We start from the raw sequence: 115,197 nt of genomic DNA, 5'->3' as shown, positions 1-115,197 counted from the left end.
CCTGCTGTTTTGCAGTGAGAATCTGCTGTAGCATTCTTTCAATCTAAAGATGCCTCTGACTGAAGACTGTTGCTGTATGACAGTCTCATGACCGTCATGACATGCTAACTGCTCAAATTCCAGGCAACAGAGACAATATTCCTCTGCAACAGTGGTTCTACTCAACCACCTCCTTTGCTTTTGCCGATTTGTCTGGCAGAGATTCGTTGAAGTTGGAAGAGAAAGTTTCTCTTTTTCTCTCTGCACTTAAAATAATAAAGTTGAAAAAAAAAAGTTTTTACGTAAAGCACAAATGATCAAAAAGCTTAGGCTACACTCACTTTGTTTAACATTTAATATATCAATGAATATGTCCAAACTGATTCAATGAAAATATGTTTCCTCAATGTGGTATCTTTATGTCAAATCAAAGATTGGATTATTTTCTTAAAGAAATTTTACAATGTTGAATTATCCTGCAATAAAAGCAGCGTTCAGTTTAATGTTTTTTGCTCATCTTTGCCAACAATATAAGGACACGGTAATTAGAGCACAAATCCATGGATCTATTGATTGTATTTTTTTTATTATTTGATCTGACTACCTCATATGTCTTTTGAATGTTGAGCTTGTATGCCTGTATGTCTGGAAGTGCTATAGGTTAAGCAGCAGTTTAAGATTTAAAGCTCTATCATGATTCTTTTTTTTAAAATCACACTTTGTCATTTTAAATGAATCTGACAGAAAACATTAACATTATAACCCTTTTTTGTGAGCCTTTGTACATTTAAGTTGTTTGTTTGACTTTCTTTGTGTTCATAAAACCTTTTATATGCTGTAAATATGCATGACCCCTGTACGCCCATTATGATCAATAAATATTTTACAATAATTACAGTGAGACTCCTGTCTGATGATTTCCTTTGTTGATCATGGACACACACTCCCCTACTGTATATGGAGCTGGTTTAGAACTCTGATCAGTGGTGATGAAGTGTTGGGTTTGGCTCTGTGGCCGTGAAGTCATGACTCGTCTCTGGTGAGCTCATAACATGATACAGACCATGAGGGTCGGAGGGTGTAGATGTAAGGGTTAGATGTAAGTAAGGGGTTCCACACTGAGGGAAATTTCACACACGCACGCAGACTGGCATTTTTCTCTATGATTATCCCTCCTCTGGGTCTGTATCAGCAGCGTGCCTTGGCGTGAAGCGGCCCTGGGCGAATGTCCCGCCGCCTCCGGACACATCCCCAGCGATTGTGATATCACACATGTCCCTTTCTTCTGTTTTCCATAAGGAGCTCGTCCAACTTATGAGTAATATTTAGAATTTTTTTTTTCCAACGAATGATCACAGACCTCATCATTCCCTTAAATGTGATGTCATTATTTTCATTTCCAGCTTCTCCCCCCTCTGCCTCCCTTGGCTACCTTTGTCAGAAATTTGTTGTTCTACTGCTAATTCATTAAGTCACTGATTGTATGCACCCTAGACGATAGAGATAAACATAGGATCAAATTTAAAAGATTAAGTAGGTTTCCAACACTGACATTAAGAATGGCGCCTGGTTTAAGTTTGCCCTCAGGTCACAAACCTGATTACAAGAATTAAGTAAAGTAAAATACTTTTTTGCGAGTTGTGCAAAAGTAGAGACAGATGAGCATGGACTAGCTTTCTGATCACACCTTTATACCTGCAATGCAGCTAACGTCCAGCAGGAGCTCTGCTCCTGTCTTCGTGTTGGAATCTATGGCAGATGTTTATTTTTCAAGGTTTTCAGGGTTTTACAGAAAGGGAATTTCTTCTTGTAACAGTCTTTTGCAAAAGTACTCATACCTTGTCACATTACAACTTGAAACTTTAGTACATTTTTTATTATTTTTTTTACATTTATTCCTTGAACATTTTCTTAAAGTCTTGCTTGATTACGAATCAGCTTTAGGCCTGGATTTGCATGGGCTTTTCTTATACATTAATCTAAAAAAGGGGAGTCCAAAGTCATTCCTGAATGACCCAATACCCTTTAGTTCACTCCCTGGTTCGTCACATCTGAATTAAATGATGGTTCATTAGCAGAACACTGGGATATTGAGGTGGTAGTTGGACCATCTGAATCAGACAATAACAAAAACTGGCAGGACTTTGCTGCTTCAGGACTGTTTCACTAATGAGACCAGACTTGGATTGCTGGCCAAAGAGTTCAGGTTTGGTTTTGTCTGAGTAGAGTCGTGTATTTTGATTGTTGGAAAACCGCAAAGTGAGCTTACAGTTTTTCTTTTTGTTTTTTTTTTGTGTCACTGTTAGGTTAAGATCGATAGCAGAACTAATACTTGACTTGCTAACAGATTGGAAGCTATGTCACAAGGTGGATGTGACAAAGTAGTTACGTTTGTATGTATTTACTACATATTTCTGATTTATTTAGTTTTCAGTAGTTGGTCATAATGTTTTAGTTTAAACATTGCTGTTGTAACTTTGCTTCACTTACTATCCCAGGTTTGTTTGTGGTAGATATGCTTGTTTATATCCATGCATCTCTTCTTTTAAAGGGGGCAGTATTATATAAAATGATCTGTACATCACGTTATACTGATATAACAGTTACTCAAGATAACCTAGAGGGTTATCTTGCTTCTTTTATGCATGTTTGAGAAATCTTTTAATCTCCATGGGAACCATTCAGCTGTGCAAAACGGCTGGGGGGACTTAGCCCCGCCTTTGAGGCACAGCTTGTCCTCAGAGATCCAGGTATGAAGCAACATGTATTGTCTTATATTTTCCTCAAGTTCTGAGCTTTGGTCAGTGTAAACATCTGCTGGCTTTAGCGTTCCCTGTTTGGTTCTCATATTTCAACCGTGGATCTGTGGGTGGGAAGAAAAAGCCAAACTGAGCGACTTAGTAGGGCTTTAAGTTCTCTAGAACTAATGATGGTGGGCACTGAGTCAGATCTCAATAATAACTGGTTCATCATTGTGAGCAGCATGTTATACAGTAGAACTGTTGCTAATGCAAAACACATTGATGAGGCATTGCCTTGGCTAAGCTTGGAAAATGACCTCAACATGGTCCCCCAAAGGTCCGGGGGGCTGTGGTTATGTCCAGTAAGGAGTCCACCCATAAGCCTGGTATCATGACTCATTTATATGTAATAAAATGAAAGTTCTATGGTACATTTTGATATTCCACTCTCTTATCCACAATGGGGCAACTAACTGAATTCATTTAACTGCAAAAGAGCAAAAGTTGACATAAAAATGTTCAACTCAATATTTTTTTTATATGAGCATTTTTCCACAGCTGCATTTAGTGGATAAAATGTATAAACTTAAAGTTTTTCTGAGACAACTGCTTGTTATGAGGGAATGTTGCTGTTTATTTTCATGTTTGGGACATTTGCAGTAGAAAGAGTTTTTTCTGAATTTGACTCATCTGATTAAAACATAACAGAAGGTAGAAAAAGAAACATGACCCAACTGTAGCAGCAGTGCAGTTAAATCACAGTGGAGTTTTTCTCTCAGGTGTCTCCCTTTCCTTTTAATGTTAAAGACTAATTTACCTGGAGTTAATGCTGTCAACTCTAGGTAATTAACAGCATTACCTGTTAATTACTTGTTACTGTTAATGGATGTTAATGTTACCTGAAATCACTTCTATTAATTTCAGGTAACATTTTATCACATGATTTTTAAGAGATTAGAAGTTAAAAGGATAAATTTTTTTATAGAGCTCTATTGAAGAGCTATGAGTAGTCAGTATCATACCAGCCATAGATAACCCCTCAAGTTTCATCCCGTTGAAACCAATTAGCTTTACAGCTAGGAGTCATACTATCATATGAAATTCAAAACTGCTCCAGCAATTGCTGCCAACTCTGTTTTATAAATCTTAACTATATATGTAAACAGTGTCTTATGAATTAAACATCGTTTACATAAAACTCTGTAGTTATTTTCACAGAAATGTGTGTTTGTAACAGAGACCATGTAAGACATACTGCAAAAGTGTTTTGGAGTTGTTTTTTAAGATCGACACAAACTTTGCAGCTCTGAGATAAATGTTGCAGTGATTAATATATTGCAAACCCATAATAGCTTTAAGCTCAAGCCACACAACATCCGAATGAACTCTGATGACTCAGAGCAGATCCAAGGTTTTGTCATGAGGCCTGACTTTTTTTCTGGTTCATTCAGGTAATTGTTTTTCACTTGGATACTGTGTACGTTAAGTTATAAGTTAAGTATGGATTTAGAAATCGAACCGAGTCTACCGGACTGTCAGGAGTGAAAACATACTTAGTCAGGCTTTTATGTTGTGTAGAACCAGTGACAGTGGGCGCTGAGTCAGCTTTCCTTCCTAAACCGGTCATCATTGTGAGTGGCATGTTATCCAGTAGAACTGTTGCTAATGCACAACACATTGATGAGGCATTGCCTTGGCTAAGCTTGGAAAATGACCTCAACAAGAGTCCCATGATGCTACGTTCAGTACGTTCAGTAAGGAGTCCACCCACAAGCCTGCTATCATGACTCATTTATACCTCATAAAATGTAACCTCAATGTTACATTATTAGATCTTAAGGGTTTTAGTTTAGCTCAAACTACACAAACACTGTAGTTGTTTGTGTAGTTGCTGATGACTACTTTCTCACCTCAGCATGACAAAAGCTTGGAGCAGGTCCATCTCAGGACAGACCGACTTTCTTTTTACTTCAGCCATTTTTTTCACTACATGGGTGCACTTATCAACTTTGTATAGATTCAAGTGAGGGAAATTGAAATAAAAAGTCTATATGGGAAACTTAGGTGCACCAAAAGTGAACTTAAAAAACAATCTGGAAGTAGATGTTCTACAAAATGTGCTCCATTCCTTGTTGTAGACGCGTTTTTAAGATATGGGAACACATGTCCATCAGTGCGACCAAAGATGATGTTAGTGGTCATTTCTCACTTCTATCAGCCACAGGCGGAGCTTCCCTATCAATGCGGTAGGATCTGAACAATTTGAGCATTCCCCAAAAACAACGATTCATCTGACTATATCTAGAAGGACTTCCCACAGAGCTGTCGTTAAATGGAGACTGCCAGACGTCTACATTGCTGCTATCGCAAAACACATTGGAGTTTTTCAGTGAGTTTCAGGTTGGACTTATTGAGCATTAAAAGTGCGTATCAGGTGCGGGGAGCATAGTTCTCCTGGTGGGGGGTGGATTCATTTAGCAGCTGCGCTGAAACTAAAACCCCCTGGGTGAGGTGTGCAAACTTGAACCTCACATCGCAGCTCGTTGTTATGCTGCACAAAAGTAGAACTAGTTTCATATTGCTGCCAGAATCCATAAAGCAGGTCTGATTTTGCCAAGCTGCAAATTCTGTTTTGATTGTGGCACATGGGTGCTGCATGTGCGTAATAATATATATATATATATATATATATATATATATATATATATATATATATATATATATATATATATATATATATATATATATATATATTTCTTTATAGATTTGAGGCCCTCATGCTTTCTGCTGGAATACTCTGGAAGAACTCCAGCTGGAAGAAAGGAAACAAAAAAAAGAAAAAGAAAAACCCTCTCCATATGGCCCTGCTTATAATGAAACAGCTCAGTCATAATTAACTTCATACTCCAAACGTCTCCCAGTCAGTTCACGTCAGCATCTTTTTATTCTTGCCTGTCATTTCAAAATCCAAAATGGAGCGGTGTATGGACTCATGCATATGATGGCTTATTTCTACAGAAAAAAAAAAAATTCCTGCTCTCACAGATTTCTCGTTTTATTCATTTTTAGAGACATTCAAATCCTTATACAAAATATAATGTCAGACAAAAAAAAAAATAAATACAAAATGCAAATGTCATGCATTCTCTTCTCTGTGAATTTAATATAATTAAATTTAATATGCAAATTTCATGCATTTTCTTCTCTGTGAATTTAATATGAAAAACCGAGGAGCTGTTAGCACGGCAGCGGCCACATATTTTTTCACATAGATGAAAACTGCTTTAGATGACTTTTTTTTTCCATTTAAGTGTTTGTCTTGCTTCTTGTGCAAATATCTTAGACTTGAAATAGACCTCTTTATGTTCCTCCACTCCTCGAGTCCAGGCAGTGAAATCAAGCCTCACATAATCGGAGTGCTGTGGTGGTGTAGGGGGAAAGCACAACTCACTGAGGCCTCAACATGGCCGCCACAGGTTCGAGTCCCGGACTGATGACCTTTGCTGCATATCTTCCCCTTCTTTCATTACCCACTTTCCTGTCTGTCCACTCTCAAATAAAGGCCAAAAAAACCTTTAAGGAACGTCACATATTCTCTTCAAAGACTCACTGTAAGATTCATTAAGGCAGAGCTGTTTCATCCAGGACCCGAGCGCCGTTTATATTTACATGTTTTATTAAATTTAGCCTGAGGTCAGATTCTATCAAGCTGGCTCGTTTTCTGTGAGAATAACTCACTTTGCATTGGAAGCAGTTGAGAGTTTATGTTTCCGCTGGTGTGATTGAAGTCGTAGCTCTTTAGGAGGCGCGTGGCCTGGACAGACACATGGTTCTTTTACGCTTGACCAACTTGTGGCCTCGACCACTAAGTGACTCTGAGCGCTCTGGAAGGCGCTCTTAAACACACAGAATGCATGAATGGATCAGAATCTGGTCGTATTCTGACTTTTTTTTTTCTCGACAGAAATAAGCGGTGGACACATGTTGGCGCTAACAGACTCCTTCTGGTTTGTTTCGTTTGCGGGGAAATAGGCATTCAGTGACAATTAAAACCTAGTGAGAGATTCAACATTTGAGCAATAAAACCTATTGCGAGCAGGATGGTTGCTATTTATTTTCACCACTGGGACCTTTTGGTGCACTCATTTGAGTTTGTGCCAACACAATCATATAATCTGTGTTGCAGATGATCCTCATGCAGCAGATGGTGGCCGCTGCCGTGCTAGCAGCTCCTCGGTTTTTCATATTAAATTCACAGAGAAGAAGTTGCCAAACCAAAGAAAAACTGTTTTTGTCTCTTTCTGGAAAAATCTAGTTTCCTAATCTAAGCACAAATATATTTTTTCTAAAAAGTAATCTTTAAATGGTATATATGATATATATCCCATTTAATATGGGATATTTATCCCATATTAAATGGTTACCTTCAACTTGCCTTCAGTTAGTTGAAGGTAACTGTTACCTTCAATTGTTACCCATCCATTTTCTTCCGCTTCATCCGGGGTCTCTTTGGATGGATGGATGGATGGATGGATGGATGGATAGATGGATGGATGGATGGATGGATGGATGGATGGATGGATGGATGGATGGATGGATGGATGGATGGATGGATGGATGGATGGATGGATGGATGGATGGATGGATGGATGGATGGATGGATGGATGGATGGATGGATGGATGGATGGATGGATGGATGGATGGACGTAAATTTTTTTTACTTCATAATTTAATACCTTGAAATTGGGCCACTGTTAGAATCCTGTGACAGACTGGCGACCTTTCCAGGTGACCGCGCCTCTCGCGCGGAACGTTAGCTGGAGATCGGCACCAGCAACCCTCCCAACCCCACTAAGGGACAAGGGTGTAAAGAAAATGGATGGATGGATGTTAGTTAGAATGGCTGAAATTCAGCCAGGCTAATTGAAATCACAATCAATGGTAGAAATCCCAGACAGAGCAGACAAGGGAGATGAGAATCAAGCTGAATTACATGAAGGTAATGGCCAGGCTGTGACTGAGAGCAAAACTGGCTGATAGGGTTTTAAAGGTTGCTAACATCTGTCCCTTTATCGCAGTCGCTCTGTTTCCCTCCATGACGGCAGTGGGACTCGACCTCTACCGTCAGAATGCCACTTAGTAGAGGTGGGATGGAACATGGTGACCGATCGGGCTCAGTGGTGCAGGCACAGTCCCAAAATCCTTTAAAAAGAAAAAAAAAGTCTTCAATAGTTGAATTTAACAAGTCCAGATTTCATGTGTCTCATAGAGATGCATAATACTGGAGCCTTTGTTTGTGTTGTTTTTACAGGTTTTATGTGGGAGAAAGGAAAGACATGAAGCAAAGCTCATCAGACTGGGACTGGAACCCAGGATGGTTCATGGGTCAACTGCTTGTACTCGCTGCTTCTTACCAGTTTCAGTTGGAATAATATTCTAAGACTCAACATGTAAAAATGGTCATTAAGGTCAGTCACTTCAGTTTGATCTGACCATGGGACTTGTCTCTGTATACCACAGTGTGCCAGTCATGGCCTCTTCCTGTCAGAGTGGGCTTCCAGCCTATGTCTGTACAGGACTTGTTTGACTAATTAGTTAAATTATTGATGTGTGTAAATTTCTGATTATGAAGAAAGTTAAAAAAATTCTCTCATTATTCTGGCATTTAGTAAAAATGAATAATGTTGGTCGTCCAACTGACCTTAAACAGGGAAACTTTAGTCTGATTTAATGCCGAAAAGGAAAAAAAAAGTTGTGTCTCTTTTCATATAATGTATTTTAATAATTAGTCTAAACTGTATTCTCCTGGATTCTTCTTGTAAATGTGCATGCTTCCAAGTCAAATCGTTTAGTCCTGGTCTGCATGTGGAACAACTTGCATCCAACTTAGACATCTCCATTACAGTGGATAGTCTGCTGAGGATGTAACTTTACTCAAATTATATGTGCCATCATAAATCGAGTGCTGTTCCTTGTAAACACTTTCGAAAAGAAATCTTCTGGTATAACAAAGAATTAAAAATGTTGTTGTTTGGAAGGCAGCAGGGCAGCTGTGAAAAATGATATAGTATCTCACGTTGCCATGAGAGCGCCAAGTCTAACATCTGTGATTTTTTTCCACCCACTTTAGTTATTAAATAAAATAAAACACTCTTTCTGAAACACAACACGGTGGGCAGTAATAAAGTGAAGTTATGGAAGCAGGTTTTTAATAGAACCACAGAAAAAAAAACATCTGATCTCTGCAGAGTTTCGTCAATTTTACTTGCAAAAAAAAAAAGAAAAATCTCCCCTCTCTGCCAGCACTGAGGAGCGACAAACAGCACGAGAGCAGACTTCATTAAGATGTGTTTTTCCATCCAGAAGCCTCCTCGACAGGCCCCCAGAGTTCAAATCGACGCTGCAACCAAATCAAATAACCTGGGTCCAAGTACCCACTGCTAACCACTAGCAGATGTCTGCCCTCTGCTAGGGCCCAGAGAAAACACACACCTTCGCTGCGATTGGCTGAGTCTGTGCAGCCCCAGCTGATCGGCGGAGCTGTCATCCAAAAACCAGATGTGCAGCGTGTGGAGGATCCGATCGCCGCCCGGGGCCACGGCTCCGAGGTGAACGGAGCAGAGGTTTAGCTGAAGGAAAATAACAGCAGAACTCCAGAAACCAGGAGAAAAATGGATCTCCCTTTTTTTTTTTAAATGCACTGTAGGACGTGTTCATGTAAATGTGACTCTGCTTGGACTTTAGTCAGGCTGTTGCATAACACAACAGTATGGATATGAAGAATTCAAGGCTGAAAAATGAGACGTCTAGCGTTTCAATGAGAAGTAATGATGAAATATGTCACCCAAACCCTCGGATTCATCATGTTCATTAGTGATACGGAGGTTAGGTGTGATTTAAGTGAAGGAACAGATGCAGTGGATCAGCTGGCAGTGGAACCGAGTTGATCAGAGAGCCTGAGGCAGCGCCGAGGCTCAGGGATGTGCTCTCTGACAGACGCCATCATCACCGCTTTTCCTCCACCTTCTTTATCCTGCCGTAGGTCTTCCACCCTTTGTTCCTTCCGTTTTCTAATGATTTGGATTCTAAAGGCTGATTTTGGATTTAGAGATTAAACACAGATGGTTCCAAACAAGTTAACTAATCAGGACTGCTGCAGATTCCATGTGACAAATGGGGGGGAATATGAGGCTGATAGCATGATGTTGACACCAGGTAACTCACTGGTGTTTTCTAACCACAGGTGGCTGAGCTTTGGGGTGAACTGAATGGATTGCATCAATGTAATGTGTCCAAAAAGTGTTCTTTAACAAAAGGTGTTGGGTGGAAGGTCAGTCAAGATTAGTGCAGCACATTTCAGCAACAAGGTAGTTAAACAGCTTCACACCAGAGAAACATGATAAACTAACCAATTATGAAACATTACATTTTGTCAAATGCCATCATCAAAATTATCAAGCAAATAGTCACCAAATATGTTTATCAATGTTCCAATTATTATGCATCAAAGGCAACTGTAAGCAAGTATCTTTAATCTTCATTTAAAGGAATTCAGTGTTTCACCTGTTTTGCAGTTTTCTGGAAGTTTGTTCCAGATTTGTGGTGCATAGAAGCTGAATGCTGCTTCTCCATGTTGGGTTCTGGTTCTGGGGATGCAGAGCAGAACCAGAACCAGAAGACCTGAGAGGACTGGAAGGTTGAAAATATTTAATCTGCTCATCTAGACTAAGATTCATTAAGCTCTGCATCATCATTTTTGATGGAGAGAGATTTTTCATCAGTTAGAACGTTTGTCAAAAGTGGAGATTTTAAAAAAAAAATTCAAACGAAAATACTTCTTTTTAATCACATCCATTGGAATGCCAGGCCTCAGCTTCCCTCCTCTTTGTTTTTGCACCTCAATACTTCCATATGCACATATAGAACATATCCAACCATTTGCATTGTGTCACTGACACTGACATTCACAATCCATTGTAGCTATTGTTAATAAAAGTTCCTTTTTCTGTACCTTAACCACAGCATAGTCTTTGTTGCGACCTGGAGCCAGTCAAAACAAACAAAAATAACAAATTGGGGGCTCATCCGGGATTGAACCCGGGACTTTGTTTAAAAAAGTTTAAAAACAAGGTATTTTCTTTTTTAAAATCACTTCCATGAGAACACTGTACATCCCAAAGCTCACATTAAGTCTTGCTGGGAACATGTGTTCCTAGAGAGCTTGGTGGATTCCATCTGATTGTTTTGAAATGTTCATTTTATTATTTTTGTCTCATGTTTGGACTTCCAGTCTGATTCAAAGTGATCCAGCGGCCATTGAGGGAGAGGTGAGGTACAAATCTGGTGAATACTTTTACAAGACATTGTTGCTTATTTTAAAAACACTCCATCATCTCAACCAAAGTCCACTTCACATGATCTGAGCAGCTTCCCGTCTATTTAGTCCAGTGAAGAAAAGAAAACAATTCAAATGAGTAAAATGGCAACGACTTGGTTTGACATTAAAACACAACATTCTGTTTTTGTAATCTTATGTCTCATTGATTTTGACGTGCAACATGTTTCTGTTGAATAAGGGTGTGCTAGTCAAGAATCTTTTGTGCTGAATCAATTAAACTTGTTGGCCCTGATTAGAGATATTTACCATGGCCTGGAGCAATTTGGGAAATTATTGCTCTTAATTTGAGACTCTTTTTCTGTTTGGCTGCTCTTGATGAAAACAAGTTCCTGCCTCTTAAAGAAATAGGTGGAGTTTTTGAAATAACTCTCTGCCAAAAGCTTATACACAGTTAGTAACCTTACATGTAGTTGATAACATCACTTGGTACAAAACCAGATTAACTTGTCTTGAGCTAGAAGGTAATTTGAAAGAAAAGCAGCAACAAAATAGATTTTTATAGTCTTGAAACAACTCCAGTCTTAAAAACATTATAGCTGTTTATGCTATTAGTGCCATTTTAGGAACCTTTAACCTTTAACAGTCACTATCCAAAGTATGTTTGGATAGTGACTGTGTGTTTTATTATTAATTTCCTTATAAATTCCTGCATGTTCTCCTCATGCATGCATGAATTCTCATATGGTACTCTGGTTTCCTCTCCTGGTCCAAAATCATGACTTTTGGGTTATTTGTATACTTTAACATTGAACTTGTGTGAATAGTTGTTTGTTTGGATAGGCAAGTATTAATGAATAACTGACCAGAGATGTTTTAAGATGGTTGGAAGTCTTCTTAAGGGTGTTTTCACTGATGATCCAGTTGATTCGGCTTGACTGGGGACCAGAATTGCAACATTTGCTACATTTTCAGTTCACTTTCCTACTACACTGTCAAATGAACCACTCTGTTTGTCCGTGGAGGCGCTGCGCCAGGAACCACTGAAAGGAACCTCTGAAGAAGACTCTGAGTGGAACTTCCTACGTCACAAAATAAAAGTAAAGACGGAGCCGTCAGATGTTAGCAGTTGGAGGATTTCTCTTCTGCCTTTTGGCAAACATGCCAAACCATCACTCTTCAATAACGGGCTCGATGAGGCAGGCGACCATGGAGAATGTTTTTTTTTTATGTTTTTAATTTTTTTTTAAATTCACACAAGCCCTCGGCATTTGAACTGCACCAGAATTCTCCTCAGGACGATAACCCAGATTTTGGTTTATCGTCGGAGCAGAGTTCGCTTTTTTGGCTCCTATCAGAGTTTGATTATGTATTCATACCTTCCCATACAAACCAGACTTTCTAGGCAAACAAACTAGAGTTGGATTACAGCGGTCGAAACAGGGCTGGTGGGAATGAACCCTTAGTATTGGTTTCTCTCGGTTCGGCCATTAGCTTCAACCTAAAGGCCAATCTGCAAGAGCACGTTCCAATTGCTCTTGTTTCAGTGAATCAACCATACACTCACCTCAAAGGACCAACAAATCTGGATTTAAACCAAATGAAGACCTTTGTAGACTGCAGGTAAGGATTAGCTGCTTATACATATTTACCAGAATCTCACTTGAAAAGTTCTGTCCCTTTAAGGACTTGGAAGCCTGTAATCAGCTGGACTTGTTGTAATAACGGAGAAGAAGTTATAGGAATATCTGAAGTGAAACATACATGTGAGTGGATTTGAAGGTCAAACAGTCTCAGGATAAACCTGAAACGAGAAGAGCAAGCCTGACACGAGTTTTTAAAGAAGCTTAATATGCAATCAACATTTTCAAAGTATGCAATCCTGATCACGCTGACAAAGAGGAATAACAGAGTGCAAATGTGAAGGTAACCTTTAAAACGGGCTTTCATTCTGGCCCGGCTGAGTTACGTTCCACAGACACACGGCCATAAAGTCTCCCTCAGGAGCTCTCATCTCTTCTCACAAGCTTAATAACAGACTCTTTCGTGAAGCACAGTTAGGTCAGACCTGGCTGTGGTTTTCGTCTCTTCACATCTCCAACCTCTCTTCATTCTCCCACCCCCACCTGCTTCTCTTTCCTAGCATTTTAAATCCCTGATGCTAATTTGCAAAGCAAATCTTGGTAGAACTTGGTAGAGTCGACACGAAGCTCGCTGAGCGATGATCACTAATCCAGCTCTCATCGCCAGGCCCCAACAAGCAGCTTTAAATCTTTATGCAGACAGAACACCTTTCATGTCACCCTGGTTTTTTTGTTAGGCTGTCAAAGGCAGAGAGACAGCAGGAGAGCCTCTTTCTCCAGAGAAGCCTTCTGATCCTTCTGGAAGTCGAGTTCATCTGATTTCTCTGGTGTAAACAGATCCGCAGATCCAGCCGCGCTCCACTGGCCTGCCGAGACTCTGCACCCTATATGGTCAGCGTAGTAAAAACACTCAGGGTTAGGACCCCAAACAAATTATTCACAAGCACCTCTGTTTATGAAAGTGTCGACATCACTACGTCTCGCTTTTTTTTCTTTCTTTTTTGTGAAAGTTCCTGTCCTACGCTGGAACCCAGCTGCACAAAACCCGCCTACCCCTCAGCAGCCTAAACACTAAACGTTCGCCACCCAGATTTATGCTCACATCTCAATGTTATAAACCCCCGATGATCAATATATCACAGAGAAGATTAGCGCTGACGTTCATTAAAAATGTCACACATTCCTCCCCCCTGTGAGACCTCTGCAGACCAGCAGATGTTGCTCACCGTCAGTTTACGTCAGCTGTTCGCTGCGTGGCGTGTGTATATACCTTACTGTTTTGTTTTTTTTTAAACGTCGTTTTCCAATAATGAGGGAGATTTACTGGCATGCTAACACCTCGGCGCTGCGGTAAATCACGCAGCTGAGCAGAATACTGCAGCCCCGCTCAGTAGGGCCTACAGGCCTACCAGACTCACAGACGGTGTTTGGGTTGGTTTGCTAATGCAGAACCCAGCTGCACCCTCTGCTATTAGAGACCAAACGCTGATCTGCTTGGAAATTCCTTCAGCTTTTAGGCATCTTCAGCTGTGTTATTATATTCTTGTGGCAGAGGTTTACATTAAAGCGGCTACGAAATCAAACTCTTCTGAAAGATTATTAAAGGGAATCAAAGTGTTTACTGAAGATCAGATGAAGGATGTAAGTGGAATCATTACTTTTATTTTTCTGAGAGCTTGTTAAACTTTGTGCAGTGCATTTGGCTTATAACATGGTAGACACAATGCATTATCATCACCTTTCTAATATAACAGCTTAAGTAAATTATTTTCCAGATGACTTTTTTAGTTACCTAAATCATCTTTTATCAAAAAAGTAGTGATTTGTTTTTACTTTTTTTCCTAGAATGCTTTAGAAAAAAAAACAATGATTTAACCCATTATTTGAGGAAGATGACGATATTTGAATTCATTCCATTTGACAACTGCACAGAAGTGCAATTCTCTACAAGACCATTGGGTGGCACCAACCAAATGTAGGGGTAAAAATGTGCAAAATCAAGCATATTTTTGCGGACACTCAGCCCAAGACAGTGCAGAAACTCTTTATCATGACTTCAAACCAACGCTTATGAACTGAAACTTTATTTAGATTCATGTAATTCATTGTCAATACAAAGCAAGGCCAGTACAGTGTATGGACATGTTCACCTATTTTACTATTATTCTCCCTACTTTTTGCATGCAAATGAGAAATATAGTGTACTTTCCACACATTGACATTATAGTTGTAACAGTGTGTTGCCTGTCTTTGAGTTTTGGTCAAAACTCTTTGACAATTTTGCATTATTTGCACACTTTTGTTGTGGACCTGAGTAGCTAAGTCAAAGTTTCGATACTTTTGAGTCCAGGAAAGAAATTCATGTTTAAACCACAGCTGTGCATGCTACATATAACTTTAGCATTGAAATCTGGTCTATTTCTTACTGCGCTACTTCTCATATCTCTCCATCTGCACCATCACTTGACTTGATGCTTCAGCTTTACATGCTGCCAGGTTGGTCATGATGCCTTGTATGGAACAAAGCAGCCATCTTTATCCTGTTCCTACGGTTGAGGAAAGGCTTGTACAGCCACCTGACCGATACTGACAGATCCCCTGATGAAAAGGAACAATCTTCCTTAATGACAAAATCAAAAAATCAAAATACAATGAAAATTACACCTTAAAGCCGTTTATTCATATTCATAGCTGTATAAAAGTAAATGTTCTCCAAGGATAATACATTTATAAGCTCACAATTTGTGTCTCAAAGTAGAGTTTCTGATGCATGTATGCATCCTACAGAAACGTGTGGTGGATCTGGTCATTAGCCTTGCAGACACATGTTCAGAATGCGTCTGGATCTTCAGTAAAGGTCGTTGACCCCTGTAGTGTCACAGAGGCATCCTTCATAAGGCATCCTTCATAAGGATGCCTCTGTGAAGGATCCTAAAATGCTTTAGGAACAATGCCTTTAACTGTGTGACCTTCACAGAGCCACTGCATGAAGGCTGCTTCTATTTCTGCTGTTGTAATGCTAACCAACCAATATGCAGAAGTCAAAGTCTGTCCTCATTTGCAGAAATGCATACAGAAAATGTAAAAAGAACACATAGGAATAAAGAGACTTGTGAGAAAAAAGACAAAAAAAATTAAGATACGTAAATACATCTGAGTGTGAAAGGAAAAACTTAAAAAAAAAAACAGGAAAATTTGTACTATGTGTATATTTGCTGAGAAAATAAATATCAAGATCAAATAGATATTTCAACAAGAGATAAAGTTTTATTTTTTACAATTTCTGGTGCTTTTATGTGTATTGATTTATTTAGTTGACACTTCCATAGCTCTGCTTCCATTTTTAATTATTTGTCAGTTGCGGTCCTCCATACCACATGAATCCTTTCAAACAATTCTACACATAGATGGTGACTGTCCAGCTCCCACCACGTTCAGTTGACCATCTCCATATTTCAGAGATGGACAGACTGAGGCTGCTAACAAAACAATTTCATTTTCCAGCCGGAAATGAACCTATGGGCTACAATACAAAACTAAAAATGAAACTAGATTTCATGACTGAGTCTGAAACTGATGTATAGATCTTACTATGTTAGTATTGATCTGACACTGATACCGACTTGGTGTCGATATTATCAGTATTTTGTATCAATCTGCCTACCTCGAACCAAAGCACCTTTTCCACATGTTTGCTGTTTTCCCACAATAGTTTGCAGAAACCTTTGAATGGAACTAGGTTGATTTTATTTACAGTAGCAGATGTTTTCCTGCCTGTTCCTTCAGGATGCTGAGAGGAGGGAAATGGGATACAAGTTATTTAATCGATCAAAAGTACCTTAGGCAAAACTCCCGCCCTTTGCTTCTTTCAGTTTTTTAAGTCCTAACTTAAAAAGTCTCATTTACTCAACTCTTGGAGATAATACAAAATTACTGATAAAATAGTTACTACTGTAAGTTTATCTGTCACAAACTCCAACATTTAAGTTTAAAGTCTAAACCCTGCCAGATTTATTTGACTTGAAGAATAACAGTTAGTAGACACAACTAAACACGGCTCAAGATTTTACAGTGTTTATCTGTGACAGACCGTTGGGTTGGACGATATGGACTTAAAGGTTTATCACGATATTTTGTGGTGCTATTGTGAAACTGATAAAAGTGGCAATAAGAAATATTTATTCCTTTTTTTAAATACCCTCACCAGAACAAATAATGCTCTTGATAGGCATGCATCCATTTGGGACATGCTTCCTTAGGACATCAGTCACATGAAGAAGTGTGATTTTGCATCACTGTAATGCCCTCAATATATTTTTTAATTTATTGATATTAATTGATTTATTTTACTGATTGGCACAGGAGAAAATTGTAAAACATAATACCAACACCAACAGTACAATCAGTTTTATACGTTTTTAAACTTCATTAATTGGGATTTATCAAATCCATCACTCCTGTCCTTCTTCTGTCTCCCTGCTGCTCATCCACACACACTAGGAACCTCTTTCATGGACGGCATCAAACATTCATCTCTCGTTCTCTCGGATTAGCGTGAGAACTTTTTTTTCTGACACTTTGATGTTTAATGTTTTAAAATGAAACACTTGTCTTTTACAGCAAGGGATATTTACAACGGAACGCTGCGTAGAACAGTTCTGTCTGCTGCATAACTTCACCCCGGCCGCCTTTATTTAAACCCGGACTGAGAAGAATTGTTATTTTTCTTTTTCTTTTTGGATAACAATCTTGTTGTTTGTATGTTATTTGCATGCCTACGGTGCAGTGAGCGGAGAACGGGACTCGGTGGAAAGATCCTATCAGTACAGGGCGGCAACATTAAGAAATAACAGCATTCATATGGGACTGATCCTGATAAGACATATTCACCATAATGACCAGGCAGGATTCGGAATGCCCTCACGTTATGCCACGCTGCGTCGCTCAGGTCTGGATCCCAGACTGGAGCCAGCGATACGCCGTGGTGCCAAGGAAATGCAGTGTGTTGTGTAAAATGCAGACCACATGCTTATGGCGGCCTCGAGGCGGATCGGGACCGTCTCTGCAATAAACCTCCCTTGCGCGGCTCGTGCGGTAGAACCGCATGAACACCAAATCTCCGTTCCCAGGGGGAAAGCTAATCACATGGGCAGTCGTTAGGATCCTAGCCGTGTTGTGATCAAAATTGTGGCCTGCGCAAAAAAAGCTCCCCCTGCTCTAATAAAGCATACTTAGACCATTAGATTAGCCACAACTGACAATTAGTGCTGCTGGCTGGCTCCCTCACACGTTTTCTTTAAACCTTGTTCAATTGTTAAATCCAATCTTTGCACAGAGCGAGGAAGGAACTGCTCCACCAAACCGTGTTAAAAATGTTGACTGGCGCAGATCTGTGTCACACAGTAAAACGGAGCGGGTTGTTGTTGAGTATTTATTCTTTTTATGTGTAACTCATCTTCTGCTAGCCAGATGTTTCCAAACCTAAACCATCCGTGTGGCTTAAAGTGAAGGGAAGTTTCATCAGCCACATTTCCAGACACTGTTACATGCACACACTCACAGTCTTGTATGAAGAAATCCTTGGTATAGCCCCTTATTCAGCACTTAGTGTATGAACTTTAATACAAGTTTGACTCCCTACATTTATAGTTTTGATGTTTCTCTCAGTTGAAGATGGTCCTAAAGCCAAAAAACATTTACAAGTTTTCAAGATCACACAGACCTAGCCTGGTTAAAACCAGCCACTTGTTCTAATCTTTGCTACATACAGCCGATCTGGACGCTCAGCTTACGACCAATGATTGTTTGTAGGAGGCTTGGACTCAGTTGAAGTTTTGAACATTCAGATCTGATTTCGCCCAATCGCTAACATTTAGCTGTGGTGTCAATCGTGACAAAAGCTATACTATGAAACTTACCCAAAATTGCCTCCAATGCAGACAACCATCCCCCACTGCAAACAGAGAAGTGCCGAGCCGAACAACATCCTTACCAGAAATAAAATGTCTTAGACATTCCTCTTGCTCTAACTTTAGCTGCTAAATATTTGGAAGCGTGGCCAACACAGACCGAAAGGCTTTGTTCCTTTCCTCCAATGCCATTGCTTGTAGTCTGCCACAGGCAGACTACAATTCTAAAATGGCGCAGAAAATCGACATCATAGTTCACAACTCCTCCCTCTGTTTGCTGATTGAAATCCATCCTGAGAAATCCACCTCAATGGAACAAATTCCAGATGGAGCACTGAAAGGAGATGAGAATCGAGCAGAATTGCGTTGGAGTGGAATGTGTACAGATTTTTCACAAGAATCTCAGTGTATAGTAACCCTATTCAGATCTGGACAATCTAAGCATTCTAGATTTCAAACAAGATGATCAAGTACACTCCAGATTCTCAAAAAAAAAAAGTGAAGCAGGAATTTAACGCAACTCCAGTATCATGATTTGACTTTTCACCTTCATGTTTAGTCAAGTAAACAGGAAACACTCATTCCAACGAGATGCATTTGTTTCAGAAAAAATAACCGAAAGGAATATAAAAAGCAAACCACAGCTAGAAATACAATATCTGTAAAACTGTAAGGCTTTCCTGTAAACTCCAGGTCTACCTGCTGCCGGGAAGCCACCTGCTCAACCCAACAAGAGCACCCAAAACATCTGGGGCCTGCAGAGACATGGCTGCCACTGCTGCCTTTCGCTCATTCAGCAGACACCAAATCATGTCATAAGCATGTGGCAAAAACATGAAGAAATAAAGCAGGACTCGCAGATGTCCTAAACTAATGCTGATTATCCTACTGCAATGATGGGAAGAAGGGGGAGGGAAAAAAAGCTCCTTCATCCAGATGTGAGGAAGACGTGACTCCCCGGGGGAAACTTCTGGCAGAGGAGCAGAGTCTCCTCCAGACGGGACAGACAGGCATAATTCATCCCTGGTCCTGCAGACTCCTGTTTGCATCATATTTGGGACACAGGGTCACTGTGTATGGGTGATTATCGGCCACAGATAAATCTAATTTTGCCGCTCAGCTTTTCACGCTCTCTGTAATGTTTCGTTTTCCCAACTGGAAACTGCTTCTACTAAAAGTGAAAATTTTCTTAGCCTTATCTTAGCAGCTTAAGCTTCGGACATGTTTCCTGCAGCCGGAGCCAGTGTTACCTGTGAGCTAGCCAAATCCAGTCCGTGCTGAATGCAGATTGTATTATTCACATAACTGAACTCGCTGGCTGAAGTGACGGCGTGAGTGTACAGTAGCACAGTTTAATCTGGCTCACAACAACAGCCCTTATTCAACTTTCACAAAAAATAAAATAAAATAAAATAACTGGAATAAAATGTTGACAAAAGTAAAACTCGTTTCCATGTGAATTTTGTGTCTACAAAAAAACTGACAGACGAAGGATGTTGTTTTCATTTCTCTGGACCACAGATGGTCCATCCATTCCCCTGCTCTCCTTTCGGGGGTCAAGTTTATATTATTTATTAAATTGCTCCAGATTACTGCAAACGTTTTTTAAGGCTACCCTTCATTCAGAACCTCACCCTGATAGCTTCATCTACACACTGACACATCATTTCTCTCTCTAAATTAAATTCTCCGCTCTCTCTAACACAGACAGTACAGTTCTTAGCCTGTACTTACTAAACATGGGCCAGTAACATGTCTTTATGTACATCATGATATCTAAAAGTGATGGATCAAAACCACACATGTTTTCAGTTATACTTATCCTGCAGGTCTTTATATTAAAACACAGAAGAAGATTCTAATGTGAGTAGTGCAGTGCTGATTTATTATATTTTCCTCTTTTTACAAGGAAGAATGTTGGCAGTTTGGAAAGTTTTGGAACCTAAGCTAAAAAAGTATATGTGGTATTAAGGCTAATGCTTTTTTGAAAGTACAGTTTGTATGCTAGCAGGTTACAAATACATTCAAATACATTGAGGATTCCTTTTATATATATACTAATGGAAACGTTTGCATTGAAATGCCTCTAAAGTCCGTTGCATAATTATGTTGATTACAAAAATCTATAATCCGGTAGAAAGGAAAAGCATTTAATTACATAAAAATGCAGTGCAAAATGTTTTATTTCTTTTGCAAATATTTGCTAACTTGACTAACTGGACGTAATGAAGAAGTCTCCATACAAGATCTTCACAGTGGTAAAAATATTTAATTAGCTAACTGTGTCTTAATCCAACTTGGTGCTTAGTCAGGTCAAAAAGTTTGCTAAGCTGGGCATGACATCACTCCTTGATCCAAGATTTGGATCTTAGATACTAATAGACGTCAGCACAAGACCTCAAGAAGCAAAATAGCTGAGCGGAATAAAAAAGAAAGGTTCTTGGAACGGTTGACCCACAGAACAATCAAATGAGAAAGTGGATAGGAATTATATGTTACGCATTATCAATCAACATTTGTTTGTACTGATATTTGGAAATGTATCAACAATCACTCTATACCTCAGAAATGTAATCAGTCTGGTGATTTGATTGGCCAGATTGTGCAATGCTGCTTATATGGTTGTAAATGTTCAAGGTAAGCTCCACTAGCAATAGAGAGGAAACAACATGTCCAGTTCAGGTTAATACAAAATGTCTGCAAAAATCCTTAGACCAGGAGGGTCTTGTGGTTCACTAACGGTTCCCTCTCTAAGTCAGCTTTGAACATACATGCACAAAATTATCCATGAACATTAGCTGTCCAGGTAAAGCTGATCAGACATCTGACATGTATATTAATGCATCATCAGCATATAATGAATATGGTCTTTTGAACACCCTATCTTAGCACTTGTTAAATTTTTAGTAGATGTGGTTTGCTTTCACTCTGCACTGTATCAAACAATTCAAAACCGTTGAAAACTTGCTTACGCCTGTGGTGGCGCAACACTATGAACTACTGAAGGAAACGACACGAAAACCTCTGAAGAAGACACTGAACGCAACTTCCTTCTTCACGAAATGTAAACCAAAATTGAGTGGAATCAGATTTTAATTGTAGGATTTCTCTTTTGTCTCAATTTCTCCCGCTAGCGCGTGTTTGCTTTGGTTGTATTTACCCAGAATGCCCTGCAGCATAGTTCACTTCCTGCATTGGTCTCTGCTTGGTGTTCACATATGCATACGAGTTCACTTCAACTGAACCAATACCCAGGTTTGTAAGCAGACCAGAGTTTGCTTCTTTGGTCTGCATCAGAGTTCGGTTCAGGGCCTCTCAAATGAACTGGACTTTCTAGGCGAATGAACTGGAGCTTGATTAAAGTGAACTAAACACCCTAAAACAAAATATATCATAGACTATCTACCGCCATTACGTTAGGCTCAGAGGAAACCTTCTTTGTTCTATATCAACAAATATATCTCTTGTTCACAGATCAGTTGATGGTTCTCATTTTAAGGAGACTGTGAAGGCATCGCTGCTCAGACACAGCTCCCTGTGATCGCTGATGGCATAGAGCGAGGTTTCTGCTGCTTCTTCAGTTGTGTTCATTGGCACCGAGAGAGTTCACAGTAACGCACCGTAGGGGCAGAAAATATTTGTCTTGGATAGGGACCAGAAGGGAGGGTTGCACAACATCAGGCAGAGCGCACTGTGTAATGTTGGGGAGGGGGAGGCTGGGAGGGAGAAGACAAACTGTTGGAATGAAAAGCTGATGCATCCCACTGGATGCTGGGTAGAATCTTGCCTCCTGGAACCGGAGGTAATGAGAGGACGGGAACTGGACGTAGGCAGGAGAAGCTGGAGTTGGGTTCCAATGTTGCTTCAAGAGGAGATAAGAGTTCATTTGTAGTTAAAAGGCCATTAGACAGACTAATGTAGTAATACAATAAACTTTAGTTCTTTAATTTTTTTTAAGAGCAAAATCTTAAAATTGGCTCAGTAAACCTAACAGTGATATATACTCAAGGAAGATATAATCTCAGAGTGACACTCCAGGCACTTACACGTTGGACCATTGTTTTTTAGAAACTCAAAAAACTTCTGTCAAAAATCTTTAACTATAAACTGATCCAAATTGTTTCAACATGATTTATGATGAGTTGCAAGAAAGATTATGTTTAAAAAAATATTTTGTTGTTTTTTCTACTGGCACACTCAATATTATCCCAGTGTGCCTCTCTCTGCTGTCTGATCTCCAGAGAAATGGCATTAAGCAAAACAAAACAACACAAAAATCCTGGACCACCCACCTCGCCTGTTTCTTTCTTAGCCTGCCCAAACTGTGTCAACCCATTCTGTGACTGGATCTGCTGGAGGTTTCTTACTTAGTAAAAAAAGATTGTTTTTTCCCCTCTCTGCAGTCACCCTGTTCTTGCTCAGGGTGGGAAAACCAATGAAAGTGAAGATTTACTAAGTACCATTCTATCATGAACTGAACCTAACGGTCGTTTTTAGCTGGATTCGATCTGGACAGAATGGACTAAACTGAACATATTTAATGATAAACGTGTCATCTATATTCTGATACGACTCTGACCTTTTTCGTGCTTCCTGTTTGTCGTACTCATGGCTTCAGATGACATTTGTTGTGAAAGGAGGCCAAAGAAATGAGCTGAATTTGTTTCTTTCTCTGTCCTTCCAGCTGGAAGTCTCTCGCTCTTTCTTTTTCTCACATATTTGCTCTAGTTAATTTTCACTCTTGAGATCAAAAGAAGTTTATTTTGGCATTTTCAGCAAAACTGCACGTTGATGACTGGGTTACCAGTTAAACAGTCAGACCTGGGCTATAAGTCTTGGCTGGTTGGTTCATAAGTGCTTGAAAAGCAGAACTCCCACAAGGTGGTTTTGGGTCAGATCCCACCTATGGGTGTGGAATTCGGTCTGGTTGAGTATGATGTTTGGATTGGAATAAATAAGACAAGTATTTTCTGCTTTAATTATTTTTTATTTATTTTTATTTGACGTTTTCTAGCCAACCAAGGACCCCTTCATCCGCAGACTCTGTAACGACAAGCATGAGCTCACCTACAGCGCCCTCTTGTGGACATCAACAGATATTGAGGACGATGACCAGGATGAAAATGCTTCCACTTGGTGTAAAATGATGTCTAGATTTTATTGGGAACTAAGAATATTCTTTTAATAATAAATTGAAAACGCTTAATTAATTTATTTTTTATGTAGCAGTTTAAAAGGTTTTTTATAATTATTATTTCTCTTTTCTGTGGAAGTGACAGTCAGTAACGCTGGATGTATTTTTAATTCCAGAAATATCTCATCACCTTCCTATAATAAAAACACTTCTTTTTTAAGCCAAAAAAATGATTTATGCAAAAAAATCACTTGGCAAAAAATGACTTAAGCCATTATTTAGGAAGGTGACGATATGAAAGAAAGGTAAGTTTAGTGTTCATCTATTTAGGCCGTGTAGATATTATATTTTTCTTGCCTGTATTAATGTCCACATTCATCATTTTAACATATAGACATTTACTGACAACTAAACAGAATCAATTAATACATTCAACTCTGTGGTTTCACATAGTGAGGTAGTACATACACAGCTGCCCCAAAGATAAAGAAACAAGAAGAAATTTATCAAGTCTAAAATGATATTCAAACTGTTATAATGTGGTAATTTAAGTCATCAAACCTTCTCCTTTTTTCTTTTCTATTTTGCCTGCAGTAAAATCGGTTTCATCCCATTATGCACTTCCTGGATTCGTTGTCAACTGCACCAGCGTTTAAATATAGCTTTCTCTTAACAGCAAAGCAAAAAAAAAAAAAAAAAAAAAGCCATGCATCTGGACTTGAACTTGACTGAACCCCTTCAGCGCAGACAGACAGTTTTTTTTTTGAAGTAGGAAGGATGAGTTTGTGGAGGAGTGCAGACTGCATCCTGGAGCCAAAGTCTGCATTCCACTGGCGAACGGAGCGCCAATCGTTTCACAGGACACTTTTGGACGTTTATTTCAGCAGTTCAGTTGTTGGATATTTCAACAAATGCCCAAACTTAAGTTTGAGTATGTTCATGCAGTGGAGGTAAAAAAATTCCATGTTAAGAAATAAGGCTTTTATAAAGTTGTTAGTTGCCTAGGTGAGAGGATGCTCGGATCTCCCACCCAGGCCGACAACCCAACCTTTGGCTGGTAGAGTTGGTAGAGTCTGAAGGTTGTTATGGAGACTTGATTACTCCAAAATTGCCTAAAAATCAAAGTATGAGCCTTTTGGGGATTTTTTTTCACCTTCTTCACCATCCTCCTTACTGTGACAAAGTAAATGTGGGTTATCATTTATCCCAGTGGCTAAGAGAAATGACTGTCATATCATATTCACAGTGCCTGTAAAAGGCATGCACTCCTTTAGACATTTTTTTCACCCTCTTCTTGTTTTTAAAAATCAAATATGACCAACATAACTTGGCTTTTTTTGTGATAAAACAAAGAAAACCCTTTACTGTCAAAGTGAAAACTGAGTTCTACAAAATAATGACAACTATATGCAAATATTTAACATAACATAAGTGACTGCATAGACATTCAACCGCTTTGAATTGACTGACCTACTTCAGTAGAGGTCCAGTCTACTGGTGCTGGTAGTCTCACATTTTTTTTGTCAAAAAACCCCCAAACCAAAACAAAAAAAAAAAATGTTGGTTTGTGAAATCAATAAAAGGGAAACCATCCAGTACTTTTTATAAGCACAGTATACCTCAGAGAAACAGGATAAATTGACTCAAATATCAGGCTGAAGTTTTCTCATTACATCATGGTGAGATTGTGCGACTTCACCAGTGGTGCCAATAATAAATGTGGCCCACACTCTGAAGCTGCAGCTGAAAGATCTCTAGAACTTGTGCTACCATCTAAAAAAACAAAAGATTTGTTTGTGTCATATTGATACTGACACACAGCAGCTGAATGTTAACATGCATGCCCGACGGGGATGGTATTTTAAACAACCAATGATCACTGCAAACAAGAAACTCCCTGATACCGTCCTGCTGTAGCGTGAGATCCGACTGCGGGTCATTAAAACCGTCCCGCTGCTTGGCGCCCCCCATGGCTACGCCGTCCTTATACCCATTTGTTTCTCAATTAAACTAAAAAGAGTTTCTATCATCAGGACACAACTGTAAATAATCCAGCTGCATGGGAGCTCAAAGGCCGTCAATCAATTATCCCATTAGTGGAAAACTTTGCAGAAGAGCCTGGTTTGTCTTGTGTGATTTACTAACTCAAACGTGTAGTAGGAGGGGGCCCGACTGGAGGCGGTGGTTCTGATAACAGGCAGGACTGGAGAGGTCCCTCCCCCCCGCCGTAACCTCACTTTTACTCAAACGAGCATGTATTTTTTTTTTGTGCAAAACCCCCCTCAAAAAACGAGGTCATCCTCTATTCTCTTTCTGCAGCAATCACAAAAGGCAAAATGGGCTTTATTGAAATAATGAGCGCAGGCGTGCAACATCTAACCCACCACGTCTGTTTGTGCTTTGAAGAGAACAACAAATATATTGGTGAAACTTTAAGCTTTCCTTTTTAATTCTCTTCCTCAGATATGCTTGGAAAAAAAAATACTATCACTGCAAACTCCAAAGAGCTTTTCATCTCCAGAATGCAAGAAACTGATCAGTGTGTGTCTCCGGCGCAGGGCCCTCTCCAGTGTTTATTAGCTGCATTCTGACCCCAAAGCAAGGCGACATGAAGTAGGAAGTGGAGCGTCGAGAGGATGCGGCTCATCTTAATCCTGCCTGCTTTAACGTGTTTACAGGGACACCAGAGGTCAGTGTTGTCAAAATCAAATAATTCCTCCACACTGACTCCAACGCTCTCCCTGTTCTTTTCTTCCTTGACAGTAACGCACAATTAGGATCAAAGCCAGAGCTGCTTGTTTATATCCCAGTAACGACAAAAGAAACTCCGACCCTCAGTTGGGAACAGAAGTTTGCAAAGCTTGATTTACATCAAAATGCAACAATGTTTGGAACCCCTTGAACTTTTCCACATTTTATCATATTACAACCACAAGCGACAATTCGTTTTATTGGGATTTTTATGTGACAGGTCAGCACAATGTGGAGCCGAGTTTTGAACTGGGGAAAAAATAGTACGTGATTTTCAGTTTGCACTAGAAGCATTCCACGGACGCGTTCTAAAACCAGAGTTTATTGCAGTTACAGAATTACAGCATTGGGGTATCAGGTATCGTTGTAGTACCACCGTTGACGGTCTTGTTTTGGAATCAACCGCATTTGCGGTTTGTCTTGAGTCAGACGTTGAGGACTCAGGATTTCAAGACCAGTTAAGACAACAACTGTGGAGATATAAAAGCTTTTTTTTTTTAGCTTTTTGGCAACCGATTCACTGTGGAAAAATGATTGTACTGATGCAAATTACAGTACATTCATAGATTATGTTATACATCATCAGGTGATGCATGGTAGATTATGTCCCCTAGCCAATAACTCCATGTTGTTCAAAGAAATCAACTATAACTTTATATTTTTCAAATACTTGAATAGTCATAAAAATCCCAAAATATTAATGTAGTTCCCCTAGTTTAGTTAAAATACAGTATTTGCAAAGCTTATAAAAAAAAAGACAAGAAAAATTCTGGTCCCCCACAAAAACATTGGTGCCCCGAGTTACTACCCATGTAATCCCCTTCTAAAGTCTGGCCCAGTTCACCGTGATCACCCACCTTCACCCCCTTTCACTCACACTCTAAGAAAGTGAGCTGTGGTTGTCTGGGAGAGGTAGAAAATGGCAGCACAATCTTCAGTAATACAATTCGGCTATATAAATCAAAAAACATATTTGTGAAGCAATATTCAGAAGAAAGCGCTTCGTTATCAGAGTCGGTACGGACTACGCCAAACTTTTACCGTCAACTAGACAGGAAGCACAAAGAAAGAGAAGCTATGTGTAAAAGATGTTAGCCAAGCTAGCTAGCTAACGGTAGCTATCTGCTTCTATACCAAATCTGTTTGAATTGAACTTGTATCTTTATTGTAAGTAGTTAATAACCAAATTTGGCCCACCATAGTTTTTTATGTGGTCCTCTAGACTCCAAACTACATCAATAAATCCCTTCAGTTTTGCACAAATCTGCAAAATTCACACAAAATCAACAGATCTCCACATTTTTCTGTTTGTTAGAATTATTATTTAATCTTTCTTATATGAAGCTTATAGTGTTATGCCACTTTAGAAGTTTGTTCTGTCTGTTGTTCGTTCACTTCTTGTGTTGCAGAAGATAGCGGCAGAACAAGAACACACCCCAACGACCTCGAGGAGAATGTGCTGTTCAAGTTATCTTATATGGATAAGAGTTTGCTGTGTCAAACAGAGTATACTTCCCCCCCCATTAGCTCCATGTAATTAGGGCATTCCTGATCTAATAAAAGAGCGAGGCGAGCAGAGAAACTTCAGAGTGTTGGTCGGAGATTGTAACTGAAGCTTTCTCTGAGGCACTCTCCTCGCGAGTAAAAACTATTTACTGACTCTTTGTCTCTGTTTTTGCAGTGTGTAAGAAATGTCTTGTGTTTGAACCTGACATTTAATTGGTCCTTCGAGCCGGATTCCGATACACCAGACGATTCCAGCGAGTGAGTAAAAAACCAGGAAGTCTGTGCACAGCATTTAAGACCCTTTCCGGGACTGGTCCTTTTTTCTCACGAGCTGGAGTCCGACGGTTGACGGTTTTCCTCAGAGACTGGAGACACAGTGAGTAGTTTCAGTTTAAAACCAGTATGTATGGGGAACGGTAAAAATTGGAATAAAACCAGTTAAAATCCGCGGGAGGACAGACTCCTCTAACTATAAGTTAAAATCTGTGTGGGACGGCGGCGTCCTCTGGTAAGAAATTAAAACCCTGAGAATCCTAGGCACTATCAGGTAAAATAAAAGCAGTTAAAGTCCGCGGGAGGGCAGACTCCCCTAACTCTATCAATCAATAAATCAATAAAATTTTATTTGTATGGCACATTTCGGCAGCAAGGCATTTCAAAGTGCTTTACATAATTAAAATAAAAACAGAAAAATCAGTGAGAAAGAGAGAAATAAAAAATATAATAATAATAATAAACATTACATCATTAAAACGTCGAAAAAGTTAGTTAAATTCTCTGAGTTAGTTAAATGCTGTATGGGACGGCGGCGTCCCCTGCTAAAGGACGGCGGGAGTCCTCTACTAGGTAGTTAAATTCCGCGAAGGACAGGGGCGTCCTACTTAAAAGTGTGAAAGTGGTGTGAGTGAATGAAAACTGAATATCACTAGATAAACAGTTTTATACCAAAACAACGGGGAACAAATGGTGAGATTTTGTGGATGTTTGTAGACAAGAAAACTCCGCTCTCTGAGTTGAAGTGAGTTTTACCACAATCTATTTATCACCATCCTGTTGAAATTTTCCAGTGTTTAGAACACAGCAGGTGTTGAGACCACACTGGACTAAATTTAGTTCAAAATGGGTAAAGGGGGAAGCAAACATAAACAGAAGGTCTTAGAAGACCTGTCTAGTAAGGATTGGAAAAGAGTTGAAAAAATAAATGAGGATGCAGTAAAACCGCTTTGTTACTGGGTGAAGCAGTACGATTTTAATGGCAGGTTAAGTACCACAGGCATAAAAGAACTACAGCAAAAAAATTAGAACAAAATGTAATGGAAAAGAAAAACAAATGGCAAAAGAGGGTTATGAACAGACAAAAGTCTGGCTCCAAATAGCTGAGAGAAGAGAAGAGGGAGAAAGAAAGGCTAAAGAAAAAAGAACAGGAAACGGAGGAGCAGAAAAATAAGGCGGAGGGGAACCAGTCATTCTGTTCACAGCCGATGTTTTATCAGTTTGTATTGGAATAGTTTGTTCTTGATATGCGGAGGGCTCCATCCTAATCAGACATCCATGAGCCTGTTCTTCTGAAGCGATGGTCACATTGTTATTCTTGTTGATAAATGAAAATGTTTGCAGTGAGCAGCCTTATTCCGTGTTTGTAAGATTGCGTCCTCCTCTTCCAAAGAAGTGAAAGCTCTGCCAGTAGATCCAGAGGTTATCGATGAAGGTCACTGAGCTGGCAGAGCAGGTTTTAAACAGCCATTTGTTTATCATAAGCAGCCTGGAATGTTTTCGCCTCCCGTTGAGGCGATGGAATTAGCCCACTGAGAAATAACTTCATTTTAATTTTCCCATAGTGTCCAGAAGAATATTAAAGTCCTTTTTCAGAATCTCGGATTTTTGCTTTTCCAGATCATTGGCTCCAACATGCACAACTAAAGTCTCCCATGTTTGGCTGATCAGTGGTTATAGAGAGCACTTTGCGGAGCTTTGTGCGGTGGATACGTTGGTTTAGCCTCGTTGCTGGTGTTTGAGGGTGGATTTTCACTCGGGGGCTCGTGCTGAGGTGCAGAGAATCTGTTTTTCAGTGGGATTCCACGGAGTCGGAATGTTTTGAGGCTCGGGCTGGTCGCTTTGTCCTTGGGAGTGGGCTCGGTGTAGTCGTTTTGGTTCCAGCTACTTGTTTGTTATTCTTTGGCGAAGCAGGTGTTGAGGTTGAAGGTGGTTTTCTGCTCAGAGCTGGCCACGCTGATTCATCCAAGTGAGGGGTTCTCCCCGTTAGTCGTCTCATGGGATCTGCAGTGTGAAATTTTTGTTTTGGCTTGGCTCCCTGAGCGATCCAGGGTGAGCTGTTTGGTGCGGGGTGTGCGAACTCTCCGCTGATTTGAGGAAGAGTTGTTTCATATCCACGGTGGCGTTGATCTCGAGGTTCACCTCCAGCCGTTGAATCTTTGTTTCTAAAAAACTGAAGTCGTTGTAGAATACTGCTATGTCCTTGGGGTCGAACGGGGGCATTTTGCCCTAGTTCAACTTGGAGGTGAAGAAAAGTGAGGTAAAATAAAAGTGAGAAAATCTCCTGGTCTGAAGTAATCCAGTTATGATGTCATAATGTGAATAAAACCATAAAAATTGTGACTTTAAAAATAATCAACAAGCAAGTTATCAGTAAGGACGGGAGAGAGCAGGATAAGCTGTTCCTCCTTCAGCTGCCAGAAGTAGTATTTCAGACTTTAGGGAAGATTGAAATTATAATCTACCTGACCTAAGACATTCTGTTTCACTGGGAAATGCATTTGCAGATAAAACAGCTAAGCAAGCAGCAATGGGAGAAAAAGAAGTACTGTGGAAGAACAAATCGATAATGAAATATTGAAAGACATGCAAAAACAGGCAAGCACACTAGAAAAAAAAAAAAAAAAAAAAAAAAAACTTGGATAAAAATGGAGCAACTGTAAAAAATGACTTATACATCTGACCAGAAGGAAACCAATCCTACCAAAAATCTATATAAATGGGCAGCAATATTGAGCCATGGGAAACACATGTCTCAACAGGAGGGATGGTAGGATTAGTAAAACAGCATTATACAACCTATGGTTTTAATTTAATCTATATTCAAAAAAAAAATTTTGTAGAGCTTGCCTCATATTGCTAAGCACAATGCTCAAGGTAATCTACGTCCAAGCGAGGAGGTTTCCAACACCTAACTATCCTTTCCAGAGTATACACATGGACTTTATAGAACTAAATCAAAGTGAAGGAAAAAGTACTGTCTAGTGATCATAGATTCATTTTCAAAATGGATAGAACTGTTCCCAACTAAAACACCAGATGCCCTAACAGTGGCAAAAGCCCTATGTAAAGACATAATACCCAGATATGGAATACCAGAAAAAATCTATATGATAATGGTACACACTTTGTGAACCAAGTGGTAAAAACATAGAACTGCCTTCCACATAAACTTAAAAAAAAACCACTGCAGCTACCACCACAAAGTGCAGGACTGGTAGAAAAATGAATGGTACTATAAAAAATAGATTAAAGAAGTGTATGGAAGAAACAGGAAGGCCCTGGACACGGTGTTTGGACCTAGTTAAAATGTATATAAACATCACTAGTACATCAGGGCTAACACCTTATGAAACACTATTTGGGAGACCGTCAGACTTCCATTATTCAAGAATGAATGGAAGCAGAGGATGAACCTAACTTAGCAGACTATATGAAAAAAAACTATATGAGAAAATCACCAAAGTGGGAAGGTCCCTATCAGGTCTGTTGACCACAGGAACTGCAGTTAAGATAGCAGAAGAAACACATGGATCCACTTAGCACATTGTAAACTGATAATACAAAATGATGACTAAAATAACTCTCTTAGGAACAAAGTTTTGCCTACCTTCAGTTAGACCCCCAGAGGAAGCCCGTGTACAAAGGGAACTGTATTTCTAGTATACAGTTGTCTCAAACCGGTGAAGATAGTCCACAACTCTGCCGAGGGGTTTTTAGGAAGGGAATCAAAACATAAAACATGATGACCACTAATAAAAAATAAAATAAAAAAAGGGTGATCCTTGGTGTAGGAGCTGCAGTTATAAACATTGCAGTTCTCCTGTATTTCGGTATGAAACAAAAGTAAGAGAAAACACATAACACCGAGAAGTATGGATGCCACCTGGGAAGAGTTGCACGTGGTGTCCAAGGTTAGGGACATGGAAAATCCCTGTAAAGGGTCAGGTGAAGAGGTTGTAGATGAAATCTACCTGTGTGTTAATGCATCTGGAATGGCAACTGTGGTTTCCCTAAGACCTAAATAAGATCAATATTGGGGGCTACCCAGGCATGCCTGGGCAGGTTATGATTGGTACATGGCGTCACGGGACGCTGTTCGCAGTGTACAATGGGAAATGTTTTCGCCTACACAGGGGATAGCTGGAGGCCAAATCCAAAGATAAATACCAAGCACAGTACTGGGCTAAGGTTATACATCTGGGAAAAAATCAATAAAGAGCTAAAAATAATCATAAACACCACAAACAATCCGATTCCTTTCAAAAGTGATGTTCCTTGTTTCTATTTCTCTTTGTGGATTGAGAAAAGTGGAAAGACCTATAAATGATTTTCCCTGTGCCAGAACATCACAGAGTCAAATAACTCCTCCCAGGCGTAGTGGTGGCGGGCCCACACTCAACTAAACTCGCAAGTTCTGTAATGACTATATTCAATGCAGATGATGATGTTGATGTAGATGAGCTAATTAGAATAACCACAGGAGTTACCAGCCGAAGCAATAACTGGCTTCTAATGATAGAACAAGCTGCAAAAGTTCCACAAGGGACTGTGTGATATGTATGGGTCCACGACCACTTTTGAGAGTGGTCCCAGCAACGCTCCTAAATGAATGAGAATTCAGGAAATTGTTCGACTATAGTAAACGTTACTCGTATTTCAAACCATTATCCCGTAGTGACATCTGGTGGTGGTGTACTATAAATAAAAATGTTGATAGAATAAACTACATCCATTACAATGTCCAGGTAGGTAACAAAACAGAGCAGGTTTCTCAGCCGTCCACGAGCAACTGTCAGCTACCTCCCTGATGGCTTTCCAAAACCGCATTGCTGTGACATGTTTGTTGGCTGAGAGGGTGGGGTCTGCGCCCTTTTTGGGGAGCAGTGCTCCGCCTTGTCCCCAACAACCCCGCTGCAGATGGCAGCCTCACAAAGGCCTCGGATGGTTGAGGCCCTAAACAGCAAAAATGAAAGACCACTCTGGAGCTGATACAGAAATGTGGGATGGTTTTGGGTATATATACGGCCAATTCAACGACTAATAGTCTCTGTCTTAATTCCCATAGCTGTGTTTGCAGCAATACTGACCTTGTGTGGATGTTGTTGTATTCTCTCCTTCTCCTGACGACAATAAAAATGTAACAGATGCAGAGTCCAGTGATGAGAGATGAAATGTCTCTCAACTTTCCAGACTTGTATCTTGACTCAAATGTTCCTATGTTGAACTGTAAATACAATGTTATTGATGTAAGGTGTGAAATGTGTCCTTTTTCCTCTGAGTGTACCTGTTTTGAACCACTTAATGAATACCAATAGAAAATCGAAAGAAGTTATTGAGTAAGGACTAGATCTGGCTAAAAATGGCATAAACAGGAGGGAAATGTTAGATTATTATTTAATCTTTCTTATATGAAGCTTATAGTGTTATGCCACTTTTAGAAGTTTGTTCTGTCTGTTGTTCGTTCACTTCTTGTGTTGCAGAAGATAGCGGCAGAACAAGAACACACCCCAACGACCTCGAGGAGAATGTGCTGTTCAGTTATCTTATATGGATAGAGTTTGCTGTGTCAAACAGAGTATACTTCCCCCCCCCCATTAGCTCCATGTAATTAGGGCATTCCTGATCTAATAAAAGAGCGAGGCGAGCAGAGAAACTTCAGAGTGTTGGTCGGAGATTGTAACTGAGCTTTTACTGAATTTGTTTCTCAAAATTGGTCCAAACATTGGGTTGAAGTGACCACTGCCTCAGCCTTACTTGATGTCAAGTTATGTTTGTGACCAATACAGCGATTAATAGAGGTCATATTTAACTTAGCACAATATTGTAAAAGTTACTTACAATATTTCTAATTGCTCACAAATCTGCGATTTTGATTTGCAAAAAACAAACAAAACAACACTCACAAATCCTGGATGGACTGATCAGTATGAAAAAATGTTCAATATTATTTTATTTTAAGAACGCGTACTGAATGCGGAAACAGCTTTGATATATAACAGTTAATGGGTTTGATCAGTACATTCCGGCACAACTGACCCTTCAAGAACATTCAGGTTTTTGAGATGGGCCAAAATGAAAGTGAGTTCAACACCCCTGGTCTGTCACCTAAAATCCCAAACAAAACGCAGAGGTTCTGCTTGTAATGTGACAAAATGTGAATACTTTTGCAGGCATTGTGGTTTTCTCAGCCAACCTGCATTATTAGGGTAGCTGTGCAAACAGAAACACAGAACAGTTCTCTCCTCTCATGTGTGAGGCCAGCAGCTCTTCACTCCGACTGAGAGCTGCTTAAGATCCCACACCAGCACTAGAACGGGAATCTGTGAGCTCCACTCTAGGCTCATCAATGAATTATGGCCCGCTGCTTTCCAAAGACGCCACCATGTGGGATCTGCTTAGCCGATGAAAAATTACATCCACATCAAAGAAGATCTTCTTAAAGAGAAGTTAGAGAATTAATATTTGATAACGCTCAACCCTGCATAACCACACAGCCAACGAGTGCCTGATAATCCCTAAGATATTAAAGCCCTAATTGCCATATTTACTCATTTTAGGGATTAAAACAGCATATAATATGCATTTAATAATCGTTTGCATATCAAATACAATTGTGAGCAGTGATTATGGGAGTTAATAAGACCCTTTTAACAAGAAGTACATGAGGGGATGAAGACAGCAGGTCTTCTCTGCCACCTTGTGGTCATTTTTTCAAACTGCGGGGACAAGGGAAGACTGCATTTTAGATTTGTCAAGAACTCGTTGCTCAGCTGCTGGAGGTCAGAGGGCAAGTTGGAATTTCCCCGTCATTACAACATGAGCACGCAGCCCTGGAGGATTTCTTCTCAGCTTCTGTAATCTTTACATTTTGCCAACAGAGCCTAGAGATAAAAGACTGCAGACAGCAAGGGAACGACTGTATAGCATATGTCAGGGTGGTAGAGACATGTTAAGAGCACAGTTTGGATGTGAGCGTGTTTTTCCCCTGACCTTTACAGAGTCGTGGTACAGTGTTGTGCTTGGAAAAATAAAGGACAGCAGAGCAGGCCCTGGGAAGCAGATAATCAGAGACGCAGCCAAGAGGCCTACGGCACCCAGAGGCCTACGGCAACACAGGAGGAGCTGCAGCGAGACTCCGCTTACGGAGGCAGATCTGTCGACAGAAATGTTATCCGTAGTCGCGAAACTAGCAGGAGCGCAAAGAGGTCAGATAACACCCAATTCAACACTGCACATATCCTGAAACAGCCCTTTGTGAAGCACGGTGGTGGTAGGATCATGATGGATAGAGAGAAAATATTTATTGCAGATTAAACGTCATTTTATTTTTTTTACCATTAATGCAGAAATGGAAACAACAAAACCGAAAAATCACTGATAGCACAAATATAAACAGCAATAAATGTTGGTGTGTAAATGTGTGAGTGTGAATAGGTGAATGTGACTAAAGTGTTAAAATGATTGGAGAAGTGTATAAATTCAGTCCATTTACCATTTTGCCTTGAAATTGGGCGTTGGTCTCCTTAATTTCTGCTTTGTCTGAAATTCCACCTTATAACTTGTGCTTATAAGGTTGTGTTTGACCAAATGTAGAAAAAATTGACAACTTTAGCAATAAATGGAATGCACGACAAACTAAGCTAAGACTATTGCGACCAAATATCACGCTTAAAAAAAAAAAAAAAAAAAAACTCAACCAATATGGGCAAGTAAAGTCGGGCCTTTCATTTTCCTTTTAACAGGTCAGGTTTTTCCCCCCCAGTCAGGTTAGTGGAATTGTAACAGAAAATATCCCATTTAAAATATCACGGAACGGTCGGCGGTGACCTTGAAGTGAGTATCAGGCCTGGAAGGGCTTCATTAGCGAGACGGTTCACCTGACACCGCCGAGACGATCCACGAGCCGCTACATCCCTTTTTCATTACCCGTAATTCGCGCGCCGCCTGGCGCCCCTGCGATTCCAAGCCGCCCTCGCCTCGTCTGGTTAACCAGCTCCGCATAATGATTAGTTTTCTGGATGTTCCAACACCATGGCTGCGGGCAGGAGTTTAGTCAGCAGCATGCAGGACAAGAGAGAGAGAGAGAGAGAAAAAAAAAGAGACACTGAAAATGGGGGGGCGGAGGGGGTATGGCTTGCAGTACCCCAAGGTAGGAAATAAATTGCAGGCGATAACTAGTGAGGCGAGGTACAAACAGCATAATAAATTGTTCAAGATCTTCTTTTTTTTGCTCTCATTTTGCAGAGCAAAATCAAACTTTGGAGTGCGCGGCTGGCAGGCCATTAAAAGAATTACTTCATGCTCGAAAAACAGAGGGAACGTGTCAGTCCCTATATCTGCTGCGGAAGAGGCTCCTCGGAATTGCTTTGTGCTTTGAGTACAATGATGAGCTCAGATCACAGGCAGCCCAACACAAATACAGTAAGTGACTCGGAAACGGCTTTGAAGGGAACCTTCTGCGCAACAAACAGACCTGAACCGGGACTTAATCCGCACTGGCGTGGTGGAGATGAATATGTATGCACAATATTTATGTCTTACACTTTTCCAATATATCGGGATTAATAATTAATCGTCTGCATTCCCCACTTTTAATAATTAAGTAAAAATAAATAAGTCAAATTATGCAGACTATAAATATTCAACAGATTTTGTAGAATTTTTTATTTGTCTGTAGACTTTTTTCTTTTTTCCCCCTTCTTGTTGATAACAGCAATCAGTGGGACAGGACGCACTACAAGAGTTGTTTGTTGTTTGCATAATATGATGAATATTTAATCTTTGAGAAAATTACAATTACCACTCCAATCAGCTCCAGTGGCGCTGCAGCAGCCACACGCAGGCTGTGCTCAATACACCAAGTTGGATTGTTTAATGGAAAGAAGTAATTAAATATCTGCATCAAAATGTATTGATTATGTGGTTTTATATGAAGGTTAATTAATAATGTATCTCTTCATACATTCTTTTTCACAGTTTAAACGCTTCACTTGTACAAAGTGGATCAGATTTTCTCAAATTCATTTTCAAGAATTTCAGCACCTGATTTGTTTCTGTTCTGTTTTTAGCTCCCAAACACGCCGAGGCCACTACTGAATTTGTTTCTCAAAATTGGTCCAAAAACATTGGGTTGAAGTGACCACTGCCTCAGCCTTACTTGATGTCAAGTTATAGTTTGTGACCAATACAGCGATTAATAAGAGGTCATATTTAACATCATACATTAGCACAAATATTGTAAAAGTTACTTACAAATATTTCTAAATTAGCATCACAAAATCTGCGATTTTGATTTGCAAAAAACAAAACAAAACAACAACTCACAAAATCCTGGATGGACTGATCAGTATGAAAAAATGTTCAATATTATTTTATTTTAAGAAACGCGTACTGAATGCGGAAACAGCTTTGATATAATAACAGTTTAATGGGTTTGATCAGTACATTCCGGCACAACTGACCCTTCAAGAACATTCAGGTTTTTGAGATGGGCCAAAATGAAAGTGAGTTCAACACCCCTGGTCCGTCACCTACAATCCCAAACAAAAACGCAGAGGTTCCTGCTTGTAATGTGACAAAATGTGAATACTTTTGCAGGCCATTGTGGTTTTCTCAGCCAACCTGCATTATTAGGGTAGCTGTGCAAACAGAAACACAGAACAGTTCTCTCCTCTCATGTGTGAGGCCAGCAGCTCTTCACTCCGACTGAGAGCTGCTTAAGATCCCACACCAGCACTAGAACGGGAATCTGTGAGCTCCACTCTAGGCTCATCAATGAATTATGGCCCGCTGCTTTCCAAAAGACGCCACCATGTGGGATCTGCTTAGCCGATGAAAAATTACATCCACATCAAAGAAGATCTTCTTAAAAGAGAAAGTTTAGAAGAATTAATATTTGATAACGCTCAAACCCTGCATAACCACACAGCCAACGAGTGCCTGATAATCTCCTAAGAATATTAAAAGCCCTAATGTGCCATATTTACTCATTTTAGGGATTAAAACAGCATATAATATGCATTTAATAATCGTTTTGCATATCAAAATACAATTTGTGAGCAGTGATTTAATGGGAGTTAATAAGACCCTTTTAACAAGAAGTACATGAGGGGATGAAGACAGCAGGTCTCTCTCTGCCACCTTGTGGTCATTTTTTCAAACTGCGGGGACAAGAGGGAAGACTGCATTTTAGATTTGTCAAGAACTCGTTGCTCAGCTGCTGGAGGTCAGAGGGCAAGTTGGAAATTTCCCCGTCATTACAACATGAGCACGCAGCCCTGGAGGATTTCTTCTCAGCTTCTGTAATCTTTACATTTTTGCCAACAGAGCCTAGAGATAAAAGACTGCAGACAGCAAGGGAACGACTGTATTAGCATATGTCAGGGTGGTAGAGACATGTTAAAGAGCACAGTTTGGATGTGAGCGTGTTTTTCTCCCTGACCTTTACAGAGCCGTGGTACAGTGTTGTGCTTGGAAAAATAAAGGACAGCAGAGCAGGCCCTGGGAAGCAGATAATCAGAGACGCAGCCAAGAGGCCTACGGCAACCCAGAGGCCTACGGCAACACAGGAGGAGCTGCAGCGAGACTCCGCTTACGGAGGCAGATCTGTCGACAAGAAATGTTATTCACGTAGTCTGCGAAACTAGCAGGAGCGGCAAAGAGGTCAGATAACACTCCAAATTTCAACACTGCACATTATCCTGAACACACCAGCCCCTTTGTGAAGCACGGTGGTGGTAGGATCATGATGGATAGAGAGAAAAATATTTATTGCAGATTAAACGTCATTTTATTTTTTTTACCATTAATGCAGAAATGGAAACAACAAAACCGAAAAATCACTGATAGCACAAGTATAAACAGCAATAAATGTTGGTGTGTAAATGTGTGAGTGTGAATAGGTGAATGTGACTAAAGTGTTAAAATGATTGGAGAAGCTTTGTATAAATTCAGTCCATTTACCATTTTGCCTTGAAATTGGGCGTTGGTCTCCTTAATTTCTGCTTTGTCTGAAATTCCACCTTATAACTTGTGCTTATAAGGTTGTGTTTGACCAAATGTAGAAAAAAATTGACAACTTTAGCAATAAATGGAATTGCAACGACAAACTTAGCTAAGACTATTGCGACCAAATATTCACTGCTTAAAAAAAAATTTAAAAAAAAAACTTCAACCAAATATGGGCAAAAGTAAAAGTCTGGGCCTTTTCATTTTTTCCTTTTTAACAGGTCAGGTTTTTTCCCCCCCAGGTCAGGTTTAGTGGAATTGATAACAGAAAATATCCCATTTAAAATATCACGGAACGGTCAGGCGGTGACCTTGAAGTGAGTATCAGGCCTGGAAGTGGCTTCATTAGCGAGACGGTTCACCTGACACCGCCGAGACGATCCACGAGCCGCTACATCCCTTTTTTTCATTACCGTAATTCGCGCGCCGCCTGGCGCCCCTGCGATTCCAGCCGCCCCTCTGCCTCGTCTTTGTTAACCAGCTCCGGCATAATGATGTAGTTTTCTGTGATGTTCCAACACCATGGCTGCGGGCAGGAGTTTAGTCAGCAGCATGCAGGATCAAGAGAGAGAGAGAGAGAGAGAAAAAAAAAAGAGACACTGAAAAATTGGGGGGGCGGAGGGGGTATGGCTTGCAGTACCCCAAGGTAGGAAATAAATTGCAGGCGATAACTAGTGAGGCGAGGTACAAACAGCATAATAAATTGTTCAAGATCTTCTTTTTTTTGCTCTCATTTTGCAGAGCAAAATCAAACTTTGGAGTGCGCGGCTGGCAGGCCATTAAAAGAATTACTTCATGCTCGAAAAACAGAGGGAACGTGTCAGTCCCTATATCTGCTGCGGAAGAGGCTCCTCGGAATTGCTTTGTGCTTTGAGTACAATGATGAGCTCAGATCACAGGCAGCCCAACACAAATACAGTAAGTGACTCGGAAACGGCTTTGAAGGGAACCTTCTGCGCAACAAACAGACCTGAACCGGGACTTAATCCGCACTGGCGTGGTGGAGATGAATATGTATGCACAAATATTTATGTCTTACACTTTTCCAATATATCGGGATTAATAATTAATCGTCTGCATTCCCCACTTTTAATAATTAAGTAAAAATAAATAAGTCAAATTATGCAGACTATAAATATTCAACAGATTTTGTAGAATTTTTTATTTGTCTGTAGACTTTTTTCTTTTTTTTTCCCCCCTTCTTGTTGATAACAGCAATCAGTGGGACAGGACGCACTACAAGAGTTGTTTGTTGTTTGCATAATATGATGAATATTTAATCTTTGAGAAAATTACAATTACCACTCCAATCAGCTCCAGTGGCGCTGCAGCAGCCACACGCAGGCTGTGCTCAATACACCAAGTTGGATTGTTTAATGGAAAGAAGTAATTAAATATCTGCATCAAAATGTATTGATTATGTGGTTTTATATGAAGGTTAATTAATAATGTATCTCTTCATACATTCTTTTTCACAGTTTAAACGCTTCACTTGTACAAAGTGGATCAGATTTTCTCAAATTCATTTTCAAGAATTTCAGCACCTGATTTGTTTCTGTTCTGTTCACCCAGCAGGTAAATGCGACAAAATCAGATTTCATTTGCTCACATGCGATCAATATCTGACGGTCTGAACCGTGTATTTTGGGATCCATCCAGGGGACAAATTGGGGGGTTCACCAGGGGCCGCATGTTTCCTGTTGGTGCCCATGCTCATGTGGCGTTGGTCAACAGCCATAGCAATCTGAATTACTGTAAATTTTGGACTATAAGCTGCTACTTTTAGTGCAAGAATGAAAATGTGAAAAGCGACAGAACCAGCACCTGATTTGCTGTGAGATAACCCAGACAGTTGGTTTTATAGAGACAGGCTCAATGATTCGAAGGGAGGTACTTTGAACTTAACCTTCATAATTTCCTTTGAGAAAACTTTAGCTGTGAAAGAAAATCGATGACTGGGAGTTTAAATTGGCAGTTTCTGCTTGTTCAGTGTCACAGAGCTCTGGTTTAGGCCTCTCACAACCAAATACCTACAATAAATCCAAGCAATGTCAGATGTCTTCTTAGAAAACTATGCAGATGTCTAAACGCCTCCACTAGCTGTCTCTTTTTTCTTTTCTTTCTCTCTCTCATATCCCTCATATCAGCACTGATAACTGTAAGTTTTGTAAAAAAAAAAAAAAAAGTTTTTTATTTATTTGTTAGAACTGTCTCAATATCGTGACAGTATGGGGTGGGCATGAGAACCGATGACAGCAGATAAATGTTTTTTTGGAACGGTGAATTGTTTTTCCACCATTTGCACATTTAGCAGCACATACCCTGAGCTTGATTGACAGCGATAAGCCCCTCCTGCTGGCTCTGATTGGTCGTTTTTGACCAGGAGCAGTGCATTTCTTCAGACATGGTGACAGTTTTAATAAATATGTATAACAGCTTTTTTTTTTTCAGCTGTCATCATTAAGCAAAACTTCATGGTAGCAACATGTCGAATAATGTTCATACCAGCCAACATAGAGTTGAATGCCACTGATAAAAGAGCAGAAAGGAAATTGATTCTATAGAGAATCACATTTCCTATTCCTGGGAATTCTGAACCGATTCAGGACGCTCCAAAATCAATTTGAGTCTGCATAGGTTTTTTGTTCAAATATATTTTAAATAATTCTTTGATATTTTTATTTAAGAAAAAGTCAGGCAAACTTTTATGCACAAACCTATTTTTGTTTGAATATAAACTGATGTAATTTGACACAGTATGGAAGCTTATAGAATTGTTCTAAGTAAATGTTCTGCTTGTTCTCACTGTTTTTTCCTCTCGGCCACTAATTTAATCCAAATCTCTACACCGTTTGAATAGAAACATTGGTTTCTGAATCAAAAATGTTTCTGAATAGAATTGTGACCCTAAAACCTGAATTAAATTGAATCACTAGACACTAAAAGGTTTGGCTCTTTAGCCACTGACCTTAGCGGTTAGCTCCTATAGTTCCACCAGTGGAACCATTACTGGTAATAACATTCAGTAACACTGTGGCTCTGCATTGCATCAGATTCCTGTTATCCATGCTCCAGGTGGAGGTTTTGTTAAATTAAAGGGTGGACCTACATAAATGGGCCCATCTCACCCTGCAGGTGTCCTGAGGATGAGCTCAGACGACTCCTGAAAGCAGGCCAGGACATGCTACGCGCCCACTATTAGTCTGATTTCATTAGTACGCCACAGAGAGGACGGAAGCCAACCACTCGGCCGAATGAATCAAGCGTTTCAGGCACGTTGTCCACAAATTGATTATCTGTCTCTTGACAAGGTCAAATATTTTAACCAAGATGCCTGAAGTCTCTGAAAGCTCTGCACAGCAAACAGCAGCGTGCTCTCTGTTGGCCCGGCTGGCTGCTTACACAGCTAGAAATGAACACACCTGGGACTACTTAAGTGGGAATACACTGGCCTGAATTAGCAGCTCTGCTCAGGAACAGCTGCAGCCATGAGATATTTCAGAAATCAGATGCATCAACCAGGAACACTGCAGTCTGGAGAAATATTCTGGATGTGAGGCAAAAAGGAGCAGTTGCACTATTAAACTACATGTTTAAATCGTTCACATGTATTATTCTTGGTGGCAGATGGTTCGGGGCAAACGTGAAGGATTCCACCAAGAGCAGTGCTTTGAACTTTTTTCTTTTTTAAATTTATTTAAAAAAAAGTTTGATTAAACCATGAGACATCTGTGAGAAAGGTTGTTTTCACCACCCAGCAGTAGGATTTTAGGCTAAAAACATGACTTTACAGTAGCTTTGCAACACTTTCTGTTTCGCTGTACGTAGTTTTTGATTCCTGGTGAGTTTTTTCTCACATCAGTCAAGAAAATCCTGGATTTTGCTGAGAGATGCAAACTTTATGTGAGTTTTGTACAAAATGATTGAAACTACTAGCAGATATTCAGTTAAATTACATCCAAAAATACTTTATCCTAAAAAGAAACATTAAAGCTTCTTCAGAGTTGTTGTAGAGGCTGATGCCTGTGGGAAGGAAGGATCTCCTGTAGCAGTCTGTATTGCAGTTAATTTGAAGAAACCTCTGACAGAAGACACTCTGTCTTTCTGTGACAGATATAATTCTAAAGTAATCTTTGAATATTTCTAATTTGCGAGCAGAAGATGAGGGTATTTCAGCTGACCAAAGATGAATCTTCATAAAACTATGCAACATGCAAAAGACAAGAAGGGTTTGATTTCAATGCCAATAAAGAATTGAATAAATCAATGGAGTCATTGATTTATTATTTGGATGAGCCTCCTTACTGGTTTCCTGTCAAAAACTCATTTCCAGTTACTTCCAGTTACTAAAGTTTCTTCCAGGATGCAAGTAACTGTATATCTTTAATCTGCCATGGAATTAATAATTAATAATTAATTTCACTGTAGCTATCCCCTGCTGAATAACTCTGAACAACTTCCCTACTCTAGCTGAACAAAACATCCACTCAGCATGATGCTGCCACCACCATGTTTAAGAAAAGGTGATGTGTTTCAAATAATGTTTAGCACAATTACCTTTAACTGTGTAAAATAAAATGACTGTGATTGACTGTATTTCTGCTACATAAATTACACCAGTTTGATTTGTTTAGAGGGGGAATATAAAAATGTTTTTGCTGATCTACCATCAAGTTATTGTAAACTATAAAGTAATTATTTACTTTTAATTTGAATAACTATTCTCTCATGCTAGTACTGTAATGTTTTCTTCATGTTGTGTAGAAAATAGGTTTGGTATCCCATAATTGGTTCAATCTTTTGATTTTCCTGCTGTGATCATCCTGTTCATCTATTTTCTTGTGTTCGGGGTTTTCATGTTTCTCAACTAACTGCAGTGGATGCTGTTAATTAAACTCACCTGGTTTCCATGTCACTAATCACCTTTCACTTAAAGCTCCAGGTGATGCTAGGGAGCTGTAAGTTTAGCAGATCACTAGTTCCCAAATCAGGGGTCAGGACCCCATTATCAGGTCATGAATTCGTACTCTTGAGGTCCTCTTCAGTATGCATAAAGGTTATTAAATTTCTGAAGTTGAACACAGTTCCCCCCCTGGGGATCTGGATCTGTTATCCAGATCCACTTTAGTTTGTAGTCTAGTGGTGGCAATAATGCACCTAAATTAGTCTACCAGCTGCCAGTAAAATCAAAAGGAGAAGGTCCCTTCAGAAATTAATCTAAATGCTCTAAATATTAAAAACAATGATGATAAACCATATGGATTTTGGAAATCATATTATTCCATGGAACACAAATGGCTCCCCAGCCACACTTTGGACACTCTTGCTTTAAGGTATAGTTTGGATTTTTAAGGTGAGGGTCTGATAAGGGATTAGTGACAGTTTCCTGTCCTGTTAAAGAATTATGTGGTTATGTACAGAGTTTGTAAGTAAACAAATCCTGAATGATAAAGGGCTAACAGCGAGTCGGATGGACTGTCACCTCGCTTTGAATGGTTTTAGAAATGTAAAACACCTTAAATTGAAAATGTTTGTTTGTATCTCGTTTCCATAGGATACATTGCTGCATTAGTGTTAAATGTTAAGTATTGCCTAAAAAACTTTGACGAGAGTGGATCAGGTGAACTGTTATAATTGTTACACTAAAGTTAGCTTGGTAGTGTCCATCAAGCTAAAATTAGTTTGGTGGACAAGATAGCTGTAGCTTGGTAGTGTACACCAAGTTAAAGCTAACTTAGAGGAAAAGCTAACTTTAGATAACTTTAATTTGGTAGACAAGTTAACTTTAGTGTAATATCATACACTGCAAGAAACCTGAATGGTATTTTATAGAACTGTAGATATTAATATGTGCTAGTATAGCATTCCATCCTGCAGATGTGAACATTTTATGCTTCAGTAGCGAAAATGAGCTGTTAGTCTTTGTTAGGGATAAAAAAATTAGTGTTTTAAGAAGGTTTCTGTGGATTCTTGTAGTAGGTGCCAATAGTACTTGAACTGAGGCACAGAAGGTCAAAGCAGAGTAACAGAATCAGTGTGAGACAGCATTTTATACACGGTGCAGGTTACACTCAGTTCAAGATTCTTGCTGCATCACTATACAAGTGCACACTCCATATGTCAGGAATTATTTTAACTGATAACATGCATCAATAACTATCCGACAGGTTAGCTCACCAATTGTTCCAACCAATCAATGTGATTTTGTTTTCACATAGCTGCATGGTATAAAACATGTTTTCATTTTAACAACAGGGCTCTCTCTTTGCTTGGGATGCTGTGAATTAGGTGGAATGGGGAGAAAGTTCTTGTGTGACCAAAAAAACAGTCCTGGATCAGAAAAACAGTGTTTAAATATATTAATTAGAAACTATTTTGTGGTCCTCTTTCTTGCAATAACGCTTTCTTTTTTCTTTTTTTTTTTGCACCTTCTGCTCTGATGATTTCTTGACTTCTCTGTTTTCTTTTTGTAAGTCATCCATCCATTGTCTAAACTAGCTTATTTTTGCAGAGTCCCTGGGAGGCTGGTGCCTATCTTCATCGGTCATTACATCAGAGACAGGATACACTCTGGACGGGCTCTCGGTAAGGCAACCACTATTGATGACATCAGAAACTCTCACGTCTGCGCTGCTGCATGTTTAACAATGAGAGACCATGTTAGCCTCGGACAGCTACGCTGATAGGCTAACTCCCTTTAGCACAACTTGAACACAACAATAGTCTTGTCCCTCGTCCAATCGGATCAAAGCAAAAATTAAACCCTGGCAGGCCAAGAGAATCAGATTTGTCATCCATCGCTGTTTGTGGATATCGATTGTGTGTCATGTTTACGGGCACACTAGAAACATGAACATTAAGGTTCCTGTCAGAAACATTGTATGTTCAAAAAAATTAATAAATAAAGCAATTAAGTGCATTAAAGCTTTTAACACATTGACGTGAATGCAAGTTAATAATCAAAATTAACGCGTTAAAGTCCCAGCCCTATTTTGAATACAATACAAAAAAAGTAAAATCCCATTTGCTGTGCTTTTCTTTTTAAATGATGTACTTTTCTTTTCTGTGTAGCAGAAAAAATACAATATCTCTGTGATTTGTGTCCCTCACACATTTTCACACCATCAGTCCCACACCTGGAAATATTTCGTGCCATCATTAGACTGTAGCGTTATATTAAGAGATATTATTTACTCGTGGTTTACCAGCATCCCCAGCTGACAGGCAGTCGAGCGTGCATGTTTGTGTTTGGTTTCAAGCAGCCACTGAGCCGAGCTGGAGCTGCTCGAGCCGATAACGATGATCTCAGCTCCGGTTGCATTTCAACTGAAAAGTGTGGAGTCTAACTTTCTTCCTCTGCTGTCGCTGCTAAAACCATAATGGCAGAACATAAAGCTAAAATGTGACTGTGTGTGAAGAGGTGTTATCATTCAGTGTCACGGCTGCGTGCCTCCTTACCAGCTTAACACCTGAAACTGTGGCTCAGATGTGTGAAACGCTCTGAAACTAAAGGTGGGTGTGATTACCAGTCAAATTAAACCTGAGATGTCAGTTACATGTGTCACTGCTTCCACCCCTACACTTGGCAGGTTTGTAGGGGAGTGACAAGCAGGCTGTTGATTATATTGCAGTGTGAAGGTGAATCACTGACACACAGCTACTGTTTATGATGCCATATTCTTTGTTTGATTTTTTTCTTTTTTATTGAAAAACAAACTTTTTTTTGTTCTCTGATGTTAAAACTGCCACCGCTCTGGATCGTGTCATCATTAAATAGTCTAGAACGTCGTTATTCCGCGATCTGATCAGCTTCTCTCTGTTTTGTTTTCAACAACGTGCCTTCTGATGCAAGCAGCTATTTTTGCCTAAATGGAAATGCATTTCTGTTTGAGTCGCTTGATCACTGTAAAAACACAGCACACATTTTGACTTAGCAATCAGGAAATGTCAAATTACGTATTAGGCTACCTTGCAAAAGTATTCACACCCCCTTGAACTGGGTCAAATCTTCCAAGTTGCAACCACAAACTTTTGTGTAAGCTCATTGGCATTTTATGTAGCAGACATTAGTAGTGCTTCACTGTGAAGTAGAAATGAAATGGTTAAAAATCTGAAAAGTGTGGTGTGAATTTCTATTTAGCTCCCTTTATTCTGATAGGCCTTAAAGACGAGAGTTAAGGGGTATTATGTAAAATGCACTTTTTTTTTGCTTTATAAGAAGTTACAATGTTATTCCCTCATTAACATATCTGGAGTGTTGTCTTGATTAATTCATGCATGTTTGAGGATTCCTTGAATCTCTTGTGGCAACCATTCAGAGGTTCCATAATGACTGCTCCTCCAGACTAGCGGCAGCAGCAATTAGCAGACACCTGGTGGAGCTCTGTGTCTGCTGAGCTCCTACGGTTGTTAACGGAATCAATGGATACGGGAAGGGTAGGAGCTTCTTAAAGGCATCAGATATGGTCATGATGCAAAGTCAAATTCCTTCTCTTTTTCAAACAGCATTTTCATGACATGTGAAGGTAGCATAGTTACTTCGTTGTGTGATATAATGGCAGAATGTTCACAGTTTAGACCTGAGTTACTTTGAGTCACCACTCGACTGCAAAACTAGTTGAGTAGAACCTCAAATGATTAACAGCTGTAATTGCAGCAAAAAATCTGTAAGCACAGATGCATACCACACTTCTCATATTTTTGTTTTAGAAAAAACCCCCCAAAAAAACAATTTTAGTACCTTTCCCCCTTTTCCTTCCGGGTCGGATTTGAACAAATCAAATTGTATCAGCAAATCACATACAATGATGCTGGTGGTTGGAACAAGGCTCTAAATCTGACAAAATCATTTGTGAGTGAAATATCTCTCATCTTACTGGCATTTCCTTTGTGTTTCTGCTGCTTACACTCCAGGAAATATTCATGGCTTCAGCCGTAGCAAACAGCATAAAGACGCGTTTCCATTCCCCTAATTTGTAATGGCGGCTCTGTTGTGATGGATTCCCAGAAACATAATTGAATACATCGCCGAGGTTACGGCTGATTGACACATGATGACGCCTTGATTATATGGGAAGCTTCAGACGAGCTGCTTCTCAAACTGAATTCAGATTGTCAACATGCAAACACTGGTGTTTTGTTTTGTTTTTTTTCTTTGTTTGTTTTCCAACTTTGGGATGTTTTTCATGTTCTCAATTTGAAATTTACATATATATTGAATGGCATTCCCCCTTCAAGGTGCACAGAAGTGAATTGTTTCCAGGGAGGAATTTCCCTTTTAGACTTTTAGGTGCTTGAATCTTGTTTGGTGGAGGGAGGGGGGTGTGAGCTTGACGCGGCCCATCAAAAGGCCGAGTGAAGCGCCAAGTCATGAGCTGTCTGTTGTGCTGTCCACCGGCCGTCTGCTGGCTCCCTTTCTTTCACTCGGGATGTGGCTCATTTTCTCCACTAAGGGGCAGAATATGATCACTGATTCTCCCACGCTGAAAGGCAACATCTGGTAGCATGGCCCGAGTGAACGCTGAATGATTTATGTGTAAACTCGGGAAATTCAAACAAGATCTCCTAATGAAAAAGAAAAAAAACATTGATGTCACTGTGTGCAAAAATGTGGATGGAACCTAAATGAGCTTCCAGTTATATCTAATGAATCTGTGTTTTTAGCTTTTTGTCTAAAAAGGATGTGGTTTCAACCAAAGCACACAGACGTAAAAGACTATTAGTGGTTTTTGTGCACAACAGTCTGGATTTTCTGTTCTAGTACTTCTGGGTGGTGGTGGTGGTGGTGGTGGGGGCTCCTATTGTTACTGAAGTGCGCAGCACCTAACCCGTTCTGTGATACCTTTCTCAGGTTGAGCTCAGCACTTTCCTCATTAATTTGCCTCTTTTATTCTGCGAGCCGGATGTGATATTTGAGAGACTTGAGCGCGCGGGGCACAGGTTAGGCCCAATTATGCTGACGCCGAGCTTTTACCGGCGCGCTCGACGACGTCTGGAGTATGGGATTAAACGTGGAGAAACTTACATAGATATTAACCTTCATTTCGGTCTCTCGCTCGAGCTGCTGAAGGTAAATCCTCCTCCAGTCGGTGCTGTTTTTCCGTCCGATCGATGACCTTCGATGGGAAAACGAGGCGCCGTTTCTGCTGCTTGTGCTTTTAAAGCATTTCTTTGCCCTTTTAGGAGCTCTAACACTTTGTTAAACTACATCCCAGCACAGATTTGTTTTAAATCCCTTGTTTTTTTTTTACCAGTAATAACGTAGTTATGCATGAATACAGAATTTTGTCACGCTTTATGGATAGCCAGGGCCGGTTTTACAAGGACGCAGACCCCTGGGCTGGAGCTAGATTTGGTGCCCTATCTACTACAAAAAAAAATGTTTACTTATGCAAATTACAATATATTAATAGGCAGCCTTATATATGAATCGATGCATGGTAAGTTTAATATGGCCCCTGAGTTGTAGCTTAATGTTCTAAAAAAAAAAAAAAAATCACTATAAAGTCATAATTTGCAAGTACTCGAGTATAATTTATTATATATAAATCCCAAAATATTAGTACAATTTATAACATTAGATGTATTATATGTAAAGTACAATGCAAAACACATTAAAAAAATGAAAATATACATTGTCTTTGGGGCCCAGGGGCCTAGGATCTATAGAATAACTATCTGTTAGGTAGTTGATGGCATCAGTTGATAGCATCAACTAATTTAAGAACAACTGATGAAGTAGCTGAGAGAAATCAAAGAAAAATGTGTTATTTATTTTAGGGATGCACTTTTTTCACTTTTGATACTTATACAGACATCTGAGGTTTAGGATCGGATGACACCGCTCCAATATAGGTATCGGATCGATATCAGTGCTGAATTTACTTAAAAGGTTTTTTTTTAATTCTGAATTACAAATGTATCTAACTCTGCTCCATCGGTCACATTGTTGCGATACCCGATCTAGGTTTTTTTTCAATATCAGGACTGATACCGATATTAATATCAGAACAGTGCATCTCTAATTTATTTCCTGCTAAAATTTAGGAAGCATAATTCTTACCTTCCGACATCTTTTTTTCATGTTTTTGCTGCAGGTTGGCAAGATTACCCGATAGTTAAAAAAAAGGAAAAAAAAAAACGTTACTCTGCTAATGATATAGAAAAAAGGAAAGCTAAAATATCACAGCTGTTAAGCACCACTTAAATGATTAAATCTATCACTGTCATCATTTTCTAATTATTACTATGCACGGTTATTTAACACAATTAGTGTTTAAGTGATACTATACGACTTTCATCCTCTCAGCTTGACTGATGTGGCCACTTCTGGCTCATTTTGCCTCCGTTTCCGCGGCGACGCTGCAGGAAGAGCAAGCCTTTCAGAACAATGGCGTTTCCCTCCCTCGTCCCTCGGAGAAAGGGACGCATTTTGAGCCCCTTTGATTCACCCTGATTTGTTTTGATGTGGGGAGTGAGTGCTTTTTAAAATCTCCTTAACTCCCCAGGCTCGGCCTGACCAAGCCCAGCCTCCCACGGGGCTAATGACCGCAGCCCAGCCTGCGCTGAATAATACAGACGCTGGTGAGGGTGCGAGTCGGGGGGTTAGACGCGGTCCCTCCTCCTACAGTACACCTCCATTGATAAGATTGCATTAATTGGTATGAATAGAGAGGGCTTTCTCGCTCTCCTTGTATACATTTACCATTATACTCATTAGCTTCCTGTTGCCTCCCAGCGAGTTTCTTCTTCACATCCCCCGGGGTCTCCTGGGAGGCAATTTGCATCTCTCTATGGTGTCTCTCTGGGGTTATTGAGGAAATATTAGCGCCTTTTCTTCCCCGGCCGACCCTTTGATTCGTGCAGAGCAGGGGCTGATAGAGTGCCACTCACATGTTAATGGCAGGCGCCGATACAGGCCCCCTGGTGCAAGACCACTCATTGATCCAGGTTAGAAAAGGTGCAATTGACAAGCAGCACCGGCTAATCATCTCACATGCGTGTGCGAGCGTACACGTGCTTGCACGAGTGCAGGCCTTGCGAAGTGACAGGGGATTCCCTCTGCTGTCAAGGCTGCCGTGCTCCAGCTGTCCACTTCTCCTGATAGAGTTGGATAAACAGCCTTTTGTTGCCCTTTGGAATTCCTCTGCGCTTTTTGACAGCTGCAGTTTTTTATTTTTTTGTCGTCTCGTCTTCAGAGGCTTTCTTCTCCTTTGTTTGCCACTCGTGTCGTCTTTGACCTCTCTGTGATCACAGGCGTGCTGTTTTTCTTTTCTTTTTTTTTTTAGCCACTCCCAGGACTCTGCAGCCAACATCTGATTCCAGTTTTTATTCAGATTTCTGACACCTTGTCTGGTTGTGCACTGATAAAACAAACTGCTAAAATGTAGCCCAAAAATGTAAACTTTTCTATGCTAAATGTCTTTAGCATAGACATTTCATAAGAGTAACAGTTAAGACAAATTAGTTGCATTTGTATACTATATGTTTGGACTACATTTGTATAATAGAAGTATACCTCTATACTATAAACTTAAGCAAAAATAGTTCCATTTAGCTATTTTTGATGCCATTAAGCACATAAAAAATGACTGACATTAAAAAATTTTGCAGCTCTATTCTAACATAGTGGCAAAGATAATAAGCTGCTGCTGCAGGCTCCTCTTCCAGCAGGGGGCCCAAAAGAGTATTGACTTCTTACACCGAACTTAATGTAGCGAGAGCCCAGAATAAGAATGAGCCTATGTTTGTCAACATCATATATTATTTAGAATACTATTTTCTTTCAAATCTATAACTATTTTGGATTTAAAAGAACTGACAAATTTAATAGCCATAACCATAAAAAGAAAAATGTTTGTTAAAAGGGAGGGATTGAAAGACATAAAACGTAAGAGCAGGAGACGCGAACATAGAGTAACGTAATAAGACTGGGAGACTAACATAAGAGCAGGGGGAGAGAATTTTATACCATATTTATGGGAAAATAATGATACGGGGGTACAGCGGGAACGGGGGATAAAAACGGTAGTTTTCCGGCCAAAACCTCTTTCTGGACTCTCCTGAATCTGAATTGAAAAGCCGTACATCGGACATGAATGCCAAACCAAATGAATAAGTCTTACTTTAATCAGTACTTTGATCTGGTTAATGTGAGAGTCAAATTAAAAGTGTTGTTTATGGCTATATCTGTTGGTGGTTAACTCAAAATCCATCAAGCTGAACTAATGCTACTGGTGGTGCTGTGGAGGCTCATTGGTTAAATTCTGCTTTAGGGGCCCCATACGGTGTTTGCCAGCTCTGCATGTAAACCTGCCGCTAATCTGCTATAAATGCCTTTAACAATAGAAGAAGTGAATGGTGATATGGTGGCAACATTAAGTGGTTGAAATAAGCAAACCGTTTCAAGAAAAGACAGGGAATAATCCAAACATTACACTTTTTTTTTATTTTTATGAGACATGGAAAATAACTGACCACGACATGTCGAGATCTAATCAGCACAGTTTCAAATGTCAGCAATAGATTCTGATCCTTTTGTCTCTTCCCACTTCCATATAAGGTTTCATGCACTGAAACTACTTATTGATGTATTTTACTGTATTTTACTATTGATGTATTTGGTCTCTGAGACCAAGATCATAAAATTCAGAGACACTGGTGGGAAAAAGATGATAGTAAAAAAATAAGTTTCAAGAAAAGTGTGGCTTTATCAGAATCACATTATTCACCATTTCATGTTTTCCTAAAAGCATGTGACCTAAAGTACTTTTCTATTTACAGAGATATGAATGAAATTGAGTTTATTTCTCTTTGTTGAAAGTGACTTGTAAAGATTTTGCACGTCTTGTACAAACCTTTTTAAAAAAAGCAGAATTATGTAAAATTGACTCTTTTGAGCTTTGCGTCATATTATGTTATTCCACCATCAAAAAAACTCCTGGAATGTTGCTGTGATTCTTTTATACATAATTGACAAATCCTTTAATCTCCCATGTCGACTATTCAGCTGTGCAAAACCTCTGGGTGGATCTAGCAGTTTCCAAACTTTCAAGCTTCTGCATTGCACAGCAGCCCCATTCAACTCCTTCAGACTAGCCAGGAGCAATTAGCAAAACATTTGGTGGAGCTGCACATGTGCTGGACTTATTATACAATCTACTCAGAGCAACGCTGGTAAAAATGTAAAAGAGAAACCATGTTGTGATGACTTCCTAAAAAGAAAGGAACTCAGCCTTCAGATTCCAATTTCAAGGCATTAAATATCGATTTCAATTTTTTTTAAGGTCATATTTGATACATAGCATCTTTATAACAATTGAAGGTAACATAGTTACATGACTGAGCTATAAAATGGTACTATGTGCCTGGAAAATACACAGTACTACCCCTTTAACAAGTCTCTAAAGCCGGTTGATGGAAATTTTAAGTGGTTAATGTAGACTGAAACCAAAATATTTATCAAAACCAAGCAGCTACTATCATTCGCATCCAACCATATTTGAATGGTGCATTTGAGAAGTAATTTGCCAAATGAAAATCAAAATCATTTACATCAGTATTATTTGGTCCCATCAGAAAGTCTTTTTTTTTTTCTTTCCAGTGTTGAACTCAATCACTTGGTTATCATTCCAGAGAACAGAGGCCCACCCCCTCCTCTCCTCCTCTCTCCTGCCACGGTGCGCTCACATTAGGTTTTAAAGATAGGTAATGAGAGATTTCATCCCAACAGCTGCTATGCTTGACATGCCTCGAAATTTCAGCTCACTGATGTCTGCTCGGTAATGTGGAGCCTGTCCTCAATTTGGAGAGCAGTTTGACATCGACTCCCTTTCATCTGGATGGTCACATGTCTGCGGCAAAGCAGCAAAGTTTGATATATATTTAATTTTTCCTCCGCGCATCACTTGCAGCGGGAAAGCATCAGAGCAGCCACTCCTGTCTCGCTTTAGTGTTTATCTACTTCCAGTTAGACGGTAATAATAACATTTATTAAAAGTCGACATTCTAACCGCCACTAAAACAAGAATAGCAGCTACTGCGTCTCCGCGTCCTCTTTGCATACTTATAACATATTACAGGTTTGCATATATCAATTGTCCGCCTCATGCATATGGTTATGAGGCGGGGAAAACGCGGGAAATGGAAATGTGCCATTTGGACGATCCGGCGCGACGTGCCAAAAAGCAGGCAAGTGGGCAGCGCTCGCGGTGACGTTCCGGGTTTGTTTTCCTCTCGGCGTCGGGAGATGAGAAGTCGTGTATCTAAACAGAGCAGAGACGATGTTTACGAGCGCCATCTGCTCTGCAGCTCTCCTGTGCCCACTGCCCTCCTCAAACGTGAGAGCAGCCTCATTAAAACGGTCACATGCCTGAGAAATTTCTAACTGCTGTGTTTTCTCTTTCTTTCTTCTTTCCTTCTCCCTCCCCGGTTGCCTTCTTCCTCCTTTTTCTTCTTAAACAAAAAAAAAAAAAAAAAAAGGAGTGGAGTTTAAAACTAACAAAGCCCTGGGAAATCCCCATCAGACGTCCCTCCCTTAATCCGTTTAATTTTGAAAGGTATTGTTTAAAGCTTTAAAGTTTATATCGTTTAATCCCCCTCCAACACTACGGGCAGCAAATGAGGCCATGTCAGCAGCTTGAACAGATATAATCTACTCCACACAACAGAAAATCCTCCTTCAAGACGAGGTTGCATGGTTTTCCTGTGAACTCTCTGTTTGATGTTTCTACCTGCTATTGAACATGACTTCTGTCTTAACCCAACTGTCACTCGCTCCCTGTCCCCTTTTATCACTCCCAATGTTCTCGCCTCACCTTTTTTCATCAGTAAATCTACCATCACAGCCGCTTCACTTCTTCCCTTTTTTTTTTTTTCGGGAGCGGGGGCAGAGGGGAAACCGGTTACGGACAGTTTTTCAGGAGGGTTTCTTCTTCTTCTCCTTCTCCTCCTTCTCCTCCTTCTCCTCCTTCTCCTTCTTCTCCTCCTTCTCCTCCTTCTCCTTCTTCTCCTCCTTCTTCTTCTCCTCCTCCTTTTTCTCCTTCTTCTCCTTCTCCTTCTTCACTTGTGTTGAACTTTGGGCAAAGAAGAGATTGTGTTTGGTTTAATGAAGTTGTGATGTTTACAGTACTACAGTAGTTGGACACAGATTTGATTGTGCAGATCTAATTACAGCCCATTCTGTGGTCCAGATTCAGTCTAAGTTTACCTCCACTCTTATGAATTAATAGACGTCGAGGAACCTTTTGTCATCATCCTCAGCTTCATCACACTTTGACAGCTTACTGACTGTATTACCCTGCCCACAGGCTCTGCTACTTGGTTGGTTAATTACTATCCTATAGCACTGAGAAACAAGCTGATGATGAGCCACCATCATTAGCCTGTGCTCTGCTAGCTCAGAACAGGACGCACTCATTGTATTTACATTTGGTCCTCCTGCCCCAGACACATCTGGCTAATGACATAAAGGTTCTCATGTGGTTTATAGTGAACAGAAGTTTGGTTTGTTTAGAGTTTTTTTTTTTTTTTTATGGTGTGAAAAGAAGCTGAACCACTTCGAATTTATTCGAACTGAATTAAACAAGCATGAGATTTGAAAACAGTGTTAGTGTAATAAAGAAACAGACAGAAAAAAATAGCATAGGTTTTCACAGCACTGTGTATTTACTGGAAATGCATTGAAAAGAGAAGAGGAGTATGAATTTGTTGGAAAGCTTTGAAAGAAACTTCTTCTAAAAAAAATAAAATAGCAGCTTGACTTGGTCTTGCAAAGTTGAATCTGATTCAAGATTTTTAGAATTCTTTTACAAGATGAGGCCAGGCCTGTCACCATAACAAACTTTGCAGAGCGATTATTTGACTCAAAAATGATTTTGATAAACGATATTGTTTGAAGACCATTTTAAGCTAATGTAATGGTAATGACATAATAATGCAAGCACACCTGCCAAAAATAAATACACTTTGTTTTCAAAAGAACATTTAACACTCGAACTCGTAAACAAAATAAAACAACCAAAAATAAAATGGACTCAGTTTCTGTTAACATCAGTCATGATAATGTTGCTCTCTATTTGTTGTCTGAACTCTGAAATTCCAAGTTCGCAGTCAGAAAACTCAACTGGAACATCCCGCAAAGTCAGATTCTCTATTCGGAAAGCGAGAGAAACTCCAACTACTGCAAGTTACAATTTGTATGGCCGACTTCTCATTACAATATGGCAGCTGCTTGCATTAATAAGCTGCGGTGAAAACCTTATATTTTAAGAATTTCAGTTTTCAGTTTTTAAGCTTGTCTCGTGTTTTTTTCCCCCCCATCAAATGGCATAATCCCAGTCCCATGGCTATCTCATTCATTTCTTTGCTAAAATTGTGGCAGGCCCAGGAAAAGCAGATAAAAACCAGAAACACAATGCAAATGTAGCAGTAAGATGTGCAGTCTACCTGTGAAGCCAGAGCCACATGGAACACAAGCGTCTTCCACAATCATCCTGCACATTCAAGTACAGAGGGAAATTTACGCTTTGAACATTCACATACCATTTGTAATTAGAGAAATCATATCCAGATGTGCTTGAATTCATAGATTACACTGTCTTTACTGCCTTTTATGTAGAAGTGTATTACAACCTTCTACATTATCTTGAATAGAATATCATCAAAGTTTCATCATCTCCAATCAAATGAGAGCATTTTCCCCAAATTGCAAGAATTTTCTGAAAGATGCATGAGAAGTAACTTGGACGAGACTCTTTTTCTTTCAGATGCTCACGGGATTATTCTTGTTGTTGCATCACCATTTTTTCCCCTCTTCCTTCTAAGAACATAATATTCTCGGGATCATGCCACCTCTGCTGCTAGTATTTTCCATTCTCATTTTTGTAACCCGGCATCTATGGCTCCAATATGTGCCTCCACTCAAGCAGTAAATTATATTGTTTAGCTATCAAAGACCTTATGTAATTACATTTGTGCAATTCAAGACGACATGGCTGACTCTGTCGGCGCAAGGCACTGGCATACATAATCACAGGCGAAATCCCATTAGGGAAAGCAGAAACCATTATTATGGAAATGACCTTTGGGTGACGAGGATTCAGAGGGATAAAAGAACGTAATCCTGACAAAGACGTTTGGTGACGCCACGCTCCCTCCATCTCCTCTTGAGCAAATTTAAGACTATTTGGGTGTTTTATGAATGTGTGATTGTGTTTTGCGGCTTTGCGTTCTCAGTCGGTCACTTTGAAGAATGGGACGGTGAACATTGCTAATTTAAACCCAATTGTCTGTTGTTTGATGCCGTGGATGACTGCAGAGCTGCTGTAGCACAATGAAAAAAAAAACTTTTTCTTTTTTTCTTTTTTAACTTTTTTTCCACAGTGGCTCTTCATTGAAAGAACAGCCTCACCTTGGGATTACTGTGGTGTTTGTTTAAGGTGCGCTTTGATACTCTTACACTAAAGGGGCCAGCTTCATAAATTCACATTGTGTCAAATAAATCAATAGATCCTATTAACTGAGGAAGCTGTGCACTGCAGTACTTAAGGGTTGCTGGCCCCCAACAACCCACCATCTCCCTTCTGCTTGTTTAGGTTTTTTTCCTGTGAAGTTGATGGCAGAGGAACTTCAGGTTTCGCTCTTGATCCACACAGACAACTTCAGTGGTTTAAATGGTTTTACTGATTTGTCCCAGTTGCTTTTAAGACTGGTCTACAAACGTGCTGCCACACAGGGTTTCAACGGGGAACAGGTAGAATGGAAGTAAAGTCAACCATCCAGATTCTTAAGGTCTTCATATAGTTCTCAGTGTTGGTGAAGACCAGGTTGCTCCAGGTGGACACGGGTTGGAATGCCAAACATTTACCATGTTCATTTTGGTTTGGTTCACTTTTGGTACATTTTTGTCTGTGTATTTGTACTTTTACTTAAGTACATATTTTGAGTACTTTCTCCACCACTGAAAATGGCTAATTAATTATGTAAAACTTAGTTTGATTTTCTGTATTGTTTTAGATTTTGTCTCTCTCTGGAGTTGTACCTAAAATGAAAACTACACACCTCTCCATTCTTTGTCAGTAAGGAAATATGAAAAATCAATGGCGTATCAAATTCTTATTTTCCCCGACTGTAGCTCCAATGATTTGCAAGTGTTGGTGTTTTTCCAGCAGATTTACTCTTTCCTGCACAAAGTGCTGAAAGTAATGCTCACCTACACATTAAACACCCACTGTCATCTTTTTTTTTTTTTTTCCCGAGAAATAACTTACATAATATATTTCGGAACTAAATGTACTACTTTTAGAAAAGTCGTAGGAGCTTAAATTTTTGTTTCTATCTCTCTATCCAATAGAAATCATTCATCCACTTTTCACTATAGTCACATTGTGTGACTTGCATTGATGGTTTAGAAAAGACAGGGCCGGTAGGATGTCATCTTCGATCCCCCACAGGTTGCAGCCTTTCAGGAAATGCAGAGAAAATGATGGCAGATTGTTCTGATGGGTTCTGATAGAGCGTTTGATCTTTGGACTCATTGTGTCGTAATAGGAGCAGGTTGTTGACTGTCGAACTATTTTCACCTGCTTTCAAATGAAATTCTCAATTTCACTCTGCTGTGAAACAATTATGAAATAAAAAGACATGCTTATCTTTATTGTTCACAGTAGAGGTCGACAGAAACCTGAAGGATTTTAGGTTGTGTTTTTAACTGTGGTTGTAAGTTGGACTGATCACATCTGTTTTGCATGTATTTTTCTGCATGTACTGCTGGCGAGTCGCCTCCCCACTGGAACAACCAATCACTGCGCTCCTGTTTGTGTCCACTTTAATTTAGTGTTCTCTTGTAAATTGTCTTTATAAGAGAACATGTACAATATGAAATTTGGATTCTTTCGATTTGGAAATTAGAATATAAAAACTACTATCTAACATTAGAAGAACAAGAGATGTTTGTTTACATTGTCTAAGTGAATGCATAAGCTTCCCATAAATTCCGTTTTTCAAACTAACAAAAAAAAAGTGTGTTGGGAAGGATACTGGGCAGGGTTAGTGAAAGCTTGTAGCAGATTGATCTGTGCATACGGCTTAGCTGTATTTAAGCCCATAATCCCTGTAAATATCTTCAGGCAAGGCAAAGTCAGCCTTTTAACTTTGACTAAATGAGGTAAATAGAAGCAAATACATTTCTAAAAATCGCTTCTCTGCTCAAGCCCTCTTCGTTATATATAGACACAGGTTGTGCGAGTTGGCTGCTAATGAGCCTTACAAGTTTTTTTCCACCGACATATTTTGATGGTTTTTGCCACCCTGCTGTTTGGGAGTAACGGTGAAGTTTGCTTTTAAATGTGGAGCGTCTGTTCTCCCTTCAAACCTCCCAACACCACAACAGATGGGGAGAATATGGAGCTCAGGAGGCTTTACCTCTGAGGTGGTAACAGTGAAGCCACTCATTAACACTGAATTTACCACTTCGTTAGCGATGCAGGTTCCCGTAGAGAGCAACCAGCCCAGGATATTAAGTCCTCTGAGCATACGTTTTAAACTAAATCAGCTTTGGACAGCATAGTGTAGCTGGGTGTCAGAGATTATGTACACCTTTCAGTTATTTTCCTACTTAATCACTCAAAAGTATCAGTTTGGTAGGTTTGAACATTGATTGAAGGTTCAATCCCTTGTCCTAAATGAATCTGCATGTTGTCTAAATGTGCGCGCAGGAGAGCACGCTTTCTTTGTGGGGGTTTGTGTTTGTGTTTTTAGACAGATTGTGTTCCTGCCAATTTGTCAGGATGGAAGCAACAACAGTCTCACGCTGGGATCTGGGTTGGCACCATCACGGAGTGATAAGACGCAATATGATCTCATTGGAGGTGTACTTTGTTCCCATGGAAATTGGTCAATTTTAGCAGGCGACTGAGAACTTTTGGTGCAGAATCAGGGAGGTTGTGTCCCAGAGGTGTGCTCACATAATTAAGCATCCTCGCCAGGGTATTCAGGGCTAACAGCAGGGTTTGTTGTGAATAGAGGTGGCGTAAGAGGGTGTTGGAAAATCATAATGCAGCACAAAATAATACCTTTCTCATTTCAATGGGAATGCCCTGAAGAACACATTTTTTTTAAAACAATACCCTATTGCCACACTATAAAAGTGAATTTGCAAGGGTATTAAATATTAGCTATTAAAATTATTTAGATGTAGAACAATTCACAAATGTACTGTTCAAAAAGGGCCAGTGGTTATTGTTCGATGTGTGCAGCATCCAGCAGAGAATGATATATCTGTTTATTAGGGGAGAACCGATTTCTCAGGCAGCCGATTTATCAGTGCCATCCATCCATTTTCTGTACACCCTTGTCCCTTGGTGGGTTCGGGAGGGTTGCTGGTGCCCATCTCCAGCTAACGTTCCGGGCGAGAGCAGGGTACACCCTGGACAGGTCGCCAGTCTGTCGCAGGGCAACACAGAGACAGATCGATTTATCAGTGCCGATTTCCTTAATTTTGGGAGATCGGTGATCAGCCGATCTGCTTGTGAAACCGATCTTATTTAAATCTACAAAGGTCTAAAAATCAGCCACTGTCCTCTTCTGCTTTGCCCTGACAGAGGTTTGACTAATAGACTGGCAGTTAACAAATGTCACCCATCTGTTGCCAACTCTGCGATTTTCTTGCTATGTTTAGCATCATTTCAGACAAAAACAAGGTACAGGCCAATATTTGGAATCTGCAGGTCAGGCTTTTTAAACATCGGTAATATCCATTCGACCAGCAAAACTGCAGTCGGTGTACCCCTACTGTTTATGCATGTTGTGTTATGAACTCATACATCAACTTAGTGAGAGCGTAATATTGTACTAAGATTTATGGTTTGAAAAGTTGATGTTCTAAACTGAAAATGTGGATTATGCTACTCCTTCTTTATCGCAATTAGTTACAATAAACAATAATGTTGTTTTGAGACCCTTTTCAAGTAATATAACGGTGATTGCAAAATAATGCAAGATCAGTACACTTTAAATTCTGATGAACATATAACACTGGAACGGGAAGACATTTAAATTTCCAAAATAAATAAATGAAACAGAAACAATAAATAAATGAATTATAAAGTCTCTAGAAACACAATTGTCCTTAGAAAAAAAAAGAAAAAGGGTTAGTTGAGATCCAGTTTTTGGTAGAGAGGAAAAAGGAAAATGATAAATTATGCAAATGGAAATTATTGAGCTTGTTTTGATTCATCATGCGATTAATTGATCTATTGCTTACTGCCACAGATCTATGAATAAATGTTAAGTCATAAATAAAATGCATAATTATCATTTAAAATATGGAAAAAAAATAAATTGCGATTAATGTTGCATGGCTAGATATGCAAATGTTTTTATTTTACAAACGATAAACAAGCATTTTCTTTTAAAACACAAGACTTTACAGCTTGAATTAAGTGTGTTTGGTAAATTGGGAGCTTTCTCTGCATGTCTGACCCAATGCCAAACGCACAAAAGGACAAAGATGTGAAATCAGCGTCTGACGACCTGATTCCTACTCGGGAGCCATTACAGAGTCACACTTCCTCCCCGAAGAACAATGCAGCAGGTCTGTCCTCAGATGAACACGAAAACCCTTTAAATGGAACCCAGCCGAATCCATTTGTATACAGCAGTGTCCCCGCTGTTCACCACGCAGGCAATTCATTGCCTTCAGGAGCACTTGTTAATGGACCTGGTTCACACCCCACCTCAGAGGTACGCCGTGTCCTGAACAAAGGCTCTGTTTTACCCAGCCGTGTCCTGGATGCCACGTGGCAAGCGAAGAAGGACATGAGCCCCCGAGGTGTTGCCGCCACCCAGCGAGCTTTAATCAGACGCTTGGAAGAACACAGCGGGGCCCGCCGTGGAAAACACTGGTCCGCGCAGCCAGGTGTCAACGTGCCACCGTCTCACCCGGAACGGAATGAGTCTGAAGCGGCCTGTTGGGCGCTGTCAGGTGACAGTGCGGAGCACGGGCACATTAGTCAACCGTTGACAAAAACAGACAATGAAAAAGCCGAGATCTCGGCGGGACGTAGAACGGTCTGGAAGCTCCGCGGATGTTTATGATAATGCTCGAGTAATCAGATGGGATTCGGCGAGAACGACGGTTGTTTCCCAGTGACATAAGGCTGGAGACCGAAGTGATGCACCAAACAGACAGGAGGTGCAGTAAACACACACAAAAAGCATTCCATGCATTCAGGGGAAAAAAAAAGGTTAACAACAACCGCAGATATTTCTGCTCTGGTAATGATGTTGAAAGTGTTGACACAGGCAACAGAGATGCATCTTTTGGGTTCGCGGTCTCGTATTAAATATGTAGAAATGCCATTCAAAGACCTTTCCAGGAACAAAGCTTTAGTCTCCCAGTAGCGTATTTATAGCTCAGTGCAGGAAGGCTGTAATGAGGGAAATGACCCTGAAGATGAAAACAATGCCAGTCCAAAAGTGGAGCAGTTGGAGCGAGAGCAACTTGTGTGAGATCTTCTTTTTCTTTTCATGCGGAACATGCAATGTTAATTTCAAGGAAAAAGGAAATTTCCATAGTCATATGATGTATCATTTAGGGCCAGCATAATCAGCCCAACAGTGGAAATCTTTCACGGCCCTTTGTATGCAGGCAGTGTAGGCGTTTGTTCTGTGATAGCAATTCCCCTGATGAGGAAAATCATTATTCACCGAGACAGGCAGGAAGAAGTTCTATTAAAGGTCTGAATTTGAAGCAGAGCGGTGCCCTCACTTTGCATTTAACTGCCTCAAACATCTTGACCAGCTCGCCAAAGCGCACAAAAATCTGGCAACTACACTGAGGCTGCAGAGATTTTAAGCACATGAAATGTGGTGCACACCTGAACGCACCGGCCTTGATTCAGCAGAGTGACTCACAAACGGGGCGGATCTTGTTCAGCTCTTATTTGAGATGGATTTTTCCAGCAGCAGACACAAAGGAGAAATGCTTAGACAATGTAGGATCAGGAAATGCAGTACAGTGCCTTGCAAAAGTATTAATGTACTTTCCTTTTTTATTATTCTTTGCAATTAAAATCTGAAGAGAGTTGTGTGTATTCAGTCCTCTTTTACTGCAACACACGCTAATAAAATTCAGTGTAACCGATCGTCTTCAGACGTCACCTGGTTAGTGAATAGAATCAATCTAAGTTCTCAGCTGTTCTGCGAAGACCTCAGAGGTTTAGTAAATAAAAAGCATCATGAAGACCAAGGAACACACAGACAGGCCCATTGTAACTCTGGAGGAGCTGCAGAGATCCACAGGTTGAAATTGAAAGTCGCTATTAACAGAAAACCAAAAGAAGTCCAGTTTAAATTTGCCTCAAGTTGGTCGTTGATGATGGGAAGAGCTAAATACCAGATAATCCATAAGAAAACCTGTTGCAGGCTGTAAAAGATTGTGGAGGGGCAAAAATCCCCTTCCACCAGGAGCCATTGAAGGAAAAGACACAAAAACCACAGAAGAAGACACTGAGCGCAACTTCCTCCTTCATGAAATGAAAACAGATGGGTTGGTGTAAACAAAAGTTTAGCAGCTGTAGCCACTTCTCCCATTAGCATAGATTTGCACATTTGTTTTGTCTTTATTTACCCAGAATGCCCTGCACTGTAGTCTACTTCCTGCTTTTGGAGCGTTCTCCGGTCTGCTCGCATTCACACATTTCACTTCAACCAAACTGAGACCTAGGTTAGTAGATGGACCAGAGTTTGCTTGCTTGGTCTGCAGCAGAGTTGGGTTGTGCATTTGAACCAGACTTTCTAGGCAAGCGGGCTAGAGTTGGATTAAAGCGGACTAAACTGGGCTGGTGTGAATGCACCCTCAAAATGGCTGCTTATAAATTCACACCACAGTTTTCTACATGTTTTATTTGTGAAAACTTTTTAAAAATGTATTATATTCCTTCTACTTCACAGTTATGCATTATATTGTGTTGGTTCATTACAAAATGTCTTATCTTTGGCATGATGTGAACTAAGACGTGTACATATGAATGGTTTTGAAAGGAACTGTATTAGATGAACATATTTGCTGACTAGAAATGTCTGCCTGATTTTTTTTGTTTCATTAAAATACAGACCAAGTTGATTACAAGGTACCAAGAAAAAAAAAAATCTGTGGCTTAGAAACAACCTTTACCTTTGTCTTTGTGTAGAATTGACAAACACTGAAAATTATGACTAACAGTAGAAAAAAAAAGGGATATGTCAAGTGATCTCACCTGTATGGAAGAAAAGGATGCTGGAAATGACTGCAGGGCTTTTGGCAGCTCAAAGCAGAATGTTTTGTAGGTGCAGATTTTTTTCTACCTTTAACTAGAAAGCTTTAAGAAAAGCAGGTTTTTTTTTTTTTTAGGTAAACAAGACCGACCCACCAAGTTGAAGTTCACAAGTGCAAGCGGTCTAAAATTCTGCACTGCTAAGAAAAAAGTCGGCCCAATTGCGTAAAACTGTTGGAGCTAGAAGTAGTGGTAAAGTGGCCTTTCCCATGGGGAAGCAGTGAGGAAATGCTGAGAAAACTGCGTGGTTGTCGAGTAGAAAAAGGTTTAGGAGGGTGGCGCTAAGTTCAGGGACAACACCGGCAACGCCACAGGCAACTGGGAAACTAGGAGGAACCATTCTGGTTGTTCAGAAACAAGCAGAGGTTTTCAGCCAAACTCTGAGGCTCTCACAGCCAAGGGAGAGGAAGAGGCAGCAGTTTGAAGCAACATTTAGAGACGTTTATTAAACGATGGTGTTTATGTCAAAAATGCTGTTTCACTGAATGTATTTTAATGTTGCAACTTAAAACTTCCCCACATGCCAAAGTACTGTTGATGTTGGGGAGTAAACCTAACATTTAGTGTAAAAACTATTCACTCCCTTGACTGTTTCAGTCTTTTTACTGCTGCTATAATCATGATGTTTTTTTGAGAGCATGACCAATAATTGTCCTGTCAACAGATTGTTCCATCAGAGCTGTGGCTCCCTGCAGCTCTGCGATATTTCTAAAATCAACATATAGAAAAATAAAAAGCAGGTTGGACATAAACATTTATTTTTAAAGAACTTAAATAGCTCGATTTTTGTTACTCGCTGTATCTACCACGGACCATAACTTGACATGAAGTAAGGCTCTGGCGGTGGTGTCATAGAAGTAAGAAATACTGCCTCCTGCAGGTGCATGAATTTCTTCAATTGCGAAATTACAAAAAATTGTTGACATTACAATTCAGATATTTATTTGTATTTCCTTTTTTTTATTGCAAAGTTGTGCACCATTTTGTTAATGTGTTACTTATGCCTAATGACGAATATGAGAGAGGTGGCTGTGCTGTTGCAGCTTTTTTATCTGAAGAAGGGTGGCAATTTGGAGGGACAAAAGTGAATCCGTTTGTATCAATTCTGATTCAAATTAGTGTCATTTTTGCATTGATAATATTGATTATTTTGACTCTAATCCATCGCCTGAGGTCATCCAGTCAGAAGCTTGTATTTGCTCCCACTTCAGGACTCGAGCAGACCTATCTTTCCAAACTGTGGGACGCAAACGGTGGAGTTCTTCTGATACAGAGATAGACTTTGTGGATATTTTAAAACAGCAGCTGGCTTCCTAGCATTTTATGCTAGCAAGCTGTTACTCATATACGGGGTATATTATTTACTGTTTTCGGTTTGATTTCCCTTTTTTATTACACAATTTTTAACATTTATCTGTGAAAAAGTGATGCACATGAACTTACTCACCTTTGTCCAGCAGTGGTAATGTACGCAGCATATATATGTAGATGTGAACTGCTCTCTTGAAACGGCATCATCTAAATGTAAACGTACGTGCTAACTAAGCTGCCTGCAGCATTTAAAAGCCTCTAGCTAACAATTCAGACCAGGCCAGTTCCATGATAAACACCACCGCCATCTTTATGGCAGCAGATGTGTTAGCATACTGCACATATGTTTTTAAACACACCATGATAGAGACAGCACCACATTATAAAAGTTCCCTCTCTAAACGAGTTACCCTTTATGGAAGTGGAATGCATTTTTGCTCTGTTTGCATTCACACAATCGCCCCTTTTCATTACCGGGAGACCAATGATCAATAATTCAGCACGTATTTTTACACTTCAGCCCAACACTGATCCTATGTACACTGCATGATTAATGAAAAAAGAAGCACACAAATATTCTATTGTGGATAGAACGTTGCCAAAGTGCTTTTGAAGTTCACGTTAAAAAAAATCATGAGGTCCTCTTGATGTCGAGTTTGAAGCCAATCATCAGCATTTGCACAATTTTGTTTAATGTCTGTCCAAATCAAACTTTCAGTCAGGTACTTTGAAATATGCTGGAAAGGATTTCGAATCAAATAGTTTTTTTTTTTTTAGTTTTTTGTTTTATGAATTTTGTTTTAAAAGGACTGGAAATTTGCCAGCTGCTTCCTTCCAAAAAGAGACTTAACTTTTCACTTTTCAAGCCACCATGAGGGCGACACTTTGTCAACATACATTGGAATCACCTCTAGTCTAAAGCTCAGCTCTTATTTGGCATAATAGAAATGTAAAATGTGTGTTCCTTAGACATTATTTAGCATATTGCATTGCTGTTAGTTTTTTGTGTTTAATTAAAAATTAGGAAAAAAAGACAAGTTTGAGGCATCCTTTGGGAGAACTACTTAACCAACCTGAATCTCTGTGTTTTTTTTAAAAGGCAGCACTTAACAGCGGCATCATTGCCACTTTTCTGTCATAGAGGAAAAAGATCTGTGATTTTTCTTTCCCCATCATGTGGATGTGAGTGTGGTTTATGATTCCTCTGTGGTTTTCCAAGGTGGTGTATTGTATGTGAAAATAGCCCCCCGTAAGACACGAGATTGTGTTAAACTTTGCCGGTAACACTTTCCAAACAGGAGAGTGCAAATCAGATGCCTCGACTGAAGCGAGGTGGAAGAAGACTTCGAAGCACACTGGGACTAACAGCTTTGATTGCTAATAAAATTAATGCATGAATTTCAAAGACAGTCCTACAAAGCTGCTTTGAAGGAAAAAAAAATAAAACACTTTTTTTTGCTATTGTGTGAAACTGCAATATTATTAAAATGGCTTAATTAAATATTTTCCTAAAGAATTATGCAAGGTAAACATAACTTGCATCCATGTTAGAATAATTTGGCTTTTAATAATTTATTTCAAACACCCCTTTTTTACAAGCAGAAGTTACTATATGAATTACTACTGGGAAACATTCTAAAAAGTCAGAATTTGTTGATTTTCTCTTACCGACAAAATTATACAGGCTCAAATGTATCCATGCATACTGTCGCATTAAGTAGCCATGTTGTGCACAGCAAAAAGATCCTGAGTTGAAATCCTGGCCTGGATCTTTTCTGCATGGAGTTTGCATGTTTTCTATCTGCGTGTGTGGGATCTGTCCTCTCCAGTTTCCTCCTGTAATACAGAAACATAACTTTCATGGCAAAGTAGGTATAGACAGTAGATCGAAATGTATACACAATCCAGTGGTGGGCAACGCTAACCAAAACGTTAGTTGCACTAAATCTAAAGCACTATTTCTAAACATTAGTTTTGCTAACACTAAAACATGGCATGTATTTAGCTGAAGCTAATGCTAACATGCTAAACCACTAACTTTAATTTAAATTTACCATTTTTTGATAAACTAAAGTATGGAAATAGATGTACAATGTCTGCAATACAATTTTGGCCTAAATTACACATTTACTAAATATTCTTATTACTCATTTCTTCTTGCCTAAAATGCTTCAAGCACAGAATTAGAAATAACTTTTTTAATATGAGTGATATAATGTTTTCAATTCTGATTTTGGCAATATTCCGGAGATGAAAGAAGGAAATTCAAGAAACTTGTTTGATGTAGGCACTTTGCTTTACTAGAGGTCAATTTACTGTCATCCACATTAAGTGATTGACTAAACAGTTTGTTTTTCAAAGACTGTTGTCCAAAGATGACAACTTCTGTCTTGTCAGAATTTAAAAGCAGCACATCAAGAGTTGTCTTGGTTTTTATGTCTTCAAGACTTGCCTGTAATCTCCCTAGTTGATAGGATTCATCAGGATTTATGGGTAAATATAACTTGGCATCATCAGCATAACAGTGGAAATGCATCCCATGCTGTTGGGTAACGCTACATTATTATTAGCATGTAAAAATCGAAACACAAAATGTTTAACAATGGCGCTGGTCACAGATTTTCTTATTTGTTAGCTCTTCTGTGATGAGTCTTGCATCAAATCCTGTATATCTGAATAAAATCATTCACACCTTGATGTCGACTAATTAAAATGTTTGTGCTTTCAGTCACTGGTGGAATCTAGCTCAGCTGAACCCACTTTGTCGTTTCTTCAACTGTAAATTCAGGTCTTAACGAGGAACACGGTGATAAATTATTCCTTTGGATGTTGGTGACTGCCAGGTGTCTGATGGGGGATAATAGACGGATCGTTGTGATTTCACAAAGTTCCAAAGAAAAAAACAAAAACAGCAATATCTGTGAAAGATGGCCATAGTAGCACGTCGAAGCTGATCCAGACGGACTCATAAAAATCTGGCGGTTCTGTTCGTAGCAGACACGGAGGAGTTTTAGAAAAAAAAAACCCAACAAAGCTCCAAACGGGTAAGCGTACCAGCTGGATTCCTGATGGATTCGGGTGGAATGCAGTTTAACACTGGCTGCTGTTTATCATGTATCACATCTGCTAATCTGCACTACGAGTGGGGGCGCCAACAACCTCATGCATCACACTCATTTTCTTAGCTAAAAACCAATTTCATAATTAATGTAAGGGAAAGTGTCTGTGATTACGGTGCACAGATGCAACTCTTAGCAGCAGCTGGAGTTGCTGCGCTCAGTTGTCTGAAGGTGTCTCATGCGATAATGAATTATTCTCTTTCCCCCGCAACTCGCAAACCCAATTTCACTTTGTTATGTGCAGCAATATTTTTTTGCTGCAATTCTTCTGGGTGAGACGTGTATACTTCAGCGTCCCTTCGGACCCGTTATTCCTTCCTAAATGGAATTTATAAAGGTTGTGTACGATTAAGGACTTTGATTGCTTTTTCCTCCACACCCCCTCCCAAAAAAGCCAAAGTATTTGATGTATCTAATGCGTGGTAGCCACTTCTGGGTTTTCCTACTTACCAGTGGCAAAGGGGGCTAACCCTGCAGTTTATCTTGGGCAGTATTTAAAGCAGCGATCAAAGCTGTACAAACCAATTGTCGTCATGTTTCTCCGGAGGGAATTTCCAAGTACATTAATGCTCCTTCTTTGGGAAATAATTGTGCCTCTCTGTGACTTCATTAGGTCTCCTGGCTGTTTCAAAAGATGTTCTCTCTGGAGGTTGAAAGCCACATCGCTGGCAGACAGCATCCCATGGGGCTGAATGAATAAAAAAAGAGGTGAGATTATAATGAGATTGAGTTAGCCATGACCAGAATCGGGCTTTTCATTATCCCACTGGCTAAAGAGGGAGAGATGGGGAGGGAGGAACAAGGCTGACAGAAAGATATGTGTTTCTGAAGGACCCTCACTCACCATCTGCCAAGGCTCGTCCAATAGTAGGCAGCCAATGCATGCTTATCATCGCCATGGGTATCAAAGAGGCCTCCTCTCTGGAGAGTTCTCCATTAAAGCGGGGAGCGCTAACCCCTGTGCACACACGGGCACAGAGGAAAACCTGCATTTAATTCAGGGCTAACCTCTCCTGCCAATTAGACTCATCAGAACGAAGGGGAAAAAGTGTTCACGCCCCATGGACTTTTTCACATTATGTTGCATTACAAGCACAGGAGTCAATGTGTTGACCAACACTCTGTAGTGCATAAATATAAAGTGGATGGAAATGTTTATTTTTGTTTATTTTTTTAACTTGGTGTGCATTTACAATCATGAACACATTTTATCGATCCAACTTTTACAACAGTTTTCAGGTTTTCCAGACTTTGGGACTGACATTTTTAGTCAAATTGAATTAGTTAGGAGTGGAGAGGTTTTGTGAACATTAATTTTCAAATCATGCATGGTTTAAAATTTTGATTTAGGTCTGGACTTTGACTAGGCCACTCTACCGCATAAACATGCATTGTTTTAAAACCAGTGGTGGTAGTCCAGTTAATTGCAACGTTTGTAATTATTTAATCACAATTAAAAACATTTAATCAAAAACTGTATTGACAAAAATATTTTTCAATTTAATATTTTCAAAGATCTGTGTTGTTTTTATTCTGTTTAGATTTATTCAACCATCAGATTGGAGGCTGCTGGTCAGGTTTACAGAGGCACCAGAAACACGCCAAAAAAAATTGGTTCAAAAATCAAAATTAACATGTTGGCATCCAGGGCCTAATTAAAACATTTCATTTAGTCTGCGACTGAATATTTAGGCTAGTTCCTAGCAGGTTTTCTTTCATTATTGTTGTTTTTTGAACTTCATCCATCTTCCTATTAACTCTGACAAGCCTTTCTGCTCCTGCTGAAGAAAACTTTCCCACAACATGATACTGCCACCACCCGGTTTCATATTGATGGATGGTGTGCTCAGGATGTTAGTTTTTCCTCCACACAAAGGACACTAAATGTAGGCTAAAAAGTTCTGTTTTAGTCTAATATGACCTTCCTCCATATTTCCTGTGTTGGTCTGTGCCTCGTGGCAAATAGAACGTCTTTAGTTTTTCATATTTGCTGTTTTTCCATAATGTCTCGTTCTTCATCAAACCTCTTCACAGAACAGCTGCATTCATTTAGAGGTTAAATTACTCAGAGGGGGATTCTGTTGACCAAACTGGTGAGTTGTATTGCACTTTGCATTTTATCTAGGGGTGTCGGCGTAAAGGGGATGAAAAGAAATGCATTTTACATTTTTTTAGACTAAAAGTAAAGGCCGAATTTTCTTTTTTCTCTTGACTGTTCTTATAATTACAAGTCTCTGATATTTTTGTATCGGTTCAATACCAAGTACGTACATCATCAGAGTCACTGTTACGATACTTTTTATGCAAGTTTGATATATTATTAAACTTTTGACCTTTGTGGGGTTTTTGTGGTTTTTCCTTAAATTTTTTTTGTCAAAATCTAGAACAGATTTGAAATAAAATGAATAGGTATCTACAAAATACTTTAATGCCATACTAACATGATAAAAACAACAGAAAAACACATTTATGTCCCAATATTTTTTATAAAACAAAGACCAAAAAAGTATAATGTGAGAGCAAATCAAGTTTTTTTGAGATAGAGTTGAGAGGGAATCTGAAACTGAATGATCAATCTTATAATGCTTGCATTGAACCGATACTGATACGCCTTTAGTATCGATATTTTGGATCAATCAGCCCACCTCTAATAATAATTTCTTGAAAATCACATTGAAGCACAGTAAGGTTTGTGTCTGTAACATGACAAAAATGTTAAAAAGAAAAAAAAAAGGGTTTGAGGGGTGTGAGTACTTTCGCATTTCACTGTAATTGACTTGACATATGATGCAGAATTGTGAGATGCTGAGTTTTTTTTTCCCCAGCAGGATTGTTTTTGCCAGCCAGCCTTGTCCTTTATTTTTCCCCGGTTCAGTTGGTGGAGTAGCAGCAATTCAAAGGTCGGGAGCATTGATCACGACCTGCTCTTTGGCCAGTTATTCAAAAGTGTCACACGTTGTTTGAGTGAAAAAAGTGTGTGGTGGGGGGGAGGAGAAGAAAAATCAATAGGTTTCCATTATCCGGTTGGGCAGTGTCACTGGCCTGTCAATGATCCTGTTACAGCAGCAGTACAAGGGTGACACGGGCCCACACTCAATCGCTGCTGACAAGAAGAAAACATGCTGACAGGCACCGGGAACAAGTTGGAACACAGATTTGCACTTCAAGCAGCCGTCCAAGGAGGTATCGTGCAAGGCCACCGCGCGGCACACAGGGGGGTGCAGGGTTGGGGCAGGGGTGGATGGGCTGGGAGGTGGCACTAGAGATGGTGGAGAGGGGTTTAGTTAAGGGGGGGGGTAACACAGCCGGCCTCCCTCTACTGTCTGTCTGTCTGTCTGTCTAGCTCTCAACCACAAATGCTTTTATCCTCCCATAAATTATTTACCTCTGGATACACCAAAGGAAACTAGCTTGCACTGATTGTGGCTGTGGGCAGATTCATAAACCCCGGGCCCAGCCACCAGCCGTCCACTCCTGTCCACTGACACGCTGCTCACAAGCAGAATATGCAATGTACTGTAAACTGGCTGCTTCACGTATGCTGGCACACAAAGAGTGGCCTAACCAGAGTCCAGGCTTTAAAGAATAAATCGGTTCCAAAGTTCGTATTGACTTCCTGACATATTATATCTTTGGAGCAAAGAAAGCTGCGTACCTCAGTCAGTCCAGATGGCCAGTCAGATATTAAGGAAGACATCAAGTGTCTCTTGAAAGAACAAGAATCAATATATTTTGACAAGGATCAAATGTGCTTCAGATAAACCTTTTGGCCCTTCCAAAGCAGCCGTTCTCCCCTTGACAAACCTCTTTATTCCTGTTAGTCTTCCTGTAATCATCAGAAGTCCTCACGATTTTTTTCAGATGCATTTTAGCTCCACCATGGGAATATTTTTTTAAATGATTTTTATGAAATGTTTGCAGACTGATGAAGCAAACTTGTAGAATTGAATCAAAACAGCTGGCAAACATTTTATTGGGGTAGATTTTAATATTTCTGTATAAGGAAAACCATTTTAACTGTAAACATCTGCTCAATGGAACTTGTGAAATTTGCAAGATTTACAAAGTTTCTCAAATTGATTTACTCGAATAAATTGGTTAGGTTCTAACTATTCTGTTCTTCTGTAACTTATACTTTAGACGTAACAGTCAATACTTGCTTTGATCCACTTTATCATAAGTTGACAGCTCTGTTGGGTCTTTCTTGGCAGTACAATCAGACCAGTGAGAACATCAAGGGAGGATCAGAGAAAACAAATGAAATGTGCATGCCTCCCCACCCCCAACCTCCTACAAGTAGAAAAAGCATAACACTCACAATAAGTTCTTATGGCCTTTGGTTCTTGTGACAGCTCTCGAAATGATCTGGTCAGTCCGAAGGAAACTTCCTGCAGAGGCGTGCTTTTCAGGACTAACAAGTGTTTTAACGGTTCCTTTCATTTTATTGTCAGGGTTGTCTTCCATGTTAAAAACAAACAAAAATATCAACAACTTCATGATTAAGACACAGTTTTAGCTAATAATAGACTTTAAAAATTATTTTTAATGAGTTGTCATGTAAAACCGTTTTCTGACAACCATAGCTAAGATGTTTGATGACACCCTCAGTGATAAGAAACTGAGTTTGTTAGCTAAACCTTAGCTAAAGGCTAAAGTTAGTAGCTCAAAGCTCCTAAGCTCCTGGGAACAATTGTAAAATCTTCAACAGTTGCATTTGGTAACTGATATGCTTCATAAAAAATAAAATAAAAAAATAAATAAAATGAGGACAAATATTTAACAGCCACTGATATACATTTTTATACTGTAGCAAGTTAGTCTTTAGCATTAGCGCTGCCTCCTGTTAAAGCTACAAACATAAATTCTTGATCCAACACTAAAACTTTATCAAATCTTCTGACAGTTTTACTAAGTTGATATATGAGTCTACAACTCAAAGTTCCTGTTCTCGGCTGGCCACTGAACACAACATAATGAGAGCAGCTGAATCAACTTCAGCCAAATCTTTTGGTAAGAGGCGTTGAAGCAAAATCTAATCTAATATTCAGCGTAAAGTAAAAAAAATTGAATCAATACAGCTAATTTTGTTTTCTATTTGGATGGTTGAGCTAAATATTAGCTAAATATTAATACTCAAAAACAAATGTATATAGAATTTACTCATTGGTGAGTATTACATTTAAGCATGTTAAAAACTAATATGCTCAAATAAAACTTTAAGAATTATAAAGACTAAAATTTAAGCCCCCCGGCCTTTCTCCCCTGGGAAAAAAAAAACTAACAAAAACTCTAAAAATACATAACTAATATTGACTCAAAAAGAATGCACTCTCAAAATATTTGAATATATTTTTAATTGCCAAACTTTTACATCCCTAAAAATTCATTTTTATAGTGTTGAAAAATTAATCCACTATTATCCATCACACTTCCCGGCTATTTTACAAATTCAAATAATCTCCATGGAAAATATGTAACACCCAACAAAATTCCTTTTTTATAGTGCATTTTTAAATATGTTGCTCACATAGTAAAGAGGGGAAACATATTCCTGCTCTATTATTTTATTATTAAAGCTGTTAGCATCCAAACCAGGCCTTGGGACATAATGTTACATGATCCTCCTCCCGCCGCAGTAGCTCTACATTTATATCTATATTTTCAATTAGACTTACATCTGTGCGCACTTTTCCCCTCTTATGCGGGCAATTCATTCCACGATGACTGGGGAATTCAGGTTAATATGTTGACAAGGTTTAACAACAGCGGGTCATGTTGCACAACACGCATGGCTGCCTCCGCTCACCGCGGCAGCTGACAGGTCCTAATCATGCGCTGCCCTAAAGGCACTGGGGCAGGAGAGGCTTTTAATCACTGAATCATACACACACCAGCAGCGAGGCTTCAAATTGAGATGTAATTAAAGTCAAAGTTGCAATAATTGTTTCGGCTAATTGGGCAGACAAGTGCGCTATGGCGCGTTTCACAGCGTCTGCGCTGCAGCCTCTCTGACTGGGAGGAAAGGAGAAGGCTGCAGATGAAAACCTGCGGAATTATTATTGTTTTTAATTATTCTACATGTCTTATACGACTCATTTATCTTCACGTTGAAATAGCAATAATAATATTAATAGCATCATATTAATACATCTCTTCCCTCTTTTTCTAGGTTTTTGCTGTTTACTTTTGCGTCACCCATCACACGCATTCAAATAAGCGACGTGTCGTTTACAATAAGGAGCCGAACGGAGGCGGCCAACGCGTCGTCCTTGATGGCGACGCCGCACCTCTCGGCTGCATCATTATTTCCTATTAATTACTCCGCCAAGCAAATGCCTGCAGGAGCCGAGCTGCAGTAGGTGTGACTGGTCTGGAAGCAGCTGCCCTGCATCCCGCCGGGCTCAGACTGACCTCCTTTGCCCCCCACCCCCCCACCGCCCCCTTCCCAACTCCTCCTCACCCCGCTCCTATATCCTCCTCTTCATTTTGCATCACTAAACTGGAGGCTTGACAAGCTGCAGATAAATACGATTCTAATTTGGCCGAAGAGGAGAAATCCAGCCAGGACAGACAATTTACAAAAAAATAAATAAAAATAAAAATGTCCGGAATAGAGCTGATTTCCTCTGCATAATCATCTATGTCTTCTCATATTTACAGCAAAAGTAATAATCAATTCTCCCGAAAAAATAAAATAAAAAAAAGTTGTGGGGGAGGGAGTGCACAAGCTGCTGATTATTTCTGAGTAATCGCACAGAACGGTATAAAACGTCTCTGTGGATTTTTCTTTAAACTGTTTACTAACCACTTGGCCCACGACCCCCTTTTTTTTTCTTTTCTTTTTTTTTTTTTTAACGCTGAAGCCATTCTGCAATTTAACGAGTGGCCGGCAGGGGGCGGTGCTTGTTCTGAAAGTGAGCAGAAAGTGATTCTAGTAAAAACTGGTAACAGTAATCACTGAGATAACATCAGATAATTGCAGGAACTCGAGGAGCAATTTAACAAAATAAAAGTCATAATTTCAGACACTTTTATGTAGTCTGCGTTTTATGTAATAGGGTATTTTATATTTTTTGTGATATGGAAGACTATCGCCTTTTTGATTCTATTTTATATTTTTTGTCAAATATATTTGTATTATTTTTTATACTATTCACATCCCCTTCTCTTTACACTTTATACATATTTAATATATCATTTTATTTTTGCTGTGGCTACTAAAATCTTAAGTTTCCGCGTTTCCATTTTATCCTATTGAATCTCCAGAGCAGAAACATGAGAATAATAATTATTAAGTTATTTATATATTTTTGTATTTATTTATTGTATGTGAAGGGGTGAAATTTAATTACAACCGCGGGTGCACCCAGCCAAGCACTGGGAACGCGGGGGGAAAATACATATATATATATATATATATATATATAAACCAGGCGACAAATGAATATACAGAGCAAATGACAAAACATGAGGGGGAATAAGTGACAGATGAAAAGACGGAGGATGTGCAGCTAACAGGCAAAACGCGGCGGTACAAAGGCGCGCGCACCTTTGAGAGCAGGAGTTTGTTTTATTGCTCTTCTCCCGGCTGTAGCTGCTGTCTAAGCAGAGAAGGAAGGGGGGAGTTTCAGCGAACATGCCCTGTTTAAGAAACAAACATGCAGATTAGATGGGATCCTGACAACACACACACACACACACACACACACACACACACACACACACACACACACACACACACACACACACACAGCTCCGACTCCACGTCCCACAGCTCAACTCTCAACAATGAAGAGAGGGGGGGGAGAGGCAGCATTAAAACGAAATCATATAAAAACACTCCTCAGCGCGCGGTTGACAACATTTACCGTCATTCTACAAACGGTAAATGAAAAATAATGAGGTGGCATCTGCAAATAGTAGTAATAATTAAAAAAAAAGTGGAAGTCAAAACAGTCCGTTCAGGACCCAAAGGGCTGCACTGGAAAAAAAAATAAATAAATAAAATAACACACGATAAACGTGAGTTTGACGGATATGTGCGCTGATCATGCAGAATAGTTTATTAATAAAACGTAGGCCTACATTCTGACGCAAAACGCGTTTGGTCATGCAAAACTAAGAAAAGCAGGTGTTTTAAACAGACAGAGGAGCAATGGGCCTCGCTTGTGATGAGCAGCATTTCAGGAAGTTGTCACCTGTTATGGCGCGGGGCCACATGTCAGCGTCAGCGGAACACGCAGTCACCTTCCAGGATGGCGCCGCTGCTGCTGCGGGCCGGCGGCTCCCATCCTCACCTGCGCATTGAAATTCCAAATCACGGCAGGTTAGGATGCCTGTCGGCACATATTTCAGCAAGCGCTCCAAAGTGCATAAAATCTAAAAAAAAAAAAAACAAAACAAAAAAAAAAAACACACACACACATTGAGAGCTGTATGAACGAAGCGTGCATTTTACATTTGAGCATGGACGCAAAGCAGACGGTGTACTGAATGATCTGGATGACATTTTAATTTTCATATGTTTTAGATATTACGTTCAAATAAAATGTTTGGCTGATGTAGGAATTTGAGTATGGAAGTCTTTTATTCATAAATGATGATACTTTAAATGTTTTCTTTAGCAGAGACAATTTACACCTCATGTCACTGCTTTATGTGTTTTCTTCATCCAAATTTAAAAGAATATGATTGATGTATTCTTATATTTTGCACCTTGCAGGACTTGAATCAAGTGTTTCCACACATGAGATTTATGAAGATAAGGTTTTGCAGATAATAGTTAAGGTGAAAAAGCAAATGTAAAAAAGTCATATTTGTTCCTCAGGTGAAAAAATATCCCACTTCCAAAACACTAACCTATAATCCTTAGTTAGCTTTATGCTTCATTTTTCTTCACATTTAAAGTTCATTATAAACCAAACTTGTGAAATTAATTGTTTCAAATTAAAATTGAATTCTTGAGGAAATATGGGGAAATACATCCAGTCTGAATCAACTGGTCAAAAGTCTCTGATTTTGTAGAGAAAACTGACCACAGAAAAATTGCAGGTCCTCCAAGCTGAGTGTCATTAGCATCAGGATACTTAAATGGTGCCAACCCAAAACAGATCAGGGATGGAAATGATCCCCCTCCACTGGCCAAATACCAGAATATTTATGAGATAATTAAATTAGATCAACTCTCAAACAGTTTGCAATTTTAACAGAACAGCTTTGTTTCTACAGCTGATCTGAAGAGGCAGTAAAAACCTCTGAGCTGGTAATGAAAACCAAGTCACTGTTGTAGAACCTTTCAGCTCCATACTGGCTGAGTTATGTCAGGGTTAGATCGCTTTTCTGGCACACTGATAAAATATCAATGCACAAACAGATGGCAGTAATGCAGTTTCCACCATCTGAGGCAAAGGATTAATTGATAAATGTAAGTGCTGAAAAAAAAGTTTGACCAACAGTCACTGAAGAAGAGACATCTGTTTACTTTGAAACTAAAGTAAACGTTTGAAACATATGAAACAAAGAATGTCCCCATCCTTAAGGCAGCTCTTGCCGACAATTGATGCAAAACGAGATTCTCTAACACGAACTCCTGCGCTAACGTTAGCTAGGATAGTCCTGCTAAAGGCAAATGGTACGTTCAAAAAGGGAAGTTTTCTCCTGAATTTACTGTTTATTGTTTCCGTCATAAATCTTCAAGAACAAGCTGCCTGTGATCCTCCACTGACCATTTTGAAATCACAAGAGGTAATGACAAAATCCTACGGTTTAAAAAAAACACATACTCCAAGTTGGCAGTGTTGGATGACAGGAGTCATGCTGTATGGTGTTGATGGCAGCATTTCATACTGAATCTTTCGTATTGAAAGCATTCTTTGAAAAACAACAATGGCGGACAAACTCAGTGTAGCCATCCTGTTTTTGTCTGAGAAAAATTGGAATTATATATTTCACCTTTTTTTACCTTTCCTTGTACACACGTAACCGGGTCTTGGGTCTTTGTAAAAACACATAGTTTAAAAAAAAAAAAAATCATACACACAGGATTGTCTTCAGAAAAGTTTTCATACTCATGAACCCACATGTAAATGCCCCCGAGCGTTGTTTTAAACACACCAAACATATAGGGGGCAGTGTAGCACAAAACTAAAACCTATGCCAGTCTCAAATTGCTTCAAAACAACCACAACTTCCTGTTAGGAGTTAAACATGCTGCTAGGAGGTTCATTTATGTGGCCAGATATATAGGTAGAAATACTTCGAAACAGCGTAAAGTTAGTAAAACACAAAATGATGTCGATTGGGAATCGTGTCGTGGATACAGTCTGCGGTATTATTTGTCGCAGAAACTAAAACATTGATGCACAATGTTTTAGTTTTAGTTTACATTATTTGAAATGCAACAAATAATGTTGCTTTACGTGTTTTGTTAAAAAATGTTTTTCATTTAGGAGGTAATGAAAATTTATTTGAATTAAAAAATTGCTTCTTGATTATTTTGTCACATATTGACATTGGAAAAACAGTTTTGATTTATCAAGTCTAATGAATTATGAAACCTCTAAATTTTTCATAACCTCAAAAAAAATCTGAGAAATCAACTGATTTCTCAGATTTTGATCTGGGTTTTAAACAGATTTTTTGTATGGGTATGAAAAGGCAAAATGGAGAAATTTGCACCAATGTCAGTCTGCATATAGCTATAAGGTATACATGGTACATTATTACATTTTTTTTTACATTTGTTTTGTGCAGAATTAATATGAAATATTTTAAAATTCCATAAAAATAAAAAAAAACTCAATTTGAAACGTACTGTGGTTTGTAAAATGTTTGAGATTCTGGGACAAGTGTTAAAAAACACTTTCTTTTAGAGCTAATTTCAGAATTTGCTCTGTATACAGCTCTGGAAAACGATTTGTTTGTTTGTTTTTTACCCCTGCCGGCTGCTACTAAATACAACTTTTCTGAATTATTTCCTCATAACTTGTTGGCCAGTGTGAAGCTACTTTGTTGCTATACTTTAAACTCTCCTGTTTTATTTGACAAACGTCCCCCTCTGTACTGTAACAGGTCTGCGCCTGATGGGCTGCTGCTCCCCAGCAGCCTCATTATTCCACTCCTCTCCTCTATCCAAGGTTGATCTAATCACCAGATCAACAAGGGGAAGAGTGGTAAGAACAAATAAAGGGGGCGAAATGAACAAATGATTAGTATGCCGTGAAAAGTACAATACGTTACTTATTTAGCATTTAGATAACTATCCGTCCCGAGGAGCAAGCTTCAAAGTTGAACTCAGTTTAGGCGAGGGGGATTAATTCTCTCCGTTGCATGCTTCATTGAATCTCTCATTACCAAACTTTGTCTGTATTGATGTTAGATTTGATTGAAGATTAGAGCATTTAGCAAATCTTGCTTTTCCGAATGCATCAGGCTTTTTTTATTCAGGCGTGCCACCACGCCTGCTGGTCAATACCCTCACTTTTATCCAGTGTCTGCTTCATTTAAACTTAATCAACTCCATCAATGAACTGGAACAGCCAAACGTCCCGTAGAACAATAGCTTTTGTCAGATAATGCTTTGGTCTTATTCCCAACCGGGTGGCGATAAACCTGAAATTACACTATGATGAACTATTTCAATCAATATGATAATGGAAATTGGCTTGGCTGACTCTTTGCAGAGCTTAAGGAAGCAGGCTAAAGCCTATGTGACATTAATACATGCTCTCTCCCTGCTGTTGCAACCCCCCTGCCTCACTTTATTGTCCCTTCTTTTCAGTGACATTGACTACACCATATTGCAGCGCCTGGTAGTTTAATGATCTACCTGCACCAGGGAATGCTCGCGCTGAAAATGGGTGCACATGCAGACGTTGTCGTGCATTGTTTCCCGGCTAAATTATAGGCTTTATACTTTGTTCCATATAGAGGCTCTGCAGGGCGTAGATCAATCACTGATGGCACCGTAGTAAAGCAGCCACAAACATGACTTTTTGCTGCTCATTTGGACATTTTGTCCTCGTGTGCCATGCCGTGCCTCTTATGGGCTGCACTCCATCATATTTATACTGCCGCCAAAAGACCAATTTCACAAGCCTTAGCAAGGCAAACGAGTGCGTCCCATCTGTTGCATGCTAATAAATATGCCACCTTCTGGGAAAATGTGGAAGTGATCATGATGATCAACTGCCAAGAGACACGGCTTACCATAAACATGTTTATTCAGAAAGTTCCTTCTTCAGCAGTAATTGACAAATTTATTTCCCTATCAATTATTTTTTGAAAAATGCTTTATAAAAGACATGCAATAGTTTTTTTTTCTTTTTTCATCATCACCTGAGTAAAGCCTTGGCGTGTGTTATGAAGTTGATGCCTTTGTTGTACCGCAGCTCAGTCACACGAGTCTTTTTAGCAGACTGAGTGTATTCTGCTCTGAAGATATAAAAATCTCGAAATTCATAAGCGCTCACGAGCTGAGGATGGCTGATGGTGATTGACACTGTCTGGTCTCAATTTGAAGGTTGCTGGTCCAAATCTCAGCTGATCCCTTTCTTTAAGGATACTGGGCTTGTCATGAACTCAAAATTGAACTCGTTTTCTACCTTCCAGTCATCTTTTGAATGTGTGCGAGTTCAGATTCTCCAATCACTTGTGAAGAAGCTAGCCAGAGGTGAGGGGATTTATCCCAAAGATTGATAATATCGATACTAAGTTGGTATTGATAGTGGCGCGATACTAACACGGTAAGATCAATACTTTAGCTTCAGATTCCTTCTTGAAATGTTTTTATGTCCAGTTTTAGTTTCTTAACTCAACCTCTAAAAAGTTATTTATTTATTTATTTGTAAAAACCAAAAGCAAAACCTAAGCGTCAGAAGTTTGATATGTCAAATATAAATAACGGTACTTCTATTGGTATCGGTATTGGTATCGGTATCGGCGATACTGGCCCGGCAGTTGTCGTTTTTTTTCACTGAGCCGTTTAGAACAAGAACCCAGGTTTTATGCTGAAACTGCTCAATACAGCACACCTCTAGCTTTTACCAGGATGTGAACTCTAATTTGTTGTTTAACATTTATCAAGCATAAGATTACCTTGACTGTTTTGTAGTTTTTGTGCTTATTGTTGAGATGTTTTAATTCAGCTGAGTCCGATTATTGAATTCTAAAATGGAAAAACAAATTGGAAAATGTTGAAATTATGGTTATTTCAAAGGACAAGCCCAATTCATTGATTGTCCCCATTATCATGAATCTCTACCATGTTCTGCTGGAGATATTTCTCCATTAAAAGGTTGTTGCTCCTCTCCACAGTTCCCCGTCCTTTCTAAGCAAGATTGTTGGTAAGGTGAAAGTTTGATTTCAGAAGTCAAAATTTTGTTTTCTAGAAATGTTTTTTTTCTTAAATTTCAAAGTTCTTTCTCTAGTAAAATTTGTGACTTTTCAAACTCAGAAATTTCCTTTTTTTGTAGAACATTTCTGAGATTAGTCTCAAAATTTGAGTTTTTTCTAGCACAGTTTTGAGTTTTCAAACTCAGAAACTGCCTTGATTTTTCTAGTACTTTGTTTTATCTTTTTATGGAGTTTCAACGTCATAGTTTGAATATGAAACCGTTGCTCTGAAATGTATCCATTCTAGAACCTGGTTTCAAAAAATGACCTCCGAAGACACTGTGTCCATGTGTGTGTACACCCCCTGGCGTACTGATGTACCTAAATTCGTCAATGTGTGGACCCGAGTTCTTGCTATGTGCACTGTTGCTTTAACAGAATACTAGACACAAAATTGCACATACAAACAGAGCCAAGCTTTATTTGAATTTATGTAGATTGTTCAGGTTCCCTAAATTGTAAACTGAAAGTCTGAAGCTACACATTTAGTCTGATTAATATCATTTGTGCCTGATAACTCTCGATGGCGTGAGCGCCTCCCTCTGCCTCTAACCTCTCACCCTTTGAAGCAGCAATTGTCAATTAGCCTGTCCTGTAACTTTCACTGAGCGAAGCTACTTTATATGCCACCGTCGTCTAACAAACTGACACCTCTGAATATGTTGCTTGCCTTTGTTTCCATGTTTTACTCTCGGTGCAAGAGATGATTTGAGAGGACAGACGTGCACAACAGACGCAGCACCTTGAACATCAAAGCGCCGATGCTGCAGCATTGTAACGGCATGTCTGTGCTTCCGCTGGAAGCCTGAACATGCACACACCCCACCGCCGTGCATGGAGCATGTGAGCGTGCACGCACGTCAGACAGAAAGCATCCGAGACAGCCTCGATATCTGAAACTTTACAGGCCGCCTTTTTTCCTGCTTTGTCTGTCTTTGTTTCGTTCTCTTAGGTGAACAGGGGCCTGAGTGATAGACTCCCGAGCTTTCATCTCGCCCAGCGAGTGTAAATAGCTGTCATGTTTGATTGGCGGTCTGACGCGCGCATGAGATTCCCTGGAACAGAGGAGCGAAATTCAGTGAAGGCCCAACGCATGCTGGTTCAGCTGTCTTCAAGGCTAAGAGGTAATGAATGAGTAATTACAGAAACGTCTGCAGTCGACTTTTCAGATTTCTCACAGATCATACCGAAGAATTTGCATGTACCAACAGGTTTGTCTCCACAGTTGTAGATACATTTTACCGACTCCAAAACTGATTATGTTTTATCATTAAACTATTTCTCCTTTGCTATACTTTGAACATTTCAACAACAAGGCAGTTCAAGGTGCTTTACGTCATAAAAACATAAGAAAAGTTTTTTGCTTTGTAAAACGGTTCTGGTTCTGGGGATGCAGAGCAGAACCAGAAGACCTGAGAGGTCTGGAAGGTTGATACAGCATCAGCAGATCTTTAATGTGTTTTGGTGCTAAGGCGTTCAGTGATTTCTAAACTAACATTTATAATTCCCTCTTACTGAGGGACATCCTACAGTATTACCAAGTAGGAGGGGTCCAGTGTGCTGGGCAGACAATCCTTCTACTGAGCCCTAGGTCTTCCTTTGAATCTTTTTTTGATGAGATGAGCATTGGCATCAAATGATGGATTTCCTCTACTTAACTCAAAAGGTTCCCACATACTGAAGTACTGTCATTGGTGCTTATTAACGTAGACGCCTGGTGAAAATTGTCATTTTGTTCGCAAAGAGGAACGCGACACCAGACCCGGGTTGAGCTATTCAACGGAGCTCTGTGCGAAGTGTTGTGTGATTGGTAAGAAGTTTGTTTCCATGTTTTATGTGGAAATGTACACATTCAGTATCTATCTCTTGAGTCCACTGGAGACATAAATACTTATGAATGAGTCTTCACTGTCAAACAGCTAAAAACTCCTTCATGGAACTTGGAAAATTGATGTCTACAAAAGAGGCTGTCTGCAGAAAACGCAGTGGCACGGTTACAGCTCTCACCGTAACCACGTATCAACTGTCAACTTTGAATGAAGTATTGGAGAGGCTTATGGCTGAGTCCTGCCACCCTATGGAGGAAGTTCAATATGGTAAAACTCTATCAGGTCAGCCTTATGGTCAGGTTTGAGGTTAGAAAACCAGATGAACTTCTCACTACTTTGTTCTAATAACGCTTTTTTGTGTAATAAACTCAGACATTCTGTTTTCTTTATGGCATAATAGTAGTTCACCCTGCAAAGCTGAGAAGAGTTCTGTTTCTTGTTTGCTAGATTCATGATTACAGTTATTTCCTAGTCAAACAACCAGGGTCAGCATCGCTGTATCCCCCCTGTTAAATTCTGATTAGTTACTGTACTTTGAACATTAATCATTAACTATGTACAGTGATGGCTGGCTGCCTTGACACACTTCTTTATTTGGCCCCAGATTCATAGCGCTGATGCATTTTACAATGACTTTTTTGCTTTGATTTTAATACACAAAAGCACATCACTCTCATCTGCACTCCAATGGGCTGGAACTGGCAAGAAGTAAAAAAAATAAAAATAAATAAAACAATTTAACCAAAGAGAATATATGCATCAAATGAAAAGCAGATGAAAAAATATACAATTATGTTCCTGATTGCCTCAGTTATTTCTCTGCCAGCTTGTGCCAGCTACCAGTAGAACCTGTCCCAAATGGGCTGCTTCCAGGACCGGGCGAAGCCCCAGAAAACATCACATCCTAACGGTGCCATCTCCCGCTGCATTTGTTTCCTCAGATCCGGGGCCAGTGAGCTCCCCTCGTTCCCCTCTCCTCTTTGCTATGCTCACGCCTTCGCCGTGTCCCAGATAATGGAGCTTCTGTCTGCCAAAGGGTCTGTGGCTGCCCGGGAGTAATGACCTGAGGGGGTACTTTGTGACAACCGGGGTATAATAATGCCTCCAGCCACAGACAAAGCAGACCCCAGGGGTCAATTTTTAAATACTTTTATGTTTTTCACTGAGGGCAGGAGTCATTTATTTTTATCGTCGGCTGCGCCAGACGTATACACACCGGAAACAATGGGGTTTTTGTTAAGTAATGGGATGCACTGTGCCCCCGATGTTGAGTTAAACAATATGCGCCGGCAATGTGCTTTCGCTGTCTGATGAAATTTCTTCCATTTTTTACTTATTTATTTTTTTCCACTGAGCCTATCCGCACATGTCTGTAGGCCACGGTTCCTTCGATCAGAACCGTCTTATTGAGGTTCGCAAGGGAGTAGAGAATCACCTGTGAATGAAAGGCCTCCCCTTAATGGGTTAATTGTACCAGAAGCAGAGGGGCTTGCCCCATCGAACAGTGGAGGATTGTAGAACACAGGCCGGTGGAAATGATGTCAAGCAATGCGTTGCCTGCGTTGCCCTGAAGGCCCAGAGTTTGTCTGTCAGCAGTTAAACGCCTTCCCCTAACACTCAACAATCAATTTACCTCCTCGGGGTCCATGAACCCAAAGATTTGACCTTGCAGACTCCAGCTTTGCTTCCCCCTCATCTTTCACACCTCAAAGTGTTTGTATTAGAGCAAATAGTTAGACGGGTTTTCCAGGATATTGCTACTTGACTGTCCTGGCCTCAGTTTGTTTGGGAAAACTCAGATTGTGATTGAGTTCTCAGCGCACCTCCGGTTCTGTAATCCAAAGTCATCTGCAGAAATTACTCGTATAGATACACTGACAGAGAACTGCAATTACTATTAAATTAATAAAAAATAAAGCACTAATGATAAGATCGTACTTTTTATCCAGCTCTTACTCATCTTTACTTCATTATCTATACACCACCTTTTACTACAAACACAAAAAGCACAAAAGTGAGAAACAGAATCAGAATGTTTTGGCTATGAGCCTCACAGTTCTAGTGGACACGAGTCTTAAAAGCTTCAGTTTAATGTCATTCACAGGCCAGTAGTTGTTTTGACTCATCTCTGCTTCAACGGAGCTGAACAACGTATGTTTTGCACTGTTTGTGCTCATCAGTTTCACATCAGTCAACCAGTGTTATTACTTATTACTTAAGTCCAAGTGATGGAGTATGTGCTTTCAAAAATATTAAAGTACTTAAAATTTAGAAGTTTGGATGTAATCAGGAATAGTTAGGAAAATTTCCTCTAATTTGGACAGATTATTTATCATCAATAATAATGTTTGTCATATTTTTTTCTAGCTTTCATTGATGCTCAGACATTTTACACTTTATAGTTTCAAGCATTGTTCATTTAATAGCAAGACAAAAAATTCTTCTTCTTCTCCAAGCTGGTGTAAGCTGCATATCGCCACCTACTGCATGGGGTTGTAGTGTGTCATGTTATTGTATGCTGGTGGAACAACATGAACACAAACTACACAAACAAGGCCAACGGACGTAGCAAGTAACGAGTGATGTAGTGAAGTATGATTTATTGTTAATATGTAGTGGAGTGAATGTATTAAGTTTCCCCAAAAAATGCTACTCAAGTAAAGTATAAATTCTTAAACTGTTCTTCTGTACAGCAATCAAGTTAATTTACTTTGTTGCTGCTCAGCTTTGCTTCTGAGAACTCCAGACTCCAAACCAAGTGTCAGCAGTGGTTCCACAGTTTGAGACTGTTGGCCCTTTAAAGTAAATTAGACACTAAATTGCTGGTAAAATTTCCAATACTGGAATTCAATTCAATAACTATAGTTTAGCTGCATGTGGCTCCTATTGTAGCAAGTGTTGCATTGCATTCATTTATTACTCCAGTGTTTACTTTGTGTGTGTGTTTTTTTTATTACAATTTTTCATTTCAAAATATTGGTTTTAGTTTGGTGATTTTTTTTTTTGTTCTTTTCCAAAGTAGGTTGGCAAACATGATCAACAGCATATAACGAGTCTTCCTGCATCATTACAAATATGCCAAAATCAATCTGATTCCAGATAAAACATAAAATGTTAATCAAAACCCAAGTAATGGGTTTTAAACATGGTGATTTGTAAAATAACTCAACATGAGTTTCCAACATTGCAGTGAAATGAGGCTCCATCCTGCCTGTCTTGGCTTGTGCTTTACTGCTCAGTTAAGCACTAAAACTGTGTGCAGTTTGTGCTGCTGGATTTTTCTTTAGCTGAGGGGAAGACAGAGTGGTTGAGGGTGTATACACGTGGGGGAAGAGCAGCAGTAATAGAACTCAGCTGGAGTAGGTTACTTCAGGGAATGCTTCAGGAGCAGGAACGCTGCCAAAAGAGCGAGGAAACATACTTCACTTTATTGATTTTGTCGATCGTCTTAAATGAGGGGCACTCCAGGCCAAGGGCTCACCTCTGCATTGTCTTGTGTGTGCTCGTGGTACACAGTGGACAACATGCAGCACTTACAGGCACTGAGTCAGAAAAGAGGAGTTTTACAGTGGCGGATATAAACATTTTTTACATTGGAGGTGGGGGCAAAGAAGTGGCAAGAGGTCTTGACAGGGCGGCCATGTTGGATCTCCTTGGTGAAGTGTTGGAAATACCACCATATGTAAATGGAGTCAACATCCACAAAAATACACAAAAAAAACGATTTGTGTTTTCTGCAAAGACTATATTTACTCATTGAGTAAAGTTGTTTTTTTAAACATTAGTACTAGTTTTACTGCCACTACTTTTATCTTTTACTTGAGTAATGTTATGAAGTATCACTACTCTTAGTTCAATATTTCTAGATGTACTTTTTAAATTCTCACCCTGAGTCCTCTAAACATGTATGTCAATGTAGCCACAAATCTAAATATTTGCCTTTTGTGACCATGAAACTTTTCCCAGAATGCTTCTGGCTTGGCCTTGTGGAAAGATGCAAATTTCAGTTGTGGTTGACAGTTTTATTGATGTAAAAGTGATTTCACTGCAGACAGTGTCACTAGTGCTGCAACATCTTTCAGTTTAATACTGTCTAAAGCTTCTGTGGTTTCTATGATGGTGTGTTAGGGCCATAGTAGATAGAACAAAAGGAACAAATTTCTGCCATAAAACTCAGACATATTGTCAAAAAAACTTGGACATTTCTGAACTTGGAAAGTCAAACATTTATGAGGAAAATTTCTGAGATTCATCTCAGAAATTTTGTAGAAAAAACTAATTTTCTGGGCTTTAAAGGTAGAAATTTTATGAGAAAAAAAAATCAAATTTTTAGATTATCAGAAATTTTCTCTGAAAAACTGTGTGTCTCAATAGTCAAAATTTTAACTTGTGAAACTAAGACTTGAGATTATTCAAAACTTTTCCTAGTTTTGTTTTCAAGCAATTTTTTGACTTTTGTAGTTTAGAAATGTACTTGGTTTTTCTAGAATATTTCTAAAATCTATAAATGTCTTAGTTTTTTTGGTGGAAATTTACTCCTGCTTTTTCTTTCTATGTAATATGCCATCATATGTTCCTGACCAATCTCCTTGTAGAATAATATCTAAGTTGTATTCCACCTCCGGAAAAATGAATGTTTTAGGTAAATCTCTAAAAACCCATAAGGAATATGACATTCATGCTAATGATGAGTGAATGTAAAGTTCTGGTCGGCCCGGTGCGTTTAGCGGGAGCTCCAGCTGTAATCTCTGCTCTGAGACTGAACAGAGCTCAGCTGTAAATGAGCTCATTGTTTCATCCTGAGCTTCCTAAAATGAGCAGCCATCTCAACAGAAGTTCACCCCCACCCCTCGTCCCCCGACCCTAGATCATGACCTTTAGCTTTACACCAGAGATACAGCTTCTGTTGTGACTTATTCATCAATGGTGACTTTGTTATGAATGGCTTTTTAAGGCAAATATTGATTAAGTCAAGTGCAACATCACCTGGCTTAAAGCAAATGTCCATAAGCAATTACAGCTGGTAGTCTCTTTTCCATTTTTGCTTTGGTTGACATACTCATTTGTTTCATATTCCCATACGTCCTGTCAGGTGAGACTGCTCTCATTTACACTATGATCATAGTCAATAGTTGTTCAATAACCTGTAGGCGTCTGTGATTGTTTGGTTTACCTCTCACCCTAAGTTTGATGCATTGTTATAGGATTTTTAAAAAAGACTTTAAGCTGATTGCAGCAGACAAGAGTTTTTGCTGATAGAACGGATGCCACAATGTGATTGAGGTGGGAAAACTTAATTTTACTTTCATGAAATTTCACTGGGACCAGTGGAGACCTTTTGTTGCCCGTGGATAGAGCGGATATGAAGCTGAACATGCAACTAAATCGTATTTGTTTTGTTTTACTGAACCACATCCCGGCTGTGCCGTTTCTAAGTTCAGGCAACATGGCAAGCGTAAAATTAAGCCTGAAAGATTTTGTCTGTTATCTCAGTTATTGGAAAAAAAGAAGACATTTTTGCTCTATTTAATGATGACTCTATTTGAAGAAAATTATACAAAGGGAAAAACTAGACATACTCAATATTGAGGTGATAACTGGAAGTGTATTAGTTGTAGAGCCGGGACTTTAAGCCGTTAATTTTAGCTAGTTACAGATATTAATGCATTAAAAATTATGACGTAAATATTTATTTATTTATTTTACTTACAAAAATCCAGAAACCTGTGAGCCTTTGTGTTCACAGGTTTCTGGTACACCCATAAACCTGACGCACACGTGGCATCTGCATGAAACAGAGATGGACGATGAAACTGCTTCTCTTGGCCTGCTGGGGTTTAAATTTTCCTTCCAAAAACCAATCTGATGGGACGCTGGAAAAGACTATTGTTCTGTTGGAGTTGTGCTACAAGGAGTTAGCCTGTCAGTGTAGGTACTCAAACCGAAAACAGCATCTCAATGCTAACCATGTAGCAGCAGCTAGGCGTCTCCAACGCTAATGTCGGCATCCAGAGTCCACATTTCTAGAGAATGTATAGTTGTGAATGATGAATGATCAGGAGGTCCTGAAACTTTGGAAAGCTGAATGGGTAGAATATCACTTTGCACAAATCACATTGTTGAATAACGCTAATAGCAGATTAAAACAATTAACACATTTGTTCTTGAGCTCATATGTCTGTTTATTCAATAATAAAAAGGATTTTGAATTGAAAATGTTGCTTATTTTTGCAAGTCCCACCACTAATCAACATATATTTACCGTAAGTTTCTATATGTAACAAAACCTGTGGAAGGGTTCTATGGGCATAAATATTGTTGGTTGATGGATTTCAACATCTTACTCCTTTGTGTGATGGACAGTTTCTGGTTCTATATGACATTTCTACATTTCTACATGGAAATTTCTACATGGAAATATTTCCTCTGTCTGGATTCTGTTGGTCAAAATGGGAGAAATATTGATCTGGCCTGACAAAAAGCATCTGTCTGATGTGAATATTACTTTTAAAGCTCTTTGTTACCCTGTAAGATGATCTTCTCTGCTGCTGAAAACTATTTACCTCTGCTGAGGGGACTGGCATCATTTTCCACTATTCATTTCCTTGCTCTTTGTGCAAATCATCCTCATCTGTGTCTTTGTTAGTAACTGCAGAGTAATTCTTATATTTTGTCCTCCTCATTTTTTTATCACCCTAAATCCCAGAGAAACCACCGGGCAGGATTGGGTGAGTAGCGCTTCCTTATCCTTTAATAAAGTGTAATCAAACGTGGGTTTAAGTGGAAAATAAATATCCAGCCCTAATAAGCTGCTCAGCCGGATCATGTAAATGCAAATTTTCAAGCTGGTTCCCATCCGTCCCACCGAGGGGAGAACAAGCCGCGGCGATCGCCTCCTCCGCCCGGCGATTGTAAATCAAGGAAAATAATGGCGGGATAATGACCGGTTTGCGGTCCCAAGCAGATTGAATGATAACAAACCACGCACGTTCCACGCAGCTTTTCATTTAACATCCTATCATGGGGGAAAGCCGGCGAACAGCTTGGCGTGCCTCATTAAAGGGGCTGTCCACGGCTTGTAAATTTGGCAGAGCACAAGGGGCGGACAATTCCCGGGACAAACCTCCTGATAGGAGAGGACGGAACGGTTTATTCCCCGGCCGCCAGGGCCTCGCGCACCGACGCAGAACTGAGAACGGGCCGCGAGCCGCTGCCGCCGACGTCATCGCAGTTGTCTGCTTTCTAATGTGAATGAAAAGAGAAAGGTACCCACTTAGACAAGCGCTAAATAATAGACGTATAAATTGCGTGGTTCTTCTTGTTTGGGGGAGATGCTGATTTAGCTGCTAATTGGTGACAGAAACTGTCAAACGGGTGGCAGACAGTGACGGTGGTGGCTTCTGTCAGGATTAGGTGAGAGGCAGGGGAGGGGGGGGAAGAAGTGAGCTTTCTTCTGATGACGGCAAAGACACCGCGACGACGGCGGTCCCCTCCCTCCTCTTGTCTGATATTTACCCAAAACACATTAAACAGATAAAGGGAGAGAAACGAAACAATAAGCTCGGGATTATGGACCCCGTCTCATGTCGTCCCTTTTTTCTCTCCTCTAAGCTGTCTCTGTGATTGATTAACGTGTTTGTTTGAAGAAAACTTGGAATGTTTGCTTGCTTGGTGCATTGGTTTAAAAAGAGAGAGAGGGAGAGATGGAGAGAGAGGAATATGTGTAGACGTTCAAGAACAATGAAGTGGCTGCAGGAGCAGAGAGACGGCGAAAGGAGACGGGTGAAGACTGACTGACTGATCTCTGGAGGGCATCTTCCTCTAACCCTGCCTTGACTCTCCTCCCTTCTCTCTAGAGCTTTAAGATGAACAGTAATTAGGCTTTGATACTCTGGCAAATGAACAGTAATTAGAGTGCGCTACTGTGGATCCTCTGCCTGAGCTGCTCATTGAATATTCACACCATTATTGAACGTTAAGATTAGCTCGCCGCTGTCGTGCACAAACAGTGTGGCATGGCAACGGCCCTCTGCAGATGGTGTTAGGGGGATGGTGGAGGATCTGTGCGAGAGAGTGTGTGTGTGTGTGTGTGTGTGTGTATGTATGGAGACAGGTCGTCCAAGCCTGGCGGACCCTCAGAGGGGATTTTCTGGTTATTAGATCCTTGCCAGATCATGGGCCAATTATAAAGAAAACTGTCAGTCAAGGCAAAGTGGCTATGTGATTAGCGGAAAAGGACAAAATCAGGTGAGGAGTGTGAATCTTTCTGGAGGCAGCTTTGATTTGCTAATAAGAGGGAAAGGAAAGGGAAAGGACCGGGGCAGGGTCCCCAGCTGTAGTCCTGCTTTGCTCTCTTCGTTTTCACCGTGACCTTCTTAGCACCGCCGGTCTAATCTGTGCTGCAGAGGAGACATAAAGGATGGCTCTCGAGGGTTTTTTTTTTCTTTTTTTTTCTGGGTCCGGGCTCCGGATGAGTCACGAGGGGTTAGAGTCACCAAAAAACGGGAGCACACACACACACACACACACACGCACACACACTCCCCTCTACTCTCAACTACAGGAACATGAGCAATCAAACACTTCCTGGAGCACGACAGGGGCCAAATGCTACTTAATTGCTGTAATAGTTTTTAAAGACTTTTTACAGGTAAACTTAAAAAAAAAAAAAAAAAAGAAGAAGACGGAGAAGGTGTGCTTCCTGTTATGTCACACACAGAGAGAGAGAGGGAGGAGTGAACGGATAAGAGGAGGGAGGGGGGCAGCATCCTCAGCAGTCCCGACTCTGTCCGCTCTTCTGCCTAATTTCCTAAAGAACGACAGTGTAGCCCAATTTAGAGGCTGGTGACCAGGGCTGACATTGAGGGGCGTGGTGGGGTCCCTTTATCCCCTCCACCCCTCCACCCCCACTCCAACCAACTTGGGTTTCAGGCTAGGGAGCAGCCAGCGCAGAGGGGAGATGAGCAGAACAGTGCCAGCGCTATAATGAAGCACGGTAGACAGCAGGCCTGACAGTTCTGGCAGGTGATGCATGGGGCCCATGCTAATTCTTCAGCAAGCCAGTGATGGATCCTGAAATCTTGACCACACATCCCATTAGCCCCTGTCTGTGACAGGAGAATAAAGATATTAAAAAAAAAAAAAAAAACGAAGAAGAATCTCAGAGAAGTTGAGAGAAAGGGGTGCAGGCGTTGGTGGGAGGGAGTTGGAGGGGGAGGGGGGTTAGACGCAGCACGGGACGCAGACAGCCTTACGCAAACCTGCAAGTCCTCTGCAATATTTTCAGCTCCAAAGTTATTGATGACTTAACCTCTGGGGTGCAGGTTATGGGTGATGGATACTGTGCATCTCCAGCATGGAACAGCAGAGGATAACAAGGCAGACAGTGAATCACCTGCCCACAGCTGATAAAAATAGAATATGACATCTTGTACAGCATACATGCTGCATTATCCCTCTGCAAATTCTAAGGAGAGGTGTGAACTGGGCTCTCCTGTAAATAGATTAGCTCTTTGAATGGGGTTTCTATAGTCTCAGCTGTTCTGCACATCCCCACTGCCCTGGCTTTTGCATCTCAGCACTACGAGCACAAGAACTGTTTATTAGGCTGTCCCTGCCGAGTCCTCTGCGGCCGCCGCTCTCCCCCTTCTCGCCCCCCTCCTCCACAGAATAAAAAATTCCAGGGAAACAAAAAAGCGGAGGAGGTCATAGAACTCCTCAGCTATCAAGCACTCAGGTGTGTTTACCATATATCTTTTATCTTCTTGTGCAGGATAGAGCTAATATCTCTGACAAGTCTTCCGCGAAATATAAATGACCCTGCCTTGATACAAATAGGAAAACCGGTAGCGAGGCGAGCAGAATCGCAGCCAGGGCCCTGCGAATCCTCCCCATTTCTCGGGGGTTGACAAATAGCACGGAGGAAGTTCCAGGGGAAACTGAGAGGTTACCGTGACAGACAAGGAGCACAATTATCACACCATGATGAAAGAGCCATGGTGAGCGTGCGTCGCGCCGTTAATTACCGTCCTTTTTCCACCAGCCTCTAATGTGAGGAAAAACACGCGATGACAAGTGTGTAAAAGAGCAAGCACTAAATTACTGTCAGGAAAAATAAACGGAGGATCGCGCGGCCCGCGCAGTGATTTACGGGGGCAATTAGTCACCGCCCCATGGAGATGCTGAGGACAGCAGTGCGGTGGGAGTGTGTCAGGGAGAGAGGGAGTGTGAGACACGCTGCTGCACTTCAGCTACACTTCCAAAGAAACGGCATGAGAAGCAGGAGGATGCTGTTATTTCTTTGCTTTTATCTGAGTGACCTTTGCCTCACAGAGGGCCTTCAGCTAACTTTTTGATGATTTCAATAAGATAAACACAAATCAGGCATAAGAAAATGACCACCTGCCCAATATTTGGTTGGTTTGTCTTTTTCTAAAACAGACCAAATTGTCAAGACTTGACCTCTACCAGATCTTTGACAAGACCTTGTGGACATCTTAGCTCTTTAGTAAGTACTATGTTGGGAGTCGGGTCCACATGGGAAATTAGGCCAGCACACTTTAGGCTATGTTTATATGAGACCGCTGTCTGGAAACTGGCGGTAGTTTTGGATGTTGATTAGGGGAAACTTCCACGTTTAGATGACACCACCAAGACCCGTGGAGTCAGCTGCAGCTGTTCTGGCAGGCCACTACATGGTGCTGTAGTTTTAGCATGTCATTGAAACGCACATGCGCTTTTTACTGTCACCATTCAACTCATTTAGGGAACAGCAACCCGTCTCTGATAAACCAATTGTTCATTCATTATCAGAAGTTGTGTTAAACTGAACAGTTTAAGCAGTGGTGGGAAGTAACGAAGTATAAGTACTTCGTTACTGTACTTAAGTACAATTTTCGTGTATCTGTACTTTACTTAAGTAGATTCAATAATGGATACTTTCTACTTTTATTCCACTACATTTTACAGTAAGTATCTGTACTTTCTACTTCACTACATTTCTACAAAAGTGTCGCGTTACTCGTTACATCGCGTTGCTCTTTTTTTCTGTTAAAATGTGAAGTTCAGGGACTTAAGGTGGCGCCGTAAAATCCAAGCAATAACGTGACTTACATTTCTGTTGTCATCATCGCCTCCCCCTTTACTCGCGCGCGGAGCTCCAGACATGCGCAGTGGTTTCCTCTGAGCGGGAGAAGATGTTTGTCTAATGTCAGTAATATAATAGCGCTGCATAAATCATAAGATATGGCGACATGTAAATTCAGCAGCGCTTCGCTTTCACAGACGGTGGGGACTTCGTCCAACTTTTAGCGTCACTTGGAAGGAAAGCTTAAAGAAAGGTAAGATCTGTGGACGTGATGCTAGCAAAGCTAACTGTACAGAGACACATGTTGCATCTGAGATGAAAAAAAGTTGTCACTCATACCTGAATTATTGTGTGGAGGTGTTGACTGAGGTGTTGCAAATAAGGGACAACGCTGTGACCAAAGTCTGCATTGATATGACATTCAGGAACAATCCGATTCTTCTGGACGGATCTTTACTGATTAAATTTATTTCAGCTCTTAAGTATTTAATATCTAGTTTCTTGTGGGAATGTGGATCTTTCAGATCAATTTGAGAAGCAATTTTGATGGGTAAAACAAAATTTTTTTGTGTCACGTAGCGCGGGGTGCTGGTCTTGACTTGGTCTTGGGTCGGTGGTCTTGACTACAACTCTGCTACTTGGCTCCTCGGTTGCATGTCCTCCCCCACCCACTTTCTTTCCATCCCCTTTCAGTTGGATTTCTTTTAAAAATAAATACCACTAGTGGCAAAAAGTGAAGTTCATGCTATGTTAGGACAGGAGACAAGATGTTTCCATCCCTGAAATTATGATACATAGAATCACATATCTAAGTCTAAACTATGTTACAGAGAGTAAACATAATAAAAACATGCTTTATCTGTGGCATTGTTCATTAAAATGGCACATTCCTAATGTATTCAAATGAAATACAATCGGTTCACTTAATGATATTGTATTAGGGATTAGGTAATGCATTCAGCAAGTACTTTTACTTTTAATACATAAGTATTTTTAAAAGACAGTACTTTTTACTTTTACTTTAGTACATTTTTGTCTGTGTATTTGTACTTTTACTCAAGTACATTTTTCGAGTACTTTCTCCACCACCGAGTTTAAGTAGCACAACAGAGCACAGTGCTATCCACCATTGTTTTGTTTTCTTTGTCTGCCGGTGGATCCGTAGAACAAACCTAGGAACCACGCATTCTGTACATGTGTACTTTCACACCTGCGGAATACTTCCCACCTCCACGGAGAGTGTTTCCGAAAGGTTTCACTCTGCGACCAGGTTTCAAAAAGTGCTTGTGTCAGAAACCTGGATCACTGTTGATGTCTAAACGAGAGGGCTGGATCGCAGCAAAACCTCTAGTTTTACTGACAAGCAGCCTTAGATTTAGAAGATCTAAGTAACCTTGTGAAACCACAGGAGTGGTGTGGAGTGGATCTCACAGTCAGTAGAGGGAGTTACAGATTGCTTAGTCTAAAAGGACGTCAGTGATATGTGACACCTTATCACTTTTGTCCTACTGTCATTGAAGGAAAAAGTCTAGTTTAGCTTTAACTGGACTTTTTGTTGATTTTATGCTTGAGGGGGATTCACATTTACTCAGAATAGTGAGTCCTCAAATATTCAAATCTGTTTTGATATTGAAGAAACTGTAACCAGTGAATAATAGTCCAGACCAAGGTTGACTTGTCTTCTGTATTTTAGATTTTGAATTAGAGCTAATCAAAGAACCAAAGAAAAACGCTTTTGAATTTCTGTTTTACATATTGTTAATCCACTTTGAGATTTTCATTTGTTGATATTTTGCAAGCTAGAACACATGCATTAGTTGATTAGTCAAGCACCAAAACATGCATTACCTGTGCACCAGGAACCCATTAGCCAGAGGTTTTGTGATGCTCTGACCCTCTCGTTACAATTTGTCCGATTTCAAATTGACTCAAAACACTCTGTGAACAGAGTAGTTACCAAATCTTCTAGCTTCAGCCTGACAAATCAAAATACGAAGGTCATGACTCACTATTGAGTCTCAGAGTGGTTCAATGAAAGCTCCATCAGCATCACCGTTTACTGCTTTTATTTGTTTTTCAAGCTCTGCTTTGTATCTTTCACAGCATTTCTAAAATACACATGCTGTCTCTTTGTCATTTCTGCTATTTAAGTTAATTTCTGAAGAGTACTTGAAGACTTGGATATTCCCAACCCCAACTTTGGGAGCACATTGTTTTAGGACAAAATATTCATTTAGCTGCCCAAACACTAACAGGTGCCATAATGAAAACATAATCAGCGCTTTTCACTTCACTTGTCGGTGGTCATAATGTTTTGCCTGACTGATGGAAGAGATCAAGCAAATAACAGCATGACAGACATCTGACTTCAAACCAGTTCCATGCTGTCGTGTGTGTGTGTAACATAATAGGATGAAAGGAGTCCCATCAATCGACAGTATGGAGCTGATTTAGGTCATTGTTACACGTTTTATACTTGATTACGACGCAAATGTAAGACAAGCTAAAGCAATGCCTGTCATTACACTATCAGCGGATGCAGCCTGTTTGTCTCAAGTGGAATATGTCAGCGTACTTGAAATGCTAAACGTCTAAAATGAGCAGCCTTCTCTCCCATCGAACATCAAACGGACTCTAATTGTTCCTAAACGTGACACAAGTTAAGATACTTCAGTTTAAAGCCCACACCATCGCTTCTAGAAAGTGACGCTTGATTCCCTGTCTCGTCTCGTCTCGTCTCAACGAGCAGCTCCTGGTCGCATTCGAATCGTCACATGTCCCTCACGTTTCATGAAGCGCAGCCTTTCATCGCGTATTAAAAAACACCTGCCGTACTCTTAAAGAAGTTAGGCCGCTGGGAATAAGCCTGCGCAACTGGAGGGCCCATTGATTTGTAATGGCTGATGACAGACGGTGTCACGTCATCTTTGCTAATTCCAGTCATTTATTAGCGTTGATCGGTGAAGCTTTTGTTTTTCTTTCACCGAAAGAAAATGTCAGGGATGATCAGCATTTGCTAGGGAGAAATCTGAAATCTAGAAGCTGCTTTTAAAGTGTGATATCCTGAAGTGAGTACAGAGAGAAGTGGTGGAGATCTATCTAGATGCCCGTCACAGCCCACCAAAGACGATTACAGCTGAGGACTTTAAAGAAGACACGGACGGTACGGCTTCTAACGCTGTCACCCCAGCTCCTGCTAATGCCTGACGTTACCGTGGCGAAATGCGTCGCGAGATATTGGTGTTTTAATCTGCCTTGTCATGCTTGTATACATATTTGGACTGAGCGTTTCCACATTCATTGGAGGACAATAACAACAACTGCCAGGAAGCTGAGCGTGATATGAAGTGTATTCATGGGTAAGGAGGGGTGGATGGGGGGAGGTACATTCTCCTGGCTATACAAATCCAGCAGGGGTTAGTGAGTGGGCTTGCTAGGTTGAGCCGCATTTCCAGGTCAGTGGCCTTGAGCATGCTTGGTTTCTGTTGCCTTGCCCATTCTTATTGGCAAAGGTGCCATAAGACGCGGTTGCGAGGGCCCATAAGTGGTGAGGAGGAAGCGGTGGAGGAGCTGACCAGGAGAGGACCATATGCAAGTCCAGCGGAGCGCTTCCCCCGGGCTGTCTTTCCCTCTCCCTCCACATTCCTCCCTTCACTGCATCATGCACTTCTTTGCCAGGGCTATTTAGGTGCCAGGACATCAGACTTCCTCAAGCTGTCAGCCTTGCCCCCTCTACCTCCCCCTTCTCCCCCCTCTCTGAAACAATGTAATGTGGAATTGGAGGAAAGAAAGAAAAGGATGATGGAACTGAGTTCGGGATAAAGAGGAAAGACCCTTTCCATACTTCCCATTTTCCTTTTTTCTTCCCAAAATCTTCAGTTCCATGTAATATTCGGTCCAAATGCATACTTAATTCACATTGCCAGTGGCCTAAGTTATTTTTTTTCCAAAAGATGATCTGGCCAAAAAAAAAAAAAAACACTTTTTCCAAAAAATTACTGAAAATGCCACCTTATTTTAGGAAGGTAGCAATATTCTTCTTTGTGTTTGTCAAACAAATTAAACATTTAAAAAAGGTAACGGTCCTGATGTGTTATTTGGTAAAAATCCAGCCTCTCTTTTTACGCAATTTTCTTCGCACAAAGCGTCTGAACCCTGGATTATCGAGAAACAATTTCTTCCTGGAGGTGTGGACTGTGTTTTGGTTTTAAATTTTACCCAATCAATATTGGATACAATTTGGCTGTGACTTTTGTAATAAGCCAGTTTGGTACTTAAAAACCTACTGGAAATTGCATGTGCTGTGAACAACCATCATCCACAATGAAGTGAGAAGTGGCAAGAGGCGACTGTTGAAGTTTATTCAATATTTAGAAGCGTGTCCAGCACTGACTGAACAGCTTCATACGTTACCTCTGCTGCCATTTCTGAAACTACAGACAGACTACAATTCTAAAGCAATGCAGATAATCATCATCGTTCACAACTTCTTCTGTTCTCTGATTGGCCCGGTTGAAAATCTACAGGAGAGGAATCCAAGTGAATAGGAGAACACCCAGAATGAACTGTGATTGAGATTTTTGAGCAAAATTGCATATGAAGGCTGGCAGTACTCGAGTGTATGCAAAAGATAGATGAGTTTTTAGTAAGCATAACCAAAAGAATAACAAAAAGAACCTTATAGTGATGCACAGGAACATGGAAACAGTAGCAGAGGTGAAGACTGTGATAGTACTGAGTAATGTGCACACCAATGAAAGTGAAGGATCTTAAATACCGAGGCAGAGGAGGAAACGAAAAGCAAACAATGAGAGGCAAATGGGGACAGTTGAGGAAGAATGCAGGCTGTGGAGAATAAGGTGATAATAGCTGAGAAGGGAAGCAAACTGGCAGGCCGACGGAAAGAGAATGACAGAGTTGAACATATTTTGTACATTTTAAAAAAACTAACCATCCTGCTCAGCTGTACTTCCCTTTGGATCAGAATGCACTATTTTTGATTTTATGTTGAAATTTTGCCCAGTAGATTATTTTTTCTATTTTGTTGTTTTTCATATATTTTCATATTTTCGTCTGTGTGTGAACCTACATGCCTTGATGATCTGTTACACTGGTGCTAATGCACCTGAACTTCCCTGCTGTGGGATGATAACTTATTTTTCTATTCTTATTTGAAAACATGGCCTCAGCCACTTCATTTCTATCAATGTGTTTTTCTCTTGTCTTGTCCAGGACGTTCTCCGCTTCTTGACCAATGACCACTGGACCCCACGACCCAGTAAAGACACGCAGGTATAGCTGATGGATTGTTATTACTTTCTTTATTTTTGGGTTTTTGTTTTTCTTGCAACATTTTCAAATATTCTCATTTAAGAGCAACAACAGAAAATCGGATCCTTTCCCTAAAAAACGATTCTCTTCTGCATGATGAAGCTAAAGTTCATCCTAAACTTCTTTCAGGTTGCAGCAGCTGTTTACGTCCAATTGAGCTTTATTTATTGATGCCACAAAGAGCAGATAAACTCCAAGTTGCATTTCTAACCATCTGCAATTCTGGATCTTAAACTTCTACAATCAGTGTACACCTGTGTGTCTAGTGTGAATGATGCATCTGACAAATGAATGAGCCTAAAGCCAGGAGAGTGTAATCAGATCTGAAGGATCCACCAGTACAGAACTTTGGGATTCCCGGGAGGAACTCATGGAGGAACGCTGCTGAATTTGGAACAGATGGATCATTCTGCAGTAAACTCAAGAAAAAAACATTTTTTAAACTTCCTTTACTTCTGCTATTCTTGCAGCAGGAAATAGAGTACACTTTTCTTAATATTGGCACCAATTGTTTTAAATAAGACTGCAGCGAGTAAAACTCAACTAAAACTCAGGGAAAAAAAAGGCTGTCCATCAATTCAGCAGCTTTAAACGGGGAAAAGGCCCAGTGGATTTTCAGTTGTTAACCGTTACATCCTGCCCCTCTCAGCTTCATTATTTTTTCAGTCAAAGTTTGACTTTTTCTTGCCTCATTTTTTTTCTTTTTATTTGCCAAGGTCAGTAACCCTGGCAAACACTTCATTAAACACAAGTAAAACAAGATTATCAGTCCTAAATGTTGAGCTTATCTTCAAGGTACCTTTGAATGTAAAATGGATTCCTATTTTGTAGCTTAAAAGTTAATAGAAAATCTTTTTTTTTCTTTCAATATCCAAAAACCCACTGTAGGGATTTAAATGTTTTATTTTATTAATGCAATGTTAGTTATAATCCAATTAATTTCCCCTCATATTTCTTCTCTTTTTTCAGTTTGAGCGTTTTTCTTGTTTATCACAGGAAGCTATTTAAAAATGTATTGGGGGGGCTTATCTTTAAAACAGGAGATGTTAGTGTGAGAATATGCTCTTCCACGTTTTCTTTCTTTCCTATTCTTTCTTTTTTCTTTTTCTTTTTTTTTTAAATAGCTCTAGGTCTTTGAAAATTAACTCGCTAACTGGCTTTGGAATAACAGACAACCGGGAAGAGAAGGAGTTTAAAAAACAAAAAAAAAACAGGACCCATGAATCAATATGGGCAATGGGGGAAGGCCAAATGTAATAAATAATACAATAACAAGCCTAACTAATGAGCTGCTGCGACGGTGCAGTTCACAGAGGAGTCCCTTTGTAAGGATCCCTGCTAATAATCCTGGGGAGCCGGCGGATGATGAAGTGTTGCCATAAGGCAACACCTGTGCAATTAAAGCAGCGGATTCTTTTGCACGTAACATTAATTTCAACCCTTTATAAAGGCACGATGAGCACACTAATAATCTAGTCTACTTGACTCCGTGTCTAGCTGAAACAGAGCATCTAATTAGGTAAAGGTAATTAATTAGAGATAAACGGAGCTAATCAGGACCCGTTAGCACTCCCACTTTCTTGGCATTAAGACACAGAGCCTCCTGCACCGTGCTCTCGTTGGCCGCCCTGTCATGTGCTCAGTGAACATGAAGATCATCTGTTTTTAATGGAAGCTGTGTGATCTCACTGTGAACTTGGCCTGCTCCCTTAAGATCAAGGATCATCTATGTTCGCTCTCTGGTTTTCTAATTAGCCTGTAAATTTGTTTGGTCATTTTCATGAGGGTTAGCATGTAACTGTGGCTTCAGCTATGATATTCGGCGCAAATGAATACTTTATGAACAATTCAAAAATGGAATAAAGGAAATGTGCTACAAAAGTTTTGGCTATTTAAAATTATTATTTTAACCTCTGGTGTATCATCACATCACTGGTTGCCGAGGCAAATGGCATCTTGTGACACTAAATCCCACAGTATCAAGGTAAACCTCTTAGGGACGTTTCTGTTGACTAGACAGAAAAGCCAAAGTTGCAGTCAAATGGGTCAATTTGGACCGGAGCTCTGCTAAAAAGTCCAACTTTCTACATACAAAAAGAAGGGCTGGCTAATCTTAAAAACATAAAAATAAAATAAAATAAAAAAGATGTCCAAGGTAGTCCACTCTTTGGAAGCAGGACTGTCTCACATAGTTAATCAACTATTTTTATAGTCTGGCATGTCAAGATGTTTTAACTTTGACATGTTTACATCTATGTTTTTTCTTACTTTAAAGTATAAAAGGTAGTAGCTTTAGTTATTGCCCTGTTGTGTTGACAAAATTGGCTAATTAAAACCAATTTTATTAGCCTTTCCGCTTATAAAAAACTATTTTATTAGCCAAAAATTGGTTTTTATTAGCATGTTAAGCATGTCTAAACTAGTCGTCTACAAACAATAGAAAGCACACAGTCACTTCTAAACTGTTTTTGTTGCAGCAATTTAGGTCCTCTGGAGAAAAGAGAGAAGAAGAGACTGCAACTGGCTAACCATTAGCTGCTAACAATGCTAACGTCAGAATCTGCTTCAAAGCTTCCTGTTGCTGCTAAGCTAAAGGTATGTTTATAGTTTTACAGTCTGGGATGCATTTGATCACCTCTAGTTCCAAACAATATGGGTTCGAGACACAGCTTAAGATTTATAAAATCCTTTTTGTGGAAACACAAAAACAGTATCTTCTTTAAAATATTTTTAAAGATATTTAAAAACATGTAAGCATTAGACATGCTTAAAAACTGAATCAGACAAGCCAAACCTAGATTAAAGATACGATTACCACTAATTGAAACAGTTTGTGAAATGTTTACTCTGTAGGCTTTAGTTTTTTGAAAATTTTGCAAAGTGTCTTGTTTTTGTCAACTTTCCGTGAACTCGTTGGGTTTATTATCCCACTTCTACCAGAGAACTCAAGCATGTAAAATTACAAACATAAAAAACCCCCCACATCTTTCACGCTTAATTTCATAGACTGTTGTGAGTTAGCTTACAAAATAAATTTGAAAATCATCATAAGAGCAAATCATACATCCTGAAATAAAATCCTTTAACAAATACAGGGAGGGAACCTTTCTGAAAACGTGCATATCCAAGATTAGCTGCCAGCATTTTCAAACCTGAGAGGTGCAAACATGTCGTGTCTGCGATTACAATCTCTAACAAGAAATCACATTAGGGATACATGAAGGTGATTTTACCTTCTTCCCCCCCAAATATTTCCAGAGCCCCAGACAGCAAACATCCAACTTCCTAACATCTTTGTTCTAATTTTCATATGAAAGATGAGGGGGGAGCCAGGGGGACTCAGAACCATTGCCTCCGTAGTAACGCGAGGCAACGGCACCACCAAGAACCCCTGTTTCCACTCATGTACCTATCATGTCCAATTTTTTTTCCAATAGATTTTCCGGTCTGCGACTGCGTGCAAAAGCTGTTTGAAAATGGAAATTTAATGGTTATTGTAATGAATGTTGACTTAGCGGAGCAGAAAAGCAGGAGCGAGACCGTCTGAGAAGAGGTTTGTTTAGATGCTCTGGTGTCGTCGGTTTCACAAGAAGCAATGATTTGGGGGAAACATGATTATTATTTTTTTTCCCCTCTCTTCTGCTTTCTGTCGTACACAGGGGAGTCGTCTGCTACAACAAGGCGGGGCGCTCCCCTGACTCGCATCATTAGAAGGTTTTTTACAAGCGACAAGCAGGCTATTTGGCTGTCATTGGGATTGTTTGAAGAGAATATGTTTCTGCACCATACTCCAGGGAGTCCCGGATCAGGAAACGGGGAAAGAAAAAAAAAAGAGAGAAAAAAATACAAAACAAAAAAAGATCACCCTTGAGCACTTGACATTGCTGTTATGCATTTGTCAATAATAAGGCTAAGAGGTTGGGCCACTGTGTGTAAATTGGGAGTCGGTTGTGTTCGTCAGCCTCAAATGTGAGTTGGCCTTTGACCTGGAATGCCACTTGGTCCCTAAGCTTGTTTCTGCTAATTGCTACACACAAACTCAGCAGAACTGCTCAATTATTTAGAAGTAGCAAAAGAAAAAAGCTGATTCTAAATAGATTTTCTTTTTTTTTTTTGCCCCATTTGGCTTTCACCATTGAAGACAGCAAAATTAACTAACCACTGATGAAACTCTAATATTCTAGTAGATCCACAAAGGCCTGATTTAAATGAAACCTGCGTTAATGCAAATGTAGAAGCTGTGAAAATTCAGACGGCACATTACACGGACCTGATGGACTGCTGCACTCTGTTCCAGGCCGATAGTTCCACCTCAGCCGGTCAAAAGCACCGGCTGGGTGAAGCGTTTACGGTTGCAATGAGGCAAAGAGAGGACATAGAGGTCCTCATTATATCATTTCCCTAAGGGCTGAGACCAGCGATTCAGTCGGGATGAAGGGTGACAGGCGCATCCTTGCCGCTATAAAAAGACAGAAGCGGGTAACGGCTCGCTTTCAACAACAGCCTCCAGAATCACTTTTCAGAGGCAAAGCCCAGACCAACGCGACGGCGGGAGAGAGATCTGTGTCGGTTTGCACAATTCTGGCCCATTATTTCCTCTGCTGTTCACTACAGGCGAGACAGGCAAACATGGCACACGGGGTCACATCTGATTCCTCACTGGAGACGAGATGGCGAGAGGAATGGCAGCGGCGCGAGGCGGAGTTGCGGCACTCCGCCGTGTCCAAAAGTATCTGCATCAGTGGTGCTGATTGCGAGGCACCCGCTGGCGCTGTTTAGATAGTTTGACTACATCAAGCTCCCTTCCAGACGGCTCTTACTGGTGCGATTAGAGGAGGGTGAAGATGAAAGGTGCTCGGTGTATTTTTAAAATTGTTGATTTTCCGTGTAATGATAGCTTGTGCAATTAAGCACTTGCTGCAGGCTCTGCATGTCCTTGTGAGAAAGAATCTCAATTATTTTGTGTGTGTGTGTGTGTGTGTGTGTGTGTGTGTGTGTGTATGTGCGTGGGTAAGTGAGAATGACTTAATGTGTGTGTTCATGTCTGCAAGTACCTACAGTGATGTTATAATGCTACTTTTTTGGACTATGGAGTAACTAAATATGTCTTGCAGAAATAACCGTAACCCATTCTGGTACGATGCTATGCTGATACACTCTTTGTGAGAGAGTGGCAAGAAGAAAGTCCTTGTAGCAAAACCTTTTCATTCCATAATGGTGGCAACATTTTACTTCCTTTTACATCACAAACGTGCACTACTTCGTATTGATCTGTCACATAAAATACCATAAAATTCAAATTTGTGACTTCAATTTGACAATGCAAGAAAAGGCTGAAGGTGTAAGTGAAATATTTCAAGACAGTTGCTGCATTTCCATTAGAAATGTTCGCAAAACTTTGATATTCTGCCAGTGTCGAACAAACATGACTTCACAATTGTGGTGTTTGCATTAAATAAGAACAGCAGATAAGGTTGTTTACACGTTCAGTCGTTACAAAAACATCCACCTACCACTTCCTGTCATCGTCTTCATCTTTTTTGTCAGTAGTAACATCCAGTTGTTGATCACATAACTTGTATGACATCAAAGTGTTTCCACTGAAATACACTATCTTGGATACAGCTGAAAAACAAGTTGTAAAAAAACAAGATCTAAAAACCTAAGAGAGGAAAGTGAGTTTTTTCACAATTGGCAAACTGATTTTCATAATTCCAGTTAACACAATTTTAAGGTCGATAGAAATGCAGCTTGTGTATATGCAGTGACTTAATGGATGTAATCAATATGTCTCTTCAAACTCTAGTTAAGTCAGAAAAAAATAAAACGGCATCAGTCTGTGCTGTGAGATGTGGAGAAGCCGTTCCAAGGCCAGCACCAGCGTTCTCACGTCATTTACCAAAATGAACTCACTTGACAGCAAATGTTTCCTCTTGGATTGAGACATAAGCCAGCATTTTCTTTGTTTCACCATGCGCCGCTCTCGCTTGCATCCACGACGGCACACTTAGTGGTTTTTTTGCGGGGTTTACACACGCACAGTGAGGGAGAAAACCTGTAGGGGGGAAATTGTCAGAAGGGCTAAATTTGCCACGAGAGTAATTGTGCCGCTCCGTGACATTCACTCCCGCTAAATGTAATCACTTTAAATAATGTCAGTGACATCTTGTGAAGTATTTGGTGGACAGAATGGCTCTATATGTAGGGCAGGCTTCTTGGTGTGTGATCCCGGCTGTCTGCGCGTTATCTTCTCTTTCATTAGAGATGAACAGCCTCGGGTCAGATGGGAGGTGGGAGGGCGGGGTGTGTGTGTGTGTGCGTGTGTGTGCGTGTGTGTGTGTGTGTGTGTGGATGCAGGGAGTGGGCAGTGGGCACAGGAGGGGGTGGCTTCACTTGAAATGGTAAATAGAATTGTAAAAGAGGACTCAAGCGTTGCCTAGAAGACAAAAGTGACTGATTAGCTTAATATTGGGCGCACTGTGCAACAACTGGCTGAACATTGTGAACGTTTATTGCTAGTGCCAGGCACTTTCAGTGAGCATTTCATCACGCCTAGCGCCGGCCCTGTGAAATCTCTCGTAATTTCAAAAACAGTCAGGATGTTAGAGAACGAGAGAGTGGGAAAAAAAAGAGAGAAAGAGAGAGAGAACATGTTATCGGCGGCCGCCTGATGTGCCTTCTTTACCTTCAGGCATGGTGCTGGAAAATCCAGCGTGAACTTTCGACACTTAAATGCTAAAATACGACTGATTTGAGATGATAATAGGTGCCCTAATAGAAGCTGATCCTTTTGCAATGGCTCGGAGTCTTATAGCAAGGAGCTGTAATGCAATGTGAGCCGACAGTTTTGGAAAAAAAAAAAGTGGAGAAAAGCACGGATAGCGAGAGATAACACAACACATAACCCTCCCTGTTGGCTGAGAGGGAAACGGCGTCTTGTGGTGCTCTGCTATGTATCAGGGTCGGTCAGAGGTAGCAGCGGATTGGAGAAGGGAGCGGGAGAAGGGGCAGGAGACAGTAAGTGGAGTTGGCAGAGCGAGGATCTAGGCAAAGGGGGCTTGACGGTGTAAGAACGGAGCTGACCCCTCAGCCCTCTGAGTTCTGCAAACGGACAGAGGCGTCAGATGGGACTGGCCCGGAGTCAGAGACCTGCTCAAGGTTGACAAGAGCCGGGGTCAACCTTCAGTGAGTCCGACTGTAAACAAGCTGCTGGGAAAAGGGCTAAGGGGCTCAAATCAGGAGTTCTTCCATGGTAATTCTTAACTTATTGCCATGCTGAATTGGCCTTCCATATTTGAGGGCTGCCTAGCAGGAAACTGTTTGTTTTAGGAGCACAACACCAGCGTTTGGTTCAACTACAGCGATGGCTGTATTAGCTCCCTTTCTCTACATGGGATATTAAAGGTTTATTTCACCCAAAATGCCATGACATCTTTTTTTCTGCTGCAACTTGCCTTCAGATAAGTTCCTATGGACAAACGGTTAGAGAGATTTGTGCTTCGAGTCCAGTGTAATGTATGTTCCAAGAACTTGTTGTGAATTGTTCCACTTTCCAACACTTTGCTATCCCCAATGATTTTGACAGAAACCTGTAAGTTTTCTAAGCTTGTCAACTTTCAGCTCATAATTCTGCTCAGATTGTTCTTCTTACAGTAGAGGATTTTATTTTTTTAAACGTATATGAAATTAGCAAAGAATGGTAACTCGTGCCCATGTAATTTGACTGCTTATTGTTTCTTTCAACAACTATTGATGCCATATCACTTTTGCACTAAAAGCAACTTTGTTTGATGCATGACTTGTATTACAGCTGATCAATTCTCTCACCTGAATGAAGAATCTGTCCCCAGAGTCACAGAGGAACTATTTGTTCACTGATGTTCTCTAACAAACCTCTGAGGCCTTCACAGAACAGCTGGATTCAGACTAAGAACAACTTACACTCAGGTACACTCTGTCCTCTGACTGACCTGATTGGTTTGCTTCTGAAGACTCGGTGGAAAGGTTCAGGGGTCAGGAATGCTTCATCAAGGACACTGTAGGCGCCAGTCACAACAAAAAGGACCTGTGTAGTTTATTCTTGTTTGTTGCCAAGTCTAAAGTTTTCTCCATTGTCGAGGCTCACTCTGGCTGATTAATATCTGGTTCGGTTAAGTGGAGTGTGTCTCCATTTGCAGTGTGATCATGTTTATCTGAGCATTTACAAGAGCAGGACTGTGGGTGGACCATGAGCTGTGGCCAACGCTGCCATGATGTCATTTTGCGAGTTAACCGTTTGGCGCCTAGTTTCTCTGAAATCTCTTGGTATAATTGTTTGTTGCGGGTTGCTCCGTCTAGTTGACCCTGTTTGCACTCTTCCAAAGGTTTAGACTCTCAAAGACTGACCATGGAAATATCAACTTGCAGCTCGCCAACTACTACAGTCTCGTTGTGGATTTGTCGGGCCAATCAACAAATGTGGTCCGCTGCCAATCAAATGGCTTGCACACAATGTCTGACTAGGCTTGTACCACCACTGACGAACGGCGCAGCATCTGCAAACGGAGACGAATCTGGTCGCAGCTGACTGGGGAGGAACCAGGTTAATGTCACACTCCACTACTGTGGTCTGCGCTGGATTCAGGCAGTCAGTCTTTATTTGTGTAGCACATTTCAGCAACAAGGCAGTCAAAGTGCTTTCATCATGACAACATAAAAACATCACAAACATGTCAGAGAGTCAACAGTTGTAGAAACCAGAAATAGACATTAGATTTTGTTGACTTCCATTGTTAAAATCATCAATACACATCAAATATGTTGTTTTTTATGGGCCAAAGGCAGCTTAACACAGGCGGGTTTTAGCCTTGATTTGAAGAAACTCAGTTTTTCAGCAGTTCTGTAGTTTTCTGGAAGTTTGTTCCAGATTTGTGGTAGATTGTTACATCTTATTGTCCAGGCAGATAACATATCCAAGCTGTCGGTTGTTGTCATTGCCATGGTTTCAGATGCGCTGAATAGAGACAGCATGATGTGAACCAACAGAGGGGGAACTTCCACTGATGTTTGTCCCTGTTGACGCTTTGTGCATTGGAGTCTTTAGACACTGATTAATCAAAAGCACATACTTCTGACAGCGCACTTAAAAGGCAAAAAAAACAACCTATTCTTTTAAACTAAGTTCTACATTATAGCTTCTTTCAATCCCACGGCTAAATGTAAAATGATTATCTCCACATGGCACCACGGAAGTTAGCGAGCTTCACTGAGACTTTAACTCTCAGGGACATGGAAGAACCAAGAAGAGGAAGAAAGACAAATCTGTATCTGATGCCTTAGCTTAACAGCAGGCGAGCTGCTCTGCGGAAGCACATGCACATCTGAATTAGACCAGCCGTTCCCTGACTTGTCATATACTGAGAGATTGTCACGGGACCACGGTTCAATTGTGAAGACAAATGTGGCTGTCTTTAGAATGCAGAAGAATGTGTTAAAAAAATAAACTTCTGCTCATCTGCGCTGTTCCTCTTCTCATCAACACACAGGGGTCCTACGGTGACCATGTCCCAGGCAGACAGATGCTTTTTCAAGAGCTTTAATTTGTAATGGGGGATCTCCAGGGCGCAGGGCCCACAGAGGAGGAGGAGGAAGAGGAGGAGCTGCTTTAGGTGTGTATTTTATCTCTGAATGTATGCAGATATGGTAATATTCCTCCCTCTCATGCAAACTGCTGTTTGCTGATTGGGAACAATACAGTATTTCAGGAGTTTAAAGCATCCAACCCACACAACGGATACCAACCCACACACACACACACGCACACACACAAGCACGCGCACACGTACACACGCACACACACACTGTAAATCTTCCCTGTTCAAAGAGACAGAAGCCGGCAGCAGTGACACACACTTGCATTATTATTATTTCTGATGCATTTAATATCCTCGGTTTAAGCTTTGAAGACAATCTTTGGGGAATATTGAATCTAACTGTTCCCTTTTGCCCTGGATTCCTCTCTCAGACAAAACTTTGTTAATTAGCCCCATACCTATAGGCAGATTTTTCATTTTCTGACTTTTTCCTGATATTATTAAAGACGCTGCTGACTCTTCCCACCCTGCGTCTTCCTCGCCCTCTTCTGTTGTCTTGTTATCCAAATTTGCCATTGGCATTCCTTCTCCTCCCCTTACTCCCCCCCCCTTCATTTTTTTTTTAAATGCAAATTTGAGCTGAACATTTTTCCAACATCCTCCCATACCATTAGCGGCTGTTGCCCAGGGTCGGCCCTCCGTGCCGGGTAAATCAGAGTCTTCAGCTGGTTCTGTCTGCCTCCTTAAGACCCTCTTAGCCCAGTCCATACCAGCGCTGTCTTGTTAGGTGTTATCTGAGCAGCCTTTTTCTGGTGCTAGTTCAAAGTCTTCACAAATCCAGCTGTCAAACCCAAAGTCAGGCATGGGACCTTTTAAAATGTATTTTAGAAATCGATAGGCTTCTCCAGCCTTCTGGAGGTTCCGCTTCCCGTGAAGTTGCTCCAAATTCCTCCACAGTTTCTTATAACTTTCACTGTCAATTTACTAATACTTTTTTTTTTTTTTTTTTTTGCCTGAAGGATTCAGCGTGAACACTTCTGAGCAGCTTTATGATGCACATGCAATTGATGTTGAAATACAGAATTCAGATTACAACATTGTTCCACTTCATTTTTTGTCCTGTATTTTTGCGTCTTAGTTGCAAACCTGCCAACAATTGGACCGGTAGAACCCGGCGTATTCACGGTTCAGTGTTATGTAGATTGGTCTGTGGAACATGATTCCAAATTATTTGTGGAAAATCCTTTTATTCACAGATTTTTGCATGAAGCATATCTAAAATGTTCAAAAGAAAATGCAGCTTGGGAAGCTGCACTACATACAGGCATAAAGCTACATGACAAACTATTGGATAGCACTTCCAAAACAGCCAATTCAGGAACGCCATTCATTTTCCTTGTCACTGATTGGTTGTAAAGTAGGTTTTCATTGTGGTATTGATGAATATTAAGGTATATTTTGTGGTTGAGTTGTTAAAATAGGGAGTTTTAAGGATATTTAATGGAGATCTCAAGTATTAGTGCAGTGTTTCTCAACCTTTTTTGGGCCAGCGCCCCCCCAGCCTTTATCCAGGTCCCTCACCGCCCCCACCAAAAAATTTGTAGGCTACTTTGCACTGACCATTATTTTATTAATATTACTATCACTATTGTAGATGTTTTGATTTTTATGCTTGTTTCTGTATTCATCATCAAATAATTTCCCAGAGAACAAAAAAGTCGTGGGAATAGAAATTATTTTCACAGGTGTCTATGAAAAATGCAATGAACATTCAAGTTAAAATTGGTAGGCCTAACAGCAGCCAATCAGAGTGGAAAAATATTCTTATTTTTTTCCATTTTCTAGTTGTTAAATATTCCACAAAATGACCAGATAAAAGATGTTCAACATGGCAGTTTAAACTTTGATCTATTTGCATAACGACTGAGCTCTGCAACATTAAAACATGGATAGAACTGTAACTACATTAATCATAGCTCTTCTTCTCTTGAGTGTTTGTCAGTTTCTGGTGGTGCAGCTCTGCGCTGCCTTCAGGAGAATGGGACATCAGAGCATCATCCATAAAACTACACCCACATGGCATTTATTGTGCAAACCAGAGCTTTCAGTGGAAAAACAAAAGTTCCAGATCCTTTTAATGCCATACAAATATGAGACAGAAACATGGATTATATCTTTATGTAGACCTGTCTTGATTTATATATTAATAGTTTTACTGGACAGAAATTACAAAGAACAAATCTGGTTCTTAATCAAATCCTAATGAGTCAAATTCAAAGTGTCATGGAGTCATCAGCCTCATGACATTAACACTGACATGAAAAATAATATTGAAGAAATAAATATATCAAATCTAATTAAAAACATAAATAACTGATAAGTTATTTACTGTTATGGTCTGTAAGATATATTTATTCTCAGTATTAGATGTGGTTTCAACAAACCCATGGCACTTCAACAATATTATTTTACCTTTTATCTGGAAATAGTGTCTGTTTTTCTTGTCATACAGTCCTCTGTATTAATTATTGCTCGAAAGGTCTTGCCATACCAGCTTATTCTTCTGTATTTACTTTAGTTTCTTAGTTTATTCTTGCATTTTGTTCTTCATTCATTTCCATTTAGTTTCATTTGATTAGTATTATCCTCCCCTAATTTATTGCTATGTCCACTTTAGTTTTTTTTCTGTTGCTAGATTTATTTTATCGTTTATTGACCATCAGTCATCTTCACTCATCACCTACTGCGCCGCCTAATCGTCATGTGTTTCACATCATGTGTTTATTTTTCACTGTTCAGCGTCGGATTCTCTGTTATTATGCCATCATTCACATCTAGTTCGTCGCTCCGTTTTATATCCCGCTTCTCCTGTTTCAGAGTTTTGCGCAATGTGCGCGTCGTTTTTTTTCAAGCCCCTGAGGTGCAGGGCGGTCGGGAAGCGTATCGATAGAGACAAGGCAGACTGACATAGACCTTTTAAAACAACGGAAACAATTTCTGCATTCTGATTATTGAAATTTAAAAGTGCTGCGTTACCATTGTTCTATCACCCATTTCATACCGGACCACTTACAGCACCGGTGTTAACGCTATAAAATGAACGGTCTCTATCGTGGTATCACCCATGGAGGGATTTCTTTATTTAAATGGGTTCATTTTTCAGAGGGATACACAGTGAGGGTGTCGTGATTTTAGCTACCAGTAGCAGGAGAACGGAGCTGCGCCAAGAAGCTAACAGAAGCTAACAAACACTGAATAGAAGAAGAAGAAGAACTGCCATCGATACAGTTGCAGCCAAGTGTAACAGATGTAAAATGACCACAGCAGGAACCAGGATTTACGATGCTTTATTCCTGTTTAAAACAAAACCAAGTTCAGCAACAGCTCCCGGCTCTGGCTTTCCCACGCACACCTCTCCCCAGCGCAGCTCGGCGCGAACTCAGAGGAATTGGATAAAGCCAATTAAAGTTCACAAATAATAATAAAATGAAATCTACATTCATAAAAACAATTAAAATAAAGTCGAAATCTGCCCAAAAGTTACAAATTTCCATCACAATATAAAAATATACAACAACCGGGCAACATTTTAAAATAACTCACATACCTGTTTAAAACAAAACCAAGTTCAGCAACAGCTCCCGGCTCTGGCTTTCCCACGCACACCTTTACCATCCAGCAGAACAGAAAAGATATATAAAATAACCATGTTACTGGATAAACCGAATAAATGCAAGAAACCGTGGGAATTAAATACCCAGAACGGCGCTGTGCTAAACATCAATAGGACAAACAACTATTTACAACTTATGAATCGAGCAGCATACCCTTTCTTTATACAACGTTTTGAATGTTTTAATCCACAATTGCAAGACAACTGTGTGCGCTTACCTCTCCCCAGCGCAGCTCGGCGCGAACTGAGGAGACGGCGCGAACTCACAGGATGTGACACAGAAACAGGAAACAAGAAAATAAAAGCTTCTCCATCAAAATAAAATACAATTCAAAACCCAAAGAAAAACAAATATACATATATAATGGGGATGGATTTGGAACCACACTAGAGTCCAAAAATAAAAACAGTATAAAACAGAAATAACCCACTGCAGTACAAAGGCGACAGCAATCATGCGTTTTGAGAAGGTTCACCATAAAAAATAAAAAACTATAAATTTAACTCGGCTACATACTCCCCCTGAACTTCTCAAAACAGTTACAGATCAGATCAGAAACTGCATACAAGATAACATCAGCTAATCGTAGCTACATCTCGATGATAATCACTATGCAACCAAGGGTTTCTATATTTCAATAGAAAGTGACAATAAAGAGTTGGCCAGACTCATAATGTCCACTTTGCATAAGAATGTGCCGTTTACATATTCTCGATTTGATTACCAAATAAGTGTTATCTTGACACACAGAATGACAGTAACAACATAAACTTTCAAGTTCGTAATGAACAAAAATATCCCAAATGAGCAAAGAATTTATTCACATGAATAGAGTCTTAGCTAACCCACCAACCACAAAACCACCTTGTTTGGTTTTCTGTGTCATATTCTGAATCAACCTATTCACTGGTTTCACTACCCTGCCCAACCTGGTCTTGATTTGGTCCATGGGTGTGGTCACTGTCAGTTTACCAGTGTCTGCAACAGGCTTCCTGGCAGAGGCTTGATCCTGAGATTGAATGCTGCTCGTCTCCAGTTGTCCTTCAGAAGCATCATTCAGCCCTTCATCCTTGTCTGACAGAGCAACATTGAATGGACCCTCCGCTGCCCCCCAAAACGACCATCTGATCCACTTATAACTTCTGCAATTTCCCCATTGCAGTCACTAGTCTGCAGCTCAACATCAGAAGGCTCAGGGTCAGCAAAAGGGACTGAAGAATTTTCCGATGGGGTGACCTCTGCGACCCAGCTGGCGGTACGCTCGGACTTGCGAATTTCGAGTCCCTCCAAAGACAGGTTCCCATCGTCCTCCTCTTTCTCTTGGGACTCCTGACCAACACTGGAGAAG

General features: G+C 40.1%; 1 protein-coding gene and 1 long non-coding RNA gene across 4 annotated transcripts in view; both read left to right on the top strand.

Moving 5' to 3' along the window:
• The window catches only part of tgfbr3 (transforming growth factor, beta receptor III), an 83,257-nt gene extending 82,381 nt beyond the window's left edge, over positions 1-876 (top strand). For both annotated transcript variants that reach the window (XM_008407756.3, XM_008407757.3), the window contains exon 17: positions 1-876. This exon is cut by the window's left edge and continues 3,860 nt beyond it. The gene's annotated coding sequence lies outside the window, so the exon portion shown is untranslated.
• Positions 877-44,106: 43,230 nt separating this feature from the next.
• Positions 44,107-106,929, top strand: LOC108166208 (uncharacterized). 2 transcript variants are annotated; one of them, XR_014087368.1, is made up of 5 exons: positions 44,107-44,555; positions 45,734-45,807; positions 100,505-100,564; positions 103,081-103,198; positions 104,041-106,929. It is a non-coding gene; the product is annotated as an uncharacterized LOC108166208 (long non-coding RNA). The 2 variants fall into 2 exon arrangements; XR_014087369.1 differs by lacking the exon at positions 44,107-44,555 and adding an exon at positions 44,590-44,728.
• Positions 106,930-115,197: the final 8,268 nt, after the last annotated feature.

This window comes from Poecilia reticulata, chromosome 4 (assembly GCF_904066995.2).
Source record: "Poecilia reticulata chromosome 4, P_reticulata-male-v2, whole genome shotgun sequence".
In the NCBI taxonomy this organism is placed as follows: Eukaryota; Metazoa; Chordata; class Actinopteri; order Cyprinodontiformes; family Poeciliidae; genus Poecilia; species Poecilia reticulata.
The sequence above is the reverse complement of the archived record's forward strand: the minus strand, read 5'-3'. Positions and strand labels throughout refer to the sequence as shown.